The 124,771-nt window shown below is 40.1% G+C and overlaps 2 protein-coding genes, 1 long non-coding RNA gene, 4 other non-coding genes and 2 pseudogenes across 7 annotated transcripts; 4 read left to right on the forward strand and 5 right to left on the reverse strand.

The window, feature by feature from the left end:
- The first annotated feature begins 4,465 nt into the window (after positions 1-4,465).
- On the forward strand, positions 4,466-13,965 carry LOC133087077 (ER membrane protein complex subunit 2-like; annotated as a pseudogene).
- Positions 13,966-19,999: 6,034 nt separating this feature from the next.
- On the forward strand, positions 20,000-20,071 carry TRNAQ-CUG (transfer RNA glutamine (anticodon CUG)). The gene has a single exon. It is a non-coding gene; the product is annotated as a tRNA-Gln (tRNA).
- A 2,085-nt stretch (positions 20,072-22,156) lies between these two features.
- TRNAN-GUU (transfer RNA asparagine (anticodon GUU)) lies at positions 22,157-22,230 on the forward strand. Its single transcript has one exon. It is a non-coding gene; the product is annotated as a tRNA-Asn (tRNA).
- A 1,933-nt stretch (positions 22,231-24,163) lies between these two features.
- LOC133089275 (U1 spliceosomal RNA) lies at positions 24,164-24,327 on the reverse strand. The gene has a single exon (XR_009700650.1). It is a non-coding gene; the product is annotated as a U1 spliceosomal RNA (small nuclear RNA).
- A 16,809-nt stretch (positions 24,328-41,136) lies between these two features.
- LOC133088240 (neuroblastoma breakpoint family member 4-like) lies at positions 41,137-51,186 on the forward strand. The gene is made up of 3 exons (XM_061186087.1): positions 41,137-41,751; positions 44,315-44,539; positions 49,972-51,186. Exons 1-3 carry the CDS (start codon positions 41,586-41,588, stop codon positions 49,992-49,994), a joined length of 414 nt encoding a protein of 137 aa, XP_061042070.1. The 5' UTR covers positions 41,137-41,585; the 3' UTR covers positions 49,995-51,186.
- On the reverse strand, positions 45,086-53,251 carry LOC133088241 (uncharacterized). The gene is made up of 3 exons (XR_009700498.1): positions 53,174-53,251; positions 46,749-46,994; positions 45,086-45,237 (listed from the first exon to the last, which is right to left on the reverse strand). It is a non-coding gene; the product is annotated as an uncharacterized LOC133088241 (long non-coding RNA).
- Positions 53,252-55,730: 2,479 nt separating this feature from the next.
- Positions 55,731-56,681, reverse strand: LOC133088243 (actin nucleation-promoting factor WASL-like). The gene is made up of 2 exons (XM_061186090.1): positions 56,015-56,681; positions 55,731-55,765 (listed from the first exon to the last, which is right to left on the reverse strand). Exon 1 carries the CDS (start codon positions 56,458-56,460, stop codon positions 56,035-56,037), a length of 426 nt encoding a protein of 141 aa, XP_061042073.1. The 5' UTR covers positions 56,461-56,681; the 3' UTR covers positions 55,731-55,765; positions 56,015-56,034.
- Positions 56,527-56,598, reverse strand: TRNAQ-CUG (transfer RNA glutamine (anticodon CUG)). The gene has a single exon. It is a non-coding gene; the product is annotated as a tRNA-Gln (tRNA).
- A 13,426-nt stretch (positions 56,682-70,107) lies between the features above and the next one.
- On the reverse strand, positions 70,108-89,133 carry LOC133087078 (flavin-containing monooxygenase 5-like; annotated as a pseudogene).
- Positions 89,134-124,771: the final 35,638 nt, after the last annotated feature.

Genomic DNA, 124,771 nt, shown 5'->3' on the forward strand with positions numbered 1-124,771 from the left:
TTTCAAAGCCCTCCTGCTAGTGATAGCTTATGATGAGAACATCAGGTGAGAAGTCTAAACACCTGAAAGAGCCACAAAGATTACTGCAGACCTGTATACCTGGATCTTAGGGGTAAAAGTCTTAACTCCAGGCCAACTGATCCTCAAAACTATGACTACAGACCTAACTTAGTTCTTGTTTTCAGGGATCTTTGTCATCAATTACAATAGTCTGGGTCACAGTTACAAGTTATATTTTGGGATTAGGTAGTGGAATGGGTGTTACATTCAACAGGATCTCAGAAAATATTTCTGAGGGTCAGGGGACAGACTGGAGATGTTTTGAATGTTCGGGGTCTTTTGTTGTATCCACAAATGGAAACATTTGTGGCAACCTGAAGATGGTGTTTCTTTTTCTCCCCCAATTAGCAGAGCTGGTTCCTGTAGGTTGTCTGGGAGAGTGACCTAGAGTTAGGATATCTGAGGAGAGTAAAGGAATTTGACAATCCAGGGATCTACCTGATCAAGAGCCAGTCTGAGCACAGAATGGATTCTGAGAGTGGCATCTTATTTTTAGATGTAACAAAGAACTGTGGCTGCAGCCAGGACTAAATGATCTAACGTTCAGGAGGGAAAACAGAACTGTCCAAGGTGAACTGAGATCACCAGCCATCTTATTTGCTGTAGCTATTTGCTGATTCTGGGCATGGGCTGAGGACTGAGCTTTGCCCAGGCAGAGGGTATCTGATGGGGGTAAAGTGAAACCAACAAAGCTCTTAGTGGTATGTGGTGATAGAGGGATGAGTTGAAAACTTGAAGGGCATCAGATGCACAGCTAGTTTTCCCTAAAGGACACTTACTGAAGTCTGGACTGCACGGAAGGCTTAAGAGCTAGCATGAGAGCTTATAAAAAGCAGAGTGAAATCTCCCAAAGTCTCCTGGTTCTGAGGTAATAAAGACTAACTAGAGAAAAGGGGCTTGATTGAAGCACATGGTCCCAAGACATTTGTCAAGTATTGGACTAATGTGGGATGGGACACAAAAGAACTATACTAAAAATTCTTGAAAGGCCAAATGGTTCCCAAATAATTGCATGCCAAGACAAAACTCAAGAATACCTATAGGAGTACAAAAATATCCAGCACTCAACAATGTAAACAGTCACAATATTTGACATCCAATCAAAAATTACCAGGAGACTTCTATTTCTGATCAAAATAGAATAACAGGGACTAGATTTATCCTCACATCTAAAACAACCAAAGATCCAGACAAAATATATTAAATAATGGTTTTTAGACATTCAAAAACAAGCAATGAAGGACAGTAATCCCTGAAATACAGGAAACAAATGAAGTGAGCCCTTTAATTGCCCAGGCTGAATACCTTGAGAATTTCCAGCCTGGTAAGTCTGCAAAGACCAACAATGCAGAATGCACGGGGTAGAGTACCAAGGAGGAGAAAGCTGCACAGAGATAGAGCTTAATAGATCAAATGCTAATCTCTTCCAGAAACATCCTCACAGACACACAGAAATAATGTTTTGCCACCTATCTGAGCATCCTATTTGGGCAAGTCAAGTTGACACATAAAATAAACCATCACAACATAATAACATGGTTAAATCTCAAAAACATTAGACTGAGCAAAAGAAGCCAACAGAAAAGAGCATATACCATATGATTCAGAAATCAAATCAGTGATTATCTAGGGATGGAGGTATCAATGGTAGGGATAGGAAAGAGGGAGAGATTACGAAAGAGCAGGAGGAAACTCTGGGGGATGATGGTTATGTTCATTATTATGAGTGTGGTGATGCCTCACAGATCAAGTGTGCACTTTAAATATGTGTAGTTAATTATATGTTAATTATACCTCAATAAATCAAAAAATGTTAAGAAGTAAAAAATGACAGTGAAATAACTATGTTTTTAGACAAACAAAAACTGAGGAGACTCACCAGCAAAGGATATTAGAAATATATTAAAACTACTTTTTATGAAAGAATGAAAATAATCCTAGTTGGAATTCTAGCAGTATTGTGAAAATAATCATTTGTATGAAAATATACTAAATGAAAAATGTTGCATGTTGATATTTCTAAGTTAAACTCTTAAAGAATGGTAAAGTAAGTTAATAGGTGAAAATGTAATAACATAAAATATTTGTCTAATCAAAAAGAAAGCAAAGAAGGAGGGGAAAGTGGAACATAAAACATATGGTAGATATAGAAACCAAGTAATAAAGTGGTAGACATATACCCAGCTATAATAGTAATTATATTAAATTTCAATGAACTGAAAGATTAAGATTGCCAGACTAGGTAAGAGAAAACACTGTCCTTGAGAACATAAAGAATTTTGTTTAATTTGAAGGCTATTCTGTAAGAAAGTAACTTCACATATGTGCTCAGGAAGAGATAGAGGGGGTATTATAGAGTACATAATTTTCCTGGAAACATTCTCAACCTCTGAGTAGAAATTGTTTTGTTTTGTTTTCTTGTTTAGAGATCTTTAAAATTGTTATAATAGCCATCCTAATGAGTGTGAAGTGAAACCTCATTGTGGTTTTAATTTGCATTGCCCTAATGATCAGTCATGTTGACATCTTTTCACATGCTTATTGGCCATTTGTGTATCTTCTTTGAAGAAATGTCCATTCAAGTCCTTTGCCCATTTTTAAATTGGGTTGTCTGTTTTTTGTTGTTGAGTTTTAAGAGTTCTCTATATTTCCTGGATATTAATCCCATATCAGATATATGATTTGCAAATATTTTCTCCTTTTCTGTGGGTTGCCTTTTTACTCTGATGATAGAAGTCCTTTGATGCACAAAAATTTTTCATTTTGATAAAGTCCTATTTACCTATTTTTTTCTTCTGTTGCCTGTGCCTTTGATGTTATAGCCAAGAAATCATTGCCAAATCCAATGTCATGAAGCTTTCCCCCTGTGTTTTGTTCTAAGAGTTTTATGGTTTTAGCTCTTACATTTAGGTCTTTGATCAATTTGGAGTTAATTTTTGGATATGGTGTTAAATAAGAGTTCAGCTTTATTCTAGTGCTGGTGGATATGCATTTCTCCCAGAACTCTTTGTTGAAAAGACTGTCCTTTCATCCATTGAATGGTCTTGGCACCCTTGTCAAAAATCATTTGACCATATATGTAAGAGTTTATTTCTGGTCTCTATTCTATTCCATTGGTCTATATGTCTGTCTTTATGCCAATACAACACTTTTTGATTACTGTCACTTTGTAGTAGGTTTTGAAATCAGGAAATGTGAGTTTTCCAACTTTGTTCTTCATTTTCAAAATTGTTTTGGATATTCAGGATCTCTTGAAATTCCATAGGAATTTTAAGTTGGATTTTTCTATTTTTGTGAAAAAAGTTGGGATTTTGATAGGGAATGCATTGGATCTGCAGATCACTTGGGGCAGTATGGACATCTTAGCAATATTAAGTTTTCCAATCCATGAACATTGGCCAACTTTCCATTTATTTTTGTCTTCTTTAATTTCTTTCAGCAATGTTTTATAATTTCATTGTACAAGTCTTTCATCTCCTTGGTTAATTTCCAAGTATTTAATTCTTTTTGAGGCAAATGGAATTGTTTTATTAATTTCTTTTTTAAGTAGTTCATTGTTAGGGTATAGAAACACAACTGATTTTAACTGATTTTGTATCCCACTATTTTGCTGAATTCATTTATTTTTTCTAACTTTTTTTTGGTGTGGAATCTTTAGCGTTTCTTACATATGAGATCATGTCATCTGTGAACAGAGATAATTTACTTCTCCTTTTAAAATTTAGATGGCTTTTAGCTCCCTGCATTTTTATCCCAAGAATCCTCTGAGGGATTGTCTGCACTCTCCAAAGATGCAGCAAAGACCCTTCCTTAGAAAGACCCTGCCTTATACCATCCATTCTTGAGGACATTCTCTTGTGGTGAACTATGATGAGAATAGGATTGTCCTTGAAAATTCTCACTGTTTCATCTTCCCATTAGCAAGACATGTTCTTGTCTTGTACTACATGCCCCTCCTCTATGCTGCTATAATATCCAAAGGTTAGGACAGTTGCCACATTCTGATAAAAGTATCTGTTTTTGAGCACTTATTTCCTACCAATTTGAGGTTCTCAAGGAGAACTTGACTGACTCTGTGACTCCAGTGCCTAGCATGGAGTCAGGAAATTAAGTACTCACTAAATATTCATGAAAAAATGTGTATAAAAACCTTTGTAAACTGAAAGTACAGAAGAAAATGATTATTACTATATTTCTTTACATGCAATGATCCTTTTTCCTTAGCCCCTTCTGATCCTATGAGGAAGATCCATTAAGGTAAAATTCATTATACATCTTCAAGCATCTTTCATTCCTGCTAATCCAAAAGTTATTTGGTAGGCATCTACTGTAAGGACAGCCCCAAGGTTGAATTCTGAGGTATGCAGCAGAGCCTCATGATTACATCCTCCTCTCCCTGGAGGTGATGCTCCCCAGCAGTATAGATGAGCCCTGGGTCCATCCTGTGGACCTCCTTGGCCAGGTGCACAATTCACTGTGGGGTAAGCTACTCAGGCCACACTGCTCAGCTCGGGCTGCCCCTTAAGGAGTTGGATATTGTTGTAGGCATTTCTTATTTTCCCCTCAAACTTTCCTAACCTAGCCTGAATACTGTCCTTATTCTCATCCCCTTTGGCTACCAAGAGACTACCATCAGCTCATCCTTCAACATGCTTTTATAATTCTCTAAACATGTAGACACTCTTCCAGCTAGTTCCTCAGTTATATGTTCTCAGGGCATAGGCTAAGCATAATGTTTATTCAGCAAATACATACACCAAGGACTATGGTCTGGTCTTGATTGCAGTTCCTAATGACCGTTTAACACACACCGAGTTCATCACAGCTCAAAGAAACTGTCAAGCGCACAAGATAAGACCAAGGCCTGACTGACTCAGCTGGCAAAAATACAATGAGCCACTTTTAGATGCAGTTTATAACTTACATAGACAGTGAAAAAAGAGTAGTCAAACGTACCAGCTCCCTGGGCCGTTGTCTTACATACCAAAAAGTACAACACCAAAACAAAAGGGGCTGATGACTGTAATGTGAGTTGTAGGACACCCACTGCTGAAGAGCCAGTTCTAGACTGGAACTAATTGGTTTTGTAGTCTCAGCTGTACCTTGAGAAAAGCAGGCAGAAAGCATCATATCTCATCGAAACCTGGTAGGTGTTGATAACCTATCTCATGAGAGACTAGCAGGGGAAACAGGGAGACTAGTGGGATCTTCAAGGCAACTTCTCACAAGCCTCCCATCCTCTTGCATTCCAGAGGATAAAAATGCATTCTGCCAAAACTCAGATTAGCTGCAGTTTAAGCCTGTGTGAACTATGTGAATACAAAGAAGGTTTCCAGGGCACCATGGCGGGGCTGTTCCTCTATAGGAAACTTGCAAAACTGGAAAAATGAAGGACAATAACCTAATTTTATAGATGAAGAAACTGAGACTTACAAAGATTAAGAAACTTGCTAGAGTTCCCACAGCTTGTTGGTGGCAGAGGTACCTTTATAAATCTGGGAACCTCAAGACTTCCAGGTTAGTGCTCTTTGCACTGTGCCATACAGCTTCATATTAGAATGTCAGAGTGGAATAAACAGTGATTTTCTCACTTTTCAGATGAAAAAATCAGAAGATTCCTGCCCAGGAAAAATATATTCTCATGGATTGTATGGGTCTATTTTTTATGCTCAGTCAGCTTTCAATCCCTAGCTGATGAAACTAGATGAAGGAACACGTAAATAATAATTAACACTCATCACAATTACAATATATTTAGTAATTATCTATATAATGTTTGGCTGTTAGAAGACAATCTTTGTATGTGTAGGACCTGTCTTGTTCCCCCCATGTCCTTACTATACAAGTCCCTGCCACATAGAATAGTCAATAAATACTTGTTGAATGAATGAATAAAAGTCAGTATAAACTTTTATTTTATTAACAGCTAGTTTTTACCAATATTCCTTAGTTCCAAGTGTATTCCTCACAAAATACTGGGGCTGGATTGAAGAAGTAAAACCATGGATTTGGAAAAGATATTATTGGATTTGTATACCAGATCTACCACTAACTAAATATGCAATAGTAGACAATTTCTTTAATCTCTATGAGCCTCATTATCCCATTTTACAAAATAGAGAATATAACATTATGTATAGATCTTTTGGATGATTTTAAATATGTGGGTGTGTTTGTGTATGTATGGGTGTGTGTGTGTGTGTGTGTGTGTGGCTAGACAGACAGACAGACAAACTACTAAGTTCAGTGTCTGAGAAGTCACTCAATTAGTATGAATTCCTTATTCTCCAATCCTTGGTGCACTGGCTGCAGACCTAGGGATCATTTACACCAAAATCACATGAGAAACTTGTTAATAATCTCTGGGCATAGGGATAGGGCACAGGACCCTTCTTTCTTCCACAAATTTCCTAGGTAATTCTTATACCACCACTGAAGAAGCAAAGTAAATAGGTAGTTCAAAATCTGAAGAATTATCTCCTGGATGATCAGTGATTAGCTCAGCCCCTAAATTAGGTTTCTCAGGAATCTACAGTCTCAGAACAGGGAGCTTAGTGACTGGTGTGACATCAAGGAAAAATGCTTTGAAACATGGGAATGGGGAACAGAATAACTAGGACAGAGTTTCTCAATAAGAAGGAAGAAATGACAGGTGTTGAAACAATATCGGGGTGAAGGAGGGAGAGAAAGAGGCACATGTATTGTTTGAGAAAAGATATTCGAAAAAAGCCCACTATTTTCAAGACATAGACTATAAAAAGCAAAGCTCAATGATAACTCCTTGACAGGTAAGGCTGTGCATTAGGGAGATTCTATATTTTGTATTATCAGAGATCCTCAAGACTGTGGGAAAAATTAAACAAATTGGTGTTTTAGGTCAGTAACTCTGGGAAATAAAGAAAATAATCCATCATGATATCTTCATATGGTTTAATTGTAGTTTGAATGTGGGAACAAATCTGCATTTTACTTGTCCAAAATATCAAACACGTAAGTCTGTTTAGAACTTAAGCCAGGCAAGCTATTTTGTGATGATTCAGGATAAAAGGACTGGGATTAAGAATGATGACATGGGAGATTGGTTCAAGAGGGCGGAGTAGAAGGACGTGCGCTCACTCCTTCCTGTGAGAGCACCAGAATCACAACTAACTCCTGAACAATCATCGACAGGAAGACACTGGAACTCACCAAAAAAGATACCCACATCCAAAGACAAAGGAGAAACCACAATGAGACAGTAGGAGGGGCAAAATCACAATAAAATCATATTCCACAACTGCTGGGTGGGTGACTCACAAACTGGAGAACACTTATATAACAGAAGTCCACCCACTGGAGTGAAGGTTCTGAGCCCCACATCAGGCTTTCCAACCTGGGGGTCCGTCAACAGGAGGAGGAATTCCTAGAGAATCAGACTTTGAAGGCTAGCGGGATTTGATTGCAGGACTTCAACAGGACTGGGGGAAACAGAGACTCCACTCTTGGAGGACACACACAAAGTAGTGTGTGCATCGGGACCCAAAGGAAGGAGCAGTGACTGCATAGGAGACTGAACCAGACCTACCTGCTAGTGTTGGAGGGTCTCCTGCAGAGGCAGGGGTTGGCTGTGTCTCACCGTGAGGACAAGGACACTGGCAGCAGAAGTTCTGGGAAGTACTCCTTGGCGTGAGCCCTCCCAGAGTCCGCCATTAGCCCCACCAAAGAGCCCGGTAGGCTCTAGTATTGGGTTGCCTCAGGCCAAACAACCAACAGGGAGGGAACCCAGCCCCACCCATCAGCAGACAAGCAGATTAAAGTTTTACTGAGCTCTGCCCACCAGAGCAACACCCAGCTCTATCCACCACCAGTCCCTCCAATCAGGAAACTTGCACAAGCCTCTTAGATAGCCTCATCCACCAGAGGGCAGACAGCAGAAGCAAGAAGAACTACAGTCCTGCAGCCTGTGGAACAAAAACCACATTCACAGAAAGATAAACAAGATGAAAAGGCAAAGGGCTATGTACCTGATGAAGGAACAAGATAAAACCCCAGAAAAACAACGAAATGAAGTGGAGATAGGCAACCTTCCAGAAAAAGAATTCAGAGTAATGATAGTGATGATGATCCAGGACCTCAGGAAAAAAATGGAGGCAAAGATCAAGAATATGCAAGAAATGTTTAACAAAGACCTAGAAGAATTAAAGAACAAACACCTAGAAGAATTAAAGAACAAACAAACAGAGATGAACAATACAATAATTGAAATGAAAAATACACTAGAAGGAATCAATAGCAGAATAACTGAGGCAGAAGAATGGATAAGTGACGAGGAAGACAGAATGGTGGAATTCACTGCCATGGAACAAAATAAAGAAAAAAGAATGAAAAGAAATTAAGACAGTGTAAGAGACCTCTGGGACAACATTAAACACAACAACATTCACATTATAGGGGTCCCAGAAGGAGAAGAGAGAGAGAAAGGACCTGAGAAAATATTTGAAGAGATTACAGTCGAAAACTTCCCTAACATGGGAAGGGAAATAGCCACCCAAGTCCAGGAAGGACAGAGAGTCCCCAGCAGGATAAACCCAAGGAGAAACACACCAAGAAGACACATAGTAATCAAATTGACAAAAATTAAAGACAAAGAAAAATTATTGAAAGCAACAAGGAAAAAACAACAAATAACACACAAGGGAACTCCCATAAGGTTAACAGCTGATTTCTCAGCAGAAACTCTACAAGCCAGAAGGGAGTGGCATGATATATTTAAAGTGATGAAAGGGAAGAAACTACAACCAAGATTACTCTACCTGGCAAGGATCACATTCAGATTCGATGGAGAAATCAAAAGCTTTACAGACAAGCAAAAGCTAAGAGAATTCAGCACCACCAAACCAGCTCTACAACAAATACTAAAGGAACTTCTCTAAGTGGGAACCACAAGAGAAGAAAAGGACCTATAAAAATAAACCCATAACAATTAAGAAAATGGTAATAGGAACATACATATCGATAATTACCTTAAACGTGAATGGATTAAATGCTCCAACCAAAAGACACAGGCTCGCTGAATGGATACAAAAACAAGACCCATATATATGCTGTCTACAAGAGACCCACTTCAGACCTAGGGACACATACAGACTGAAAGTGAGGGGATGGAAAATGATATTCCATGCAAATGGAAATCAAAAGAAAGCTGGAGTAGCAATACTTATATCAGATAAAATAGGCTTTAAAATAAAGAATGTTACAAGAGACAAGGAAGGACACTACAGAATGATAAAGGGATCAATCCAAGAAGAAGATATAACAATTGTAAATATATATGCACCCAACATAGGAGCACTTCAATACATATGGAAACTGCTAACAGCTATAAAAGAGGAAATCGACAGTAACACAATAATAGTGGGGGACTTTAACACCTCACTTACACCAATGGACAGATCATCCAAACAGAAAATTAATAAGGAAACACAAGCTTTAAATGACACAGTAGACCAGCTAAATTTAATTGATATTTATAGGACATTCCATCCAAAAACAGCAGATTGCACTTTCTTCTCAAGTGCACACGGAACATTCTCCAGGATAGATCACATCCTGGGTCACAGATCAAACCTCAGTAAATTTAAGAAAATTGAAATCATATCAATCATCTTTTCTGACCACAGCACTATGAGATTAGAAATCAATTACAGGGGAAAAAAATGTAAAAAACATAAACACATGGAGGCTAAACAACACATTACTAAATAACAAAGAGATCACTGAAAAAATCGAAGAGGAAATCAAAAAATACCTAGAGACAAATTACAATGAAAACATGATGATCCAAAACCTATGGGATGCAGCAAAAGCAGTTCTAAGAGGGAAGTTTACAGCAATACAAGCCTACCTCAAGAAACAAGAAAAATCTCAAATAAACAACCTAACCTTACACCTAAAGGAACTAGAGAAAGAAGAACAAACTGACAAAATTCAACACCCATTTATGATAAAAACTCTCCAGAAAGTGGGCATAGAGGGAACCTACCTCAACATAATAAAGGCCATATATGACAAACCCACAGCAAACATCATTCTTAATGGTGAAAAACCAAAAGCATTTCCTCTAAGATCAGGAACAAGACAAGGATGTCCACTCTCACTACTATTATTCAACATAGTTTTGAAAGTCCTAGCCATGGCAATTAGAGAAGAAAAAGAAATAAAAGCAGTACAAATTGGAAAAGAAGAAGTAAAACTGTCACTGTTTGCAGATGACATGATACTATACATAGAGAATCCTAAAGATGCCACCAGGAAACTACTAGAGCTCATCAATGAATTTGGTAAAGTTGCAGGATACAAAATTAATGGACAGAAATCTCTTGCATTCCTATACACTAATGATGAAAAATCTGAAAGAGAAATTAAGGAAACACCCCCATTTACCATTGCAACAAAAAGAATAAAATACCTAAGATTAAACCTACCTAGGGAGACAAAAGACATGTATGCAGAAAACTATAAGACACTGATGAAAGAAATTAAAGATGATACCAACAGATGGAAAGATATACCATGTTCTTGGATTGGAAGAATCAATATTTTGAAAATGACTATACTACCCAAAGCAATCTACAGATTCAGTGCAATCCGTATCAAATTACCAATGGCATTTTTTACAGAACTAGAACAAAAAAATCTTAAAATTTGTATGGTGACACAAAAGACCCCAAATAGCCAAAGGAGTCTTGAGGGAAAAAAACAGCTGGAGGAATCAGACTCCCTGACTTCAGACTATACTATAAAGCTACAGTAACCTAATCAATATGGTACTGGCACAAAAACAGAAATATAGATCAATGGAACAAGATAGAAAGCCCAGAGATAAACCCATGCACCTATGGTCAACTAATCTATGACAAAGGAGGCAAGGATATACAATGGAGAAAGGACAGTCTCTTCAATAAGTGGTGCTGGGAAAACTGGACAGCTACATGTAAAAGAATGAAATTAGAACACTCCCTAACACCATAAACAAAAATAAACTCAAAATGGATTAGAGACCTAAATTTAAGACTGGACACTATAAAACTCTTAGAAGAAAACATAGGAAGAACACTCTTTGACATAAAGCACAGCAAGGATCTTTTTTGATCCACCTCCTAGAGTAATGGAAATAAAAACAAAAATAAACAAATGGGACCTAATGAAACTTAAAAGCTTTTGCACAGCAAAGGAAACCATAAACAAGATGAAAAGACAACCCTCAGAATGGGAGAAAATATTTGCAAATGAATCAACTGACAAAGGATTAATCTCCAAAATATATAAACAGCTCATGCAGCTCAATATTAAAAAAACAAAGAACCCAATCCAAAAATGGGCAGAAGACCTAAATAGACATTTCTCCAAAGAAGACATACAGATGGCCACGAAGCACATGAAAAGCTTCTCAACATCACTAATTATTAGAGAAATGCAAATCAAAACTACCATGAGGTATCACCTCACACCAGTTAGAATGGGCAGCATCAGAATATCTACAAACAACAAATGCTGGAGAGGGTGTGGAGAAAAGGGAACACTCTTGCACTGTTGGTGGGAATGTAAATTGATACAGCCACTATGGAGAACAGTATGGAGGTTCCTTAAAAAACTAAAAATAGAACTACCATACAACCCAGCAATCCCACTACTGGGCATATACCCTGAGAAAACCATAATTCAGAAAGAGTCATGTACCAAAATATTCATTGCAGCTCTGTTTACAATAGCCAGGACCTGGAAGCAACCTAGGTGTCCATCATCGGATGAATGGATAAAGAAGATGTGGCACATATATACAATGGAATATTACTCAGCCATAAAAAGAAATGAAATGGAGGTGTTTGTAATGAGGTGGATGGAGTTAGAGTCTGTCATACAGAGTGAAGTAAGTCAGAAAGAGAAAAAGAAATACAGTATGCTAACACATATATATGGAATCTAAGGAAAAAAAAAAAAAAAAGGTCATGAAGAACCTAGTGGCAAGATGGGAATAAAGACACAGACCTACTAGAGAATGGACTTGAGGATATGGGGAGGGGGAGGGGTGAGATGTGACAGGGTGAGAGAGTGTCATGGACATATATACACTACCAAATGTAAAATAGCTAGCTAGTGGGAAGCAGCCGCATAGCACAGGGAGATCAGCTCGGTGCTTTGTGACCACCTAGAGGGGTGGGATAGGGAGGGTGGGAGGGAGGGAGATGCAAGAGGGAAGAGATATGGGAACATATGTATATGTATAACTGATTCACTTTGTTATAAAGCAGAAGCTAACACACCATTGTAAAGCAATTATACTTCAATAAAGATGTTTAAAAAATAAATAAATAAATAAATAAATAAATAAATAAATAAAATAAAAATAAAAATAAAAATAGAACTACCATATGACCCAGCAATCCCACTACCTGGCATATACCCAAAGAAAACCATAACTCAAAAAGACACATGAACCCCAATGTTCATTGCAGCACTATTTACAATAGCCAGGTCATGGAAGCAACCTAAATGCCCATCGACAGACAAATGGATAAAGAAGATGTGGTACATATACACAATGGAATATTACTCAGCCATAAAAAGGAACGAAATTGGGTCATTTGTAGAGACGTGGATGGATCTAGAGACTGTCATACAGAGTGAAGTAAGTCAGAAAGAGAAAGAAAAATATCGTATATTAACGCATATATGTGGAAGCTAGAAAAATGGTACAGATGAACCGGTTTGCAGGGCAAAAATAGAAACACAGATGTAGAGAACAAACATATGGACACCAACAGGGGAAAGTGGCGGGGGGGTGGCGGTGGTGGTGGTGTGATGAATTGGGAGATTGCGATTGACATGTATACACTAATATGTATAAAATGGATAACTAATAAGAACCTGCTGTATAAAAAAAATAAAATTCAATAAAAAAAGAATGATGACATGAAAAACAAAATGATCACAAGATTATAATTTTAAAAATTCTCCAGGGAAAGTGCACAGCTGCCTCTAGATCCTGGAAAGATGACAAAGGTCTTATCTTTCAGAAGATTTGAGCTTTGGGAAGAAGATGTGAGATAAAATGAGAAAAAGGAAAGAACAAAGTTCCTGAAATAGTGGTCAAATGGTAGAAGTTTAAGAGTTAATTAGTGAATATGCTTCTATGGTTGGAGATGGTAGTTGGACAATATGTGAATAGGTAATGATTGTAGCCCTAGGCTATGGTCAGTATGCCTTGGCATTGTTTTGCCTTCAGGAGTTGAAGTTTCCTGGCAGTCACAGGGTCAAGTGAAATCTGACGCCATGGAAAGATATAATGATGTTATATAGCTATGTGACCCAATTTTACAAGAAGATCCAGCTGATACTTCTATAAGAAAACATAAAATTGAAATTCAAAAAGCCCTTGGGGAAATGTGGAAGCTGTTCAGAATTAACATGAATGAGTATTTAGAAGAATCTGGGTTGGGGACCAAGAAGCATAGCATAAACTTGTAGAACTATACATCAATGAACACAATTATGCAAAGAAGCCTTTAGTTTAGAGGAGCTTATGGTGACAAATCCACACAACACACCCTGTCAGATCTAGGGGTGCTGTCAGCCGGAAGCTGAAGTTAAATATAACCAAGGTAGACTTGAAAATCTTGACTTTTCAGCAAAATATGTTGACAAGCATTGAAACTGTTCAACAGAAATGTAAGAGCTTTATTTGGGCTTAAGTATATGCAAATCATATTGCTTCTGATCCAAAAGCAAAAACAAGAATGGAAAAGAAGAACATGAAATATGTTCATTGGGAAGATAGTCAAATAACAGGTTGAAAATAAGAAGGAAATCAAATATTCTCTTTCACCAGTTGAAGACATGTCAGAAACATTGTGAATCACTGTCTAAGGTTAAGTCAAGCTCTTGCATGTTAGATTTCACAACTGCTCAGTTGAATTTATTGGCCTGTAACTTACTAAATGCATAAAGCTATTTATAGTAAATCTGTGCAAATAAGGCAGTTGTATGTGGGTGGAGGGGGGGAGGAGGAGGGAGAGGGAGAGAGAGAGAGAGAGATTGAACACCATTTTACCTGCATACCCCCAATCATGAATGCTCTCAAACTCCCTATGTTAGCAAGGAAGACATAACTTAATGGCTTAACTGGTACAAGTCTCAGGGTAATCACTGATTAAATTCTAATTAATTTGTTTTCTGTATATTTCTATAGACAACTGCACTCTTAGCCATACTGAGATTATTGATTTTAATATAGAATTATCCAGAGCCATTCAGCCTTTTCATACACAGTGATTTTTGCTTTTCCCTTATGCAATGTCCCTCCTACAAACTACAGATTAGAAATTGAGGCTTCTGAAAAAAACATCAAAAGAGCCTCAGTAAAAGACTGTATCTAGTCTTCTTAACTGTTAATAGTACAGGAAATAGATTCATGGGTACAGCTTCCAGTGTAAGCTAACATCATCACCTCAGACAGACACTTGTTAGACTGTGCAAGTGACTCCAACTTGTACAAGGATTCCTGCAAGCATTTCCAGGACTCTTTTACCCAGAAGCAGATGACTTTGTAAGGAAGTAGATTATTTACCCAAGATCAACAAAACATGAATTAATTACTGGGTCTAAATGTACCAAAAGAACTAATCAAATTGTGGTTAATATTCTCTCTTTAGTGTGCATATGAGAAAACCCCTTTTCTTTTTAATATACCTTGACTCCTCAATTTAACAGGGTCTATTTGTACAAACTGAAATGAAACATTGTTTAAATGGTATTTTATGATACCTGGGTCTTTGGAATACTGAAAAGACATCCTGGGGAAGTCTTACTATAGACTGTAAGCTAATTAAACATCAAGAAATTTTAAGAATAATGACTCTATAGAAAATAATATGGGAAATTCCCTGGTGGTCCAGTGGTTGGGACTCCATGCTTCCACTGCAGGGGGCACGGGTTCGATCCCTGGTCGGGGAACTAGGATCCCACATGCCACGGTCAAAAAAAAAAAGTATGTGTTGATTGGCTTACAAAACTATTCAGCATAATGTAACAATGGTTAAACATAATGGAAAATGCTTTTATTAAATTCCTTTACTTCTCATGATCTTGTAGTTACTTACAAATATTCAGTAAGAATCCTTATTCTTCCTACCAGAACATAATAATATATTATATTGTAATTACATTGTAATATATGACCATGCCACAGATCTTTTTAAATTTGGTGTGCAAACTCACTTTAAGGCATAAGAGCCATACTTCACTTATAGAACTGATGCCTACAAAGTCCTTTCAGAAAAATGGTCCCTTACCTGGTATACGGCTTATGGAATCCCAGGCTTACAGATACTAAAAGATATCCCTTTCTATAGGCCACAACATTGACAAGTATGGGGATCTTAGGGAAAGAGGACCCATACAGTTTTAGGTGCAGCAGATAAATCCTGGTAGAGGTAGTCTGGATAATTATTAGTTGTTGATCTCAGTAAAACTGATAAGAGAATAAAATACTTCTTGCATTCCCTCCAAAATAAATTACAACCCCAGAGGCTTTACAAGGCTTCCAGAAAGAAGTTAACTCATAGCCTTAGTATCTAATTATATTAACTATATGTTAACAAGGATGTTTATGGGCATTAATCAACATTTCTTTTTACAGCTATGCAAATAAAACTTGTCAAATAAAAGAAAAATTCAAAGTAATTGTATTGAACCAGAAAATTGCCAAGCACTTAGGTGAATGGAACCATGCCTTACAGGTAGAAATTTGACTACAGAGAGGAACTAGGGTAGTAAAACTGACATTTTGCCCTTTCACCATTATGAATAAACATGTACACCATCTGCAGTCGAGAAAATAAACACATCTAGAACCTGAGATAAACAAAAAACCTGTGGTCACCCAGTTTAGCTTTGGTCCCCTCCCAAAAATGAAAACTTAATCATTTCTTGTAAACATGTACTCTAACAAACAACCTTATTTTTCCTTCCACACTTATTAACTGCTATTCTTCTATAAAATACAGCTTTCCTTCCTCCATCTTTTCTTTAAGTATAGCACATGGATTATACTATGTGTATACTACATATGTATTATATGGATTCCTCTCTCATTCAGTATGTAATAATATAATCATTATTCTTTTTGATGCTCCATTGGTCTCCAATTTAAACTGGGGAACTTTTCAGGCTGGCTTCTGTGATCTTTTGACATGTCTCTACTAGTCTTTGGACACAACAAAATGTTGCAGGCTCACTTATACTTTTCTCCCCCAACACAAAATCAGGCATTTCTACAAGGGATCCCAGACAAATGGTATTTAGAAACTGACCACTAGATGAGCTCATTGCTGTGAGGTATCACTGCTTCTAGACCTTATCAGTGGGTATCATTATGTAATAGGGAAGAACAAATTTGTCTCCAGATTGGATCTGGTTCTTTTACTTTAACCTTTGTATTCTATTGCTTTTGCTACAAGTTAATAACTAAAAGAATGTTGCCTATAGCCTGAAATATACAAGACAGCCCATTCTCAAGGTTCTGACCTTTAAAAGGCATAATGTCTTGTTGGAGGTTTATAGGAACACTGTGATCAGACCTACTCAGACAGCTGCAAGAACAAAGGATTCTGGCACCAAGAAATTTTCAATAAGCAATCACATTCCCTCCCCTTTCAGTATAAAAGAAGCCTGAATTCTAACTCCATAAGATGGTTCTTTGGGACATTAGTCCGCCATCTTCTCTGTCTGCTGGCTTTCTGAATCAAGTCATTTTTCTTGTCCCAAAAACTCATCTCTCAATTTATTGGCCTGTTGTGCAGCACACGGTAGGAGAGCTTGGACTCGGTAACAATTAGTTGATATGGCTATCTCCAATTCCAGTCCAACACTATAAGGTTCTTCCTCAGCTCTTCCCATTTCATAATTTTGTCCTCCATCTCCCAAGTTGATAACCTTGATCCCTGACAATATCAACATTTTTACTTATTTGCTCTATCCTACTATACACACAAGACAGCTTCAGAATTATTATACCAATTCTACGACCAACCTTAAACCTATTAAGTAAAGTTCAAGATGTCCTTAGGATATATCCCACTATGGGTGTACAGACAAGCACTGCTTTCAAAATTTACTTGAATTAATTATATTCTATGTGGTTATATTATCATTTGATATATAATTAAATTCTTTTGTTCTGCTTTTATTTTAAGGTTAGCTTTTTCATCCTCTTTTGGAATATGTAAAACAGTGACATCGTTTAAAAAATGAAAACTGTAAGATACACTTAGAAAAAATCCCCTCCCATCTCCATATCTTAGACTCCATTCCTGTGCAACCCTAGATAAAAACATTTTCATTAGTTTCTGGCCTATCCTTCCTGCAAGATAAGCATATCTATTTCCCCTTTTCCTTACATAAAAGATAGCATCCTGTTGAGATAGGCTGGGACCTAGGACCCTTTACTGGAGTGCTTGCACCTGGACAAACATCTCCTAGAGCAACAGAATACAAAGAAACTATAACGGACTAAAAATAACTGCACACCTTCACTGTTGGGACAATTATGAAAAATACGCTACAAAAAGGCCACAAACCAACTGCCATTTTTGAGGTGCCTGGAGCAAAAGCAGGGTACTGCACCTGATCCCTGCACACAACACCACCAAGGGAGTGGGCAGACCACCTAAACTAGGTCCCCTGACCAACCCATGGACTGCCCCTGTTGTTACTCCTTTTAACGACCCAAGCAGCTTCTCTCTGGGAGCAAGCAAGGGCACCTGTTTCTAGGTTTCACTCCCTTGTGCTGCAGCACAAGCCCCAGTAAAGCCTTGCCTGAAATTCTCATCTGGCCTCATCAATTTCTATTGACTGAAAAGTCCAAAGACCGGGACCGGTAACACTGTGTACCTGCTCTTTTGTACCTTGCCTTTTTTTTTCCACATAAAAACACATTCTGGAAATAACTCCATATTGATTCATAGAGATATTCCTCACATTTATGGCTGCGAAGTACTCTAGGTGTGTTATGTATTAACTGGTCATTCTTAAATATGGGAAATGGGGTCCAATCATTATGAAATCATCAACCTTTGTGATCACACTCATTTCACAAGCACAGACAGCGTTAGTAGGGGGAGCATGGTTTTGAGAGCCATCTGATTTAGAGGAGAGTATGAGGGCTGGGATAGATCCCAGAAGAACCCAGCTGTAGGAGAATGCTGCTCAGCCCAGCAGCCAAACCTCCTTCCTCTGCCCCAACTGGTCCTAGTGCAGCTCCAGCTTTATCCCCAGGGATCTTCTCAGAATTCTGGCATCCTCTCAGAGTTCTCTCCCCAAAGAGGCTCTCCTTCCCCCTCCCCAATTAAATTGCCTCTGCACTGGCATCTGAAGCATCTTTCTTTCATTTTTTCTTTTCCTTTCTTTCTTAGACCCAAGCGACACCTGTATATATTCTTTGTAAGTTACATGATAAAAGAATGTACAAGGAAAAATTTCAATTCTTCTCCACACTAACTTCCCTAAGAGTAACCGCTGTTAACAGGACATAAACCATAGCTCTGGCTCATTTATAATTCCCCACTGAATCTGACTAATATACCTCAGTCTAAGGGGCAAAACCTTTTCTCTTCTTCTCTCCGTTCCCACACAATGAGTGTAAGATCCCACTCTATACTCAAGAGTTGAGTGTCCAGACGCTCAGATGTTGGGTTGTGCACAGATGGTGGCGGGAGACCTGCGGCAGAGTCTCTGGGATACTGGAAATTTTAAAATGAGAAGGCTGGCTGCGGAAGGTGGGAGGTTCTATATGACCCATTCATCTTTCTTCTAAAACATCTTTCATCCTAAAACATTAGAAAGTTGCTTTTTCAAGCCCCGCTTGTAGCCAAAAGGGAGGAGCATGCTTTTTTCCCTCCATGAATCTATTTTAGTCGGTAGTTCGTCGGACTTTTAATTTCAAGGTCCTGAGTATCGCCCAGCGTTCTTTGAATTTTCTGGTATCTACTGCACCCCATCATTGTGCGCGGTACCGGATGTAGCCACGAGGGGGCGATATGAGCCACTGATTTGTCCCAATTGAAGGCCTAAAGGAGACGAGTGCTGACGGTTCACTTTCGTGGCATTTGACCAATCACCCAGGAGCTGCGCCGAACCCAGAGTTCTTCATCTTGGAGTCACCCCGGCTCCAGGGTGGTCCCGGGCGGGCAAAAGGCCTCGAGCACTGGTTATGGACGCTCAGCCACTCCCTCGAGCAAAGTCCCCTAAAGGGTCCTGACCCGAGAAGCAGTCGGGCTTCTCGCGTTGATGGAAAATGTTCCTCACCTTCCTGTCAGACTGTGGCCGCTCTTCCCCATGTTCTGATAGCCTGAGCTGTGTACTGGGGCGGGCGCAGGGAAAGTGAGGACGAGTGATAGCAAAGCAGATGCAGGAAGCGGGAAAGATGAGGAGGACGACAGCAAGGAACGCAGGGAGGAGAGAGGGCTCTCGAGAGTAGAATCGGAGGCGGAGGAGGAGGAGGAGGCAATCCCACGAAGTCCCAAGGGCTGTTCTGAGGGTCTTCAGAGCTCCCAGGGCAGCGGGAAGAGGACACTTGGAAAGAAGAGGAAAGGAACCTTTTTTTTTTCCTCGAGGGAATTTTACCTCAGGGCAGAAAACTCTAGAAATGCCGGCAGAGCAGGTGGATTTGGGGGAGCCCTAAAAGCCCTTCCCTGTCGCTCACCCCGAATGGATTTCATCTCATTCCACGACAAACAAACCTGAAGAGACCGCCTAGGGCAGGCGAGTCAGGCGCCTCCTGGCGTCGCGGAGGGAGCGGGCTCGGGGCGGGGTGACGAGAGCGCCAGGCGGGAGGCCGCTCCTGGGTCCGCGGGGCTGTGAGCGGCCTGGCTCAGCGGCGGCAGCAGCGACACGGCCGGCAGAGGGTTCCATGGTGTAATGGTGAGCACTCTGGACTCTGAATCCAGCGATCCGAGTTCAAATCTCGGTGGGACCTTTCTGTTTAGTTAGAAAAAGGGGATTTTTTACTCCTCAGATGGGACGTGCTTTCCCGCTCCCGCGTCCCCGAGAGGCGCGGTCCGCGCGCTCCACGCGGACGTGGCGGGCAGGTGAGGGGACGAGCCCGCGGCGTCCCCGCTGGACCCTGGCGACTCTGCCCGTCGCGGGCCATCGGAGTCCCCGGCCCCGCCGCCCAGGGGCGCAGCGACCGAGCCAGTGCCACCCGCTCGTCGGGTCACCCTGGGTCTCGGGGGCGAAAGGCAGAGGCTGCGCCCACTGAGTCCTGCCCCGCAAGGGGGCTTCGCCCCGCACGTCTTGTAACTAACTGCGCGGTTGTCCCTGTGAGTAAATGGTCGCAGTGCGGGGCTGTGACGTCGCTGAGCAGCCAGCGTGACAGCGTCTTAGCTTTCGGGTCGAGGGTTCCAGACCTGGATGGGAAGTACTGTATTGTATTCAGGTGCCCTATTTTATTCAGAATTTTAATTGATCCTATTCCAGTTTATTCCCATTTTATTCAGAATTTCTCGCTTCTAAGTCTCCATTGGACACGAAAAGGCACTATTAGGCTAAGATTTGAACCTGGGCTCCAGGAAATCTCATCCTTTCATCCCAAGCTCAGCCAGAAAGAGGAGCCCGGGCTGCGGATTCCGGCGTCTGGGGAGACCAGGGATCCCTGACCTACCTCCACCCAGGCCTTTGAGACACGTGCAGATCTTATAGTCAAGGCTACACTATAGTGAATATGCCTTGTTTGGTTTGATTTGAGTTGGGAACCACATTCATTTTTTTTAATCATTATAAAGTTAATTTTTAAAAGGTCGCCTCTAGACATTGAAAACACAATGTAACAAATGAACCCAGCCAAATGCTCCGAGACAGAGGAGAAGGTTGTTCTTGGAGCCGCAGGCGCTCTCCTCAGGGTGGGCGGCACCGGGAGCGTCAGCGACGGCGCAGCTGGAGGGAATGCTGACTCCAGGCCTTGGGGGTCTCGGGCGGAGTCTGGGCGTCCTCAGAACGTGGAGTCCTCCGGTGAGGTGTGCGCCTCGCCACCTCGCCCGCCTGCTCTGTGGCCAGTAGGGGGCAAGGCACCAAGTCCAAAAGGTAGAACCATACGGTGTTGCCGGGTGTGATCAGGCACCGGAAGCCCGTTTTCCGTTAGGATTCGAATTCAGACCCAAGCAGCCAGGCTCCCATCACCGCACCAATCACACCACGACCACTGTGCTCCACCGGGGACCTACGGAGCTGTGGTCGGATCCACGTTAGCGCAGCCGTCTTTCGCCTTTGCAGCTTTCCTCCTTCACGCCTCTCAGACCCGACACCTGCGCCCGCAGGCTGAGGCCGCAGCACCGCCTTGGGTGGGGAGTTCAGAGCCGGTCGGGGTGGTGCCCTCCTGGCCTTTCTAGGACTTTTATCTGGTTCTAAATCAGCTGCTAGAAGAAAGGTTTTGAAGAACAGCTGATCTGAAAAATCCAGGTTCCTCGAGGACTAAAACCTTACAGGTGGCATAAGAATTCTTGGTCTACCCCCCACCCCTGGCCCCGGCGGCGGAATGCATCCTCCGCGAGGCATTTATTGGGCGCCTGCTGGATGCCAGGCCCTGCTCCGGGCGAGGGGCTGCCTGGTGAGCAAACTCCGGGTCGTGCCTCGTGGAGCCCTTCTCTGGAGGCGCCCAGAGCGGGCAGAACGGTGGGGACACAGCCGGTTGCTGTCCTTCCCCCGTACGACCAGCCGGGCCTGGAGGGGGACTTGCGGTGAGCGCGACGGGTGAGGCCGATCACGAGTGGGAAATGGAGGACTTGAGCCCGAGAGAGGCGGCAGTCGTCTCGTGTAGAGGGGCCGCTTTCGAGGCGGCCAGGAGCAGGCGAGGATGGTCGTGGGCGCGGCGTTGCTTCGTCTGAGCCCCCAGCTCACTCGAGCTCGGTGTCCACGGCCGGACATGCCCGACGACAACGCTCAGTGTCTCCGGCGCCGGCGAGGTTGGACAAGATAGAGACATTTGAATCTCTTTTCCGCTGGGGTTGGAGGGGACGGGGAATACGTTCTGATTCCAGGATGTTACAAGAAAGTTTCGCAGCGGCTCGTCTCTGTGGCGCAATCGGTTAGCGCGTTCGGCTGTTAACCGAAAGGTTGGTGGTTCGAGCCCACCCAGGGACGAACTTGGTTCTTGGAATCTGATGAGCGAGGTCTCAGCTGTCGCTTTTATGCGTCTGCCCTTTCAGTTCCTCCCCAGCGCTCCTCTCCCCGAATCTCCACCCAGCTGATCTCGGCCTGCTCCCGGTTTTTACCTGGTGCCCCTGGTCTCTCTGCACCACGTGGAGGGCTGCCCTCACTAAGTCATCTGCCTTGTACGTTCCAGAACAACTGCCAGAGAATGAAGGCAGACGCACACGGGTGGCGGCAATCCCTTACTCAAGCTGCGACGTCGGAAATCACGCTCCATGGCACCACCCGCGCGGAGTATCCACCGCCCCATCTTAGGACGCCGCCGCCCTTCCATTTGGGACTGTCGCTTTCTACGTCAAGTGATCTGCGAAGTCAAGGCAATTCCTATTCAAAATTTTTTCTTCTGCGTTTTAGAATTGCTCGCTGTTAATCCCTTGCAGTACGTTTCCTTTACAGACGGTGTAGTTTTCATCTCTTTACGTTAGAGTGGGTCTTTTTTTAATGTTTCCCGTGTGTACATTTAACTGTTGGAAGTTACGGAATACAGGTGGAATAAATGTTTTAATGTCCTTCTCTGGTGATTCTAACATCTGTATCAGCTCTGGGTCATTTGCAAATGACCGATGTGTCTCTGCATTATGGGTCATTCCTCCTGCCTCTTTGGATACCTCAAGATCGCTGATGGAACGCCACGCACTGTGACTGTTGCCTTGTTGGAGACTGGACAGTTGTGTGTTCCTGTAAACGCTGAACTTCGTTCATGGATGTAGTAAATTACTTAGAGTGTGATCGTTTCTGGTCTTGCTTTTATGATTTGCGAAGTGGTTCCGAGCAGCGCTCAGTCTGGGGCTAACTAGTTTTCGCTACTCAGGCAAGATACTACCGCGTACTCCAGCGCCTGCCCTCATGAATCACGATTTTTCTTGTTATTTTTCCTTTTAGTCTATCTGCTTGGGGAAAGCACTATCTGTGTGAGTCTCTTGTCAAAGATTTCTCCGGACCTTGGGGAGTTGCCTCCTAGGGCCGCACTGCTCAGTACTGTGCTGCACGATTAACAGAACTCCTGTGCAGTTCTGTTTTACTTTCAGCATTTCTCTCTTCTCTGTGAGTCTGTCCTGTGGACGCTAGTTCCTCCGGCCTCCCTGCACTGTAAAGCTCCGTGTTCTTAACTGAACAAGGTCCACTGGGCTCCGTTTGCCCTCGGGTGCGTCGCTTGGAAACTCCCCAAGCAGTAAACTGGACCCATAATTCCGCATCCGTGAAGGATTATTCACTACAGTTTTTCATCAGACGCCCAGTCTTTTTTAGTAAATTACTTTCACTGATCTTCTCCTGCCTTGGGTCTCTGTTGCTCGACGCGGGCTTTTCTCTTTTTGCGGTAAGCAGTAGCGGTGGCGGTGGCCATTAGTCATCGCGGTGCTTTTTAACGCAGTGGCATGTCTTGTTGCGAAACAGGTCTTTCCCGCCCGCAGACTACAATAGCTTCGACACGGGGACTCCTGCTAGGCTCGCACCCATGTCTCCTGCCTAGGCTGCTGGATTCTTGATCACTGCACTACCAGGAAAACCCAGAGAGCCAAACACCGGAAATCTTTTGTTCGCCGTTCCCAGAAGTTGTTTGTTGTTCAACAGCCTAACATTGAAAAATGAAAATCTATAGAAACACAAAGTAGTTTTTGCAGGAATTTTTTAGGTAGTAAGGCAATTTTTCGAAACTTGCATCTGCAAACATCCAACCCAATTGCACGAAAAGTTCATATGCGATTCTTCTCAGTACGACTAACATCCACCACCCCATACAACTGGAATTTTTTTAAGGTATTTTCAAAACACGAGAAAAAAGTTTAACAGAACGTACACAACCCTTACGTTTCCTTTACTTCATATTTTACACAAACTAATTTTACTGTTTAACAGCCATTGCGGGGGGAAAGCGCGCACGCAGTCCCCCACTACCACAAATTTTGCAGTCAAGTTTCTCCCATTTGGAGAAATCGCAGGCGTCAGCACACCCCCAGTGCAATGGGTGAGCCTCATCCTGGGAAAACCACCTTCATGATCATGATATCTCCCCTGCCAGGTAAGTATGAACCACGTTTTCCCCGCCCCCCCGTACAGCCTTAGACTCCTGCACTGTACACACACGCTCCCTACCCACCCTCCGCCCCCCCCTCCCCTTCCACGCCTCTCAGCCCCTCCAAACGACTCTTCTAATAAAATCCAAGCAACTTCTCTGGAAAACTTCCACAGCCCGGGAAGTGGCTCGCGGGGAATTGTACCCCTGCGCTGCAAGATTTACATAAGCCAAGCCCCGTTCCTGACTTCTAAGGCGGCTCCTCTCCTCCAACCCCCGCCCTGTCCCCGCCCTGCCGAGATGACCAATGGGAGGGCCGGCTGCTGAAGGGGGAAGTGACGTCACCATGTCCACCCACTTCGGGAGCCCACCAAGCGGAGGTAACTTATCCTTTATCTGAGATACAGCCGGATTTTGCCACTCTCCTCGAATTCTTACCTTTTGTCCTGCGTTACACGACTGGGAAAGGAATTCTGGGGTCGTGTGTTACGCTGATCCAAAAATTTTTTAAGTAATAAAGAAGTTGTAAAACAATGGATACAAGTATATATTTATGTATGTGTCTTGTGTATAAACATACAGATTTAGGGTTACATCTCAGAGTGCTACTCGGTGTATTTTCTGTGCACGTCCTTCCTTCTACATTCTCATGGTATCCCAGGGACCATGTTTTTCCTTTCCCCACCATACAGAATACAAGAAATGAAGATTCTGAAAATGAAGCTGATGACCAAGATAAGGGATAGACAGATGACGTGTTTGCTTGAGGAGTGAGGTTGCTTGGTTGGTTTGTTTTCTCTTACTGGGTAAGACTGGGTTAGACCTGAGGGCGGGGAGGGGGGAGACTGCAGAAAGCAGCCAACTTGTGTTTTCAGACCAGAGAGCAAGGAGCGGAGTAACTTGATCCTTGAGGGTGCCTTTGGCTTAAGGGGGAAGTTGACTCTTCCGGAGAATCTTGGAGCCGACAACAAAGGAACTCAGCACCCAGCTAACTTCCAGGAAGAAGCTTCCTTTCCTCCCCCCTGCTTTCCCCCTTTCCCCTCCTTTGTCTCTCTGCAGCCATCAGAAATAAATTCTGGCTCATTTCATCTCAAATATGCTTTATTCCAGGGATAGTAATAGCTCAGAGAATCTCCAGCAAACTGGAGAACTAGACTGTACAAACAGGCAGGAATAAGAAAGGCCAATGGAAGGGAGCACACAGACCAAATGGGAAGGACACTAGTGCCCCCTGCTGAGTGACAGACCCTGTAGCTTTGCACGGGTGACACTACTGGCCCTGGACACTAGACACCTCCAAGGGTTCCATGACTTCTGCTGCACCTGGTCGGTGTTAAACTAAGGATATTGAGGTGGGGAGATTCTTCTGTTGCAGGGGACAGAAAAAATTTCCCCAGGGCCTACTCCTTGTGTCTCTCAACTCCTGTCAAATGCTGGAGTAGTTGTTGCTGACGGGGATTGGCCAGCTCTTGGTAATAGACCCACATCTTAGCCCCTAGGAAAACTAAGAAAGCAAGTACGTGATCCTTACAAGTTGCAGAATGTGGGAAGTTCCTCATACAAAGGAAGGCGGTTCAGATAGTAGATGGCCTAGATATGGCAAAAGACCCCCCCTGTACCCAGCACCCTGTAGCCAGCCCTGTGGAGAACATTATAAGTCCAGTGCCCAAGCCACTGCAGCCCTGCCTCAAATATACACGCACGCACAACCCAACCTCAGAGCATACTAGATGTTTATCCCTGAGCACAGGGTGAGGGTTTCAACCTCTTATACAGGGATGGTGGGTACATCATCCAGTATTATTTACATTATCTCCACTGAGAATTGAAAAGTTTGAAAGTTCATATTTCTGGGGGTAGAGTAATTGGTCTAAAGCCATGGTAAGAAATAGCCACCAAAACTGGTTCTAAATCCTCTCTATCCACCAATGTCCAATGTAGGAGTTTCCTGTTGCTACTGTAACACATTACCACACAGTTAGTGGCTTGTAAAAACATGCATTTATTATCTTATGGTTCTGGAGGTCAGAAGTCCAAGATGCACCTCACTGGGCTAAAATTAATGTGACAGTGGAGTTGAGGTTCTTTCTGGAGGCTCTAAGGGAGAATCTCTTTCTTTGCCTTTTCCAGCCTCTAGAAGATGCTCACATTCTACTCTCACAGCCCCCTTCCATCTTCAAAGCCAGTCACAGCTGATCAAGTTGTTCTCACAAAATATTATTCTGACACCAACTCTCCTTCCTCCCTCTTTCACTTATATGGACCCTTGTGATTCCATTGGACCCACCAGGATAATCCACCACCACCCCCCCAGATGTCAAGGTCCTTAATTTAATCACACCTGCAAAGTCTCTTTTGCCATGTCAAGTAACATGTTCACAAATTCCAGGGACCAGGATGTGGACATCTTTGGGGAAACATTATTCTGCCACCACAGCCAGTCTCCTCAGTGAACACATTTCTGCAAACGTATCAGTCAGTGGTGGCCCCTCTCTTCTGAAAGTCAGCCAGGTGAAAGCAACTCAGTCCACTGCCTTTGAGTGTCAGCCAGTCAACAGCTGTGCCCTGTGTTGAGGCATTTGAGTCAGAGAGAGAGAAGGAGAAAGTCTGTGGGGAGAGGAATCTGAGGACCCAGTGCCTGGGAAGTTCCCAGGGACCAGAGCTGAGAGCTGCAAATGCCTTCATGGGAGGAGGAGGCTGGGGAGGGTGTTAGGAATTGAATGTATGTGTCCCACCACCCGCCCCCCAATTCATATCTTGAACCCTAATCCCTGTGGGGCTGTATTTGGAGAAGGGGCCTTTAAGAAAGTAATTAAGATTAAATGAGGTCATAGCCTTGGGACCCTGATCTGATAGGATTAGTGTCCTTACAAGAGGAGATACCAGAGAGCTTGGGCTCCTGCCCTACCCCAGCTCAAGCAAGGAGAAAAGGCCATGTGAGGACCCAGCGAGGCATCTGCTATCTACAAGCCATGAAGAGAGCTAGCATCGGAAACTGAATTGGCGAGAACATCAATCTTGATCTTGGACTTCCAGCCTCCAGAATGTGTGAAAACAGATTTATGGTTAAGCCACCCAGTCTATGGTAATTTTTTATGGCAGCCCAAGCTGACTAATACAGGAGGTTACTTAGCCATTGGCCCAAGCAGCTTCTCCTACCTGGGCCTTTGTGGGATCTGCCCCAGTTTTGTTCATTCCCTGTAATTAGTACTCACAACCTGTTTTGCCCTTGTTAGGGCTAATCGGTGACTTAAGAATGAAGATTGATCACTTAGTTTAGGATTTCATAGTGTAATTTACTCCATGTAACAATGACCTGCACCAAGGATCTTCTTAGAGTTTTTTTTTTTTAAACAAGTTTGACATCTTCCCAAATATCAACCTAGCATGACTTGGACAGCTGGACTGAGATTCTGCAGAGTGCCCCCATGACCCCACGTGGCCTGCATTTCCTTTTCTCACAAGAGATTTCCGTGCTTTGGACTCTCCAGAACCACAGACCAGGGTTTGGCTGCTGGTGAGGAATCTGTGCCTAGCTCTGGGGAAACCTAGGGAAAAAGGAAAGAATCCCCAGAATCAGGGCACGTGAGGGGGCAGGTGCTGAGAGGCTGTTCTTCTGTGACTAAAGGAGTTTGGAGGATGAGAGAGGAGGCTGGGGTGTGTGTGTGTCCAGCATGAGGTCAGGGGAAGTTCAAGAGAGGGCAGCTGCCATTCTGGGACCAGAGGCTAGAACCTCCATGGCATTCACGCTCTGGTCATCGTCCTCCTTATTCTTCCTCAGCTTCCGCCTTCTCCTTCCTCGCCGTCCTCCCCTATCTTCTCCCCAGGCTTATTTTGTTCCCACCCCTCCTCCTTGTCCCCACTCCTCTTGCTCCCATCCTCCCCATCCCTTCCCCCCACAAAGCAGGCCAACATGGGAAGGGGCTGCCCCAGTCCGAGAGGACGATGAGGGAGTATTTTCCACCAGCCTGAGAAACACGAATACATTTCTCTCTGGTCAGAACCTGGTTTGGAGGAGACAGAGCAAGGTGGCTCTGCCTCAGGAGCTCATCCTCCACAGCCAACCCAGGCAGCACGGGCCTTAGGCCGACCCTGGGGATGTGTGACCAAAAGTCAGGAACCTCTGGACATGGATTGCTGACATCTGGTCCACAAGATTCCAGACAAGTTAATATCTTGGTGCCTGCCTTCTTTACAAGGCAAGTTCCAAGGGAAGGGGCATGGCATCCCCCACTGTCCGCCTGGTGTTTACGCAAGGGTAGGTCTGAGAAAACCCATCTGTTCCATGGAGACCAGCTGAAAGTTCATAGTCAGAAGTTAGTGGGGTCCCAGCCGCACCGACTCCACCACCACCTTCACTTCCTCCACCACAGGCTCTTAGTCTCGGATGAGATTTCCACCATCAAAGTCAACCTGGGGTTGGGGGGAGGGTGGGGAAGCAACATCTGGGAAAAGAAACCTAATCTAAACTGACTATTTCTTGTGCAATAGTATGGTCATCAATGGAGCGTTTCTAGGGTTCTGACTTGACTTTGTCTTGCTTTGCTGTTCTACATTGCACTTTCATATACTGTCTTAATTTTACTAAACTTTGTTGAAAGTAGACAAGTTTTTTTTTTCTTTCTTCCAATATTAGTTGGCACCTTAGTTAGTAGTGTTCTCAGCAGCAGAATAATGCCCCCTCTAGGTTGTCCCTGTTGTAATTCCCCAAACCTGTGAATATATTACATCAGATAGAAAAGGAAACTTTGCAGCTGTGATTAGGATAAAGACCTTGAGATGAGGCGATTATCCTGGACTATTCAGATGGGCCCCCTGTAATTACATGGGACCTTAAAATTGGGAAGCAGAAAAGAATGTCAGGATGATGCAAAGTGAGAAGGACTCTACCTGCTGTTGCTGGTTGTAAAGATGGATAAAGAGGGCACAAGCCAAGGAATGTGGGTGACCTCTAAAACCTTTTCAGAAAAGACAAGGAAACAAATTATCCCCTAGAGCCTCCAGAAGGTAAGGCAGCCCTATTGACCCCTTGATTTTAGTCCAGTGAGACCTTTGTTGGACTCCTAACCTACAGAACTGTAATATAATAAATGTGTTTTTTTTTAAGCCACTAAACTCATAGTCACTTATTACAGCAGACATAGAACACCAATTCAATAAGTCTCTAGCACATTCACCTTAGCAATAATAAGATGGGGGACATAATGAACCCTGTATAAATCTGCAGGTTGTCTGTCTGTCTTAGGCTGACAGGTCAAGAGATATTGGTACATATTTGAAGCATTACATTAGGTATCTTTTTTCCTTTCCATTTTTTTCCCTAAAGAACTCTCACCCTGTTTCCTGCACAGGTGTACCCAAGATGGTTCTCATTGGAATTACAGCAAATTGAAGACATTGGTGGTGACACATTTGCTTTTAAGAATGGGTTCTAACATGTAGAGGGAAACAATATAATTTATGGAAAGTTAAATACTGTAGAATCCTCCATTCCAAAGTTACATTTTTTGCAACTTTTTTTTTTATTAGGGTGAATAACTACTTTTCAAAGGTGAAACACAAGAATGCCTTTTAGGAATTTTCCCTAAAAGTAATTGATCCTGACCAGGTCTGAGATTTACTGGATTCATATGCTGTTGTTTTCATAAATGTTACATCCATAAAATGAAGCTCTTAGAAGTAATATTTGAGTTCTCCATTGATTACTGATTACATCATCAGTGCCTTCCAGCCCTGGCAGCACAGGGAGGAAGGAAGAATTGCTGGGATGCTTGAATAACCACAGGGCAAGATGTCCTCAAATTTTACTACTTTGTCTTTAAGTAATACTTCATAGTTTGGCTGACTTTTCATCCATTCTGCTAATTCTGCCAGTGAGTTCCTCTGTAGTGACAACTAAAGGCACTCATGGAAAATACTTAAACAACCAAGTGTAAAAGCAGAAGTCGAGGTCACTTCATCTACTACGAAAGGAGGGCATGTGTCTACCTCAGGCATGAGTCTTTTGATGGATCTTTTCGTGATTGATGGTGGTGGTGGTGACAATGGTTGAGTTTTTTGTTCATGTTGTTGCTTAATTTTTCAACCATTACTGGGAAATAATTGTGGAGTGAGTGCTTGATTTTAATTCTGGCAGGCAAAAGAACATAACTAAGGACTTTTCCCAAGGAATGCTTTGAGATCTTTATGTCAATTTGTGGTATGACTTATACACTTTTCAATTAAAGATTCTTAATTAAAGGAAAACAAACTTATTTATAGGTTCGAATCAGTGTTATAGAACAATAAGTTTTAAACTGGAATCTGCAGCCCACCCGCATCAGAAACATGTGGTTTGTGTTTATGTGAAAAATGCAGACTCTAGGGCCCCACGCCAATGAAACCTCTGGGGATCGGAGCCCAGGAAGGAGCTTCTGTAATCTCCACAGCTGATTCTGAGGCACTCTAAAAGTAAGAACTGCCCTTTAATATTTTTAGATAGGGGATTGTCACAAAATGACAAGAGGGTAAATCATTCTTTTAAACTTAGACTTCAAGCATTAGACAGTGAGGGGAGCTCTTAGGGGCAGTTTGTCTTTCCTATTCTTCCCCACTCAGCCTAGGGACTGGTGCAGAAATTAGAAACAAAGTAGGGGAAGAAAATCTTATTTCTTTGTACACATTTTTTTTTTGAATTTTACTTTATTTTTTATACAGCAGGTTCTTATTAGTTATCCATTTTATACATATTAGTGTATACATGTCAATCCCAGCCTCCCAATTCATCCCACCACCACCACCACCACACCCCACGGCTTTTCCCCCTTGGTGTCCGTACATTTGTTCTCTACATCTGCGTCTCAATTTCTGCCCTGCAAAACCAGTTCATCTGTACCATTTTTCTAGGTTCCACATAAATGCGGTAATATACGATATTTGTTTTTCTCTTTCTGACTTACTTCACTCTGTATGACAGTCTCTAGATTCATCGACGTCTCTACAAATGACCCAATTTCATTCCTTTTATGGCTGAGCAATATTCCATTCTATACATGTACCACATCTTCTTTATCCATTTGTCTGTCGATGGGCATTTAGGTTGCTTCCATGACCTGGCTATTGTAAATAGTGCAGCAATGAACATTGGGGTTCATGTCTTTTTTTGAATTATGGTTTTCTCAGGGTATGTGCCCAGTAGTGGGATTGCTGGGTCATACGGTAATTCTATTTTTAGTTTTCTAAGGAAACTCCATACTGTTCTCCATAGTGACTGTATCAATTTACATTCCCACCAACAGTGCAAGAGGGTTCCCTTTTCTCCACACCCTCTCCAGCATTTGTTGTTTATAGATATTCTGATGCTGCCCATTCTAACTGGTGTGAGGTGATACCTCATTGTAGTTTTGATTTGCATTTCTCTAATAATTAGTGATGTTGAGCAGCTTTTCATGTGCTTCTTGGCCATCTGCATGTCTTCTTTGGAGAAATGTCTATTTAGGTCTTCTGCGCATTATTGGATTGGGTTGTTTGTTATTTTAATATTGAGCTGCATGAGCTGTTTATATATTTTGGAGATTAATCTTTTGTCCATTGATTTGTTTGCAAATATTTTCCCCCATTCTGAGGGCTGTCTTTTCATCTTGTTTATGGTTTCCTTTGCTGTGCAAAAGCTTTTAAGTTTCATTAGGTCCCATTTGTTTATTTTTGTTTTTATTTCCATTACTCTAAGAGGTGGATCTAAAAAGATCTTGCTGTGATTTATGTCAAAGAGTGTTCTTCCTATGTTTTCTTCTAAGAGTTTTATAGTGCCCAGTCTTACATTTAGGTCTCTAATCCATTTTGAGTTTATTTTTGTGTATGGTGTTAGGGAGTGTTCTAATTTCATTCTTTTACATGTAGCTGTCCAGTTTTCCCAGCACCACTTATTTAAGAGACTGTCCTTTCTCCATTGTATATCCTTGCCTCCTTTGTCATAGATTAGTTGACCATAGGTGCGTGGGTTTATCTCTGGGCTTTCTATCCTGTTTCATTGATCTACATTTCTGTTTTTGTGCCAGTACCATACTGTCTAGATCACTGTAGCTTTGTAGTATAGTCTGAAGTCAGGGAGTCTGATTCCTCCTGCTCTGTTTTTTTCCCTCAAGACTGCTTTGTCTACTCGGGGTCTTCTGTGTCTCCATACATATTCTAAGGTTTTTTGTTCTAGTTCTGTAAAAAATGCCATTGGTGATTTGATAGGGATTGCATTGAATCTGTAGATTGCTTTAGGTAGTATAGTCATTTTCACAATATTGGTTCTTCCAATCCAAGAACATGGTATATCTCTCCATCTGTTTGTACCATCTTTAATTTCTTTCATCAGTGTATAATAGTTTTCTGCATACGGGTCTTTTGTCTCCCTAGGTAGGTTTATTCCTAGGTATTTTATTCTTTTTGTTGCAATGGTAAATGGGGGTGTTTCCTTAATTTCTCTTTCAGATTTTTCATCATTAGTTTATAGGAATGCAAGAGATTTCTGTGCATTAATTTTGTATCCTGCAACTTTACCAAATTCATTGATGAGCTCTAGTAGTTTCCTGGTGGCATCTTTAGGATTCTCTATGTATAGTATCATGTCATCTGCAAACAGTGACAGTTTTACTTCTTCTTTTCCAATTTGTATTCCTTTTATTTCTTTGTCTTCTCTGATTGCTGTGGCTAGGACTTCCAAAACTATGTTGAATAATAGTGGTGAGAGTGGACATCCTTGTCTTGTTCCTGATCTTAGAGGAAATGCTTTCAGTTTTTCACCATTGAGAATGATGTTTGCTGTGGGTTTGTCGTATATGGCCTTTATTATGTTGAGGTAGGTTCCCTCTATGCCCACTTTCTGGAGAGTTTTTATCATAAATGGGTGTTGAATTTTGTCAAAAGCTTTTTCTGCATCTATTGAGATGATCATATGGTTTTTATTCTTCAATTTGTTAATATGGTGTATCACATTGATTGATTTGCGTATATTGAAGAATCCTTTCATAACTGGGATAAATCCCACTTGATCACGGTGTATGATCCTTTTAATGTGTTGTTGGATTCTGTTTGCTAGTATTTTGTTGAGGATTTTTGCATCTATGTTCATCAGTGATATTGGTCTGTAATTTTCTTTTTTTTGTAGTATCTTTGTTTGGTTTTGGTGTCAGGGTGATGGTGGCCTCATACAATGAGTTTGGGAGTGTGCCTTCCTCTGCAATTTTTTGGAAGAGTTTGAGAAGGATGGGTGTTAGCTCTTCTCTAAATGTTTGATAGAATTCACCCGTGAAGCCATCTGGTCCTGGACTTTTGTTTGTTGGAAGATTTTTAATCACAGTTTCAATTTCATTACTTGTGATTGGTCTGTTCATATTTTCTATTTCTTCCTGCTTCAGTCTTGGAAGGTTATACCTTTCTAAGAATTCGTCCATTTCTTCCAGGTTGGCCATTTTATTATCATAGAGTTGCCTGTAGTAGTCTCTTAGGATGCTTTGTATTTCTGCGGTGTCTGTTGTAACTTCTCCTTTTTCGTTTCTAATTTTATTGATTTCAGTCATCTCCCTCTTTTTTTGATGAGTCTGGCTAAAGGTTTATCAGTTTTGTTTATCTTCTCAAAGAACCAGCTTTTAGTTTTATTGATCTTTCGTATTGTTTTCTTTGTTTCTGTTTCATTTATTTGTGCTCTGATCTTTCAGATTTCATTCCTTCTACTAACTTTGGGTTTTGTTTGTTCTTCTTTCTCTAATTCCTTTAGGTGTAAGGTTAGATTGTTTATTTGAGATTTTTCTTGTTTCTTGAGGTAGGCTTGTATTGCTATATACTTCGTTCTTAGAACTGCTTTCGCTGCATCCCATAGGTTTTGGATCGTCGTGTTTTCATTGTCATTTGTCTCTAGGTATTTTTTGATTTCCTCGTTGATTTCTTCAGTGATCTCTTGGTTATTTAGTAACGTATTGTTTCGCCTCCATGTGTTTGTGTTTTTTACGTGTTTTTCCCTGTAATTGATTTCTCATCTCATAGCGTTGTAGTCAGAAAAGATGCTTGATATGATTTCAATTTTCTTAAATTTACTGAGGCTTGATTTGTAACCCAAGATGTGATCTACCCTGGAGAATGTTCTGTGCGCACTTGAGAAGAAAGTGTAATCTGCTGTTTTGAATGGAATGTCCTATAAATATCAATTAAATCTATCTGGTCTATTGTGTCATTTAAAGCTTGTATTTCCTTATTAATTTTCTGTTTGGATGATCTGTCCATTGGTGTAAGTGAGGTGTTAAAGTCCCCCACTATTACTGTGTTACTGTCAATTTCCTCTTTTATAGCTGTTAGCATTTGCCTTATGTATTCAGGTGCTCCTATGTTGGGTGCATATATATTTACAATTGTTATATCTTCTTCTTAGATTGATCCCTTGATCATCATGTAGTGTCCTTCCTTGTCTCCTGTAACATTCTTTATTTTAAAGTCTATTTTATCTGATATGAGTATTGCTACTCCAGCTTTCTTTTGATTTCCATTTGCATGGAATATCTTTTTCCATCCCCTCACTTTCAGTCTGTATGTGTCCCTAGGTCTGAAGTGGGTCTCATGTAGACAGCATATATATGGGTCTTGTTTCTGTATCCATTCAGTGAGCCTGTGTCTTTCGGTTGGAGCATTTAATCCATTCACGTTTAAGTTAATTATCAATATGTATGTTCCTATTACCATGTTCTTAATTGTTATGGGTTTGTTTTTGCAGGTCCTTTTCTTCTCTTGTGTTTCCCACTTAGAGAAGTTCCTTTAGCATTTGTTGTAGAGCTGGTTTGGTGGTGCTGAATTCCCTTAGCTTTTGCTTGTCTGTAAAGCTTTTGATTTATCCATCAAATCTGAATGAGATTCTTGCTGGGTAGAGTAATCTTGGTTGTAGTTTCCTCCCTTTCATCACTTTAAATATATCATGCCACTCCCTTCTGGCTTGTAGAGTTTCTGCTGAGAAATCAGCTGTTAACCTTATGGGAGTTCCTTTGTATGTTATTTGTCATTTTTCCCTTGTTGCTTTCAATAATTTTTCTTTACCTTTAATTTTTGTCAATTTGATTACTTTGTGTGTTGGCATGTTTCTCCTTCGGTTTATCCTGCCTGGAACTCTCTGTCCTTCCTGGACTTGGGTGGCTATTTCCCTTCCCATGTTAGGGAAGTTTTTGACTGTAATCTCTTCAAATATTTTCTCAGGTCCTTTCTCTCTCTCTTCTCCTTCTGGGACCCCTATAATGTGAATGTTGTTGTGTTTAATGTTGTCCCAGAGGTCTCTTAGGCTGTCTTCATTTCTTTTCATTCTTTTCTCTTTATTCTGTTCTGTGGCAGTGAATTCCACCTTTCTGTCTTCCAGGTCACTTATCCGTTCTTCTGCCTCAGTTATTCTGCTATTGATTCCTTCTAGTGTATTTTTCATTTCAGTTATTGTATTGTTAATCTCTGGGTTTTGTTCTTTAATTCTTCTAGGTCTTTGTTAAACGTTTCTTGCATCTTCTCAGTCTTTTCCTCCATTCTTTTTCCGAAGTCCTGGATCATCTTCACTATCATCGTTCTGAATTCTTTTTCTGGAAGCTTGCCTCTCTCCACTTCATTTAGTTGTTTTTCTGGGGTTTTATCCTGTTCGTTCATCTGGGACATAGTCTTCTGCCTTTTCATTTTGTCTGTCTTTCTGTGATTGTGCTTTTCATCCTGAAGGCTGTGAGATTGTTGTTCTTCTTGCTTCTCCTGTCTCCAGAGTCTGCTTTTTTAGCATGCTTGATTTAGGAGAGAATAAATGGCTATATAATATGATAAATTCAGATTTTCAAATGGGATAATAATATTGTCCAGTTGAAAGTCTGCATTACATAAGAGGCACTAATGTTTAAGGTTTTTCATCACCTACACATTCATTTAAAATATAAACTAAAAAATATTACCAGGAGAATATGATTTTATGAAAAAGAATGTCACTGTTAATTTATCATGCCCTTTCCAAAAGGGCTTTGTGCTTCTCACATAAAATTGGGAACATTTATGTTTACATTTAATCTTTCTAACTTGAATTTTCAAAAAATCCTGGGATTTTGAAAATGCAGACTGTATATATTCTTAACATTCTCTTAAGAATGTTGAGATAAAGATTGTTTTCTTCAATTTCTGTTCCATTTAAAATTTAACTTTTATATCTAGCTGTAGGCAGAAAATAGTAATCACTCTGGGTGTAAACTTGATTTTCTTTATGAGATGTATCATTTATTTAATGAGTGAATCAGCAAATTAGAAATAGAATGCAGTCAAAAATGTCTGAGTTACCAATTTATATTTGTGGGCAAAGTGTATCAAAATTATCTTCTTAATATGATAAATTGTGCTTTATCATTCTGAAAACTCAGGATAGAGCTTACTCATATCATTGTGGGTCTTTCAGTATGAAAGATAGATGCTAAAAGTTTTGTGTACAGTAATGTAAATTGGCTACAACAAATAGTATGTTTCAGAGAAAGTTAAACTAGTTTTAGATTAAGGATGCAAAACTAGAGTTTTTTTTTTTTAGGATAAAACCTTGTGTGTTTTACAAATTTTTTAATGTTCACAGCTTTTTCTCATAAAAGTGCCAGACATTGTTTTGTGCTTTTAATGGATTTTTATTTATGTATGTTATTTTTGTTATTCTTACTTTGAGTGGAATGTCCATTAATGTAAATTATATTTATTTTTATACATTAATTTTAATTTTCACTAGTTTTGCTTCTAGGCAAAAGGCAAAATAAAGTTTTCATGTTAATAAAAAAAAAGAAAAACAAAAACAAAAGTTTTTATAGATTACCACAATGTCATCCTGGAATGTCAATGGAAGTAGTGAGTGACATTATACCACCTTTCAGGCACCTAACAGGAAACAGGTAAAAAGGAAGAGGACAGTCAGCTCACTGTATACAATGGTATATAATGTACATATCTATCAAGTTGGTTAATCACAAACCAGTGAGAATAAATCTTTTTTTTTTTTTTAATTTATTTTTGGCTGTGTTGGGTCTTCGTTGCTCCGCACGGGCTTTCTCCCGTGCATTGCTGCAATTGGGGGCTACTCTTCCTTGCAGTGCGTGGGCTTCTCATTGCGGTGGCTTCTCTTGCTGCGGAGCATGGGCTCTAGGTGCACGGGCTTCAGTAGCTGTGGTGCATGGGCTCAGTAGTTGTGGCTTGCAGGCTCTAGAGCGCAGGCTCAGTAGTTGTGGCGCAGGGGCTTAATTGCTCCACAGCATGTGGGATCTTCCCGGACCAGGGCTCGAACCCATGTCCCCTGCATTGGCAGGCGGATTCTTAACCACTGTGCCACCAGGAAAGTCCCTGAAGATTCTTTTGACTTGATGGTGTGTAGATTCCACTCCCATCTAATCTCAATGTATAATTCATCTAACCCATTAATAAACAGCATTTCAGATGGAAAAGCCTGACTATTAAACAACTCTCTAGGATGGTAGCTGGGTGTTTCCCCAGGATCTGTGGGAAAAAGGATTTGTTTAGCCATTTGCACAGACTCAGGACATAGGATACTCTGAGGATGACCTGTCATAACAAGGAAATTTGTCCAATGGCTCAAGAAGGAAACCCAATGCCTTCTTATGAGGCTCTGTCTGGGGCCTCCTGGACTATTTCTCTCACAATAGCCTGTTATCACACTGTGAAGACTGGAACAGGATTGGGCATTTGTGAAGGGGTTTTGCCTGATGTAACTGTCCTGTTAATTTATTTCTAGAGAACCAAACTGATCACAGTGACCTGAAAGGACCAGAGGCTATTGCCACAAGGTAATTTTAATATTTGTGGGCCGTTAATACAGTGATGACATCTGCAGATCTCTGGTCCAGGGAAAAGCAGAAAGTGTTGAATATATTGTATCATCAATTTTCCCAACCACGAATTATCCTCTTTTGTAATGTTTTCTGCTTTCATTGTGGTACTTATATTGTTTCCCATTTCTTATTAACTTCTCAAGTTTATAACCCAAGCCAGTTGACCCAGGTGAACTAAGTGAGAGTGATTTTTTTGCACTCACTTGTTATCTCCAGTGTGGTTTATAGAGTGAGATGCATACCTGTTTTCTGCCTGTTTGGCGTTAGCATGTTGGCATGTATGTCATAGCAAGAAATGTAAATAGACCATAATATTATTATACTATGCCACAGTATTTAGAGAGGCCTCGATGGCATGAGATTTCTGGGACACCAGATGCCCCAAGACCTGTATGCACTTGTCCGTTCCATGTGACACTCAATGCAATGTAAATGAAAGGGTGAAAGCCACTGTTACGTGACTCTATATGTTGTGAGTCATGACTGTACCATCCAGAGATAATTCAGTCTCTTTCTTCATCAGCTTGTTATTTGGCCAGAGCACTGAGCACCTAGTGTCCTTTCTATCTCCTGCCCCTGTGAAAAAGCACACTCTGTCCCACACACAAAAGGGAGTTTTTCCCTCTTTAAAGGATCAGGCCCTTGGCTTGCTTCACCACTCCCTTAAACATGCCATCAGAACCAGATAGGACTCTAAGATTGCTGGTCCCTCTTGGGTTAATCTTCAGTCCTGCCTCCCCACCAGGCTCAGCAGGGAGCTGCCACAGATGGTAGAGAATGGTGTCCCACGGGACTCACTGGATGAATACTATTTTATTTACTCAGTTCTTCCTGGTCTGTCAGACTCCTTCTGGCCTTATACAAGTGCTGCCTTCATCCCATTTGAGGAAGTGGATGTCTCTTATGCTCGGGATGTAACCAGTGAGTATTCTTTATCAATGTGATAAAACTCCAACTGGACTCCCAGGTAGACTCTGTATTCTTTGTATCCCACCCCTCAGGCAGTGCTGAGATTTGTCATCCCTGTGTAGAAGCTCTGTAGACATAGTGATTTAAATCAGGCTCTATGATAGAGTTTTAAGCACAGACATCCGGTGGGTCAGGGAGCTGTGCTGTCTTCTTCATCCAGGCCAAGCCTATGGGTCAGGCCCCAAGTTAGATAATGGATCCAAGGCAGGTGTGACAAACTCACTCACTTGCAGCTGTACAAGTGCACAGAGATGAGTGTCTTTTTTCCTGATTCCCATGAAATGTCTCTTCTTACATACAAGCCTCCCATTTTCATACCCAAAAAGTGTCCCTTAAATTTCTGTGCCTTTCCAGAGATGTTGACAGCCTTAACTCCATTTTTGGATTTGTTGTTTCCCTGGTGTCACTGCTGTCATCCCCAGTGTCTATCTCCTCTAAGTTGGCTGTCTTAGTGAAGCAGTCATCTGAACACCAGGACACGAAGACCTCTACCATCACCTTGCTTGTATGTTTCCATGAACCAAGGCAGAGCCCTGGCATTTCCCTACCCATGAATGGCCAAAGATTCAGTGTAGCAACAAACGTTCATTTTGATTCAAGGTTTTGTAGATTCCATCCATCATTCTGCTAAACCAGCCAGCAGATTATGAGAAAAGCCTGAATATTACAGTATTCTGTTAGAATGCAGGTGAGCTATTCCCCAGAATCTGTGGGGAAAAGATGTGTTTAACTTTTTACTCAGACTTGGAAGAGGATACTGTGGTGAGGATCTACCAGGTCAGGGAGATTTTGGCTGATGGCTCAGGAAAGCAAACCAAGGCAGGTACACAAGACACAACCTGAGGCCTCCTGGAATATTCTTCTTAAAATATCCTATCGTCCCACTGGTGATGTTTTTGTCCCCATGGTAGTATTGGATACTGGATGATTATCATACACAGGATGATCTGCTTAATGCTTCTGGCCCTGTCTGAATTTATCCGTAGGAAGTCATACTGTTCTTGAGGAAGAGGAAGACCAAGACCTTATCTGTTCTAGGTAACTATGATGAAACATGGGTCTTAATTCAGTGGTGACATCTGGTCATCTCAGATGCAGGGAAATCAGAAAGTGCTGAATATGCCTATTTCTTCCATTCTGACAACCACAAAGTGTCCCTTTTAATAATGTTGTCTGTTTTCACTGTGGTACTTGTATAGGCCCCTTTATGAATCCCTCTCAATTATAGTAACCTACAGTCAGTTGATGCAGGGGTACTAATCAGTCACCCGATTTCTTGCGGTCTCCTGTTCTCTCCTTTTTATTAAAACCAGCATGAGATGCATATCTGCCTCTGCCTGTTTGGCCTTACCACACTGGCAGGTATTTGATGGCAAGGAAAGTAACGAGAAAAAAAATTCGTGTCACATCTCAGTATTAGAGAAATTGGCCTTGAAGACACAGGCTTTCTAGGAGCCCATTATGCTGCCAGAGCCCGTGTTCACTTGGCTGCTACATGAAAATTTCACCAAAAACTTACGTTATAGTTGAAGCCGCCTTTATGGTTTCTGAGGGCGTGTGTGACGTGACTGCTGTGTACTGGGGTACTTCAGTCTCCCTCCTCCTGGGCTCGTTTCTGATCAGTGCTCAGAGCACCTCATGCTCACTTTCTCCCCCTCCCTCTCTCTCCCTTTCCCCAGATAGGAGAGGATTGTTATACCTCCCTTTATGGGGACTTCCCATTTGTTTTCTGTGACTGTTAGGCAGCTAGCTAGAGCTGAGCAGCAGGGGAAGGTGGAGGTGGAGACTCGGGATATGTGAGCCAAACAAACAGGGGCTGAGGGACAGGGTGCGGTCAGCACATCCTGAAGCAGCAGGAAGCACCTGGCCGAAGGGGAATTCCCCGAGGCACGCAGGCGCAGTTTGAGCCAAGCGATAACCGGAGATAACCCCAACCTCATTATGTCATCACTATAATAGAATTTACATGTGGCTTCATCCCCCCCCCCCCCCATGGGGCTTTTCTTAGCGAATTTTGGGTAAAAACATGGAATTTGGGGTAAAAGCATGCGCAGTAAAACCCGTCACTCACGTGACGAGACCTTGTCACTTGATCTTAACCCAACCCCTACCCTTAGGTTCAAAGCACTTATAAACACCCCGCGCCCGTATAGCTGGGCTGGTTTCACTTCGCAGAAGCCAGTCCGCTCTCTCTCCGAGAGTGTGTCTATGCTTTAAGTAAACTTTGCTTTGAGCTTACACCCGAAGTGTTAGTCTGCAATTCTTTGCTTACTATTACAAGAACCGAGATGGCTGGTCCAGATTCGTCCGTTGACCTCCTCGGTTGAAACTCTCCAACACAACGCACGCCAAACCCATAACATGACCGGTCCCTTAACCCTCCCATCAAAACCCGCCAGGACTCCGTGTTCACGAATATTTGCTGTTTAATAATCAGTCCTCCCGACCCCACAAAGCTCAGTATGGAGCTGCTGGTGATAGAAGAGAATGAAGTCCAGCAGGACTCACTGGATGAATGTGATTTGGCTGGTTCTATTGGCCATCATCTGTCAGACTCCTGTACGCCTTACAGAAGTGCCTCATTCCAGTCGGATAAAAGGGAGGTCTCCTCAGCTCTATCCGTAAATGGTGAGTATTCCCATTATAAAGAGCATTAAGATCCTAGTAGGTCACGAGGTAGCATCTATATTCTTTGTATCCAACAACCAGTACAGGCTATGAGCGGCATCCCTGTAAACAGGTCCTCAGACTCATGTTGATTTGAATTACGTTATTGGATTTAATTTTTAAAAGGCATCCATCATGTGCCTTTTCATTCTTCTTGTCCCAGGCTGCCCTCTGTCACCTGGACCCCCCTCACCAGTGCAGGCATTCGGTATCAAGTCAGGCTAGAGAGGGGAAGTGGAGGGGTAAGGGCAGGATCTCGGCTGCCACGGTCTCACCTGCAGGAATTTGTGTAACAGACCTCTTTTTTTCAAGATAAAGATCCTCATACTCATGAAATTATGTTGCTAATTTTATTTCTTGAAGAGTTTCTTACAAAGTCTCTGGCTTTCCACACGTTTGCAGTCTGCTCCATATTTGCAGCGTCTGTTATATTGTTCCCCAGCTCCAGGCTTTTTCCCTGGGCTGCGTACCTCCCTCTGAAGCATTTACATACCAGATCTTGAATATAAAATCCTGTCCATGCCCTGTGATTTCCAGGAAGCCAAAGATCTGGCTCTGGTGTCCCATCCTTCAGAAATAGCCATGGTTCTCCTCCTTTGTGTAGCAACGATGAGCCTTCCGTGTGTGGGTTATAGTTTCAATCGCGTGTGTAGTCTCAGTGGTGTAATCTCATGGAAACTATCTGCAACCTGTACACCTGATGGGGTTATTGGCCTAATTTATGAGCAAGATCCCCTTGGGCAGCAGTTCATAGGGCATGTAGATTAAAACCTGGTTTGCGTTACTTCTCGGGCTATTTTTTTGACTTTTCTTCTATGAGAAGCATTTGGATTGTTAGACGCTTTACTCATAAAATCATCTTGAAAAAGTAGAAGAAACCCCATTATGTATCGGACTATATCTGTCTTCTTGTATAATTGGCCATGAAAAATCATTCTTGTTCAGTGTGTGCCTTTTCACATTGAGACCATCCTCTTTCCTGTTTCCCGTTCCTCCCTGAGGTACAGAGAAGCAAAGGCTTTCTCAGGATTACAGTAGTTCACAAACCAGAAATGGAACCCATGGTTATTGTGCGCCTGGTGTATACCATGCACCTTACTAAGCAAGCTCCATGTGAGCCACAACCCATTCATTCCTCGTGGGACACTCTCAGGTAGGTGTGGTATCTCATGGTAGAGCCGAGGGCACTGAGGCTCAGCAAGGTCCCTTCACTTGCCCAAGACTCCCGGCCACTGGGATGTGGGACATTGGCCTCTCCTTGGCCTGACTCCCTGGCTCAGGCTCTGTGCGCTCCTCTCAGCAGTCGGACCCGTCAGCGACTAAGAGAGGATGTTGCTCACCTTTTCCTTTTTGCCCTGAACCGAAGGATTTGACACTATCTGAACCTTAAACACAAAGTTGCCAGACTGACGCAGAGAACTCCTGTAGTTCCTCGCTCAGACCTGCCAGCTCCTAATCCATCAGTGCACTTTGTCCCGTGAGCAGAGCCGGCTGCTCATCCAGCCCCTCCAGGCGAAGCCACAGCTCCACGAGGCTCTCCGTGGAAAATCAGCCAGGGGAGAGAGGTCCGTGTCTCTCAGCACCTCCTGCCCCCAGAATTATCTGCTCTCACTCAGGGTCCAGGGAGGCCTTGAATTTGGCTGTGCTGGTGCCCTTGAAAAGCTGCAGAGCTCTATCTCAGAAACACCAACAGCTGGGTCTGAGTTTCCATGAGGAGGAGAAGAAATTCTCAGACACACGTCTCAGAAGTGAGATGGCCAAGTTCCCCCACACAGATGGGCTGAGAGGGATGAATGGAACATGTAAATAATACACAGATCCACCTGTGTCTGGATTCTGATGATAATCTGAGGACAGTGTGGCTAGCTGATTCTGTAACACTTCTGTACCTAAGCTTCCAATGAGGGATTCAGGCCTCTACTACACTACTTCTATCTGCTAATACCATCCATCCCCACTCTGCCCCATGTGGCAATAGAATATACACATGTATGGGTGAGTGGAAAGGTAGACAAAAATTAAACGTAAGGAAGTTCGAAAGGTTCCAAAACTGTGAAACATTCTATTAACTTGGTCCATATACTGTAGATTCTCAATTCCTTTTTCTAGTGATACCTGAAGTCTTTAGGCCATACTTCTTCCCCTGTTCTTTTATTCTTGTGGGTAGATATCAACAACTCTTTCTCCCCCATGCCTTGCGGCCTGTTTACAGCCTTCTCTCTAAGCTACAGGACTAAGGCTAATAGCTGAATAATAGGCGTGACCTCATATGCCATCCAAAGCCCTCTAGATTCAAGGGGGTGATTTTTCATTTCAAGGATGTTGCAGCCTAGCACCTGCCATCTCAGCATGCCCAGGCACAGCCATAAAAATGACATCTCCTTCATGTACGTGATGTCTGCCTTTATTGTCTGGGTTATTGGGTGGTTTCACTCATAGGCAGGGACATCAGAAATGGGTGTTCTGGGAGGGATTAGCACAGGAAAACTTGGATTGGTCCTACTGAACCCTCTTTTCCTTTCAGGTGACTGGGAGGACTGTCACCAAAGGCCTTTGAGTTTCCAAGGCCCAGGGGTACAAACTTCACAAGCACAGCTGCAGAAAAGCACCCACATGACCAATTATCTGCAACTGCAGCTGGACCAGCATTTCAATTGTGGGCACAGCAAAGCCACACTCGGTCTTTCCTCCACCATCTGGGGCTTTACTGCCAACCCCGATTCTGGAAGCCAAGGACCACTCTTCCTAGGTAAAAAATAAAAGGGGATTAGGAAGCTCTAGTTGTCTCAGGGTTGAGGGTGAAGGAGGCAATGGGGCCTCTCCCACGCCCGCTGTAGGTCTGGCTGAAATCTGTGATGCTCTAACAGAGTGAGGTGAGCAAGAGCCTGGGATTTAGGACCAGCTCTGCCTCAGGCCCTGGGTTTGCAAACTCCTGATTGTTTAACTGGGCCAAGTTATTTATCTCCTTAGGTATTCACATCTCACATCTCTCATCTGAACTCTTGAAAAATTGTATCCCCATTCCATGGTTGTTGGGAATATTAAGCAACATGATGTCCAGAATGCCTGATCAGTAAAAATGGTTTGATAACAACTATAAATATATAACATCCAACCATTGTGTCTTTCTGGTGCTTTAACACTTACAAAATGATTGCACATGCGTTGTTTCCTCTGAGGTAGAGCACTTTTATTTTTTTTTAATTATTTATTTATTTATTTATTTATTTATGGCTGTGTTGGGTCTTCGTTTCTGTGCGAGGGCTTTCTCTAGTTGCGGCAAGCGGGGGCCACTCTTCATCGCGGTGCGCGGGCCTCTCACTATCGCGGCCTCTCTTGTTGCGGGGCACAGGCTCCAGACGCGCAGGCTCAGTAGTCGTGGCTCACGGGCCCAGCTGCTCCGCGGCATGTGGGATCTTCCCAGACCAGGGCTCGAACCCGTGTACCCTGCATTGGCAGGCAGATTCTCAACCACTGCACCACCAGGGAAGCCCGTAGAGCACTTTTTTGATCTCCACTTTCTCTGGGACCTGTCTTCCCTGACTTCCTCAGAAAGGCAGGTTGGCCAGTATTTTCCTCTCCTTTCAACATCCACCCTCAAGTCAATTTTCCCCTGCTAGGTGCTCTCAGTAACAGTGTATTAGTAACATTCTGTAGCAATGTAAACCCTGGCCGCACAACTCAGCCTCCAGTTTAGTTTTCATATCCAGGTTATTTTCCTTTTTTCCCCTCTTTTTGAAATAAAGGGCCACCCTCACCCATGAGGTGTACTGATCTATTTTATGACACTCCATTTAATTCATCATCTTCACTCATCTCCATGGCCATGTCCTCAGTTTTCTTCTCCTTGGGATCCACCTCTGCTCAGATTTTCTTAAAAGAGCTTTCAAACCCTCACATCCATTTCTTCTGGGACGTGTTCATCCTTACCCTCCACCTCTCTCCACATCTGCACTGGAGCCTGGGGCTGCCTGGTGCTCGTCCCTCAGGCGATGACCTCATCTGAGAAATGAGGAGAGACCCACGTCCTCAGGTGGAGGTGAGATAAGAAGGAGCACCCCTGTGGCACCATGGAGAGTCTCACAGAAAGTGCTCAGGGAATGTAGGGAATGTAGGGGATCCGTAGCCCTGACAAGAGCCATTAGGTCTTGTGGTATTTAGTTGTCTTGTCTTGCCTCTAGTCTCTCCTCTTCTTGTCCTTGGCTTTCCACATTACCAGCCAAGACCTAACCCCACTGGCTCAGTCACTCTGTCTCCCGCTCACTTTCCACGGAGGCCTGAGATGAATCCAGGCTTCACAGCAGATTTTGCAGCAAAGGATAATGTTAATGCCCTTTATTTTCACACTCCTCCACCCAGTGATTCCTGCCCCCCATATCTAATAGCTCCTGTCACCCACCAGAGCTTCTGTCTCATTCTTCTTGTTTTTCTTTTTTCTTTTCCAAATTCAGCTCGTCAGAAGGATATTAGAATGGTCCATTCAATATCTCAACACCCTCATGCATTTGTTCCATTATACACACACACACACACACACACACACACACACGTGTTGTTGCATTTTTATCATATCTTCCATGCCTTATTTAGATTATGTATATGTATTACACATAGTATGGATACATATATATGTGAAATATATATTGATGTACATTTGAAAATTTTTCTAGTTTTAGACCTCCCCAGTTCTTTTCTATCATGAGGTTTTCCTTCAATTTTGACTTTGCTTGATCTGTACAATCTCTTCCCTCCCAGCAGTACAACCTATGTCCAGTATGATTTTCTTGCCTTTGTCTTTTCTACCTAGGAACTTTTTTTTTATCAGTTTTATTTTTCTTGACTTTTTCTTTTGGCATTTGGGAACATGTTTGCCCCGTGGCAATCTTACCAGTACTGGGTAGTGTTAGGAAGATCAACAAAAAGCAAATATAAAAATGTCTCCATTGGTTTCCACTCACCATAGACTTTCAGATGGCCTTTCTTGTTCCTGGACACTTTCCTTACTTGATGTCCCTCCTGAGTGGGGGAGTAAGTCATAGTTAGATCATGCATGACAACGGATCCTGTTGGCTGTGGTTTTCTCTTCAGAGCTGGGTTTGGATGCTTCCATTGGAATGAAGAACCCTCCCAAGCTGGAGGGTGAGGTCTTAGCTGCCAGCAAGCATGAGTGTCTGGTCTATAGCAAGATTAATGCCTTAAGTGTCCTGAAACAGAAGATTATCCAAAGAAAACTGCTGTTCAGCAAGTGGAGACTAGCATGCCGATTCCCTGGCCTTCAAGCTTAGGGTACAGAGATAATCACATCTGAGGCTCTTACGTGTACTTCTTCCTTATACTCTTTACCTAAGATTATAGCTCAGTCTCCCACTATTTTTTCTCTTCCTTGTTTGTTCACTCAACAGCTGATGGTACCTCGTCTGGTCTTTCCTCTCTTTTCCATGGGGGCTGCCACCCTGCCATGGCCCTTCCATCTCCATCTCCTGTTTGCACTCTGAACTCTGTTGAGTTCCTATAGCTGCTGTCCTAATATTCCCTCTGACCTTTCCTTTTAGCCACAGGGAAGCCCAAATCCATGGTCCTCCTCATCAGAAGAGCATCATTTAGGCCACTGAACACATAGTACTTCGCCTGATATCACACACTTTCTTGGTTTCTTTGCCTTATTCTCCCTTCCCTGTTCCCAAACTCCACTGCCTATTTCTTCCAGGATCATGTGTTAATGAACCACTTGCATGTTGGGTTGGCTTTTGGAGAACCTTATCTAGGAAAACCCTTAACCCTCAACTTCTGCACATGAATAAGAAGAACTGAAACTGAGGAAAAAGAGCACTGATTATAAAAACTAAGTAAGAACCTGGGTCATAGGTGGGAGTGCTGGACTGGCCTGGAGTCAGGCTCCCCTCAGCCCCAGGTGGGCAGTTCTGTGATAATGTGCATGGGGCTTCCAGGGACTGACGAGCTGGCAGTAGGTGGAGGACAGTAGATGGCACCGTAAAGGGACGTTGGCCAAAAGGAGATCCAGAGGCCAGGTTTTCAATATGCATAAGAGCATGAAGTGCATAGGCATTCAGACCTCTCCCCTTTCATAAAATTACTCCTTCTACATGTTCAGTAAAAATCCAGAAGAAATGAACTGAGTTGGAATCTGAGGCCAAGGAATGTAGGAGAGCATCGTAGTGAATTAACTTTGGGCCAGATTTACGAAGACCCAGGGAGATACACAAGAATACAAGATGATCATTTCTTCAGACAAATCTAATTGAGAAGGCAAGTTATTTATATGAGAGTGTCAGAGAAAGACGGAAAATCTTTAGGGCCAGTGGGAAAGAAGTCCATGCTGGAGTAGATGGAGAGAAGAAAAAGAATGGTGTGAAATAGTGTAGGTCTAATGAGTAGTTCTAAATCATGCTATTATAAAATAAAAACTAGGTGAGTTTTGATCTAACATGAATGCCTTAACCCAATCCATTGAAATTCTGATTCTAAAGTTCCGCAGTGAGGTTTGGGTATCAGTATTTTTAAAAGCTCTGCTAATATGCATCTAGGGATTAGAAGGACTGTGGATCTGGTAGGATATCAGTAACCAGTATGGCAGTGTCCATTGTGTGGCTACTTCATAGAAAAGCTGAATATCAGCCATTAAGGGAATTAGCATTCTTCTCTCAACAGAACTATTTGTACAGCTCAGAGAAGAGAAAAGAGAAAAAAGATAGATAAGTTAGATATATAATACCTCTGTTTGGATCCAAGTTTCTCACAATTTTTATCGTACAAGACAGAGTTAAAAAAAAAACATTACATAAAAACCCAGAGTATAAAATAGTATCTCCCCTTCCCACAATAATGAAATTTAGTGTTTCCTTCTCTACTGTTAAAATGCAACTTGCAGTTCGCTATTCACTAAATGGATTTCCCTAATGGGTTCAGAACTGCAGATTCAACAAATTGGTTTTTTTTTCATTTAATTTTTTCCTTATGCAAAAACCCCATCATGAATCTTAGGCCTCATTCTCCTATGTTTATCCTTTTTCATGCCCTTCTATGCACTAGCATAAAATAGTAGGAGAGACTCTTTCTTTGGGAAAAGTTTGAGAAGAAAGTGATGAGAATCTAGTATAACTAAAACTAATGCTTTTTCACTTTTACTTCAGAGTTTTGTTTGTCTATATGTTGAGAATATTCCTAGAAATGCCCTAAGGTGGATCCAGCATGAAATTACCTTTCTAGAATGTTGGTGTCCATGGGATGCAAATGGGTTGGGCCACAGTTACACTCCCTGCTCTCTTTTTGCTAATTTCATTTGAGTTTCCTGTTTTTCCATTTGTTCCTCAGCCCCTTTGGAGAAGGATTTCTCCGCAAAGCCTTATTCCTGTCCAGGAGGGTGACCAAACAGCCTCCATTAACTGTTGACACCTCCAGATTGGAGCCTTTCTGCTCCATTCCCCCAAATGTATGGAAAGGGCCTGTGGCCTGGGTTCTAGGGCCAGGGTTGTCAATAACAGGCCACGTGGTTTTAGTTAGTCCCTAGCCCCTTGGAAACATAGCTCCTCATCTGTAAAAGGTGGAACTGGACTTGGATACATTCTGAGGTCCCTGTTGGCTCTCACGTTCCAGGGCTTTCCCTGTAGCCTGCCCCTCCTCCTCAGAAGGCAGGGACATAGAGATAGAAGAGGGTGTGTTTCTCTACCAAGGATCCTCTGCTCCCATAGCAGTCTGTTTCTGAATGTGTACAAGGGATGCTACGCACATCCATCCTGGTACATGTGAGAAAGTCATCATTCGGTCCAGATGAAGGGGATTCAAGAGGGACGTGGCTGCTGAGGATTGGGTGGTGGGGGATTCAGTTAAGGCTCTGCAGCAGCTTTGAGATGGGATATCACCAAGCACTGGTGGGGTGAGGACAGGGGTCCCTAGATTCTGCACCACAGGCTGGATGAAAGTTTAGGGAGGTATTTCTTCTAACTCACGTACCTCACTCTCCACTTCAGCCAGCCTGTGGCTCCCCCTTCAGCTCCTCCTGTCAACAGGAGCTCAGCCTGCCCCTGGCCTCTGTCACCATGTAGCCATCCCTCCAGGCTCAGCTATCAGCAGGACCTAACAAAACTAACAATTCATCTCTCTCTCTCTCCCTCTCTCCTCTCTCTCCCTCTCTCTCTCTCTCTCTCTGTGTGTCTTTCACAGATACCAATTACTTTAGGAACTAAGAAAAGATATCACCAATTTGGAAGAAACCACATTATAAAATGTACCTTTTCCATTTGATGAAACAAAATCTACAGCAGCAAGTCAAGTTAAAGCCCAAACAGAACACTGGAGGGATCCTTTCCTGAGAATCAACCTTACAACCAACAACTACTCTCCACACTCCAAGACATAGATCTGATGGAAGAAATCCCAGTCATCAGCCTCCAAGGGTGATCAATCGATAAGGAGACCAATGCTTTGATGGACACACAGTTTGGAGAGACCTTAGCTCTTGCTCTTCTCAATGTTCATCCTCCACACACCGACATCAGGAGCAACTGGAAGAAGGCAACATGTCAACCCGGTCATTCTTTGCCACTAGATGGACTGTACTAGGATCTGACGGCATTAACTATGCAGTGTTCTTGCTGAAACTGTTTAGCCTGAGTTTCATCATGAGGTAGTTATCAGATGACTGCAGAATTCAGGCCATTGAACAAGACAAGTGGCCTGTCTTTCTTCAAACAGTCAACGTCTCCACAAATAAGACAACAAAAAGGAGAATAGGTGTTTTGGATTCCCAAGGACTAAAAAGATTGTGTCAGTATATTTCTTTAGTCCTTGGGAACCCAAAACCTCTCCTCAGCTTTTTGTGGTTGTCTTCAATGGTGGTGACATTGACTTGCTTGCAGAGGACAGGTCACTTGTCTGGCTCAAAGGTCTACATTTTGCAGTTGTCTGATCATTTCCTCAAGGGTTCAGTTGAACCCCTTTTGCCAAGAACACCACCTACTGCATGCTGTGTGCTTCCAAGCACAGCCCCTTTGGAGACTAAGAGTGTCTACTTTGCCTGTCACCACTATTGTCATTTTTAGCATTGGACACTTTGTTATGCAGGGGCCATGAGATCTGTTCACTGGAAAGACATGTTTTCTGTCTATAATCAGTAACTTGATTAGTGGTGCTTTGAGAGTTTATGAATATCTTGTTCTGTGATGCTCTTTCTCTAAAAATTTTACCATCCCTTATTGTTCCCTCATGTGTGTCAATTATCATACTTGTGTTTGTATCCTGGACATTTTCTAATTCAATCATTCTGTAAACTTGTATTCCTGGCCTTGTGCTGTGGGAAAGACAATCCATACCCCTTCCATATCATTAAAAGTTTTTTTGAGTTTCACTGTGGACTCATGCGTTTTTAAAATTCAGTGTTATAATCCATTATTATCATGATTGATTTTAGTGGGTATAGATATAAATTAATATAAATATTCTTGTTTCTCCTATTCATCTTTATATCTTAAACTCTCCCACATTTTTAAAGCTATATTTACCATTTGTAGTCGATTGTATTTACTGTTTCTTTTCTGTGTTATTTTCTTTGTGTGTGCATATTTGTGTATGTGTGTGTGTGTGTTTGGTATTTAGGAAGGACTGGCTAGCTAGTGCACTAAAATTTTTGACCCCTTAGTCCCTTAGTATGTTGTCACATTTCTAATATTTGGAGTATAAGTTTTAAATGACATCTCTCAACTTCAACTTTTACCACTGTGATGATCAAGGACATTATTCTACTTTTCTCTTTTCTTCTGTCTTTCTTTACCTACCACTTCTTACAGTATTATTTCAACCCAATCAAATGTATACCCTTTACATACTATTTTTCCCACCTTCTCCTCACCTCTTTTTTTTTTTAATGCGGGAACCGGCAAGGTAGGGGTAGGAGCTGGAGGAGGGGCCCACCGGGCCCTTTAGACCCCCTAGTGGCACAGGACGGCTGCCTCACCCTGGGAGTGCCAGCAGCCTCCCTGCAGAGGCCCGAGGGTATGCCCAGGCTGCGCCCAGAGCAGGGCCCATGACACACTGGCTTAAATCTACAATTACATATATTCAATGATGACCAGCTGTACAAAACTCAGAGTTTCCTCAGTCAGCTCTTGATGAGTAGAGTTCATCCTTAAAGATTCCTCATGATGGAGTAAGGACTCCCTAAGTTTGGCATATTTAATACTTGTTTTCTATTGCTTTGATACATGGACAGCTTGAGTGAATATAAATGACTTGACCATAATGAATTTATTGATTTTTTAAAAAACATCTTCTTGCTTTGTATGTTCTACTGAGATGTAGAATGTAACTTTCTCTCCATTGAGGGCAAAGGGAGGCCTGGAGCTTCACAGGAAATTTTTTTTTTTAATCTTAAAAATAAATAAATAATAATAATAATAAAATAAATAAAATAAAATCTTTTAGCTCTAATAGGATAGGTCTTAGAGTTGACCGTTTCAGTTCTATTTCTCCCAGGTCTCTATGAATTTCTCTCTGATCCTTTCTCATTATCTTTTATTCATTACTAGTCTGTTTGATGCTTTCATTTTTTAGTTCAATGTCCCTTATAATTTCAGACAAATATGATCCCTTATGTACGTTGTCATTTAGCCTCTTTTTCAGAGAATTTTTTTTCCTTCAATTTTTTCTAATCTCTGCCAATTCTAATTTCTCATTTCTTCTTTCTTGTCTACTTCTATTTTGTGTTGTGTATTTATTATGTGAAGTTTTGGGGCTTTTCCCTGTGTGTGTGTTTGTGTGTGTGTGTGTATCTACAAATGCTTTGTTCACAAACACTTAATTCAGATACAGATGCCGTTTTACACTTTTCCTATGTTTTGTGATTGATTTTGAAGGGAATTTTTTCATGACCTGAAATTTTTGACTATTTATGTTTTTTTTCCTGTCATCTTAGAATAAATGTCTGTTGTATGATTTTCATTTTAACATGACTGTGTTTACTTGAACGAGAAACAGCAGTTCTAGGTAGGAACAGATTAGTGCTTTGAGTGGCTTAGTCGATTTCTTAGTTCTAGATCTGTCTTGTGCAATTATTCTAGCAGAGGTAAGGAGGTTTTGGGGAAAGGCATGGTGTGTCTCCTGATTCTGGGATTCTGTTTCTTCCAGTAGGACCTTTAATTTCTACCAGTTACTTCATTCTTTCTCTTCACCACAAGCTTCCAAAGGATGCTACCTTCATCTAGGTCTCACACTTGATCCCAGTAATTGTGCCTCCTCAAAATTGTCACCCTCTGCTCCTCTGCACTGTCAAACCCCTTCCTGCCAATTCCCCAGACACCAGAGCTATATACGACCAGGTCTCAGGCATCCTCTGAGTTTATCCACATGCTCTTTCTGTGAGTAATTTTACCTGGGTTCCCTCCTGAGTATGTCCTCCTTGCTCTCCTCTCCTTTATATGCAGAGTCTTTGCTGATCCCTCTACTGCTGTGTGGCTCCAAGACCTGGGTAAAAACAAACCATTTGGAATCCACAGTGTTCTCTGGCCTCTGGTTGTTTAGGGCAGGGTTATGAGTGGTGTCCTTGACTCTCTATGTTAGTTTCTAGCCCTCTGAAATATGTGTTGATAGATTCAGCTGCCATTATCCTAGGTGGATCTGTGGTCTCCTATCATTCTTTTTCAAAGGCAGAATTTCAATAGTACACAAAATAGAATTATATAACAGAACATCCCCATCTTTGTCAGCCACATTCAACATTTATCAACTTATGGCTGAAATTGTTTTACTACAATTCCACCCACTCATCTTTTCCTATATTATTTAAAGCAAATCTCAGACATCATATTTCATCTGTAATTATGCCAGTATGTTTCCCTAAATGAAGACTCTTTCTGAAAGTATTATCATAGCACTACAATTATTCATAAATCAATTTAAAATCTTTAATATCATAAAATAGTGTTCAAATTCACAGTTATTGTTTTTAAGTTAGTATCCTTTCTTGGGAGCCAAATAAAATCCACAAATTGTAATCAGTAGGATATGTGTTTAAGTCTTTACATATATGTTTACCCTCAGTTCCTTCCTTCCTTCCTTCCCTCCTTCCCTCCTTCCTTCCTTCCTTCCTCTCTCTCTCTCTTGCTCTAGCTCTCTCTTGGTCTCTTGCTGTCCTTTTTTTTTTTTTTTCAAATCATTCATTTGTTGAAGAAACTGAGCTGTTTGTTCTGTAGCATTCCTGCAGTCTAAATTGAATACCTGGGTGTACTTTAATAAATTCTCTTGTCCTCCATATTTCCTTTTTGGTGGTAGAATCTAGAGCAGTGCTGTAATAAAAAGAAAATGCAAGGCACATATGTAATTTAAATTTTTCTAGTAGCCACACAAAGCTAAAAAAGTACAATCACACAATAATATAAATATGATCTATTCAATACATAGCTAGTTAATGCTACACAGTAAAGGAAACATAATTCTACCAAAGTTTTAAAGTTGTGTTTAATAGAAAAATATAGTGCATGTCTTCAGTTTTTAAGTTTACATTCACATGAATTATAAATTAAATATAATTAAAATCCAGTTCCTCAGTCCCACTAGCTACATTCTAAGTGTTCAACAGCCATATATGTCTAGTGGCCCCTATTTTGGACCTGGCAAATACAGAGACTGATGAGATTCACATTTGCTATCTTGGCAAGACTACCTCAGAAGTGGTGTGTGCTCTCTGATCAGGAGGCACATCAAGTCCTGTGTGTCTCTTCTAATAATAATAGCAGCCCTCGGAGTTCAAGGCCTAGATCCATTAACTGATTATGTGGAGTAAAATGGTGATATTCCATGGTCATGTATTATTTAACTGGAACACTTGTATAAAAAGAAACTTCCCCTAAATACTACATACTGTTTAATTATTTAGTGGTACCCTCTGTAAAGAAAACTGCAGCTTAATGAGCAATTCCCCAAGCATCCTCTGTGGTCACCAGTTAGTTTCTTTTATTTCTTTTTTTTTTCCCCCTGTGCTCATATGAATTCAAAGTTTCAAACACATTGAAGTATTTCAATTCATGGCAATATAGTCTTTACTGATACTCCAATTATCCTCTCTTTCAGCAGTGAAAGTGACTTTAAGCTGGCTCCTTCATCCTTTTGATAAGATCCTAATAGTCTTTGAGAACTTTCCTGATATCAGTATGACAAGGTGCTTCTGTCTCATCTTGAATATTTTCTGCCCCTGACTTGGACTCAGTCATTTCTCTAAGAATCTCTGGCTTCTTTTTGTGCAAAACATTATTCTCAAGTCAAATTGTGTAACCTAAAGATACTCATTGGAATTGGTTTATTTCTAGATCTTTCCATTGGACATAGCTAGCAAATACATATTCATATTTGTATGTATTCATGTATTCACATATATCCACATTCACAATTCAAATTCAGAACTACAGGCTTTTTATTGAACATCTATCTTTCATCTGAATCTCTTTTCTCTAATACCAGTATTTTTGTTTTTAAGGACACTGAGACTAATAGAAATACGATATTTCATACAGTCTCCTTTGCTTTTTCCCACATTATATGGACAAAAGGATAAAGAAATACTAACAATGCCAATAACAACACAATTGAGGAAAGCAGTTTTTTATTCTGTCACTGTCCTGGGGTATATATAAATTATTGTGTTTTATAGCCTCTTGGGAGAGTTCTTATCCATATGCTTGTTCCACAAAAGGCATACACAGGTTCATTTGTTACACTGTGTTTTCAATGTCTAGAGGCGACATTTAAACAATTTAATTTTATAATGATAAAAAAAATGAATGTGGTTCCCAACTCAAATCAAACCAAACAAGGCATATTCACTACGGTCTAGCCTTGACTATAAGATCTGCACGTGTCTCAAAGGCCTGGGTGGAGGTGGGTCAGGGATCCCTGCTCTCCTCAGACGCCGGAATCCTTGGCCTTCCTCCTCCTTCTGGCTGAGCTTGGGATGAAAGGACGAGGTTTCCTGGAGTCAAGGTTCAAATCTTAGCCTAACAGCGGCTTTCCGTGTCCAATGGAGACTTAGAAGCAAGAAATTCTGAATAAAATGGGAATAAACTGGAATAGGATCAATTAAAATTCTGAATAAAATAGGGCACCTGAATACAATACAGTACTTCCCATCCAGGTCTGGAACCCTCGACCCGAAAGCTAAGACGCTGTCACCCTGGCTGCTCAGCGACGTCACAGCCCCGCCCCGCGACCATTTACTCACAGGGACAACCGCGCAGTTAGTTACAAGACTTGCGGTGCGAAGCTCCCTTGCGGGGCAGGACTCAGTGGGCGCAGCCTCTGCCTTTTGCCCCCGAGACTCAGGGTGACCCGACGAGGGGGTGGCACTGGCTCGGTCGGTGCGCCCCTGGGCGGCGGGGCCGGGGACTCCGATGGCCCGCGACAGGCAGAGTCGCCAGGGTCCAGCGGGGACGCCGCGGGCTCGTCCCCCCCACCTGCCCGCCATGTCCGCGTGGACCGCGCCGCTGGGAGCAGCCGGTTTTCCTCAGGAGGAGGCGGCAGAGCGCGGGGAACGCGGCTGCGAGGCGCGGGCGGCGGCAGGAGGGTCGCGGGTCCGGGGAGCTTCCTTCTCGGGACCCAGACGGTCGGGTCCGAGAGCAGGACTGAGGAGGATGCGGGGGCGGGAAAGCGCATCCAGGCAGCGCGCATCTGAGGCGCGAGGTCGCTTTCGGGAGGAGACCGAGTAAAAGACGGCTGGGCGCTGCCTAAAGGGAAAGGTCCCACCGAGATTTGAACTCGGATCGCTGGATTCAGAGTCCAGAGTGCTCACCATTACACCATGGAACCCTCTGCCGGCCGTACCGCTGCTGCCACCGCTGAGCCAGGCCGCGCACAGCCCCGCGGGCCCAGGAGCGGCCTCCCGCCTGGCGCTCTCGTCACCACGCCCCGAGCTCGCTCCCTCCGCGACGCCAGGAGGCGCCTGACTCGCCTTGCCCTCGGCCATCTCTTCAGGTTTGTTTGTCGTGGAATGAGATGAAATCCATTCGGGGTGAGCGACAGGGAAGGGCTTTTAGGGCTCCCCCAAATCCACCTGCTCTGCCGGCATTTCTAGAGTTTTCTGCCCTGAGGTAAAATTCCCGCGAGGAAAAAAAAAGGTTCCTTTCCTCTTCTTTCCAAGTGTCCTCTTCCCGCTGCCCTGGGAGCTCTGAAGACCCTCAGAACAGCCCTTGGGACTTCGTGGGATGTCCCCTCCCTGGGCCCCAGGTCCAAGGGTAGAATCGCTGGGTGCTGGGGGCTTTGCTGGGGGATCCGGCCGCACACGTCGCACTGCGAGCACCCAGGGCAGCTCATGGCCTTCCAGGTTGTGTAACGCAAGGTCCCCTGCTGAAGGCGCGGTGAGGCCAAACAAAGGGAAATGCTGGAGTTTGAAGCAGAGAAAGGTTTATTGCAGGGCCACGCACGGAGAAAGGGGACTCCTGCTCAAAAGACCCAAACTCCCTGATAGGTTGTGAGGCAGGAGATAGATGGGCTCCAGGCTACACGTTTAAAACTGGCCTCCTGTTCACACTTCCGGGGGTGAGAAGAAGATGGGCTCCAGGCCCGACATTCATTACCAGTCCCTTGTTTTTTCTTTTTTTCCTCTTTGCTTTTGTTTTTTTTTTTTAACATCTTTATTGGAGTATAATTGCTTTACAATGGTGTGTTAGTTTCTGCTTTATAACAAAGTGAATCAGTTATACATATACATATGTTCCTATATCTCTTCCCTCTTGCATCTCCCTCCCTCCCACCCTCCCTATCCCACCCCTCTAGGTGGTCACAAAGCACAAAGCTGATCTCCCTGTGCTATGTGGCTGCTTCCCACTAGCTATCTATTTTACGTTTGGTAGTGTATATATGTCCATGCCACTCTCTCACTTTGTCCCAGCTTACCCTTCCCCCTCCCCATATCCTCAAGTCCATTCTCTAGTAGGTCTGTGTCTTTATTCCCGACTTGCCACTAGGTTCTTCGTGACCTTTTTTTTTTCCCTTAGATTCCATATATATGTGTTAGCATACTGTATTTGTTTTTCTCTTTCTGACTTACTTCACTCTGTATGACAGACTCTAACTCCATCCACCTCACTACAAATAACTCCATTTCGTTTCTTTTTATGGCTGAGTAATATTCCATTGTATATATGTGCCACATCTTCTTTATCCATTCATCCGATGATGGGACACTTAGGTTGCTTCCATGTCCTGGTTACTGTAAATAGAGTTGCAATGAACATTGTGGTACATGACTCTTTTTGAATTATGGTTTTCTCAGGGTACATGCCCAGTAGTGGGATTGCTGGGTCGTATGGTAGTTCTATTTTTAGTTTTTTAAGGAACCTCCATACTGTTCTCCATAGTGGCTGTATCAATTTACATGCCCACCAACAGTGCAAGAGTGTTCCCTTTTCTCCACACCCTCTCCAGCATTTATTGTTTCTAGATTTTTTGATGATGGCCATTCTGACTGGTGTGAGATGATATCTCACTGTAGTTTTGATTTGCATTTCTCTAATGATTAATGATGTCGAGCATTCTTTCATGTGTTTGTTGGCAATCTGTATATCTTCTTTGGAGAAATGTCTATTTAGGTCTTCTGCCCATTTTTGGATTGGGTTGTTTGTTTTTTTGTTATTGAGCTGCATGAGCTGCTTGTAAATTTTGGAGATTAATCCTTTGTCAGTTGCTTCATTTGCAAATATTTTCTCCCATTCTGAGGGTTGTCTTTTCGTCTTGTTTATGGTTTCCTTTGCTGTGCAAAAGCTTTTAAGTTTCATTAGGTCCCATTTGTTTATTTTTGTTTTTATTTCCATTTCTCTAGGAGCTGGGTCAAAAAGAATCTTGCTGTGATTTATGTCATAGAGTGTTCTGCCTATGTTTTCCTCTAAGAGTTTGATAGTGTCTGGCCTTACATTTAGGTATTTAATCCATTTTGAGTTTATTTTTGTGTATGGTGTTAGGGAGTGTTCTAATTTCATACTTTTACATGTACCTGTCCAGTTTTCTCAACACCACTTATTGAAGAGGCTGTCTTTTCTCCACTGTATATGCTTGCCTACTTTATCAAAGATAAGGTGACCATATGTGCATGGGTTTATCTCTGGGCTTTCTATCCTGTTCCATTGATCTATATTTCTGTTTTTGTGCTAGTACCATGCTGTCTTGATTACTGTAGCTTTGTAGTATAGTCTGAAGTCAGGGAGCCTGATTCCTCCAGCTCCACTTTTCGTTCTCAAGATTGCTTTGGCTATTCAGGGTCTTTTGTGTTTCCATACAAATTGTGAAATTTTTTGTTCTAGTTCTGTGAAAAATGCCAGTGGTAGTTTGATAGGGATTGCATTGAATCTGTAGATTGCTTTGGGTAGTAGAGTCATTTTCACAATGTTGATTCTTCCAATCCAAGAACATGGTATATCTCTCCATGTATTTGTATCATCTTTAATTTCTTTCATCAGTGTCTTATAATTTTCTGCATACAGGTCTTTTGTCTCCTTAGGTAGGTTTATTCCTAGATACTTTATTCTTTTTGTTGCAATTGTAAATAGGAGTGTTTTCTTAATTTCAGTTTCAGATTTTTCATCATTAGTGTATAGGAATGCAAGAGATTTCTGTGCATTAATTTTGTATTCTGCTACTTTACCTAATTCATTGATTAGCTCTAGTAGTTTTCTGGTAGCACCTTTAGGATTCTCTATGTATAGTATCGTGTCATCTGCAAACAGTGACAGCTTTACTTCTTCTTTTCTAATTTGGATTCCTTTAATTTCTTTTTCTTCTCTGATTGCTGTGGCTAAAACTTCCAAAACTATGTTGAATAATAGTGGTGAGAGTGGGCAACCTTGTCTTGTTCCTGATGTTAGTGGAAATGGTTTCAGTTTTTCACCATTGAGGACGATGTTGGCTGTGGGTTTGTCATATATGGCCTTTATTATGTTGAGGAAAGCTCCCTCTATGCCTACTTTCTGCAGAGCTTTTATCATAAATGGGTGTTGAATTTTGTCAAAAGCTTTCTCTGCATCTATTGAGATGATCATATGGTTTTTCGCCTTCAATTTGTTAACATGGTGTATCACGTTGATTGATTTGCATATATTGAAGAATCCTTGCATTCCTGGAATAAACCCCACTTGATCATGGTGTATGATCCTTCGAATGTGCTGTTGAATTCTGTTTGCTAGTATTTTGTTGAGGATTTTTGCATCTATGTTCATCAGTGATATTGGCCTGTAGTTTTCATTCTTTGTGACATCTTTGTCTGGTTTTGGTATCAGGGTGATGGTGGCCTCGTAGAATGAGTTTGGGAGTGTTCCTCCCTCTGCAATATTTTGGAAGAGTTTGAGAAGGATAGGTGTTAGCTCTTCTCTAAATGTTTGATAGAATTCGCCTGTGAAGCCATCTGGTCCTGGGCTTTTGTGTGTTGGAAGATTTTTAATCACAGTTTCAATTTCAGTGCTTGTGATTGGTCTGTTCATATTTTCTATTTCTTCCTGGTTCAGTCTCGGCAGGTTGTGCATTTCTAAGAATTTGTCCATTTCTTCCAGGTTGTCCATTTTATTGGCATAGAGTTACTTGTAGTAATCTCTCATGATCGTTTGTATTTCTGCAGTGTCAGTTGTTACTTCTCCTTTTTCATTTCTAATTCTATTAATTTGAGTCTTCTCACTTTTTCTCCTGATGAGTCTGGCTAATTGTTTATCAATTCTGTTTATCTTCTCAAAGAACCAGCTTTTAGTTTTATTGATCTTTGCTATCATTTCCTTCATATCTTTTCTATTTATTTCTGATCTGATCTTTATGATTTCTTTCCTTCTGCTAGCTTTGGGGTTTTTTTGTTCTTCTTTCTCTAATTGCTTTAGGTGCAAGGTTAGGTTTTTTATTCGAGATGTTTCCTGTTTCATGATGTAGGCTTGTATTGCTATAAACTTCCCTCTGAGAACTGCTTTTGCTGCATCCCATAGGTTTTGGGTCGTCGTGTCTCCATTGTCATTTGTTTCTAGGTATTTTTTGATTTCCCCTTTGATTTCTTCAGTGATCACTTCGTTATTAAGTAGTGTATTGTTTAGCCTCCATGTGTTTGTATTTTTTACAGATCTTTTCCTGTAATTGATATCTAGTCTCATAGCATTGTGGTCGGAAAAGATACTTGATACGATTTCAATTTTCTTAAATTTACCAAGGCTTGATTTGTGACCCAAGATATGATCTATCCTGGAGAATGTTCCATGAGCACTTGAGAAGAATGTGTATTCTGTTGTTTTTGGGTGGAATGTCCTATAAATATCAATTAAGTCCATCTTGTTTAATGTATCATTTAAAGCTTGTGTTTCCTTATTTATTTTCATTTTGGATGATCTGTCCATTGGTGAAAGTGGAGTGTTAAAGTCCCCTACTATGATTGTGTTACTGTCAATTTCCCCTTTTATGGCTGTTAGTATTTGCCTTATGTATTGAGGTGCTCCCATGTTGGGTGCATAAATATTTACAATTGTTATAGCTTCTTTTTGAATCGATCCCTGATCATTATATAGTGTCCTTCTTTGTCTCTTGTAATAGTCTTTATTTTAAAGTCTATTTTGTCTGATATGAGAATTGCTACTCCAGCTTTGTTTTGATTTCCATTTGCATGGAATATCTTTTTCCATCCCCTCACTTTCAGTCTGTATGTGTCCCTAGGTCTGAAGTGGGTCTCTTGTAGACAGCATATATATGGGTCTTGTTTTTGTATCCATTCAGCCAGTCTGTGTCTGTTGGTGGGAGCATTTAATCCATTTACATTTAAGGTAATTATCTATATGTATGTTCCTTTTCCCATTTTCTTAAATGTTTTGGGTTTGTTATTGTAGGTGTTTTTCTTCTCTTGTGTTTCTTGCCTAGAGAAGTTCCTTTAGCATTTGTTGTAAAGCTGGTTTGGTGGTGCTGAACTCTGTCAGCTTTTGCTTGTCTGTAAAGGTTTTAATTTCTCCATCAAATCTGAATGAGATCCTTGCTGGGTAGAGTAATCTTGGTTGTAGGTTTTTCTCCTTCATCACTTTAAATATGTCCTGTCACTCCCTTCTGGCTTGCAGAGTTTCTGCTGAAAGATCAGCTCTTAACCTTATGGGGATTCCTTTGTGTGTTATCTGTTGTTTTTCCCTTGCTGCTTTTAATATGTTTTCTTTATATTTAATTTTTGATAGTTTGATTAATATGTGTCTTGGCATGTTTCTCCTTGGATTTATCCTGTATGGGACTCTCTGTGCTTCCAGGACTTGATTAACTATTTCCTTTCCCATATTAGGGAAATTTTCAACTATAATCTCCTCAAATATTTTCTCAGTCCCTTTCTTTTTCTCTTCTTCTTCTGGGACTCCTATAATTCGAATGTTGATGTGTTTAATGTTGTCACAGAGGTCCCTGAGACTGTCCTCAATTCTTTTCATTCTTTTTTCTTTATTCTGCTCTGCTGTAGTTATTTCCACTATTTTATCTTCCAGGTCACTTATCTGTTCTTCTGCCTCAGTTATTCTGCTATTGATCCCTTTTAGAGTATTTTTAATTTCATTTATTGTGTTGTTCATCGTTGCTTGTTTCCTCTTTAGTTCTTCTAGGTCCTTGTTAAATGTTTCTTGCATTTTGTCTAATCTATTTCCAAGATTTTGGATCATCTTTACTATCATTATTCTGAATTATTTTTCAGGTAGACTGCCTATTTCCTCTTCATTTTTTAGGTCTGGCGTGTTTTTACCTTGCTCCTTCATCTGCTGTGTGTTTTTCTGTCTTCTCATTTTGCTTATCTTACTGTGTTTGGGGTCTCCTTTTCGCAGGCTGCAGGTTCGTAGTTCCCGTTGTTTTTGGTGTCTGTCCGCAGTGGCTAAGTTTGGTTCAGTGGGTTGTGTAGGCTTCCTTGTGGAGGGGACTAGTGCCTGTGTTCTGGTGGATGAGGCTGGATCTTGTCTTTCTGGTGGGCAGGTCCACGTCTGGTGGTGTGTTTTGGGGTGTCTGTGAGCTTTTTATGATTTTAGGCAGCCTCTCTGCTAATGGGTGGGGTTGTGTTCCTGTCTTGCTAGTTATTTGACATAGGGTGTCCAGCACTGTAGCTTGCTGGTCGTTCAGTGAAGCTGGGTCTTGGTGTTGAGATGGAGATCTCTGGGAGATTTTCGCCATTTGGTATCATGTGGAGCTGGGAGGTCTCTTGTGGACCAGTGTCCTGAAGTTGGCTCTCCCACCTCAGAGGCACAGCTCTGATGCCTGGTTGGAGCACCAAGAGCCTTTCATCCACACGGCTCAGAATAAAAGGGAGAAAAAATAGAAAGAAAGAAAGAGGATAAAATAAAATAAAGTAAGATAAAATAAAATAAAGTTATTAAAATAAAAAAATAATTATTAAGAAAAAAAAATTTTTTTAAGTAAAAAATAACAACAACAACAAAAAACAAACGGACAGACAGAACCCTAGGACAAATGGTGAAAGCAAAGCTATACAGACAAAATCTCACACAGAAGCATACACATACACACTCACAAAAAGAGGAAAAGGCAAAAAAATAATATATCTTGCTCCCCAAGTCCACCTCCTCAGTTTGGGATGATTCGTTGTGTTTTCCGGTATTCCACAGATGCAGGTATATCAAGCTGATTGTGGAGCTTTAATCCGCTGCTTCTGAGGCTGCTGGGAGAAATTTCCCTTTCTCTTCTTTGTTCGAACAGCTCCCGGGGTTCAGCTTTGGATTTGGCCCCGCCTCTGCATGTAGGTCGCCTGAGGGCGTCTGTTCTTCGCTCAGACAGGACGGGGTTAAAGTAGCAGCTGATTCAGGGGCTCTGGCTCACTCAGGCCAGGGGGAGGGAGGAGTAGGAGTGCTGGGCGAGCCTGCGGCGGCAGAGGCCGGCGTGACGTTGCACCAGCCTGAGGCGCACTGTGTGTTCTCCCGGGTAAGTTGTCCCTGGATCACGGGACCCTGGCAGTGGCGGGCTGCACAGGCTCCCGGGAGGGGCGGTGTGGATAGTGACCTGTGCTTGCACACAGGCTTCTTGGTGGCGGCAGCAGCAGCCTTAGCGTCTCATGCCCATCTCTGTGGTCTGTGCTGATAGCCGCGGCTCGCGCCCGTCTCTGGAGCTCCTTTAAGCAGCGCTCTTAATCCCCTCTCCTCGCACGCCAGGAAACAAAGAGGGAAGAAAAAGTCTCTTGCCTCTTAGGCAGCTCCAGACTTTTTCCCGGACTCCCTCCTGGCTAACCATGGCACACTAGTTCCTTCAGGCTGTGTTCACGCCGCCAACCCCAGTCCTCTCCCTGCGATCCGACTGAAGCCCGAGCCTCAGCTCCCAGCCCCCGCCCGCCCCGGCGGGTGAGCAGACAAGCCTCTCGGGCTGGTGAGTGCTGGTCGGCACCGGTCCTCCGTGCGGGAATCTCTCCGCTTTGCCTTCCGCACCCCTGTTGCTGCGCTCTCCTCCGTGGCTCCGAAGTTTCCCCCTCCGCCACCCGCAGTTTCCGCCCGCGAAGGGGCTTCCTAGTGTGTGGAAATCTTTCCTCCTTCATAGCTCCCTCCCACTGGTGCAGGTCCCATCCCTATTCTTTTGTCTCTGTTATTTCTTTTTTCTTTTCCCTACCCTGGTACGTGGGGAGTTTCTTGCCTTTTGGGAGGTCTGAGGTCTTCTGCCAGCGTTCAGTGGGTGTTCTATAGGAGCAGTTCCACGTGTAGATGTATTTCTGATGTATCTGTGGGGAGGAAGGTGATCTCCGCATCTTACTCTTCCGCCATCTTCTCCCCTCAGTGCCCCTGTTTACATTTCCTGAAGCAAGAGACAAACGGGCTCCAGGACTACATATTTATGACCGGACTCCTGTCTATATTTCGAGATCTGCACCTCAATATAAAAACCAGCAACAGAAATAGGGTAAATAACCAGACATTGGACATTTTTTATGGCAGGGGCAGAGTAGGACTAAACCCTGTTAAAAGATCAAGTGGTCATACATTTCCCATCCTTGGGGCAAGGGAAACATTGCACCTTGGGGGGTCAAAAAGGAGGGGGCACCACCCCATAATATGTGATGCTAAGGGCTCTGGGCTGTAATCCATTTTGGAAAAAAAGTTGCTCACGTGTGTTGGGGAGCGTCCTAGGGCAGGTCAGGTGTGGAAAAAGAAACCAGATAATTGGCCCAAGGTAAACAACGACCCGGAAGAACTGCCCGGTATAAATGACTTAATGGCCTCTTTACTGCGCTCCTCATTAGGGAGGATGCCCACGCCCACACCCTTTCTCTCCGGGCGGGCATCTCTGCCTTGCTTCTATCTTCACTAAACAGTTTCTCTGTGTGCTTTCCCACTTGTTGTTGTGCTATGTCTCTAATAATAAACTTTGTACCTGTTTTTACAGTTTTACCTCCATGAGAAATTCATTTTTCACTGGGGGCAGGAGCCAGGGGTTGTAGTGGCTAAGATTCCTAGTTTTCATCCAGGCTACCCAGGTTCAATTCCTGGGCAGGGAATTAAGATCTTGCTTCACGCCCCCCGCTCACTGCTGCCTCTCAGAGATCAGTTTCAGGGAAGAGTTTTTATAGGCAAAATTTGGGGTGGGGGGTGGCTGCAGAGTGTGTGACCTTCCTCTGACTGGTTGGTGGTGAGGTGACAGGGTGGTGTTCTAGGAATCTCAATCAGCCTTCTGGTTCCAACCAATCTGGGGTCCAGGTTCTTGCGCCCACTGTGAATTTACCATCCTCCCGACCTGGGTGGGTCCCTAGTTCCTGTAGAAGACCTCAAGAGACCTGTATCAGATAGTTATGTATATTCCTTGAGGAGGAAACTGCACCCTGCCCCATGGCTGCATTATTGTTTCTTGACTGCCTTTCCTTTGTTTCTGCATTTCCTCAGTCCTCTGATTAGTAACTATTTGAATCTGCCCTTCGGAACTCAGTGAGGAGGCTGAAACCTTTTTCCTACAAACAAGAAATGGGGGGCATGGAAAGGCTTTTGGACATGGGAGATCCCCACAGGGTCCTGCTCCATTTCAGTGCCCCGTTTTCTTTGGTACTCCTCAGTCTTGAGAGGAACAAAGGTGTTAGACAAGAAAAGGAATAATATTTTTGATAGGTTAAAAATAAACTCCCCAGAGGAACTTGGTGTTAAGGGGATGTGTTTTCAAGGTGTGGCCAGGTGTAATCCTGTTATAGGATTTGGGCTTTAGTTGGGTGATTTGTGGGAAGATGGGAGGAAGCAGGGTTTGCTCCATATTGAATATTGTTAGCATGGGCAATTGTATGATTGGAATAAGAAAGTAACAGTCATTTCCTTATGAAAAGAGGAAGATGTTTAAAATTCTGTAGGTTGCACAGTGACCTTGTTTTTCTCTGTGACTGGACAAAATCCTGAGGTAGCCTGTCTGAAGTTGATATTCTGTATCTGAGATTGTTTATTTCCAACATGAGAACAAATCAGTCAGGCTGTGAAATCCCTATAACAGAGAACAAGAAAAGAGAGCACTCTGGTCTTTTAAGCTGTAGGTGCAAACCTGACTGGGTATCAGAGTGACTTTAACAAAGTTTCTGGAATTTTCTGTAGCTCAATTTCTCACTTAAAAATGGGACAAATAGGAGTTCTTCCTACATGGGTTGTCCTAGGTTTTAAATGAGAAGTGCAGGTAAAGCATTAAGCCCAGTGCCTGGCACATAGTAAATAATACATGTTAGCTTTTATCAGTCCATCACTCTCAGCATTTTTATCATCTGCCTTATTCTTCTAAATAACTGCAGACCCTTTCAGGGTATGAATGGATTATTATAAATAAATGTTCTCCAGTTGATGGACATGAAATTGGCTCCAGTGTTTATTTATACACATAATACTGCAGGGGACATCTACATGTCTATATCTAATCCAGTAATATCTTGGTATACTCTGGGGATTGGTTCCAGGACCCCTGTTCATACTGCAGATGCTCAAGTTCGTTATATAAAGTGGTGTAGTGTTTGCATATAACCTATGCACATCCTCCTGTATACTTTAAATCATCTCTAAATTACTTAAGTTAAACACCTAATACTATGTAAATTCTAGGCAAATGTAACAGGGAAGAGCCAATTTTGACTCCATGTTGGATCTGTTTCTTTGACTTTGGCCTTTGCTTTTCGTTGCTTTTGTTATTATAATCATACATAATGGCCTGACTCAGGGAACTCTACCCACCTGTGAATGGCTGCAATAAAGAAGAAATTAACACATCCCCTCCCTGAGGCTGGCCATTCCAGGAGATGTTTTGCAAGACTGATGGTCTTTTTACTTCCTCACCGCTTCTCCCTCTCTGATTCTATAAAAGAAATGGGCATCCAGACCCCGATAAGATAGTTATTTTGAGACACTAGTCTGCCATTTTCTCATTCGGCCAGCTTTCCAAATAAAGTCATATTCCTTGCCTCAACACCTTGTTTCTGATTTATTGGCCTGTCATGAGGCGAGCAGAGTGAGCTTGGACTTGGTAAAGCAAATACGCCCAACAAATTTAAGTTTTGCTTTTGGAACTTTCTGGAAAATTTTTTCTGAATATTTTAATTCATGGTTTGTTGAATTTTTGGAGGCCCAACCCATGGATACTGAGGGCCAACTATTTTGCATCACCGCTTGTGTATTTCTCTAATAGCTATTCCTGTAAAGGCAATTGCTCGGTTTAGAAATATACTTGTACATACATATCTAATTTTGCTAATGCCTGCCCTATTTCCTTGAAAAGATGCTTTACCAATTCATATTTCCAATCATTTATGAGAATACTCTTTTTCTCCACACTTGCCACACGGAATAGCTTCTGTACCTACCATTTATTTTTGACAACAATCAACCCCTTATTGAGAGATTTCTTCAAGTGAGTTCACACTCATTGACTTAAGTGACATTCTGGAAAAGCTTAAATCATATGATTTTTCTCTGTTCTCTTCTATTTTTTTTTTTTTTTTTAATTTTAGTTTTTTATTTTTGGCTGTGTTGGGTCTTCGTTACTGTGCGAGGGCTTTCTCTAGTTGTGGCAAGCGGGGGGGCCACTCCTCATCGCGGTGCGCGGGCCCCTCACTATCGCAGCCTCTCTTGTTGCGGAGCACAAGCTCCAGACGCGCAGGCTCAGCAGTTGTGGCTCACAGGCCCAGTTGCTCCACGGCATGTGGGATCTTCCCAGACCAGGGCTCGAACCCGTGTCCCCTGCATTAGCAGGCAGATTCTCAACCACTGCGCCACCAAGGAAGCCCCCTCTTCTATTTTTTGACTACTCTATTTTCTCAGGTAATCTGAGCCAAGTGCAGTGCAAATATATCACTGTTGCTTGGTGGCTGTTGTTGCCTGCTGGGTTTGATGCTGAGCAGGGCCCTGTGGGACTCCTGGACACAAAGCCTTTCTGTGTCCCCCATTTCTTTGATTACAGGAAATAGCCTTCATTCAGGCTCCATGACCTTTCCGGACTTCCAACGGGCAGATTCAAGCAGTTGCTAATTAGGGAAGGGAGGGGATGTGAGATCAGGGAGAAACAGTCAAGAGAAACAATAGTGAAGCCTTGGGGCAAGGTCCTGGTTTTCCATCCAACAGATACACACAAAGATATCGTGGAGCTGTTTTTCGGATACTTGAAACCCCCTCCACAAGGGAGAAGTTAAGGATTAACGATGTTATGCTGCCCACAAGCACGTAGACCCCACACCAGTTGGAACCTGAAGGTTGATGATGCTGACTCCTACTTATCTCACCACCAACCCATCAGAAGAATGTCCCCAAGCTGATCACGCCCTCTTTGAACAATTATTATAAGACCTCTCACCATCCTCTCCGGAGGTGGAGGTGGGGGTGGGGTGGGTGGGGCACAGTTTTTGAGGCGCTAGCCTGCTGTGTTCCCTCTTTGCCTGGCAAAGAAATAAAGCTACTGTTTCTCTTTCCTCCGAAATTCTGTCTCCGTATTTCTATTCAGCACCGGGGTACCGAAGCCGAGATTTCACGCATTATGTTTGGAAGGAAGTCACTCTATGCAGCCTACACTTAAGGAATGGGGAGTTATGCTCCAACTCCTGAAGGGCAGAGTATTTATGTAAATTGTTTCAAATTCTTCCGTATGGGAGTTTTCTCTATTCTACCCCTCTTATTATTCTATCACTTATTTATATCAGTATGGACTCATGGGTATTTTTTATACTTTATATTATAGTCCAATACTAGGTAATTTATATTGTTGTTCAAATTGTTCCAGCTTTGGCCATTGGAACCACTTTCAGTTGGTTCCTGTGTCCCTGCGACATACCCTCATCAGTTTGCTTTTTGAGCACTTCCTTACTTTCTGGCACTACAAGAAAGCATTTTTTTTTTCTTCTATAATATAATTGGGAAAATGATATAACCTCTCAATATAATTACAAAAGCAAGATGTTGTAAATTGATGAATATTAATACACATTCATCCGTAACTAGGGCTTTGTATCTTGAGTTGTTTTGAGTTCACTTTCCTATTCACATCTTACTTTTACCTTGGTTTAGAATTTAACCAATGATTTTTTTTGGTAACCTTTCATATTATAAGTAAAATGAGAGCGTCAATGAACTTAGACTTACATGCCTTTTATTTAAAGAGGAAACTGGGGTACTTATTACTGATAACTAGGAATTATATTATCAAAAGACTGTTAATTCAAAAAACTTCCATGCTGAAAGAGGTAAATTTATATGTTAAAAGAAGGAAATGAAAAAGAAGCGGCTTTCAATTTACTTTTGAACTAGAATAGTCTGCAGATTAAAAGATATTAGGTCCATTTTAATAGAGGATAAATCCCCAGTATCACAAGGATTATGGAAGAAAAAAGACCTTCTAATACTCAAAAAGCATTTCCACAGGTGTAATTAGGCAAAATAGCAGGGAATTGTACAAACAGTTATTAAGAGGAAGTTGTCATTCTCACATTTCTGGTTCTCTTATTTATTGTACATTGGGAAAGATAATAATTTCTAATGTTCTTTCAGATGTTCAAATTTATTCTTTGGTTAAGCAATAGGCAGCAATCCCAAAATGTATTACACCATAGCTTATTTATGAACACACTTGGCTGATACATCCAGTAGCTTTCTTCATGAAATTCAGTATGCCCAACAACTAACACTTAGTTTACTTCTTGGAAAGACAAGAACAGAGCAAAAGTTCTATGGATGAGAAAACAGAATCAACAGGAGCACTTGGACATCAACTGGAGTCCCTGGTTTTCATTTCATTTGCTTTGTTTTTCATAACTACAATGTCTGACATAAGAAGAACTGTTATAAGAAGAATACCCCCTATATTTAGTTATCATCAATCCTAATTTATTACATAACTGACCTCTTCAAATTAGTCTCCCTGAATGTTATGTGGTTTGCTGTCCACATACCTGAAGCAGAGAAGAGGGAAACACTGGCCTATTAAGAATTCAGTCAATCAGTCAATTAATCAATGCTTTCTGAGTATCTGCTCTTGGCTCAATATTGGGCTAGGAGCTGTAGTAAACAGAGAAGAAAGAAAAGACACTGTCTCTATCCTTAAGGGCCTTATAATCCACTGGACTAGATAAGATAGATACACATGAAACAGAGAAGAATGTAAGACTTTTGGTAAATTGTGATTTAAGACTGCTAAATAAAAATGTAGAAGAGGGTAGTTAAAATAGAGCTATGATAAGTCCTTGAAGGATGTGGGAGAAATAGATAAGCTGAGAACAAAGAGGAAAGTATTACAAGTCAATATATATAATGTAGAATATTTATTGTAGGAGTTTGGCAGTGAAAGGGAGGAGGAAAATAGGAGAGCACCTAGAAAGGGTATCAGTCAGGGTTAAATAAAAAATGTCTTTCTCCTCCTTGCAGAAGGGAGAGTTATGCCGGTATAGTCAATTGAAGAAAACCACGTCTTTGGGCATGGGATGATTGTGCCTCTGACTTTTCCACAAAAATCTAGGAACTTCATCAACATCAACTTTGTTCAAATAAAGATCACCAAGTGAATAAGCACAAGTTCTGAAATTCAGATTGCTAAATGTGTCCACCCAAGCACTAAAATACTGGCTGATGGTACCACCTTCCCAGATCCTATAGATTACTCATACCAAGAGCCACTGTGACCTGAGTATGCTGTCACATGACAGCCAGCAAAGTGGCCTCTGCAGATTTATAAATCTACCTACAGATTTGTAATTTAACCATATCTACCTCTCATTAATTCATCGCTGCCTTTCCTTTCTCTGGCAGCTCTAATAGCCCTTCAAGTAATCCTTGCCAAAATAATATACCTGGTTTTCTCTCCATGTGCTTTTTCCTACTTGACTTTTCTTTTAGGCCCTAAACATAGAATTTTCTTAAGCTTTTCTCTCCTTTCCCATCCACATTCAAACCACTTGGTGGTATTTCTCTAATCTATTGTCACAAACTATTATTTCCTTTTCCTTCAAAATATAATCTAAATCCTTAAACAAACACGAGGACAATAAATACAGTACACCATTGCTTTTATTAAGAAAGAAGTGGGAAAAAATAACCACCTATCTTCCTAGGAGAATTCTTACCTTTTGGCCATATCCTCTCGAACCTTAGCTATTTCTTTTATCATTTCATTTTGTGAGGGCAATGTCTTTATCCCTAAAGAGAAAAATCAAAATTTTAAGTGTAAAATTACCTCAGTATGAACACTAATCCTATTAACAATTACCATGCTATGGAAAATTCAAAGGAATACAGGCTAGTTGTCTGTAGCAAGGAGGTTACACCTTCACTTGATCACCTTACCCTACCACCACCAGAATATAATCATATTAACCTCAGTAGCTTACTCTTTTCTACTTTGTCTTTGGAAGATATTTCTCCTAATCTGCTTTCCAACCAATACCTGCCTCCTCCCTAACATAGTCTTTCAATTGGGAAATGAAATCTGGACATGAGGAAATGATAAATGGCCTTAAAAATATATGGAAAATGAGGTACAAAGTAAAAGGAGGGGGGAGGATTGGAAACACCTGTACTTGTACTCTTAATAACAAAGAGGCTTTATACCCCAGGGAGAAAGAAGTAAAAGTAAACTCTCAGTCCTATTATATGCCTAAAGTTCCATGGAAGATAAGCCTTACTTTCTAAATTTTTTATTTGGTGAGAGTGAGGGGGAAGGTCAAAGGCAACTCATAATACCCAATCTTAACAGATAAATTTAAGCACCAATGAACAGTTCCACTAGCAGGAATTTAACACCAAGGACATGGCTAGACAAAGGTAGAATAGTATTTAAGTTGACATAGACAACTCTCAATTTAAATGATTAGCTTTATGCCCAGATTTACAATCACTATGCCATGTAGAAAACTTTAGCCACACCCAACTCTAAAGTGTTACTCCACAAAATTCTGGAACGTGTAATTTTAGAATGGGAATATATCTTACCTAGTAAAATCCTTCTCTGTACAAATACTCTCAAGTGGTTATCTCATTTCTCCTTAAATATCTCTGGTGATGGGGATCTCATCACCTGAGGAGATGATTTAATTGTTTGGCTGCTCTACTTGCTGGAACATTATTCTTTTCATTGACCCCAGAACCTGGCTCCATGCAACTGGCACTAGTGGACTTAGCTCTGCCTTCTGGGGCCAAGGAGTCTAGTATTAAAAAATGACAGCGTTTGAACCACTTGAGAACAACTGTCATAACTTCTTTAAGTCTTCTCATTATTAGCGTTAAAGCCTTAATAGTACTAGTCCCGCATATAACAGGTTTCATGTTCTCTGCCACACTGGTTACACTTCTCTGGGCACACTCTAGTAACTATCTTGGTGTGTCCCTCTTAAAATATGAGACTCAGAAATTCAACACTCAAGAAATAGCCTTCTGTGCTTTGCCATGTGTTCTTTTCATTTTAGCCTTGGGAATTACTATGTATATTCATAAGTCAATGAGGAATCACTGAAATGCTTCATTCGAGGTTAATCACAGGTCTTAAGAGGCTCATGAAACACATTTTGAGAGTTGATTTGCAAATTATTTCTCATAGTACAACCATAACTTTTACTTCTCTTAACTAAAAACATTATGGAGGAAGAGGTCCATTTCCTGCCTGTGAGAGGCAGCCAATTCATCCAAAAAAACCCCAACCAAACAAACAAACAAAAAATCACTGTAAATTAGATAGGTAGATAGATAGGAATGTATAAAAATGTGTACGTTATCCAGTGGTGCAATTCTTTCTTAATTCATTGGTACCGTTGTTGCAGTGTTTCCTCGTTCAGGCAACATGTCTTTTTTTTTTTTTAGAAGATACTTTCATTTATTTATTTATTTATTTATTTTTAATAGATCTTTATTGGAGTATAATTGCTTCACAATCCTGTGTTAGTTTCTGTTGTACACAAAAGTGAATCAGCCATATGCATACATATGTCCCCATATCCCCTCCCTCTTGAGCCTCCCTCCCATCCTCCCTATCCCACCCCTCTAGGTGGTCACAAAGCACAGAGCTGATCTCCCTGTGATATGCTGCTGCTTCCCACTAGCTAACTATTTTACATTCGGTAATGTATGTATGTCAATGCTACTCTCACTTCGCCCCAGCTTCCCCCTCCCACCCTGTGTACTCAAGTCCATTCTCTATGTCTACATCTTTTTTTTTTTTTAATTTTTTTTTTTATTTTTGGCTGCATTGGGTCTTTGTTACTCTGTGCGGGCTTCTCATTGCGGTGGCTTCTCTTGCTGCGGAGCACAGGCTCTAGGCGAGCGGGCTTCAGTAGTTGTGGCTCACAGGCTCTAGAGCGCAGGCTCAGTAGTTGTAGCGCACGGGCTTAGTTGCTCCGTGGCATGTGGGATCTTCCCGGACCAGGGCTCGAACCCCTGTCCCCTGCATTGGCAGGCGGATTCTTAACCACTGTGCCACCAGGGAAGCCCTCTATGTCTACATCTTTATTCCTGCCCTGCAACTAGGAGTATCCTCCTTCCTATCTTGCTCCTCCTCTTATATTACCAGTTTAAATCAATGGCCATAGCACCTGAGCAGATTCTTTTCTCGCTTTCATCTCCAACATACATTCCATCCAAATCCTTTCAAATTCACCAGTGAAATTTCATTCAAATTTGTCTCCCCATATTCCTTTACCTTAGTTTAAAGCCCTCATCATGTCTTACTTGGACTTTTATCACAGGCTTGAAACTGACCTATTTCCCATTTCACTCCCCTGTAACACATCTTCTGAATTACAGATCTGATTTGACTCCCCCTCTCCCAGGTAAAATCCTTCAAATGTTCTCTGTTGCCTACACTGAATGTAAACTTCTTTCATGGCACCTAAGGATTTTTCTTGGCTTTGCCTCTATAAATATCTCCAGCTTCATTTTCTTTAATTCCTTCTTTGTTTTCCAGAATTCTGAATTCCTTGTAGTTTTTAGGACTTGGTTTATTCTGTCATTTTTCTCTAACTTTGCATAAATATCACAAATTGTTCTCTTCTCTGTTAAGGTCAAAATGTCCTTGTCCTTTTAGTAAACTCTAACTTTCCTTTACAGTGTATTTGCAGTAGGGAGAATTGGGTACTTATTCCTTCCTGCTCCCATAGCCAGCTCCTCTACATTGTTAATGGACACTTGTTTAGAATATAGTAAGTATCTGCTGAATGAATGAACACATTAAATGTCTGTTTACTTGTCTGTCTTCCTTGCTTGACTCTGAGTTCCGTAAAGATAGGAATTTTCTGTTTGGTCGTATTTGCATCTCCAGCACCCAGCAGAGGGTCTGGCATATACTAAGAGGCCAGTAAATGTTAGCTGAAGAATGTTGTTGAAGAACAGTGTGGAACTGAAGTTCAGAGATTTCCTAAGGGTTGCAAGACAAGGTTCAAAAGGGGCGAGCCTGAATTATAACTCTGTGGAACTAAGTCTTTCAGTGGGCTCTCAGGCCTAAGGCAGATTGTATTTATGTAATCCTGACTAGTCCCTACATGTTTAATCTAAAGATAATGTTACAAGAGAAAGGAGGTGTGGCTGCCATTCTGCTCTTTCAGTCCAGTCCAGCCTTTACCATGACTGGAAATTGAGAAGGTAGTCTATAAGCTGAGATCCTCAGATAAGAACTTTCTACTGTAGAGTTTAGAAAACCTCCAAAACTAAACTTGCAGTCATTGAATAGAGATGTATTAGCTACCTCCCATGTGCTAGGCACTGGTCTAGTCTTGGAAGACAAAGGCAAATAAACATGATTCTTTTATTTAAAGAGCTTTCAATATACTACAAAGAAAGGGAGGAAATAAACAGGCTTTTTCCACACAAATAACGAGTAAAGAGAAGGCATACCAGGCAGAGAGAACAGCAGAAGCAAAGGCACAGGGTACAAGAGTACCTGCTGTGTTTGCTGCATGGTGGATAAGTCATTCAGTGCATCTAGAAGATTGTCGGATGGATGGTAAAGACTAGTGAAAGATGGGCCTGAGAAAGCAGCCTGTATCTAATTTGTGGAGGAACTTGAATGCCATCCTATGACATAATGCCTCCTTGTGATCCAGAGAATTGGTATCATTTCATACGGTTTGCAAGGTTTTCAAGGGAAGAAAGTTACTAAATGAAAGTGGAACACTTGCAAGGGCTCTTGAGATGGCTACAAGCGAGACAGAAGAAAACGATTTCTGTCAAGGCAAGCAAGTGGGTTCAGTGGTCTATAAAAGGGTGGAATATTTTCTTGACAAGATAATAGTAATTGTAGAGAACAAAGGAAGAAGGGAAATGGGGCTTGGTAGGGAAAGGACAGGCCAGGGAAGAGGACAGGTTGAGTTGGGCAGGTGTGAAAGAATGGGAGAAACTAGCTGATTCTAAGGTCTTAAAATTGGCACAGTGAAGGTAGAATTCAGAGATGAGAAAAGCAAGGATTTGGTAGGCAGACAGTAGGGCTATGGGTAGAACAAAAAACTCAGGGTTCCTGTTGGAAGTTTGATAAAGTTATATGGATTCTCTGATGATTCCTTCCTTCCAAGTGTTAGAAGAAAGCTGGAGGAATTAGCACTAAGCTTTGCTAGCAGAGGAAACTGGGCTTTTTGTGCATGTCCCCTAAGATCCCCTAATCCTGTGGCCATGATGCAGAATGTTCCAAATACTCATTTTTCTTAATCCTCTCAATGGTTCACTTGGTCCTGGAAAAGAGTCTCAGTTGTTCTAAGTGTACTAAGATGCTGTGGCCTATTTTAATGCAACTTTTTCCTCTTGTTTAATTGACCCAATTAAAAGATCCAATTTATATGACTGGAATTAAGCCAACTTAATGGTTTACTTGCATTGGATTGCTGGTCCATTGCTCAAGGAGTACATGATCTACTGGATAGAATTAAAAGGAATTAAGAAATGAAAGAACTTTGAGGAAATTTGGAAAAGTTTTTTATCTATCAGCTCTAACACCATTGCTTATTTTTTCTCTGCTACCATGAGGATCTTTACTAGGGAAGAAGATGCTGTAATTTCAACCAGCACTTTGAATGGTTTTAATTAAACATTAGTAATGGTAGCAAATTTTATTATAACAATCATAGAATCAAAGAACTTCTTTGTTAGAAGGGACCTTAAAAATCATCTGATTTCTCCCTATTCTGAGGCTTGAATCTACTCCATATTGGCCTGGCAAAAGTTTATTTTTAATGTTAAGCTGATAGTGTGCAAACCCTCAAAGTTTCGCTCCTTGTTTCTAGTTCAATCCTTTGAAGAGATACTAAGGAAATAAAACCTTCTGCCTTGGGGCATCTCTTCAGATATCTGAATGGAACTTCCATATCTCCCCTAAATCTTATCCTCTCCAGGCCAAACCTCTCCAGCTCCTTTAGTTGTACTTCAAATGGCACATTTTCAAATCCCTTAACCATTCTTGTCTCTCTCCTTTTAATGGACTCCAGTTTCACTTTTAAAATATCTTTGGGTGTGGTCTGACCAGTTCAAGGAAGAACAGTTGTAAATTCCAGGACATTATGGTTTTTTAATAATGCCAGATATAGTTAAGTCTTTTGGAAGCCACATCATTCTTTTGATTCATATTGAGCCTGCTAACTCAAACCTCAAAATTTTTCTCACATTCTCCTTGCCAAAACTTTCTGAAAGAGGGAATATAAAGGGAGGAAAGTGAGAATTCGAATGGCTGAATTTTCTACATTCTGGACTAGTCTTTAACCCGGTCTTAATTTTTGGCTTAAATCAAATCACAGCACTTCTATATTTGACTTTCTCTAACTATAATGAAAGAAGATTAAATTATTTTGCTTCACAAATATATATTAGTTGTCTCAAAACTAGATGAGTGGATTTTAAACTGGAGTGCACATTGGAATCACCTGGGGAACATTTTCTCAAATGTGGGGCTCTTATGTCTGCCCCACCCAAGACTTATTAAATAAACAGCATCAGGCAAAGCATGCCCATTCTGGGAAAACTTCCTAGTAGATTCTGCTATATATCCGTGGTTATAAATTACTACTTTATATTCTCTCAAAAATTAATTATTGAGCACTAATTTTGTGCTAGGCACTGTTACAATCATACATACTGTCTCAGCTATTTATGAGCAAGAACATAAACATAATTAAACACACCACTAAGAAATTAGGTAGTCATCTTGCATGGTCACTTACCTTTAAATATTTGAGTGACCCAGTGTCCGTGGAGCTCTGAAACGGGCATAATGGCACCCAAGGGCTGGATCAAGCCTATGATTGCAAGAGTTGGCTTTTCTAGGTTAGGAGGGAAGACCTTTTTATACAAGGATATGTTTTTGATTACTTTGACAGAATCTTCAGGAAAAGGAAAGGCAGGACTTCCCTGGTGGCGCAGCAGTTAAGAATCTGCCTGCCAGTGCAGGGGACACGGGTTCAATCCCTGGTCCGGGAAGATCCCATATGCCACAGAGACACTAACCCCGTGCACCACAACTACTGAGCCTGCGCTCTAGAGCCCAAGAGCCACAACTACTGAAGCCCAGACGCCTAGAGCCCGTGCTCCACAACAAGAGAAGCCACTGCAATGAGACGCCCATGCACCACAACGAAGAGTAGCTCCCACTCTTCACAACTAGAGAAAGCCCTTGCGCAGCAACAGAAACCCAACACAGCCAAAACAAAAAACAAACAAACAAAAAAACAAACGGAAAGGCAAAGCTATAGCCTGTAGCAAAGATAACAGCATCAATGTCATCTTCCCTGGAGCCATCCTCAAATATGGCCGCTGTCTCTGTGAATTCCTTCACATTTGTTTTCACCTTCACCAAGCCAGAAATTATATAGTTTGGCAGATCATCATTTATGGTTGGTTGCTGACTCAGAGCTCTGTGAAAGATGATAAAGAAGGAAAAACGAGAGAGATCATGAGAGAGAGAGATCATTACCATGTAAGTAAAATTCTACTTTGATTGAGGTGGTTAATCAATATGCCAATAGTCTCCCTTTATTCATGAAATTTGGGAAAGGTCTAGTGTATACCAGCTTGATAAAGATAAGGATCTCAGAGTAAAAGTTGGACCCTGGATGGCATTGAAAGAGAAGGTGTTGGAGAAGTGAGGGAAGGATTGTTTTATTTGAAGAGTACATGCATGGTTTCTCAAGGACTAATAATGCTCTCAGTGATATGATAAGGCCACAGTCTAATAGCTTCTATCCATATATCAAGAAATCTGCAGAACTGGACTATCAGCATTCTGTTGAGTCTCTTTTCCGCTTCAAAGGCCCAAGAGCTAGGCTTGGACCATCATTTTCCAGACGGTATAATAAATTACATGTGTATAGTGACTTACAGTTATAAATTGATTTTACATACATTAACATATTTGAGTCTCACACAAACCCAACGAAGGAAGCAGAACAGTTGTCATTATCCAGGTTTTATAGATGAGGAAACTGAGCCCTAAAGAAGTTAAATGGCTTGTCCAAGGTCACACAGCCTAGGATTTTAGGATTTATTTCAAAATGGTTTTTTATGAACTCTCTTGAGCTCCTCTGGGCATGGTAAGTAGTATTTCCTAGAAATAGCATAGGATAAGGTGCAGAACCTTGGACCTTTCTAAAAGCAGTGTGAATCCTTGGATCCTGTGTTAATAGACTCTGAGAATCCTCAGCCCATCATGTTCAGACAGAGCTGGTCTCTTCTTAGGAACAAGATATGTTTAAACAGTATTACTGGTTTGCTGCATTTAGTAATTCTTTGACGCAAATCTTTAGGTACAGATTCTGTTCTCATTCCAACCTCATCATTTCATCTTTCTCTCCAAACTTACTCCTGTTCACTAACAGTACCACTATCCACATTGTTGCCCAAGCCACAAAACTGTGAGTCTTACATCTGGTCACCAAGGCCACCCTTTCTCCTCTTAACATCCCCAGAATAGTTTTACTTATTCTGTTTCACCTGGGCCATTACAGCTGTCTTTAGGGCCTCCTGCTCTATCCCCTTTCAATCTATCTTCTACATCATTTTTGGAGTGATTGTTCCAAAATGTATTTATTATTATGTCACTCACTTGCTTAAAATCTTTCAATGGCTCTGGGCTGTCTTCATTCTAAACTTTTTATTTAGCAGAGCATACAGACATTTTCATATATCTGCCCAATGAACCAGGAGATGTACTCAGTCACTCTTCCATCTTCGCCTATAGTCCAGCCAAACCAAACTATGTGCAGGTCTCAGAGCATAATGTATTTTTTGCTATTCCAAGACCTTGTATTTATAATTAGAATGCTACTTCCTTACCCTGTTTGTTTGACTATCTCTTATTATTCCATAAAGCCTCAATTTATTTTGTGATCACCAAAGTTATGGATGCTACAGTTTCCATAATTGGGTGAAATAAATGCCTGAAAGGTTGTTGGCAGACACAGTCTCAAAATATCACCCCACTGATTAATTTCAAAGGAAAAAATATTTTTACAATAAAGAAACCTAGTATATACCACCTAATCCAAGTGGTCAAATTTTACATCATTAATATGCAATAAACTGCTATCATATGGCTCCTGATGTGATCCACCAAGAAGGCCCAACATAACATATGAGTATCCGCACCAAAACTGTTTAACCTAAATATAATAGAGGAAGAACAACTATGAAAGTCCAAATTTAGAGACTTTCTGCAAAATAAATGGCTTCAATTCTTAAATAAACAAAAATCCATGTCAAAAAAATAGAGAATTATTTCAGATTGAGATATTAAAGAGGTATGACAACTAAATGCAATGGTGTAATACCTGACAGAATCCTGGATTTAAAAATAAAAAAGCTACAGGGAATTCCGTGGCAGTCCAGTGGTTAGGACTCCACACTTTAAGCCACACGGCATGGCCAAAAATAAAGAAAAGCTACAAGTATTATTGAAACAATTTGGGAAATTTGAATATGCAGTATATTAGATAATGGTATTTTTATCAATGTTAAATTTACTAAGTGTGATAATTATATTATGTTTATGTAAAGAATGCCCTTTTTCTTAGGCAATATATGCTAAAGAATGTAGGGTAAAGTGTCTTATTGACTGCAACTTACTCTCGAATCGTTCAGAAAACAAAATGTACGAATACATATATATATATATGGATGCTATATATGTATGGATCTATCTATCTCCAGAGAGAGGGAGAGAGAAAGCAGATATAGTAAACTGTTAATAATAGGTGAATCTAAGTGAAGGGTATATGGGTGCTTATTGCACTCGCTATTTTATAGGAAGTAAATCTAAACATTGGACATCCCTGGTGGCACAGGGACACGGGGACATGGGTTCGAGCCCGGGAAGATCCCACATGCCGCAGAGCAACAAAGCCCGTGTGCCACAGCTACTGAGCCTGCACTCTGGAGCCCTCCAGCCACAACTACTGAGCCCACGTGCTGCAACTACCAAAGCCTGCGCGCCTACACCTGTGCTCCGCAACAAGAAGCCACTGCAATGAGAAGCCCGCGCACCTAAACGAAAAGTAGCCCCCGCTCGCCGCAGCTAGAGAAAGCCCACGCGCAGCAACGAAGACCCAACACAGCCAAAAATAAATAAATAAATACATAATTTAATAAAAATAAAATAAAAAGAAGTTGAAAGGGAAAACAGCATTTAAAATCAGCCTCTGGAAATGCTATCACAGTCTACCTTGTAGGCTGTGTGAGGACTCCTGTCCTTCATACTCTCATAGGACTCCATGCATTTCTTTATCATATTCTATTGTCTGTCTTCTTGTTAGAGTATTAAAGGAAATATCCATTTCTCCAGTCTGTCATTTATTACTTGTGTGATCTTGGGCAAATTAGGTTCTCTAAGTGTCAATTTTTATATTTGCAAAATGGAGATCAAAATAGTACCAACCTATAGGGCTGTTGTGAGGATTAAATGAGATAACGCGTGTAACATTTAGCACCGTGCTTGTCTTATATTAAGTCCTCAAGAAAGTACGGTGTTATTATTAGTATTGCTATTACTATTAGGTCTTTAGTCTCAGTATTCTCATGCCAGTATAATGCTTGGCTCATAAAAGATGCTCAGTTGTTTGTTGGATGAATGAATGAATGATGCATTGCCCGCTACTACCATTTTGTTGTTGCTATTGGGCATCATGTAAAAAGAACTGGTACCTCGGGGAAAGGTAGAAATCTAATCTCAGATTCTGTGGACTTGCTTAATGTAAACATAGAGGTAACCCTACTATTAGCCTATGTGAACAGTCCTTATTCTTCGCCTTGGCTGTTACTGCCCACCTCCCAGGCTGGGAACATACCTGTGTTTAGGCTTCAGGCCAAACATTTCATGATCAAACCTTTGATTCATCTTTTTTTCCAAAAATATATTTGCTAATGATTGACCACAAATCTTCTTCATAAAATATTGAAATCGAGAAGTCAACAACACATCAAAAGGATATCCATAGTCTCCGACACGATTGAAGATCCAAGCCCCTTTTCTGGTGCTGAGGAAAACCTGAGGCATGGGAAAAAAATGTTTGTTTTTGCCATTCTCTGACTCATTTCTCTGAAGGAATGGGAATCCAGTTTCTTCAAGATGAAGTTCAAACTCATTAGTCTGGCTTTTTATTCCCTGGCAATATATATATTTTTAAATTTCCTGCCGTTTTCTTCTCAAACACTAAGCTTACAATTAAACTGGTGTAGTCACTGACCAAGACTATGTCTTGCTCTGAACTACCAGCGCATTTCTGTTTAATGTCATTATGCCTCCCTGAAAAGCCCCCTATCCCCTTCATTCTCCAAAACCTATTCATTTTTAAGATCCAGATCAAGTCTCCCTCCTCCATGAAGATACCACTGACCGTTCTGGCTGATAATTTTCTCTCCATCTTCTGAACTTCTCTAGCACTTGTCACCTGTCCAACTCATTTAAAATCGTGGAACAGTAAAGCTGAAAACAACTGGACATCATTAATCCAAAACATTCAGTCTTTATTTTGCCTTTGACATTGTTTACATTATTACAAAAAACTTATTTATATTGATATTTAACATTATATATTCTTATCTTTTATCTTTCCAAATGTGTTTTCTCCAAGGTGGGAGGTAGAGCATATACATCCTTTCGTCCCCAACCTATCATCAGCATCACTTCCTTTTATTGAGAATTGTAACCTGTAAGTCACTGTACTAGGTCCTTTATCTATATTTTTATTTAATCAATACAACAGCCTCTTGAGGTAGGTATTGTTATGTCCTTTTTATGGATGAGAAGCATGGAGAGGATGAATAACTTGCCTGAGGTCATATAGCTACTAAGTGGTAGAGCTGAATTTCCGACCTAAGTCTGACTGACTCCAAAGCCTGTGCTTAAGTAATGTTTCATAGATTATTTAAGGGAAAAACTGAAGATTGCAAGTAGAACCACAGGGAGCTGGTCCGTCTTTCTGTTATCTGCTGGCTAAAGTCCACATTCAGAGCTGATAAAAGTTTGGTATTCAACTACCTGGCAGAAGCATCACTTTCTCTATATTATAAAACTCTCTGGAGATAGTTTCCATGGTTGTAAGCTATATAAGTACATTGTTTTATGGTGTTTTGTCTAACCCTTCATGTTAAAAGGTGACCTGTCTATAGAGGGATAATCATGTACTTCATACATATATTCTCACTGATGGTGACCTTAAACTCTACCATAATTAAGCTTTTAATTGACACTTTTACGTGTCACCGTTGAAAGAGCCTGCGTGGTCCTAGGAATCAGTGGGTTTTTGTGTACTCTATATAACTTTTAAAATATAGGTTATGAGTAATGTAAATGCTCAGAGCTTTAATTAAAAAGTTCTGTATGTATAAAACAGTGACAATAATACATACATCACAAAGCTTTCTCAGACACAACCACCTTACTTCCACCCGCTCTTGCTGCCTTGTTCTTTGGCAATTTACAATTGCTCAGTGCTTGTAAGGCCCAGCTCCTCTATAACTGACCATTTAACAAGCAATGGTATTAAAGAAAGCTCATGCCTTCGGTCCCCACCACATACCTTGTACATTCTTTTATCATAGCACCCATACCCTTTATTGTTTATATACCTATTTCCTAATAAATGCTTGTTGAATTAATTCGTGGAGTAATATATGAAATCAGTTTTGTGGTGATCAATGGGGATAGACCGAGAGGAAGTGTTACTGAATGGAGTTTGTGGGTAAAGTTCATTTAACAAAGTTGTGGCATTAAACTTCTATTTTTAAAAATAATTTAAAAACAAGTTGTGGAGAAGCACAGCTTAATTAAAGTTACTGAAGAACAGCCAGGCATTTACCTATTGCCAGCAAAATTATGATTCAATAAAGACATGAATAGCAAAATATATCAATAATGTCTTTTTCTAGGAATTTATAATGAAGATACTTTCTTCCCAGTTCAAAATCTATCATACAAAAAAACAAAACAAACAAACCAAAAACCACAAGGACATAGAAACTGCTTTAGAGTGAATGTTATTCTGTGTTACCTAATTGTATGCAAAGGCTGGGGAGAGCTGCTTGTATGTGCTACAATGCAGTGGTTGCTTTTCATACTGATATCCATGTTGTCTTTTTTTTTTTTTTTTTTTTAGTTCTAAAGACCTGATGAGAGTTCACTTTAATGCAACTGACTAGGAAATTTGATTGTTTCAGTGACATAACATTTTAAGATAATACCTGGAATTATGACTAATTACATTATAACAAGACATATCATGGACACCAAAGACATTGACAAATTTCTAGGAACTTCATACAATTTTGGAAACATATTAATAACATATATCCATAAAAATATAAACTAAAGAAGATTAAACATTGCTTCTTTTTTTCCCAAGAAACTGTAAATAAAATTTAATAGGGTCTCATGTAGCCAGAAGGAGGCAGTGCCCCATTTAGAGGGGTGATTGTTACGTCAAAGTGATCTCCTACAGGGAACTCGTGAGACTGCAGGGTTACAGAATCATCAGTCTTCTTTCTCCTAGACATGGTACTGCCAGTCTTCTTATTTGATAGCTGAATGTTTTAAGTGCCATAAAACAATCACAGAATTGATCTATGTACCCTTTCTAGCTCCTGGGTAGATTTCTTTTACTAAACTAGTCAGTTCTTTCAAGGTTGCATTCAACCAAGTGTACCTCTGTAGCTCACTGGATTGTACATTTCTGCAGGAGGACGTGTCCATTCTGTGGTGGGAGACATTACTGGTGGTGAAAACACACAGCAGCAGCAGCAGGTATGTCTTCTCTTTTTTCTTTTTTTTTTTAATAGATCTTTATTGGAGTATAATTGCTTCACGATACTGTGTTAGTTTCTGTTGTACACCAAAGTGAATCAGCCATATGCATACGTATGTCCCCATATCTCCTCCCTCTTGAGCCTCCCTCCCATCCTCCTTATCCCACCCCTCTAGGTCATCACAGAGCACCGAGCTGATCTCCCTGTGCTATGCTGCTGCTTCCCACTAGCTAACTATTTTACATTCGGTAGTGTATATATGTCGATGCTACTCTCACTTCGCCCCAGCTTCCCCCTCCCACCCTGTGTCCTCAACATCCTCTGTGTCTACATCTTCATTCCTGCCCGCAACTAGGTTCATCAGTACCATTTTTTTTTTTTTTTAGATTCCATATATATGAGTTAGCATATGGTATTTGTTTTTCTCTTTCTGACTTACTTCACTCTGTATGACAGACTCTAAGTCCATCCGCCTCACTACAAATGACTCAATTTCATTTCTCTTTATGGTGAGCCATATTCCATTGTATATATATGCCACATCTTCTTTATCCATTCATCTGTCGATAGACACCTAGGTTGCTTCCATGTCCTGGCTATTGTAAATAGTGCTGCAATGAACATTGTGGTACATGACTCTTTTTGAACTATGTTTTTCTCAGGGTATATGCCCTGTAGTGGGATTGTTGTCTTTAGAAGGATTAGATTGCTTCTTTTTTCCATTTGGGGAGTAAAGAAGTGTGAAGAAGAGTATTCCCCCACCATCCTATGAGTGAAAAGCTTTCAATGACTGAGTACACTTTCCTTCAGATAAGAGCATAGCACTTCTGCTGGCCAAAAGGTGATCCACACTCCGAATGCTGCATTCTAACAAGCTCTCCCAGCAATCACTTGGTCTTCTTCAGACCCAGAGGCACACTCTGAAGAGACAGCTGAGTGAGATTATGAGCACAGTTTGTGGTCATGACCAAATTCCTTAGTGTGAGGCCAAATGAATGATGAGACTCTAACTTGTAACCTTGGCTCCATCACATCATCAATCATAATGTTGCAAACTGAGGCAATGAAACCAAGCCCTGCATTTGCCATTGGCACTGATGGGCTGTGTGCAGGTATCCATACACTCTGCTGGGTCCACCTGCAGCTTCCTTGGTGAAGCAAAGTAAATAATTTACTAATTCAAACCTGCTTGGCTGTGTGGCTAATTTCCACAGCCAGATTGCTTCCAGAATTCCCAGTGCCAATTATAATGACTCTTTCCAGTGAAACTCTCTGGATTCTTATAATCTCAACTATGAAAGTATTGTCCTTTGAACTTCTCAATTCCTGCAAGAGAAGGGAAAATAATTACTGAGTGATGGTTTATCTGATATCATTTGTTAAATCATTCATTTTTTTTGCAGTGTGTAGAGTTTATGCATATATTCTCTGTATGTTCTCCTTTTACTCAGGTGCACTCTTGCCTTTCTGAATATTTTTGCCTGTTTTCTTTTCCCATAGCCTCAGAGTGGAACCTTGTGATTTCCTTATCATAAGTAGTCTGCTTAATTCAGGATCTGTTAGTATTTTGAACCTGTGGACTCACAAATCCAAACTGCTTTAGAAAATCTCCATTCTCTTTTGCCTTTTCATCCTCTCTATTTTTTTTAATTGAAGTGTAGTTGACTTATAATATTATAGCAGTTTCAGATGTACAACATAGGAACTTGATATTTTTATAGATTATGCAACATACAAAGTTACTACAATATTACAGTCTTTTGACTATATTCCTTGTGCTGTATATTACAACCCGGTGACTGATTTATTTTATAACTGGTAGTTTGTATCTCTTAATCCCCTTCACCTATTTTGCCCATCCCCCACCCCCTCTTTTCATCTTCTCTAAATACCTACTTCCATTCCAATGAGACTATATATGTTTTTATATACTCTAGAGTATGCATAGAGTGGTTTTTTCCCCTCAAAATGAAAATCCAGGCCAAAGACTGTAATTAAACTCTATCTTTAAGCTTTCTTTATTTTCTTCCTTAGAAACTCAATATTTCTGTTTGTTACTTCAATTGCTAAAAAAGCCTTCATTCAACCTAATGCAGATCAACTCTTATTATCCTTAGGAAAACTAAAATCATTGTGAAACTAAGTATAGGGCCTTCTAATTTTCCTCTAGTCCCCCAAATTACTGTTATCTCTACCTCCTAAATAGCATTAATACAAGTTACCTCATCATCTTTCAGGAGAATATGCAGAATTAGGATAAGCCTTATTTCATCCCAAGGTAGGAATCACTCAGACAACAATCCTCCCATTCTTTAGGGATCAGGTCACAGGCATAGTTCAAGTGTCTTCCTTCCTTGTAGGCTACTTACCAGGGAAGCTTTCCAAGGGTAAGTGAGCATTGGTGTGATGGCCAGTGCAAACCATAACTCCATCGAAGACATTCACCTCCTTTTTCCCTTCAGATTCCGTGACCACCTCCCATTGGCCTGAAGTGGAGAAATCAGGCTGCTTCTTCACACTGCACACGGTGGTCTGAAAAGAAAAGGGATAGCCACAGGAGACTATAACCACAGCCTATATAGTGGACATCTTCCCTGACAGGACTCTCCTTGCAGAGGGTTATACAAAGGGCTGATACCACATAACAGGCCTCATGCAGGGGTATTTGATTTTCATACTCCACAAATCAGAACTTTTTTGTTTGGGGCTGTGGTCAGAGTGAGAAAACTTCCATGAGGCAAGCTAAATAAAACAGAGTTGGCAGACTAATGTTGCACTCTCCTCTGCTTCTAGAAAAGTGCAAATTACTAGTTCTCTTGGACCATACCCTAAGGCAATGTGATACTTGAATAAAGTTTGGGCTTCTCTTGTGCTTCTGAGACACTCCATGCACTAAATGCCTATTCCTCCCCCATACCCCCAGACATCCTGAGACCCTCTGATGCCTTCTTACCTCAAATCCTGTTCTCACTGTCTGGCCTTAAACTTGTGACTGAGCTAGAGGGCTCCCTTTCCTAATAGAGTAGAAAAACATCTCAGTGGCTCATATCTTACGTAAATGAACCTCTCTTTGACTCCCATAAATGCCCATTTTACAAGTAACTATAAAGAAAGGAGGTGTGAGATGGGATAGTCAGTGGCACAATTTTTAGCTTTAAAAAATAATAATAAATATGGGTTACTCTACCCAGGTTAAGGAAACATTAAGAATGTGTTCCTATGTGCTTCTGGGTTTATGACCATAATGTCTTGGTTGACTAATAGAGATACCCCTCTTGTATACCCGAGCCATCCTATACTATTTATTATTCTTCTCTATCACGTTCTTACTTTTACACAGGCTGGTGCTTCTGCCTGGATCATCCTTTTATTCTTTCTCCATTTGGAGATACTCACCCTTCAACATTTAGCTTGGTATTATCTCCTCTAAGAAAACTTCCCTGGTGCCTGATGCCTCATGGCCTGATGGGTTAAGTGTCCCTCCTCTGAGCTGCAGTAAATAGATTTCAGTGGCATTTATCACTCTGTAACTATTTATTTTTAATAATTATGTTTACAATTAAATTTCATTTTTCTATCTCCTTAACTAGACTGTGAAATCACTAATTTTTTTGTTTTTGTGTCTTCAGTGCTTAGTATGGTAACAAACCTGTTCAATAAGTGTTTAAACAAGTGAAGAGAAGGACCACTAGGCTGTAAATGACTGACTTTGGAAGTCGTCACTGGATATTGCCATTTTAATTTTGTCATTAAACAGAAAAAGGCATGATTTAGTAGAATGATCAGAAGGTAGAAGATTTGGGCTGTTTGCCAGCTGTCAGAAATATTGATTCTTTTGTGGTCATGGTTTAGAATGATAGGAATATCACAGAAGACTCTACAGCAGGAAGGAACCAATGAAGTGATCTAGTACAATCATCTTGTTTTACAAATAAACTTAAGACACATCAACGTTGAGGAACTTACTTGTCTGAAGTCACAAGTTGATTAGTGGTAGAGCAGAGACTAGAACTCAAGTTTTTGCTTCCCAATTCAGTGTTCTTCCCTCTACACCAGAGTTAACTTATTTGCTTCCTCATAACTTTTCAATACCTACTTCACTGGGTTGTTGTGATCACATAAATAATGCACTGGAAAGTACTTCAGAAAGTATGAAGGGGCTAAGCAGCAAGTTGTGGAACCAGAAGGTTTTAAAGTTCCCATACCTGTCAGTTCCCCTCATTGTTTTATTGTAATCAAATGATACAGAATGAAGGCAATGAAATGAAGGTGGCTTCCCGGATCTGCAGTCAAAATACATAGAAGAGGGACCTTTCCATGAATATTTTCAGACACAGAGAAGACACAGAGTGGAGTCTGGATAGGATAGATACATGAGCATATCAAACCAATCTAAGCACTTGTAAATGAGACCAGTTATTCATTTACTTGACAAACAACTCAGAACACAGAGATATCCACGAAATTCCGTACCTTTAAATCGAATGTACTTTAGAAGGTCAAATTCATTGGCATACATCCTGAAATACTCCAGGACCTGGGAGTTGTGCATGAAGTTAGGATAGTGATCTGGGATGGGATAGTCACTGAAGCACATCATCTCCTTAGAAGTATTGATGATCACTGACTTGTAAATACTGGCCCTTCCTTCTTCAGGTTCTTCCTGCAGTAAATAAAAAGCATTCATAGCACCATGAGAATTAAGATCATGGTTTATAAACAGCCAACAAACATCTGAAAATGTTTTCTGAAAGAAATGCCAATTAAAGAAAAGTCCCCTCCCCACAACCCTTCACATCTCCCAGTATTTGTGCCCTTGTGCAGTCTCTTCCCCTTGAATCTAAGCTGTCTTCATGGCTTGCTTTTGACCAACAGCATGCAGTTGGAATGATACTGAATGCCTTCCAAGACTAAGTGATAGGTAGTCTTGCAGCTTCTGTCTGGGTCTCTTAGAAAGCTTGCTCTGGTGGAAGTCATCAGCCACGTAAGAAGTCCAGCTACTCTGAGATCATCATCCTGTGAGGAAGCCCGAGCTAGCCACATGAAGAGCATGTTTGGGATAGAGAGATGTGCAGCCAGCCCCCAGAAGTTCTAGTTATCCCAGCTGACGTTCTAAATATGTGAGCAGAGAGGTCACAGCACACGTCCAGTCCCAGCTGTCACCTGATTGCCATGACATAAGACTCCAAGTGAGAACTGCCCATCTGAGTAATAGTCTTTTGAATAGTATATATATTTCAAAGCCTAGGGAAGTTTCAAGAGTTTCATACCCTTGCCACATTGTTCTCCAGGAAACACTGTACTAACTTACATTCTGTCCACTATGTGTTCTCATTTTACCTCGTTTTTACTGATTTTAAAGACAATTACTCAGTGTTAGCAAAAATGAGGTGAAATGAGATCTTAGTAAAATGTTTTCTGGATAGCAATGTGACAAGCAAATGAAACCCTTGCAACCTAGCCTTTTAAAGAAAGATTCAGCATTGTAGACAAAGATTTATGTTAAACGATGTTAATGATAGCATTATTTATAACATAAAAATGAAATAAGTTAAATGCCTACAATATTGTGATTTATAAGAAATATGTATTTGGTTATCCAGATGGTCAAAATATATTTCTCATATATATTTGGTCTTTCTCCACAGTTCCTGGCTCAGAGCTCCCAATACTCTCCTAATTTCCTAACTGTTGAGAGTGATAAAATGTGCCCTTTGTTATGTTAATATGCTGACTTTTAGAAAGCAACTAAGGATGGGCGCTGGTTACCAATGGAACAAACACTGTGATTAGAGGTTGTAACTTTCAGTTGCCTATCCCCTGACCTCTGGGGAGGTGACAGGGGCTGGAAGTTGAATCAATAGCCAATGCCCAATGATTTAATCAATCATGCCTATTTCATAAAGCCTCCATAAAAACCCAAAAAAGTGGGGTTCAGGGAGCTCCCGGGATGGTGAACTGAAGAGATTAGGGAAGAGCGGTGTGCCTGGAGAGGGCATGGAAGCTCAGTGTGCTTTCCCCTGTGCATCTCTTGCATTTGGCTGTTCCTGAGTTATATTCTTTTTTAACAAACCGGTAATCTAGTGAGTAAATGGGTTTCCTGTGTCCTGTGAGCTGCTTTAGCAAATTAATCAAACCCAAGGAAGGGGTTGTGGGAATTTCTGATTTATAGTCAGTTGGTTAGAAGCATAGGTAACAACAACCTGGCTTGAGAATGGCATCTGAAGTCCAAATCCAAGGAGGGGGTCGTTGGAACCTCCAATCTGTAGCTGGTTGGTCAGCTGGTTGTTTTTTTTTTAAATTTAATTTATTTATTTTAAAATTTTTGGCCACGCTATGCAGCTTGTGGGATGTTAGTTCCCCAACCAGGGATCGAACCGGGTCCTCGGCAGTGAAAGCACCAAGTCCTAACCACTAAGCCCAGGTAATAACCTGGGCTTATGACTGGTGTCTGAAGTGGGTTCGAGGGGGCAGTCCTGTAGGACTGAGCCCTCAATTTGTGGAATCTGATGTTATATCTGGGTACGTAAGCATCAGAACTGAGTTGAATTCTTGAACATCCTACTAGTGTTTGAGAATTGTTTGCTGGTATCTGGGGACCACCCCCTGCCCACGCACACACACACACATTGGCATTGGTCTCAGAACCATTTAATGCCCAACAAAATACACTGTAATTTGAGAACCACTGCTGCAGATCCTTGCTACCTAAAGTAGGATCTGTGGACTAGCAGCAGGGGCATCACTTGGGAGATTGGTAGAAATGCAGAGTCTTAGGCCCCACCTCAGACCTACTGAATCGGAACCTGCCTTTTAGCAAAATCCTCAAGTGATTCAGATGCATCTGAAAGCTGAGAAGCATTGCTCTAGCTGACATTAAACCCCAGTTCACTGTTCTTTCCCCATCAAGGTTATCGTCTTTGCTTTCTCAAAAACTTCTAATAACTACCTCATGGGGGTGTTGTAGTGATCACATAAAATAGTGCCATATCTACCCAGATTGTTATATTAGTCTGTCACTGAGATATCACAAACGATGACTTTTCAACTCTATTAGAAGTTTTAAAAATTGTTTTGATTATGGAAAATTACCTTAACCAATTTGGACCCCCTCTTCTCTTTTTATTCCAGAAAAAGATATTTGGATGTTACTGAACATTAAATGGCCACAAAGGAGAGTGTTTATTGGTTTTGCCCCCATTAGAGATGATTTTCCTTCCATTTTTAGAGAAGAATTTTTCAATTTCAGAATCCTGAATAGATCATTCCAATTTCTCTGCCCCAAACTTCAAGATCTCGTTCCCTTTGGCTACTAATAATGTTTTCACAAGTCTTTTCTAATCTACCTATCTATTTCAACCAAAGTATTCTTTCTAGGGTATGGTTGTATCTCTGCCCTAATTAAAATTTTGGATGCTGCCCCATTTTCTCTAGTTTATATTTTTCAGCTTAGGATTCAAAGACCTCCATAATGTCTTAGAGTCTATTCTTTATCTTCCCAACTAGATTGTAAGCCCCTTGACTTGTATTCATGATCTTCCCCACAGCATATAAAATTATAAATAGCACGTAGTAGATATTTAATAGATGTATGTTGAATTATACTGAGAAAGGTACATATAGAAAAAGGAAGTAAATTTCACAAAATGCGCAACAAACTAATGAAATACATAAAAATTCATTTCAAAAACAGTTAAATGAGATGTTTTTATCTTATTCACAAGAATTTGTTGTAAGGAAAACTGAAAAATAATATAAAAACCAATGCATAAAGATATTCATTTTGTATTATTTAAAATAGCAATGAATTAGAAACCACTTATTGTAAAATGCCTCCCCCCAATAGGCAAGTTATGGTATCTCAATATGATGCGGAATTTGTCTTCCATGCCACTCCTTAAGTATCCTGCTAAATTCAAAGCTGATCCTTTCACCCCACTACTTAATGGCTTTGACTGATTCCATTTGGAAAACCAAATTTCTTATTTTGAAACTCAGCATATTTCACAATCTATCCCAATCCACCTTTGTATCTTCACTTAGTGCTCTCCTCAATTAATTTCAAACTTCTGAGTCATTAAATTGTTGTTGAAACTTTCCAGACTCTTTCACAACTTTAAACTTTTGTAACACTACAGTACTGCATCTTCATTTGGAAAATTCCTATCTATCATTCAAGAGTCACATCAAATGTCATTTCTTTGGTGAAGTATTTCTTGTTCTCTCCACAGAGTTAAATGCCCCATTCAACCTCCAAGCTGCCAAAACTTTCTGCTCATATTGCCATCAAGGCAAATTAGAACACACGATATTCTGAATTTGTTTCTATGACTGTGAGGTACCCGAAAGTAGTAATGGGTTTTATTTTTTGTATCTCTATCATCAACATAGTACCTGATATATAGTGAATGGTTAATAAATGCTTTGAAATGAATTAATGAGTGAATTAAAGAGATTGAATTTGGAGACACTTAAAACTATGATTTTGAAAACTGTGTAGGAATATTGAAAATGGTCTATGATATAACTTTAAGTGGAAAAAGTAATATTACAAAATTAAGGTCACATTCTAATCACCAAATATATAATATTATTTGTGCCTGGGCAATTGTATACCTATGTCTACACATGTTTATATAATTACACATTGTATAATCTCTCCCCTGTTATACGAGTATATTTTATTTATTTTAAATCAATAAAACTTGAAAATAGGAAAAACAAATTGATTTATTAAGGAGGTAGGATTTTTTTCTTTATTTTTGTAGAAATGTTGTTTATATAACACCTTCATGATAAAAAACTTCAGCAAACTAGGAATAGAGGGAAATATCTTCAATTTGATAAAGAACATCTACAAAATACCTGCAGCTAACAGCGTACTTAATAGCGAGAAAATGAACAATTTCCCCATAAAATTGAGAACAAGTTAAGGACAGCCTCTCTTACCACTTCTATTCAACACTGTACTAGAAATCCTAACTAATGTAATAAGATAAGAAATGGAAATAAAAGTATACAGCCTGGGAAGGAATAAATAAAATGATTTTTATTCACAGATGATATGACTGTCTAGGTAGAAAATCCCAAAGAATTAAAAAAAAAAATTCCTGAAACTAATAAGCAATTATAGCAGTGTTGCAGGATACAAGGTTAATATACAAAAGTCACTTACTTTCCTATATACCAGAAATGAAAAATTGGACTTTGAAATACAGTACCATTTATAATAACACCCCCCAAATTAAGTGCTTAGGAAAAATCTAACAAAATATGTATGAGACTTATATGCAGATACCATAAAACAGAGAAGAAGAAAAACAAAGATATAAATAAATGGAAAGATATGCTGTGCTCATAGATTGGAAGACTCAGTACTGTTAAGATGTCAGTTTTCCCAGCTTGATCTGTAGATTCAACGCAATCCCAACCAACATCCCAGCTAGCTATTTTGTAGATATTGACAAACTGATTCTAAAATTTATGTGGAAAGAAAAAAGGCCTAGAATAGCCAACTTTGTCCTTAAGTGTGGACTGTGCATAGTAACTTTCTTCCAAAGAGTATAGTATGATAAGGGAGAAAAAAAAGAGCAACTTTACAGTGGTAAACCCTGTTTGCCAGGTCGTCAAGGTTAACATCAATCAATGTGATCAGTTTGATAGCATGTACCATTGATATGATGTGATGAGAATAGCACTTTGCCTCTAGGGTCTTCCTCCCCAAAATTCATAACCCCAGTCTAACCATGATGAAAACGTCAGAAAAATCCCAGTTGAAGGGCATTCTATAAAATACCTAACCAGTAATCCTCAAAACTGTCAAGGTCATCAAAATAAGGAAAGTCTGAGAAATTGTCACATCCAAGAGGAGCCTAAGGAGACATGACAACTACATGTAATGTGTTATCCTGGATGGGAACACCTGGAACAGGAAAAGGCCATTAGGAAAAAACTTAAGTAAAACTGAATAAAACATGGACTTCAATTAACAATAATATATCAATATTGGTTCATTAATTAGGACAAAGGTATCATACTAATGTAAGATGTTAATAATATCTGGGAGATTGGTTCAAGATGGTGGAGTAGAAGGACGTGCGCTCACTCCCTCTTGCGAGAGCACCGGAATCACAACTAACTGCTGAACAATCATCGACAGGAAGACACTGGAACTCACCAAAAAAGATACCCCACATCCAAAGACAAAGGAGAAGCCACAATGAGACGGTAGGAGGGGCGCAATCACACTAAAATCAAATCCCATAACTGCTGGGTAGGTGACTCACAAACTGGAGAACACTTATACCACAGAAGTCCACCCACTGGAGTGAAGGTTCTGAGCCCCAACCTGGGGATCTGGCAACGGGAGGAGGAATTCCTAGAGAATCAAACTTTGAAGGATAGCAGGATTTGATTGCAAGACTTCGACAGGACTGGGGGAAACAGAGACTCCATTCTTGGAGGGCACACACAAAGTAGTGTGTGCAGTGGGATCCAGGGGAAGAAGCAGTGACCCTGTAGGAGACTGAACCAGACCTACCTGCTAGTGTGGAGGGTCTCCTGCAGAGGCGGGGGGTGGCTGTGGCTCACTGTGTGGACAAGGACACTGGCAGCAGAAGTTCTGGGAAGTACTCCTTGGTGTGAGCCCTCCTAGAGTCCGCCATTAGTCCCACCAAAGAGCCGGGTAGGCTCCAGTGTTGGCTTGCCACAGGCCAGACAACCAACAGGGAGGGAACCCAGCCCCACCCATCAGCAGACAAGCAGATTAAAGTTTTACTGAGCTCTGCCCACCAGAGCAACACCCAGCTCTATCCACCACCAGTCCCTCCCATCAGGAAACTTGCACAAGCCTCTTAGATAGCCTCATCCACCAGAGGGCAGACAGCAGAAGCAAGAAGAACTACAGTCCTGCAAACTGTGGAACAAAAACCACATTCACAGAAAGATAGACAAGATGAAAAGGCAGAGGGCTATGTACCTGATGAAGGAACAAGATAAAACCCCAGAAAAACAACTAAATGAAGTGGATATAGGCAACCTTCCAGAAAAAGAATTGGGAATAATGATACTGAAGATGATCCAGGACCTCGGAAAAAGAATAGAGGCAAAGATCTAGAAGATGCAAGAAATGTTTAAAAAAGACCTAGAAGAATTAAAGAACAAACAAACAGAGATGAACAATACAATAACTGAAATGAAAACTACACTAGAAGGAATCAATAGCAGAAAACCTGAGGCAGAGGAACAGATAAGTGACCAGGAAGACAGAATGGTGGAATTCACTGCTGTGGAACAGAATAAAGAAAAAAGAATGAAAAGAAATGAAGACAGCCTAAGAGACATCTGGGAAAACATTAAACACAACAACATTCGCATTATAGGGGTTCCAGAAGGAGAAGAGAGAGAGAAAGGACCTGAGAAAATATTTGAAGATATTATAGTCAAAAACTTCCCTAACATGGGAAAGGAATTAGCCACCTAAATCCAGGAAGGACAGAGAGTCCCAGGCAGGATAAAGCCAAGGAGAAACACGCCAAGACACATAGTAATCAAATTGACAAAAATTAAAGACAAAGAAAAATTATTGAAAGCAACAAGGGAAAAACAACAAATAACATACAAGGGAACTCCCATAAGGTTAACAGCCGATTTCTCAGGAGAAACTCTACAAGCCAGAAGGGAGTGGCATGATATATTTAAAGTGATGAAAGGGAAGAACCTAAACCAAGATTACTCTACCCAGCAAGGAGCTCATTCAGATTCGACAGAGACAGCAAAAGCTTTACAGACAAGCAAAAGCTAAGAGAATTCAGTGCCACCAAAGCAGGTCTACAACAAATGCTAAAGGAACTTTTCTAAGTGGGAACCACAAGAGAAGAAAAGGACCTACAAAAACAAACCCATAACAATCGATATACATATCAATAATTACCTTAAACGTGAATGGATTAAATGTTCCAACCAAAAGACACAGGCTCACTGAATAGATACAAAAACAAGACCCATATATATGCTGTCTACAAGAGACCCACTTCAGACCTAAGGACACATACATACTGAAAGTGAAGGGATAGAAAAAGATATTCCATGCTAATGGAAATCAAAAGAAAGCTGGAGTAGCAATACTCATATCAGATAAAATAGACTTTAAAATAAAGAATGTTACAAGAGACAAGGAAGGACACTACATAATGATCAAGGGATCAAACCAAGAAGAAATTATAACAATCATAAATATATATGCACCCAACATAGGAGCACCTCAATACATAAGGCAACTGCTAACAGTTATAAAACAGGAAATCGACAGTAACACAATAACAGTGGGGGACTTTAACACCTCACTTACACCAATGGACAGATCATTCAAACAGAAAATTAATGAGGAAATACAAGGTTTAAATGACACAGTAGACCAGATAGATTTAATTGATATTTATAGGACATTCCATCCAAAAGCAGCAGATTACACTTTCTTCTCAAGTGCACATGGAACATTCTCCAGGGTAGATCACATCTTGGGTCACAAATCAAGCCTCAGTAAATTTAAGAAAATTGAAATCATATCAAGCATCTTTTCTGACCACAACATTATGAGATTAGAAATCAATTACAGGGAAAAAAACGTAAAAAACACAAACACATGGAGGGTAAACAAAACGTTACTAAATAACCAAGAGATCACTGAAGAAATCAAAGAGGAAATCAAAAAATACCTAGAGACAAATTACAACGAAAACACGACAATCCAAAACCTATGGGATGCAGCAAAAGCAGTTCTCAGAGGGAAGTTATAGCAATACAAGCCTACCTCAAGAAACAAGAAAAGTCTCAAATACACAATCTAACCTTACACCTAAAGGAATTAGAGAAAGAAGAACAAACAAAACCCAAAGTTAGTAGAAGGAATGAAATCTGAAAGATCAGAGCACAAATAAATGAAACAGAAACAAAGAAAACAGTACGAAAGATCAATAAAACTAAAAGCTGGTTCTTTGAGAGGATAAACAAAACTGATAAACCTTTAGCCAGACTCATCAAAAAAAGAGGGAGAGGACTGAAATCAATAAAATTAGAAACGAAAAAGGAGAAGTTACAACAGACACCGCAGAAATACAAAGCATCCTAAGAGACTACTACAGGCAACTCTATGATAATAAAATGGCCAACCTGGAAGAAATAGACGAATTCTTAGAAAGGTATAAGCTTCCAAGACTGAAGCAGGAAGAAATAGAAAATATGAACAGACCAATCACAAGTAATGAAATTGAAACTGTGATTAAAAATCTTCCAACAAACAAAAGTCCAGGACCAGATGGCTTCACGGGTGAATTCTATCAAACATTTAGAGAAGAGCTAACACCCATCCTTCTCAAACTCTTCCAAAAAATTGCAGAGGAAGGCACACTCCCAAACTCATTCTATGAGGCCACCATCACCCTGATACCAAACCAGACAAAGATACTACAAAAAAAGAAAATTACAGACCAATATCACTGATGAACATAGATGCAAAAATCCTCAACAAAATACTAGCAAACAGAATCCAACAACACATTAAAAGGATCATACACCGTGATCAAGTGGGATTTATCCCAGGGATCCAAGGATTCTTCAATATATGCAAATCAATGTGATACACCATATTAACAAATTGAAGAATAAAAACCATATGATCATCTCAATAGATGCAGAAAAAGCTTTTGACAAAATTCAACACCAATTTATGATAAAAACTCTCCAGAAAGTGGGCATAGAGGGAACCTACCTCAACATAATAAAGGTCATATGCAACAAACCCACAGGAAACATCATTCTCAATGGTGAAAAACTGAAAGCATTTCCTCTAAGATCAGGAAGAAGGCAAGGATGTCCACTCTCACCACTATTATTCAACATAGTTTTGGAAGTCCTAGCCACAATAATCAGAGAAGACAAAGAAATAAGAGTACAAATTGGAAAAGAAAAAGTAAAACTGTCACTTTTGCAGATGACATGATACTATACATAGAGAATCCTAAAAATGCCACCAGAAAACTACTAGAGCTAATCAATGAATTTGGTAAAGTTGCAAGATACAAAATTAATTGCATTCCTATACACTAATGATGAAAAATCTGAAAGAGAAATTAAGGAAACACTCCCATTTACCACTGCAACAAAAAGAATAAAATACCTAGGAATAAACCAACCTAGGGAGACAAAAGACCTGTATGCAGACAACTATTAGACACTGATGAAAGAAATTAAAGATGGTACAAACAGATAGAGAGATATACCGTGTTCTTGGATTGGAAGAATCAATATTGTGAAAATGACTATACTACCGAAAGCAATCTACAGATTCAGTGCAATCCGTATCAAATTACCAATGGCATTTTTTACAGAACTAGAACAAAAAAGTCTTAAAATTTGTATGGAGACACAAAAGACCCCAAATAGCCAAAGCAGTCTTGAGGGAGAAAAACGGAGCTGGAAGAATCAGACTCCCTGACTTCAGACTATACTATAAAGCTACAGTAATCTAATCAATATGGTCCTGGCACAAAAACAGAAATATAGATCAATGGAACAAGATAGAAAGCCCAGAGATAAACCCATGCACCTATGGTCAACTAATCTATGACAAAGGAGGCAAGGACATACAATGGAGAAAAGACAGTCTCTTCAGTAAGCAGTGCTGGGAAAACTCGACTGCTACATGTAAAAGAATGAAATTAGAACACTCCCTAACACCATACAGAAAAATAACCTCAAAATGTACTGGAGACCTAAATGTAAGACTGGACACTATAAAACTCTTAGAGGAAAACATAGGAAGAACATTCTTTGACATAAATCACAGCAAGATCTTTTTTGATCCACCTCCTAGAGTAATGGAAATAAAAACAAAAATAAACAAATGGGACCTAATGAAACTTAAAAGCTTTTGCAAAGCAAAGGAAACTACAGACAAGACGAAAAGACAACCCTCAGAATGGGAGAAAATATTTGCAAACAAATCAGCGAACAAATGATTAATCTCCAAAATATATAAACAGCTCATGCAGCTCAATATTAAAAAAACAAACAACCCAATCAAAAAATGGGCAGAAGACCTAAATAGACATTTCTCCAAAGAAGACATACAGATGGCCAAGAGGCCCATGAAAAGATGCTCAACATCATGAATTATTAGAGAAATGAAAATCAAAACTACAATGAGCTATCACTTCACTCCCGTTAGAATGGGCGTCATCAGAAAATCTACAAACAATAAATACTGGAGAGGGTGTGGAGAAAAGGGAACCCTCTTGCACTGTTGGTGGGAATGTAAATTGATACAGCCACAACGGAGAACAGTATGGAGGTTCCTAAAAAACTAAAAATAGAATTACCATATGACCCAGCAATCCCACTAGTGGGCATATACCCAGAGAAAACCATAATTCAAAAAGACACATGCACCTCAATGTTTATTGCAGCACTATTTACAATAGCCAGGTCATGGAAGCAACCTAAATGCCCATCGACAGACGAATGGATAAAGAAGATGTGATACATATATACAGTGGAATATTAGCCATAAAAAGGAAAGAATTGGGTCATTTGTAGAGACGTGGATGGATCTAAAGACTGTCATACAGAGTGAAGTAAGTCAGAAAGAGAAAAAACAAATATCGTATATTAACGCATATATGTGGAACCTAGAAAAATGGTACAGATGAACCGGTTTGCAGGGCAGAAATAGAGACACAGATGTAGAGAACAAACGTATGGACACCAAGGGGGGAAAGTGACAGGGATGTGGGGTGGTGGTGTGATGAACTGAGAGATTGGGACTGACATATATACACTAATATGTATAAAATGGATAACTAATAAGAAACTGCTGTATAAAAAAATAAATAAAATAAAATTCAAAAAAAATCTGGGCATGGGGTATATGGGAACTCTGTACTATCTTCCTAGTAATTCTGTAAATCTAACACAGTTCTAAAATTCAAATTTATTTAAACATGTTGTTTGTACATAGCAGTTTTTTTAAAAAATCACATTAATGAGTGGTAGGGTCCTTTTGAAACCAAGATGTTTGAGGGGGCAGGGGTAGACACACTCCTAACTATTAAATTTGACTTCATTCATTCATTCAGTAGATATTTCTAAAAAGTCCCTCTGTAATAAAAACACTATATTAGTGCTAAAAAATACAGGTCTGTCCCTGTTTTCCAAGGGTTCAAAGTTTAGTACAAGGAGTAGAACCATGGTTTCCACAGTAGGTCTGTTGGGGTCACCGAGCTAAATGAATCACAGATCTTACCTCTGTGACAATAATCATATATTTGTATTCTTTTTCAAGTAACTAAGACAACAAAGTGTTATTGTGTGTCAACAAAAACCTTCAAGCCCTTCAAAACACCTGATTGGACCCTACGTAAGGTTCATCACTGTCAACTCTCTGCTTTATAAAAGAGAGTGAGGGCAGAGCAGTACTGGGTCAGTGAGTGGAAAAAGAAGCTTCTGCTCCTGCATTTTAGTATTTCCTACCATCCGCGAATAATCTGCCCTCTAGAGATGTATCTTGATTCTATTTCCTGCCTAAGCACATGACTCACATTGAGTAGGAAGTTCATATGAGAAAAGAGAGAACCGGGGACATAGGGTAGTGTAATTGGAACTGAAGGGATTGGAGACAATAGTAAGGGCAGGAGAAAGGAGAAAAATGACTCCCCTTCAGTGGGAGGAGTGAGAACAGTGTGGCGCTTCTGTTCCTTTGACAGACTCTAAGAATCCTGAGGGACAGAGCTGTTTTAGGACTGTTGTTCTCAGAGTTGTCTTCACACTGGACTCATCTGGGGAACTCTAAAATACTAATGCCTGGTCCCTACTCCCAGAGACCCTGTTTTAATTGCTTCTTGTCTAATGTGTAGACAAGAATGTGTATCTGCTGGTAAGAGGTCGTGTGCTGGCCCCGGAAAGCTCAGGGCACCAGAATTTATCCCATCCACCTCAGAAGTCTTTTCTCCATACATCCTTAGCTAAACTGCAGAATGCCTGAGGGCAGTGGCAGGAGGTTATATAACTCTGTATCTCCACACCATCTAACAAAGTCTGAGCTTCAGAAATATTTGTTCAATAAACTGTTATCGATTTTGTTTTAAAGATGCAATGTCATCCTCATTTATCTCCTGGGAAAGCTGGGGTAAAAGCTGAAGGGCAAAGGTTTCCATGTTGGCTGCGCATTAGAAATAACTAGTGGAGAGCTTTATTGGCACCCAGGCCAATAAAACCAGAATCTGGATGGACTGTTATCATTATTTGTTAAAGTTTGTTAAAGTTCCCCAGGTGATTGTTCAGTGTTGCAGCCAAAGCTGACAGCCACTGCTCTACAGTTACCCTCTTTTAAATATTTTTGTATCCATTCAGTTGTGTTTTTGATGGTGGTGGTGGGGTTGATATATTTAAAATTAAAAACACCTATTCGTCTAAGGGTGTTTATTACTTAATTTTATATTTTATATAAAAATGTATTAAATATGCCTCATTTTACATTATATCACATATATACTTTAGAACTTTACTACGTGAAAGTAAACTGAAGCCTCTAGCCGCATGGGCTTCAGTAGTTGTGGCTCTCGGGCTCTAGAGCGCAGGCTCAATAGTTGTGGCGCACGGGCTCAGTTGCTCTTCGGCATGGTGGATCTTCCCGGGATCGAACCTGTGTCCCCTGCACTGGCAGGCGGATTCTTAACCACTGTACCACCAGGGAAGTCCCTCCATTCTTTTCAAAGAAATATAAAGCAACAAAGTACACACAGCAGCAATAGCCAGTGTGGAGGGGCTGTTCAGCTCCACCTCCTTTCAGCCAACACACCGCCCACTCAGCAGCACCCATTACTCCCACAGAGGGGATAAAACGTGGGCCAAACCTGCTCTGGGCAGAAAAAATTAACCCTATGACCTCTCTGTTTTCACCTGCAGTGGCCTGCACTCTCAGCTACTCTCAGGGGCGACCCTAGGGGTCAGAATCTCCATCACCCGCCCTTCCCATTCACTTTTAACTTCCTGGTGTTGTCTTATAGTGACAAACTCCTACTGGTGAAGGGAAACTGTCACCAACAACGCCGAAGCAAGTCTTGCTCCAAAAGCTTAAGTGGAGAACATCTATCTTTCAGGAGATCTGTTAAAACACATCCCAGCCCCTCATCCACCTCTCCAACCCAACCCCCAACCCCACAAATCAGATCTTTGGTTCTGTGCTACGGGAAGAAATTTACTTTAAAATACCCATGCACTGAGCTGGGTGCTGGGGTACAGTGAGGAGTGAGGGGATTAAGTTTCCTACTTAGAGGAGCTTATAGTTTAGTAGAGAAGACTGATACACAAACAGATAATTTCAAAAAAATAAAAATACTGTAAAAAAGCGCTTTCCTCACACAGTTACCTGTGTGATTACAAACACAAAATATCCACTTTTAAAATGTAACAGATTCTTCAAATACAAAATCATGCACGAAATACCAATGTAATGGATATAAGATTTCACACATTGGGTCAGAATCAGGGCTCATTCAACCCAGGAGTCTGTTTTGACAGGTGTAAGGGGTTCTGGGAGAGGTACGTTGTGGCTGATGCTATGCATCTTTGTGCCCCTTATGTTAGGGACAGAGTAAAGGGACAAATTAGGTACTTAAATAGTTAACCCCACTAGGGGATTGTAAGTAAAGAAAAAAGTATGGGTGACCCCTGTAAGTTAATGATCATTCAAGAAAGCAGGTTTGCTTAACCACAAAACCAAGCAGGCCTGTTTAGCAACAAAACCCATGCAGCAGAAGCATAAGACAAAACATGTCCCAAAACAATAAAACAATGGTGGTATGAGACCCACATCCTGCCCAGTGAGCTAAGTAAGTTAATGACCCCTAGGACATGCTCTCTGCACACTTAAAAAACAATAATTTATGGAAAGGTGACATTTCAAAGTGAAAGACCCTCATTATACTGAGACCTGAAATAATTTTTCCATAGTGCCATGACAGTCGTAGCTAGACCATGTAGGGACAAGAAAACTCCCCCGCCCAGCCTGGAGGAGGAGCTGAGATGCAAGAGTGACGTCTACTAAAGAATGAGGAACTAGGTGGTTTTTCCCCCTCCCCACTTTTCCTTTGATTATAAAACTGTAGCCTACTAAATTCTCAGGGCATGGCACGCTCTGGCCTGCCCGCTTATAAGCTTTACAAGCATCCTATTCTAATAAATCACTTCTTATCGATCACTTTGCCTCTCACTGAATTCTTTCTGCATTGAGACATAAAGGACTGGAGCTCCTTGGAGCCCCGCAAAACGCCACCTATCGGTTTCACTTTTACTAATGCCTGAGTCAACTTTGCTGAAGGTGATTTGTTGCCAATAATGCCAGCCCTGGGTTTTTTTAAAAATTAATTAATTAATTAATTAATTAATTTATTTTTGGCTGCATTGGGTCTTTGTTGCTGCGTGAGGGCTTTCTCTAGTTGTGGCGAGCAGGGGCTACTCTTCGTTGTGGTGCGGGCTTCTCATTGTGGTGGCTTCTCTTTGTGGCGGAGCATGGGCTCTAGGCATGCAGGCTTCAGTAGTTGGGGCACGTGGGCTCAGTAGTTGTGGCTCATGGGTTCTAGAGCACAGGCTCAGTAGTTGTGGTGCATGGGCTTAGTTGCTCTGCAGCATGTGGGATCTTCCCGGACCAGGACTTGAACCCGTGTTCCCTGCATTGGCAGGCAGATTCTTAACCACTGTGCCACCAGGGAAGTCCCCAGCCCTGGGTTTGACTTACTGACTTCACCGCAGATGTATCCTTCCCAGACCAATGTTTATTTCTCAAGGGTTTACCTTGTAATGGTGCAAAAGGCAGAATAGGAAGGGACACAGGAATTCCTCTCAGCAACCCCATGAAGAAAGTACTATCAAGCACTTCTTCTGCAAGTAAGTGAAAAGGCAGGGAGGTACACCTGGCAGTCTGGCTTCAGGCCTTAGCTTCAAACACTATATATACTGCTCCTATATGAGGATATTTTTACGTCTTATTTAGCCACAAGTCCTTTGTCCATTTCTCATCTCTCTATTGCATCCTTATCCTTTGCTTAACTCCTGCCTTTACAGTTTACACTGTAGCTGAACTGCTTTTAGCTGAGCATAGCTTTCCTTATTTCAACTACTTTAAAATATGTTTAAAAATAGATCTTTGGTTTTGGAAATCATTTGGCTCCATCAGAAAGACTCCTGCTCAAAATATGGTCTGAATTATATGAACACACACACACATGCACACACACAGTGGGGAACACAGGACATCAACACACCCTAATGGGAGAATAAAGGGAAAGAAGCTTAAGGATGAAGCTGTATATATTTCTCAGTAACTAAAGTGTTTTTGTGTTTTGATGTGGTTCTGTCTTTTTGATATGGTTCTTATTATCAAAATGTCATTAATCTCTCAATAGTCATCTTAAGACAAGCTAATCAAAAAGTTCATATTTTTCTTTAAAAAAACAAAGCTACTATTTACTTTTGTTCTGGATTCTCTTCTCACTTTGCTCCAGAAATCCCTTGTTTAACTAGTGTCCTCACCGTCAAATACCATGAAATAGAATGTCTTTTGTCACCAAATATCTTTTCTTCTGTCTAATGCTACTTTCTCTTAGAAAGAAAAAGCAGGGTTTTTTTTTTTCCAGTTGCCTAAATGCATCTCCCTTGAGATTTCAAAAATATTAACCTCTTGTCTTATCCCTCCCCAAGATTTATGGCAGCAGAAGGGCCACTGAATACTAAAGAACAAGAAGTTCTCATATAATCATCCTGTTTCTGTTAGACCATGGTTTATTGGGTGTTGGAGAAGTTAAGTGACTTCCTTTGAGTTAATCAGTTGCTGGACCACAAAAAGCCAATCTGAGTCTGAGGAAGATGATTGCAAGTCACCCAGAGATCCCAGAATTTGAGCTGGATGTAGCACCTGGATGGAATTTGGAGTTGTCTCCCTTGGGGTGGGGATGAGCATATCAGGAGAAGGATGAACACAGAATTCTAGTGGCTAGAGGGGTGTCAGACACTGCTAACTCTTCATTAAAATCTGTTTTCCTCCTATTACAGCATTATAGGACTGTAGCTGGCATGGGGCTGCCCAAATAGCAACAGTATTTCCCAGTTTCCCTTGCAGCTGCACGTGGCCATATGACTAAGTTCTCACTAAGTTCTCTCTAACCTATTTACAAGACAATGGTTTTCCCTGGACTTCTGCTCACTCTTCTTTCCTATAGCCTAGAATAATGATAACCAGAGAGATGTTTGGGAACTATGTATTGAAGTAGGTCCACTATCAGATTGGGGCCTTAAATGACTGGATCTTCTAATCTGGATCTATTAATCTTGGACAATTACATGAGAGATAAGTAAATTGCTATTTTGTTTGTGCTATTGAATTTTTAATTTTGCTGTTTAGACAACCTTAATTAATATTAGTATCAATATTCTTTGGGCCTGTAGCTTTTTAAAGACTGATATCTTCATAAAAGTTTTCAGTTATAAATGTGAACTTATACTATAATAGTACTTTTAAAAATGAAATTCTGAAAAGAGTGTTTTAATGCAACCATTTTACCTATTGGAAGTTTAACTTATAAATTAATTTGTAAATTGGATAATTTTGAATGTACTAGAGATACCTAGTTATAGGAAAACTGATGAGTACTTTTATAAACTGAATATTAATCTCTCTCTACTGAATGAGTTTTACAATTTCAGAACAATACAAGAATTACTTTGAAAACTTAATTTTTTAAAATGTAATTTTATTTTAATGCTCTATTTTATGTTTTGTAATTAATTACTTTTAAACTTGGCAAAATGTTTTGTGTTGTTGTTAAATTACTTGTAAAAAGTTTTAAACATTGACTCAAATTTTCTCTAACTGCAAATTTGCAAGTGAGTATATACAGGCTCAACTTTGACTAATTTTTTCTACAAACAAAAGGTAGTCAGAGGACATGGTGCTGGGGGGAGGACCATAGGGTCCTGCTCCATTTCATTTGTGCCTCCTGTGCATTCAGTGCTGCATGCCTTGCTCCAAGGCAGCGGTCCCCAACCTTTATGGCACCAGGGACTGGTTTCCTGGAAGACAATTTTTCCACGGACTGGGGTGGGGGTGGTTGGCGGGGGGGATGATTTCGGGATGATTTGAGCACATTATATTTATTGTGCACTTTATTTCTATTATTATTACATTGTAATATATAATGAAATAATTATACAACTCACCCTAATGCAGAATCAGTGGGAGCCCTGAGCCTGTTTTCCTGCAACTAGATGGTCCCACCTGGGGTGATGGGAGACAGTGCCATCCGCAGCATGTTGCTTATGTCCAGTCTACTCTGTAATCTCGTTTTGGTTGCTGTCACTGCAGAAAACCCTGCTTCACAAAGATAGGATGTTGGAAATGGAAGCAGGCTTTTCAGTGCTTTTGTGGCAACCTCAGGACATTCCGCCTTGACTTTAATCCAGAACATACGGAGATTTGAAGTTGTCTCTAACATATTTTTAAGGCCACCGTCATTTGCAATCTCAAGCAGTTGATCCTCTTCTAGCACGGACGAAGTTGATTCACCTGGCTTATTCACAAATGGGTCGTGTCCATTCCTTCCCAGTTCAGGGGTCTTTTGTGGTTGGGAAGTAATGCTTAAACTCTTTTGAAAGCTGAGATAGGTGATCATGCACCAGCTGGGAGAAAGAAGGCCCTGGCTCAGTGTCTTTCAAAATCTCTGCTAATGTTTGAAACATGTCAAAAATCCCAATGTTCACTCGTCACCCCCATAATTCCAGTTTGGCTTTGAGTGCAGCCACTTTATCTGCCAACTTGAACATAGTTGTCATTCTCCCCTGAAGTGACAGATTGAGTTCGTTGAGCAGGTTGAATATGTCACACCAGTAAGGAAGTTTTGCAACCCATTCTGTGTCACTGAAACGTGCTGCCAGTGGTGACTGTTTTTCTAAAAGAAATCTCTGGAGCGACTCTTGTAACTCAGAAACCCTGGCCAGTGATCTACCTTTAGAAAGCCATCTCACTTCTGTGTATCAGAGAAGACGTGTGTGCTCTGCGTCCATCTCCTCACAGAGCTGCGCCAACAGATGTGAGTTAAGGGCATGTACTTAATGTGGTTGATAATTTTAATCACATCCTGCAAAACGTTAAATTCAGGTGACATTTTTCGGCTAGTCAGCATTTCTCTATGGATGACACGGTGCGTAGACTCAAATTCAGAAGCAACCTCTTTGACCCAAGTAGTGAAACCAGAAAGTGGTCCAGTCACGGCAGCCGCTCTGTCCATGCATATTCTGACACAAAATGACCAATTCATTTCCTGATAATCATTCAAAGACTTGACTAGTTCTGCAGCTGTGGTGTTGGTTGGCAACAAAAGTGCACATAACTTATCCTCATGCCCATCCTCCTGAAAAATATATCACACAAAAACAAGCATTGTTGCCTTGTTGTCAACATCAGTAGACTCGTCAACCTGGATTGTGTACCATGGTGACTCATTTGTCCTCTCTAAAAATTGTGCCCCAATATCCTCTGCTATTTCATCAATTCATCTAGTTATGGTGCTAGCCGAAAGAGGAACATGTGCCACCCTTTGAAATGCAGCCTATCCTAAAGGTTCACGACAAATGTCCTTAGCAGCAGGCAGGATCAACTCCTCACCAACATTAAAGAGCTTCTTAGCTTTAGCAATGTGGTTAGCCACTAAGAATGATACTCTCAGTGCAGACACATTTGATGAAGTGGTGGCCTTCAATAATTGCTTCTATTCTTCGTGTTCATGTTTTTTTTCTTTTGAAAAACTCTAAAGGCTTGTCTTTTAATGCAGGGTGCTTGGTCTCCATGTGGTGAAGCAGTTTTGAAGGTTTCATGGTTTCGTTGGATAGCCAGTCGCCACATAATTATACAAAGCGGGCTTGGAGAATGTGAATCACCTGTTGCAATGAAACCATAATTTAAGCAGGACTCGGTATTTTCTTTTAAATGCAGCTTTCTTTTTGTTGGCAGTCTTAGAGTTTTCTGCTGTCTCATCATTGGGTCTTTCCCCCTTTTCAAAGACGCTCTCCAGCAACGTTTGTTTTTTACTCATTTTGGCTAGGGTTAGCTTGTGGGCTTACCAAAACTGTGACTGAGACAAGTGCGCAGTGCAGGAAAGAGGCGCAAATGGAAGTGGTAAATAAAATAATGGGTGGGCCACATGTGGACTAAAGTAAGTGTCGGGTTCTGACTTGAAGCCTGCCACCAGATGCAGCTGTACAATTGAAGTACATCAACTCACTTGCCTCTATAAAGCCTGCCACCAGATGCAGCTTAATTGTCACTTGTCCCTCACTGATAGGGTTTTGATTTGAGTGTGCAAGCAATTGATTTATTATGGTCTCTGTGCAGTCACACCTCTCTGCTAATGACAATCTGTATTTGCAGCCACTCCCCAGTGCTAGCATCACTACCCCAGCTCTACCTCAGATCATCAGGCATTAGATTCTCATAAGGAGCATGCAACCTACATCCCTCACACGTGTATTTCACAGTAGGGTTCGCACTCCTATGAGAACCTAATGCTGCCACTGATCTGACAGGAGGCGGAGCTCAGGTGGTAATGTGAGCAATGGGGAGCAGCTGTAAATACAGATGAAGCTTCACTCGCTCACCCACCGCTCACCTCCTGCTGTGCAGCCTGGTTCCTAACAGGCCACGGACCAGTATCGGTCCCTGGCCCGGGGGTTGGGGACCCCTGCTCTAAGGCACAAAAACAAGCAGTGGAAGACCCTGCCCTTCGTGATTTTCAAAGATGATTGGAAATACAGAAAATAAACCCATTAAAAAGATTTAAAGATACTTAAAAATACCATAAAAAACAAGAGGAAAATCTCCAATGAAGAAATGACTGGGTTCTAAAAAGTTAATCAATTTTAATCAATTACTGAAAATCAGAATACGTATTCCCATAGAAACAATGTCATTTTCCATGGTTAATGCACTGGAAATGTAAAAACCAACTGAAGCACAAAAGAAAATCAGTTAAAATTCTGGATCAGTAGGAATGGAAGTTTTGTGGTAATGGCTCATTCACATTGAGAAGAACAACACTCATATCTGATGAGTTTCTGGGGGCTCTTGTCCTCCCATTCACTCTTCAGGCACAGGGTCCTTCTTGTGGCCTGCACATCAGAGACGGTTGATACTTGGCCTAGGGTGGGGACAGTGGAGATCATGAGAAGGAGATGATTCTAGGTATGGTTCAGAGGTAGAATGACTGTAATGAAGGATGTGGAGCAGAGGTGTCCTATAGAGAGTTTTCTTGTGCACTTTACCAGCCAATATCCACCTCCAGAGGTAAGCATTGTTTTTATTTCTATCACCATAGACTCCTTTGTTTTTGTTTTTTATTACTGAGATATAATTGACATGTAACATATTAGTTTCAGGTGTATAACGCTTGTATATATGAATACGCTGTTCATATATTGTGAGAAGACCACCACAATAAGTCTAGTTAACATTTGATGATTTTATTTGTTCTCAAACTTCATATAAATAGAATTATATAGTATGTACTCTCTGTGCTTGGAATCACTATACAATGTAGTATTTTTAAGATTTATCCAAGTAGTTACATGATCAGTAGGGTGCTCTTTTTAATTGTATGAATATATAATTTGTTTATCCATTCTCCTATTGATGAACATTTGGGTTATTTCCACTTTTTGGTGTTATGAAGAAGGTGTTTTATTCTTGAACAAGTCCTTTTTCAGACATCTGCTCTCATTTTTCTTTTGTGCCTAAGAGTAGAATTGCTGGGTCATAGGGTAGGTATATGTTTAACTTTAGTTGAAACTGCCAGAGGTTGTGCCATTTTATAAAATTACCAGTTATATATATAAATTCCTGTAGCTCCATAGCCTCTCAACACTTGGTACTGTTAGCCATTCTTGTAGGTGTGTGGTATTATCTCATGGTGTTTTTAATTTAAATTTCCCTGATGACTAATGATGTTGAACCTCTATTTAATTTCTTGGCCATTTGTATATCTTCTTTGCAAAGTGTTTGTGAAAATGTTTTGCCTGTTTTTTAAAAGCTGAGTGGTTTTATTATTGAGTTGTAAGAGTTCTTGTACAGTCTGGTTACAAATGCTTTGCAAATATATGTATTTCAAATATTTTCTCCCAGTCTGTGACTTAACTGTTCACTTTCTTAATGGTGTTAAGAATGGTGTTTTAATGAGCACCATTAATGGTGTTTTTTGATGAGCAGAAGTTTAAAATTTGGATAAAATCTACTTTATCATTTTTTCCTTTATGGTTAATACCTTTTGCTCTTATTTAAGAAATCTTTGCCTACCCCGAGCTCATATAGTCTCCTGTGTTTCCAGCTAGAAGATTTATATTTTAGATTTCACATGTAGATCTGCAATCCATTTAAAATTAATTTTTTGTGAATGGTATGAGTATAAGAGTCAAAGTTTATTTTTTTTCTATCTGGATGCTGTGTTCTTCCAACACCATTTATTCTAAGACCTTTCTTTCCCCTAGAATTGCATTGGTGTCTTTTTCATTGGTCAAGTAACAATATATGTGTGAGCCTATATCTGGACTGTATTCTGTTCCACTGATCTATTTGTTTATCCTTATGCCTATACCACAGTGTATTAATTACTTACCTTGAGAGTAAAATTTGAAAATTGGTAGTATAAATCCTCCATCTTTATGCTTATTTTAAAGATGATTTTGACTATTCTAGGTTTTATTGCAATTGCATTTAAATTTTAAAATTAGCCTATAATTTCTACCAAAAAAAGCCTGCTGGGATTTTGATTAGGATTGCACTGAATGTATAGACCAACTGGGAAGAAGTGACATTGTAACAATTAAATCTTCCTCTGTGAAATAGGCTCTCTCTTCTTTTATTAGGTCTTCTTTGATTTCTCCTGCCTTACAATTTTCACTGTAGACCCTTATGCATTTTATTTAGTCCTGTGTACTTTAGTATTTTTTCAATCCTATTGTAAATGGTATTATTTTTACATTTTCATATTTCAATTGTTTGCTGCAAGTATAAAGAAATACAGTTGATATTTGTATATTGACTTTGTATCGCATGGCCTTGTTTAATTCACCTATTACTTCTAGTAGTTTGTAGGTTCCTTGGATATTCTATGTATACAATCATGTCATTTCTGAATAAAGATTGTTCTATTTCCTTTGCAATTAAAAATTTTTTTTTTCTCTTCTTATTGTACTGACAGGAACTCCAATACAATGTTGAATAGAAGTGGTGATAACAGATACCTTTGTCTTGTTAGGGTGAAGCATTCACTATTTCACCATCAAGTGTGATATTATTTGTATGTTTTAGGTAAATAATCTTATCAAACTGAAGAAATTTCTCTCTGTTCTTAGCCAACTAATAGTTTCTATTATGAATGGGTTTTGAATTTTATAAAATGTATCTTTTAAGATGATCACATTGTTAAAATTATATTGCATGACTTTTTAAGTGTTAAGCCAGCTATGTCTTTTTGGAATAAACTCACAAGACCATGATGTGTATGGTTCTTACATAATACTGCATTTGATTTGTTAGTGTTTCATTAGGAAATTTTTTTTCCATCTGTATTCTTAAGGGATATTACTCTGTATTTTTTTTTTTCTTGTAATGCCCTTGATGGGTTTTGGTATCAAGGTTATGCTGGCCTCTCTGAAAGATTGTGTGTAGAATTGTTAATATTTTCCCCTAAAACTTTGGTAGCATTTACCACGGTAGCCATCTGGATCTGGTGTTTTTGTTGTTGGAATGTTATAAATTATGGATTTAATTTCATTAAAAGATACAGGATTATTCAAAATTTCTGTAAGTTGTGTTTTTATTGACGTAAAGTCATTTATGAATCCTCATTTTATGTTTTTAACGTGTGTAGCATCTATGGTGATGTTGCCTCTGTCATTCTTGATATTAGGTATATCTGTTTTCTCTCTCACTCTATTCCTTGAACAATTCTGTCAATTTTATTAATCTTTTTAAAGAACCGTCTTTTGGCTTCATTGACTTTCTCTTTTGTTTTGTTTTTTTAAATATTTATTTATTTATTTGGCTGCACCAGGTCTTAGTTGCAGCACACGGTATCTAGTTCCCTGACCAGGGATCAAACCCAGGCCCCCTGCATTGGGAGCACCGAGTCTTAACTGCTGGACCACCAGGGAAGTCCTGACTTTCTCTGTTTTATATCTGTTTTCTATTTCATTAATTTCTGATTTTATTTCTTTCTTTCTACCTTCTCTTTTTTGTAGCTTGTTGAAATACTTAATTCATCAAATTTCCATCTAAGAACTACTACAGCTGCATTTCACAAATTTTGATATGCTGTATTTTCATTACTGTTACTTTCAAAACATTTTTAATTTCTATTGTAATTTCATCTTTGATGAAGGATTATTTAGAAATAAGTTACTTAATTTCCAGATAATTTGGGATTTTCTAGATATGTAACCAAGCAGGCCCCTATGGGTACTTCCCCTGACAGACCCCTCCCCCATAACCTCTACTTTAGCTCCTGAGTTGTTTTACAGTTCCTGAGTTGTTTTACAGATGCTAAATCCCCCATCAAATGGAAGAAATTCAGTACTTAATTACCATGAGCACTAGCCTGCAGACCTACTGGAGCCTAAGGACTGATAATGTTAACCTCTGTGACATCACCCTGTTACCTCACCATCAACCAGAGAATTCTGCAGGAGCTCATCACATACCCTGGGATGCCCCACCCTCACCTTGCCTTTAAAAATGCCTTGCTGAGGGTGAGATGTGACAGGGTGAGAGAGTGTCATGGACATATATACACTACCAGATGTACAATAGATAGCTAGTGGGAAGCAGCCGCATAGCACAGGGAGATCAGCTCGGTGCTTTGTGACCACCTAGAGGGGTGGGATGGGGAGGGTGGGAGGGAGGGAGATGCAAGAGGGAAGAGATATGGGAACATATGTATATGTATAACTGATTCACTTTGTTATAAAGCAGAAACTAACACACCATTGTAAAGCAATTATACTTCAATAAAGATGTTTTTAAAAAAATAAAAAAAAAATGCCTTGCTGAAACCCATTGGGGAGTTCAGGCTTTTTGAGCACTAGTTGTCCCGGGTTCCTTATATGGTGCCTTAAAATAAATGCTGCACTTTCCTTCACCACAACCCGGTGTCAGTAGATTGGCTTTACTGCTCACAGGCGAGTGGACCCAAGTTTTGGTTCCATAAAAGATATCTTATTGCTATTGATTTCCAGTTTAATTTTTTGTGGTTAAAGAACATATTTTGTATAATTTTAATCCTTTGAAATTGATTACTAGTTTTATGGCTCAGCATATGATATATTTTGTTCAATGTTCCATATGCATTTGAAAAGATGGTGTAACCTACAGTTCTTGAGTATAGTTTTCTACAAATGTGAATTAAGTTGCTTGGTATTGTTGCTCAAATATTCTATATCTTTACTAATATTTTGTCTGCCTGTTCTATTGATTACTGAGGAGGTATGTTAAAATCTCTAACTCTGATTCTAGATTGGTCTTTCCCATACAGTTCTGTCAATTGTTTACTTCATAAATTTTGACATTATTATATTATTAGGTGCATACACATTTAGGATTATGTATTAGGTGCATACACATTTAGGATTATGTATTTCTTCTATGGAATTAATCTTCTAATTATTATTAATTTCCTTTTTTCTCTGTTACTTCTTCCTTAACATCTACTTTGACCATTAATAATATAGCCACATTAGTTTTCATATGGTTACTGTTTTCACGGACTATGTTTTCCCATGTCTTATTTCCAATTACTTATATTTAAATCAATTATATTTAAAGTGTGTCTCTTGTAGGCAAGATATTGTTGGGTCTTTTTAAAAAAAATAGTCTGACAATCTTTTTCTTTTAAAGAGTGATTAGTCTATTTAAACTTATTGTGATTACTGATATGGTTAGCTTTAAGTATACCATATTTGTTTTTTAATTTTTACCATCTGTTACTTGTTTCTTTGTTCCTCCTTTCCAGCTTTCTTTAGCTTATTCAAGCATGTTTTAGTTCTCCATTTTTCCTCTTTTATTGTCTTTTTACATATATTTCTTATATATTTACTAGTTACTCTAATGATTACAATATACGTCTTTAATTTATTACTATCTGTCTTGAATTAGCACTCAATAGCTCCACAAACAACATAAGAGCCTTACAACAGTATAATTATAATTTTATTTATCTTTTCTGAATTTTGTGTTATCATTGTCATATATGTTACTTTAACATGTTATGAACCCCATAATTCATTGACAGTATTATTGTTTTAGACAGCAAATAGTGTTTTAAAAAGAATATGAAGTGAAAATTTAAAAAATACCATTTACACCATATCAAAACATTAAACTCCTGGGAATAAACTTAACAAAAATACACAAGTCCTCTATGCAGAAAGTGGGAAAAAATATTGGAAGAAATCAAAGAGACCTAAATTAATGGAGTGAGATACCATGTTTATGAGTTACGAATCAATATTACAAGGATGTCAGTTCACTGCAATTTAGTCTTCAGATTCAATGCAATGCCAATCAAAATCTCAATGTGTAGAACTGTGTGTGTGTGTCTGTGTTTGTGTGTGTCTGTATGTGTGTAGCTGATTTTAAAATCTTAGCCAAGACACCTGAAAAAGAACAAGGCTCGCCAAAGAAGATATACAGATGGCAAATAAGCATATGAAAAGATGTTCCACATCATATGTCATCAGGCAAATGCAAATTAAAGTGACAATGAGGTAACACTACACACCTATGAGAATGGCCAAAAACCAAGAACACTGATGACACCAAATGCTGGGAAGGCTATGGTGCAACAGATACTTTTTCATCGCTTGTGGGAATGCAAAATGGTACAGCCACTTTGAGGGATTCTCACAAACTATACACACTCTTACCATGCATCCAACCCTCCAGAAATCGTGAGTCTTGGTATTTACCCAAAGGAGTTGAAAACTTATGTGCATACATAAACCTGCACTCAGATTTCCATATCCCCACCACAGCTTAATTGAGGTATAATTGACAAATAAAATTATATATATTTAAAGTGTACACCACGATGATTTGCTACATTTATACATTGTGAAATGATTATCACAATCAAGTTAATTAACAGATCCATCACCTAACACAGTTACCTTTTGTGTGTGTGTGGTGAGAATGCTTAACATTTACTTCCTTAGCAAATTTCAAGTATCCAATACAGCATTATTAACTATAGTCACCATGCTGTACATTAGATCCCCAGAACTTATTCATCTTATAACTGAAAGTTTATACCCTTTGACCAACATCTTTTCATTTCCCCTACCTTCTAGCCCCTGGTAACCACCATTCTACTCTGTTTACATGAGCTCAACTTTTTTTTCCCAGATTCCACATAAAATAATTCCACATCATACTATATGTGATAGCATACAGTATTTGTCTTTCCCTTCTGATTTATTTCACCTTGCATAATGGCTTCTAGGTTCATCTATGTTGTCACAAATGACAGGATTTCCTTTTTATGGTTGAGTAATATTCTATTGTATGTATGTATAACACAGTTTCTTTATCCATGCATCTGTTGGCAGACATTTAGGCTATTTTCATATCTTGACTATCATGAATAATGCTGTAATGAATATGGAAGTGCACATATCTCTTCCAGATACTGATTTTGCTTCCTTCAGATACATACTCAGAAGTGAGATTTCTGGATCTTATCACAGTTCTATTTTTAATTTCTTGAGGAACCTTCGTACTGTTTTCCACAATAGCAGTACAAATTTACATTCCCACCAACAATGTACAAGAGTTCCCTTTTTCAACATCGTTGCCAACATTTGTTATTTCCTACATATATTTCTTTTGATAATAGCCATTCTAACAAGTGTGAGGTGATATCTCATTGTGGTTTTGATTTGCATTTCCCTGGTGATTATTGATGTTGAGCACCTTTTTATGTACCTGTTGGCCATTTGTATATTTTCTTTGGAAAGATGTCTATTTGGGTCCTTTGCCCATTTTTAAAATCAGATTATTTGTTTTCTTGCTATTGAACTGCCTGAGTTTCTGATATATTTTAGATATTAACCCCTTATCAGATATATGGTTTGCAAATATTTTCTCCCATTCTGTAGGTTGCCTTTTCATTTTCTTGATTGTTTCCTTTTCTATACAGAAGCTTTTTGGTTTGATGTAGTCCCTCCTGTTTATTTTTGCTTTTGTTGCTTGTGCTTTTGGATCATCTAAAAAACATCATTGCCAATACCAATGTCAAGGAGTTTTCCCTATGTTTTCTCTTCTAAGAGTTTTATGGTTTCAGGTCTTACATTTTAGTCTTGAATCCATTTCAAGTTAGTTTTGTGAGTGGTGTAAGATAGGGGTCCAATTTCATTCTTTTGCAATGTGGATATCTAGTTTTCCCAACACCATTTATTGAAGGTACTATCCTTTTCCCATTTTATGTTCTTGGCACTCATGTCAAAGATTAGTTAACTGTATATGTATGGGTTTATTTCTGGCTCTCGACTCTCTTCCTTTGGTCTATGTGTCTGTTTTTATGCTAATATCATACTGCTTTGATTACTATAGGTTTTTAATGTAGTTTGAAATCAGGATGTGTAATGCCTCCAGCTCTGTTCTTTTTTCTCAAAGTTGTTTTGGGTCTTTGGAGTCTTTTGTGGACACAGACATTTATAGCAGTTTTATTTGTAATTGCCAAAACTTGGAAGCTACTTGGATGTCTTTCAGTAGGCGAATGGTACATCTAGACAGCAAAGTATTATTCAGTGTTAAGAAGAAATCAGCTACCAAGCCATGAAAAGATATGGAGGAAACTGAAATGCATCTTACTAAGTGATAGAAACTAAAATGAAAAGGCTACTGTGATGGTTAATTTTATGTGTCAACTTGACTGGAGTAAGGTATGCCCAGATAGCTGAGTGTGTCTGTGAGGGTGTTGCTAGATGATATTTAGCATTTGAATTGGCAGACTGAATAAAGAAGATCACCTTCACCAATGTGGGTGGGCATTATCCAATCCATTGAGGTCCTGAATAGAACAAAAAGGTGAAGGAAGGGCAAATTTGGTCTCTACTTGAGCTGGGACATTCATCTTCTCTTGCCCTCACACATGGTCGCTCCTGGTTCTTGGGCTTTTGGACTGGACTATGACTTAAACCATTGGCTTCCCTGGTTCTCAGGCTTTCAAATTTTGCATTGGAACTATGCCACTGGCCTTCCTGTGCTCCAGCTTGCAGATGGCATATCATGGGATTTCTCAGATTCTGTAATCAGTGAACCAATCCCTCATAATAAGTCTCTTAATATATCTATATATCCTATTAGTTCTATTTCTCTGGAGAACCCTGACTAATACAGCTATATACTATTTGATTCCAACTATATAACATTCTGGGAAATGCAAAACTATGAAGACAGTAAAATAATCAGTGGTTGTCAGGGGTTTGAGGGGAGGGAGGGATGAATTGGTGAAGCACAGAGGATTTTTAGGGCAGTGAAAATACTCTGTATGATACTATAATGGTGGATTCATGTCATTATATATTTGTTCAAGCCCATAGAATATACAACACCAAGAGTGAGCCCTAATGTAAACTATGGACTTTGGGTGATAATGATGTTTCAATGTAGGTTCTTTGATTGTAACAAATGTACCACTCTGGTGGGGGATGTTGATGATTTGGTAGGCTATGCATGTGTAGGGGCTGGGAGTGCATGGGAAATCTCTGTACCTCTCAATTTAGCTGTGAAGCTAAAACTGCTCTAAAAAAATAACGTCTAAAAAAATGGAATCTTAAAAAACATTTTTTTTCAATAATTCTCTTCATTAAAAAAAACAAGATGGAAGACTAGCTGTACTAAGCTACAATTGTGTTGTGCTGGTATAAGAATAATCAAATGGGACTTTCCTGGTGGTCCAGCAGTTAAGACTCTGTGCTCCCAATGCAGGGGGCCTGGGTTCGATCCCTTGTCAGGGAACTAGATCCCACATGCCTCAACGAAGATTCTGTGTGCTGCAACTAAGACCCTGTGCAGCCAAGTAAATAAATAAAATTTTTTTAAGTAATAAAAAAAAAAAGAATAGTCAAATGGATTAATAGGACACCATAGAGAATCCAGAAACTGGAATCTACACAAAAGCTACTAGAACTTACAAGTGATTAGCAAGGTCACAGTATAAAAAAGGTCAACATACAAAAATCAACTTCCATTTCTGTATACTTGTAATAAACAATTGGAATCCAAAAGTTAAAAGCAGTACCAATAGCTCATCATAAATGAAACACTAGGTATAATTATAATAGGATATGCAGGATCTTTATTTTGAAAATCAAAAAATGTTGATGAAAGAAACCAGAGAAGACTTAAATAAATAGTGAGACATACCCTTTTCATTGATGGAAAGATTCAATATCATTAAGATGTCAATTCTCCCTAAGTTGATATAAAGATTTAATGCAATCCCAATTAAAATCCCAGCAGAATTCTTTGCAAATATAGAAAAGATGATTCTAAAATTCATATGGAAATGTGAAGAAGCTAAAGTAGACAAAACAATTTTGAATGGCAAGAACCAGTTCAAAGACTCACATTGCACATTAAGATACATCATAAAGAAGACGGTGGTATTGGTGAAAGGATAGACACATAGATCAGTGGAACAGAATAGACTCCAGAAATAGACCTTCATAAATTCAGTTTACTCATTTTTAATGAAGGTACAGAGGCAATTCAATGGAGAAAGGACAGTCTTTTGCACAAATAATCCTGGAAAAATTAGACATCCATATGCAAAAAAAAAAAAGTGAACCTTGACCTACATCTCACACTGTATAGAAAATGAATTCAAAATGGATAATAAACCTAAGTGTGAGATGTAAAACTATAAAACTCTTAGAAGAAAATATAGGAGAAAATCTTCATGACCTTGGGTAGGGCAAAGATTTCTCGGATACAAAACCGAAAGCATAATCCATAGAAGAACAAATTGATAAATTAGACTTTGTTAAAACTTCAAACTTTTCTCCTCAAAAGACATTAAGAGAATGAAAAGACAAGCCATGGACTGGGAGAAAAGTTTACTAATCATACATCTGACAAAGTTTACTAATCATACATGACATACATCATATTTACCTAGAATATATAAAGAACTCTTAAAACTTGAAAAAAAATACAATTTAAAAAAGGGGGCAAAAGATTTGAACAGACACTTCACCAAAGGACATATATGGATGGCAAAAACACATAACGAACCCATTAGTCATTATGGAAATGAAAATGAAAACCAAATGGGAAACTCTTGGACACCTGTTATAATGGTTAAAATAAAAAATAATGACAATACCCAGTGCTGGTAAGGATCTAAAGCAACTGGAACTCTCCTACATAGCTTGTGAGAATGCAAATGGAATGATCATTCAGGAAAATATTTTGATAGTTTCTAATAAAGTTAAACACACACCTACAATGTGACCCAGCAATTCTACTTTCTATGTATTTAGGCTAGAGAAATGGAAACACATGTCCACACAAAAACTTGTACACAAATGTTCATAGCAGTACTATTCATAACTGTCAAAAACTGAAGACAACCCAAAATTGTCCTTCAACAGTTGGATAAACAACTGTGGTGTATTCATACAATGGAGTGCTACTCCTCAGTAAAAAGGAATAAACTATTAATACACAAACAACATGGATGAATCTGAAATGCATTATGCTAAGTGAAAGGAGCCAGTCTCAAAAATCTACATACCATATATTTCCATTTATGTGACATTCTGGAAAATATAAAACTAAAGTGATGGCGAAGAGATCAACGGTTTCTAGGAGTTAGGGGTGGGTTGAGAGACTGATTAAGGAGTATTAAAATTGTTCTTTACCCTGCTTGTGGTGGTAGTTATACGAATCTATGCATTCTTAAAACTCATAAAACAGTAAACCAAAAAAAGAGTGAATTTGCTGTATATAAACTTTAAAATAATTAATAGATAAATAAGTTGAGATATATTAGAAGTTGGACTCATCGTCTTGGGGCAAACTGAAAATCCGCATAGCCTACAATTTTATGGCTGGTAGTGCCAAAAATAAGATGGTTGGTATTTATCCTCTCTGACCGATATATATGCCAGTATCTTTTAATGGTTTTCTATGGTTCTGTTACGCATAACCAACTCATTCTCACTCTGAAAACACATTTATTTTACCTTTTAAACCATATACTAAAGGTCACAGTAACATGCAATATCATTTTTACAGTTGGAAATTTTAAAAATCTAGAAAAATCAACAGAATAACTATTTGTACTAAAAACAGAGTTCAATGAATGGGCAGAATATAAGATCAACATATACAAATTGATGTTTTTCCCATATACCAATTTAAAAAAGTAATAGAATAAAAGATCCCATTATCAATAGCAGGAAAAACTAAACTGTTCCTAAGAATAAACAAAAAAGTAATATGCAAGACCTATTTGAAGAAAACAATAAAACCTGACTAAAAGACATAAAATATGACTTGCATAAATATCTTGTTCCCAGATAGGGAATCTTAGTATTGTACAAATTATTATTTGCCAGTCTCCCAATATTAATTGGCAATCCAATCAAAATTTCAGTTGAATTTTTTATGGACCTTGATAAGTTGATTCTCAAATTTATATTGAATACTGGAAAACAAAATGCGTCAAAAAATTAAAAGGAAGACAAAAATTGAAAAGAAAAATTTAAAAACAAACATTATATTGATTGAAACAGTGTGGTGTTGTTGTGTAAAAAGATAGCCTCATTTATATAAAAGAATTCAGTTTGCAATAAAGATGCTATTTCAAATCATTGTAAGAAAGGATGAATTATCAATAAATGATGTCTATTATCTATTTGGGGAAAAAGTTAAAGTTATGTCCTGCCTTTGTACTGCATCAAATTCCAGAGATAGATATAAAAAACAAAACTAGAGAACTACTAGGAGAAAATATATGAAAATATTTGTATAATCTGTGAGAAAAGGAAGGCATTTATAAGTAAGAGACAAATACAAGAACAGTGAAGGAAAAGTTTTACACATGCAAATTCAAAACTTCTGAATATAAATAATACTAAATAAGGAATTCAACAAAAGATTAGCATTCAAAATGTGTGAAGAGCTTCACACAACTATTTTAAAAATACAAGACAATAGAAAAATAAGCAAAGGATATGAACAGGCCATTCAAAAAAGAAGGACCTAAAAATGGCCAATTAGTTTATAAAATGATTTTCAATCAGACATGTAACCCAAGAAATTTTAGGTAATGTGATATCTGTTTTCCTCATCAGATTGGAAACAAAACAAAACAAAAAGATTGGTCATATTCAGAATTGGAGAAGTGATGGAAGTGGGCATGCTCATCTACTGTGGGTGGAAGATAAATTATTAAGCTTTCATGTGTAACAATTTTATCAAAACTGTGAGTTCCTTTTACTACCAATTCCCTTCCAGGATTTCCTGCAGAAATAGTTACATGTGTATAAACAAAGATGTTTATTGTAGCATTGTTTGGGGTATAACTTAGGTGCTGGAGCCGGACTATGTGGACTCTACCACTAACTACTTTTCTGACCTCAGGCAACTTAATATCTTTGTGGCTCAGCTTTCTCATCTGTAAAATGAGGAATAGAATATTGCCTACCCTGTACATTGTTGTGAGGAACAGAGAAAATAATATACATGTAAAGTGCTCAGCACATGGCCTGGCACAACGAGTTCAAGTTATCAGGTGGCATTAATAGTGAAAAATTTGAAATAACTTCATAAATGTTCATCAAGATGGGGAAGGACTCTATTATGGGACACCATACTATAGACTAATATATATATATATATATATATATATATATACATATATATATATATAATATATATAAAAGTATATTTTTTAAAATTTATTTTGAATGAGGTGAATTTATTGTACTGACATGGAAAGATTAGCAAAGATTTTAACCAGCACAGCCCCTGTTTGGTTTCTATAGCTCTCATGGCAAAGGGTAGGAACAATCTAAGCAAGCACATTTAAAGCTTTAGCTCGTATAGAGTACATCACATCCACTTGCATTCCACAGACCAAAGCAAATCATATGGACCCGGCCTATTGGGAGGCACTGAAGTCATATTAGTTAAGAGCATGGATGTACAATCACCTTACAGGGGAGAAAGTGAATAGTTGGGAACAGTAATACCATCTATCAAAGCTGGCTATCCATGACCCCATGACCCCACCATTGAGTAGACATCCCACACTCAATGTGTGAGTGTGTGTTTTCTATTTACCTTCAGAATCCATATCTATGGGCCACACATATGAGAAAAACACTATGGAATATTTGCCTGTGGATTCCCCGAGCAAATGAGGTTACAATGGGACCTCAACAATGAGAGATAATTCCTGATTTCTTGTATCTCCACTGGTAAGATGTAGATACTTAGGTGATCACCAGGCTCATTCCCAACTTAACTTTTTTGTTCCTTCACAATATCCTGGACATTCAAATTTGTGTTTAGTTCCTTGTAAAAAATTATTTCATTTAATTTTAACAACACCATTATAGGGTAGCTATTTTATCCTCATTATAAATTATTGTGTATCATAGGCCTTCCAGAAGCACTCTCTTATTGTTAAAACTCTTTGATTATGAGTATTAATTGTGCATGCCAATTTTGAATAGTTTGGGAGGATGGAGTTGGGAGAACTCCCTTGTATCAATGTTATAACAGTGTCTCAGGAATACGTATCTGTAACAGGTGTGCTCATTTTTCAAACCTAAGACCCAGCTTTGTGGGGTTAGGGTATGAGATGGCTTTGGGCTCTTGTCAACCACAGCAGAAGGGGGTTCTTGGGATTGTAGCCTCTGGTAACGAGTTCACATTGTCTAAATTTATCTCAATGTAGGCTGAGTCATGAGAAACATTTGGCTTCATGATTTTATTATTGAGATGTCCTGTTACTTCTGTGGCAATATGTCACAAAAGTTAAATTCCAGAGTTGGAAAACTCAAAAGGCTTTGGGGATTAGCTAGGTGGATTGCATAAACACTATACTGCTGGGTGGAGAACAGAAAGAGTGAAATTACATGTGACTAATTTGATGGTAAGGCATGACAGTCAAAAGGCATTTAATTAAGAAGGAAAACAAACACAGTCCTGTCAACAAAAGATCTATAGGCAAATTTTGGTGCGCGGGTCAAGTTTACAATCTCTGAAATTATGCCCTTACCTTTGCCAGTAAAGGCTAGTAGCAAATAGTAAAACACATGAGGGAGTCCAATGCCATGATCTTTAGTCAGAAGACTCTTCAAATGAGAGAATTTGCACCCAAAGAAATAGAGAAAAAGAATGCTCTGAAGAGAGTTTAAAATAAATTTATTTAAAATCCTCGGGACTTCCCTGGCGGTGCAGTGGTTAAGACTCCGTGCTCCCAATGCAGGGGGCCCAGGTTCAATCCCTGGTCAGGCAACTGGATCCCACATGCATGCCACAACTAACAGTTTGCAGGCTGCAAATAAGGAGACCACCTGCCGCAACTAAGACCCAGTGCGACCAAATAAAGAAATATTTTTAAAAAATAAAAATAAAATTCTCAAGCAAGAGAATATGCTAGTTTGAATACACCCCAGCTCCACACCAGTCTCATCCCAACTCAGTTTTCATAAGTCAACATCTGTTGGTTCCGGCAGATAGTGGAGACCTCAGGATCAGTTTGAGGGCCGACAGAAAGAGCAGGTACAGGTCTTCCTCACCTTTTGGCTAAATCAATATTTCTCAAACTTTACCATGCATCAGAATTACCTGGAGGGCTTACTAAAACACAGATGACTAGTGACCGGAACTTCTGATTCAGTAAGTCTGGGGTGGGGTCTGAGAATTTCTATCAAGTTCCAGATGATGCTGATGTTTCTGGATCAAGAACCAAATTTTGAGAAACACTGGGGCAGGCAACAGTCTGGAGACCAGTATGGGAGATCCCTAATAAAAGGCAGTGTAAGGAAAGAGTTAGCTGACTCTTGGAACCATAATAGTGCTTCCCATATCTCCAAAAATAAAGAATTAAAACCAACCAGAATATGGGGAACAAATCTCCTATACAGAAAAATTCCATATGTATGTATATATTGCCTTCTCAAGGAGGTGGAGCATAACCCCAGGCCTGAGG

The sequence above is a fragment of the Eubalaena glacialis genome, chromosome 3 (assembly GCF_028564815.1).
Source record: "Eubalaena glacialis isolate mEubGla1 chromosome 3, mEubGla1.1.hap2.+ XY, whole genome shotgun sequence".
Lineage (NCBI taxonomy): Eukaryota > Metazoa > Chordata > Mammalia > Artiodactyla > Balaenidae > Eubalaena > Eubalaena glacialis.

Bases quoted from the DNA above. Each gene is read 5' to 3' on its own strand.
- LOC133088240 (XM_061186087.1), top strand. From the start codon at position 41,586: ATGGAGCTGCTGGTGATAGAAGAGAATGAAGTCCAGCAGGACTCACTG. The intron at 41,752-44,314 runs GTGAGTATTCCC...TTTTCCTTTCAG, and splicing joins CTCAGCTCTATCCGTAAATG to GTGACTGGGAGGACTGTCAC. The intron at 44,540-49,971 runs GTAAAAAATAAA...TGTCTTTCACAG, and splicing joins CCAAGGACCACTCTTCCTAG to ATACCAATTACTTTAGGAAC.
- LOC133088243 (XM_061186090.1), bottom strand. From the start codon at position 56,460: ATGCGCGCTGCCTGGATGCGCTTTCCCGCCCCCGCATCCTCCTCAGTC.